The sequence below is a fragment of the Pipistrellus kuhlii genome, unplaced genomic scaffold, assembly GCF_014108245.1.
Source record: "Pipistrellus kuhlii isolate mPipKuh1 unplaced genomic scaffold, mPipKuh1.p scaffold_m20_p_58, whole genome shotgun sequence".
In the NCBI taxonomy this organism is placed as follows: Eukaryota; Metazoa; Chordata; class Mammalia; order Chiroptera; family Vespertilionidae; genus Pipistrellus; species Pipistrellus kuhlii.
In genome coordinates, this window is record NW_023425560.1 from 1,625,134 (window position 1) to 1,759,687 (window position 134,554).

Here is a 134,554-nt window from a genome sequence, read left to right on the forward strand (position 1 = left end):
CATGCAGGCCTCGTGCCCCGCCCCACCCCTCTGGGGATCCTCCCTCGCTTTGGAGCAGAGCCTGCAGCCACAGGGAGAGTCTGGAATTCAAGTGCTGCCACGTTAGGGGCTGGCCGGCACTGGGGCTCCCCACGAAACCCCGGAAGCCCCTTAGAAGGACCGGCCCAGGCTGCAGGGACGTGGACGAAGCATTGGAATCGGGCAGGACAGGAACAGACCTGCCAATCACTGCCTGCTGCCCGCCTCCGTCCAATCTCAGCGGCTCACCGATAGGTAAATGAGCACTAAAGGAAACTCCGCTCCCTGCACAAAAGAATCTAAAATCTGCTAGTCGCCCACAATCTCCAGCACACGTGACACTGGTATATACGAACAAGCTAGTCACACGAACAAAGTGAGACGCACAGTCAAGAGACTGGGTGAGACGGGATGGCACAACCTGGAGCCCTCCCATGGTCCCTCTCAGGCCCCAATCATGCACCAGTGGGGTCCCTCAGCCTGGCCTGCGCCCTCTCGCAATCGGGGAACCTCTCAGGGGATGTATGAGAGCCAGTTTGGGCCCGATCCCTGCAGGCCAGGCCTAGGGACCCCACTGTGCACTGGACCTCCAGTGTACATATAACTGGGAGCAGAGAGAATGGAGCAGGAAAAACATTTATGGAATATTGGCTGATTTTTCCAAATTGGATCAAAAAACAGTAATCCAGGGACTTATAAGGTTTAGCAAAGCCCAAGCAAGTTAACAAAAAACACAGCTTATGCCCTTACACAAAACTGTTGAATACTAGCCCTAGCCGGTGTGGCTCAGTGGATAGAGTGCCAGTCTGCAGACTGAAGGGTCCCAGGTTCGATTCTGGTCATGGGGCACATGCTTGGGGTTGCGGGCTTGATCCTCAGTGTGAGGCAGTTGATTGGTGATTCTCACTGATGTTTCTCTCTTCTCTGAAATCAATAAGAACATATTACAAAAATAAATTATTTTTAAAAAACAGAAAAACTGACTACTAAAGGTGGAAAATGGTGCTGCGCCTAATTCTACGTTCTCAGGAGTACGAGGGGTACTCAGCGTTATGAAAATTATAGAAGGGGTACATATATGTCAAGTTTGGGAAACATTGCCTTAGAGCATAATCCGGATACACCGAGGTCTAGGGCTGGGTCTCCAGTCGGGAACATGGAAGCAGAATTCCCTTGGGAGTGGAACACCGTTACCAGTGTCTCTCTCTCAAGTTAATTTAGAAAAAGGAGAAACGGCAGAGGCCGGAAGACACCGGAATGGCGACCGGAGCCAGAAGATGAACGGTGCTGGGCTGTCCCCTCCCACCCTGTGGGTGCACAGGCCCCTCCACAGGAGCCGCGGGCAGGGCCACACCCGGCCGAGCTCACCCACGTATGGGAGCTGCGAGGCAGCGGGCCACCGGCTGGCCGTGACCTTTGGGCGAGGTGGGGTGCTGGGGCCTCTTGGGTGGGGGAGTTTATCTGTTACTCCGAACGTGCCCAGCGAGCCCGCACTACGTGCCACAAAAACCACGGACCACGACAGTGTGTGTGTGTAAACTGCACAAATAATTTAATGGGAAGACGTGACCGTACTTGGTGAGACGCCTCGGGGCGGGGTGGGGCGCGAGAGGCTCTCTGGCCGCTGGTCCCCATGGGTCTCTGGGGCAGCGGGCACTTCCAGGTGACCCTGCCTCCACACCTGGGCACCCAGGGCGGGCGCTGCCCGAAGAGCCGGCTCAAGCACTTCCTCCGTCTCCTGACACCCCCCCAGCCCTTCCCCGATGCTGAGACCCAGCCTGTCAGCTCCCTCATTTAACTCGGGCCGGACTTGGGTGGCCGTGGGGCTCGGCGCCTTCGGCTTCTCCAGCTTCCGTCCCTGGAGTGTGATGCCCCTGGAACACTGATGGCAGGCGGAAGGCAAGTGGCTTGAGCACTGCCAGCCTGGAACTGCAGGCCGAGGGGCGGGCAGGGCCCCGGGCTCACAGAGGCCGCTTCCTCCTCTTGGAGGCCGGGGGCGGCCGCAGCTCTGCAGGCCCGTGGGCGAAGGGGCAGCGGTCCGCGGGCAGGGCGCAGCCGTCGGGGTGGTGCGAGAAGAACCAGCAGAGGCGGGTTTTGAATGCCGTGGAGAGCAGCCGGCGCTTGGCTTCCGGTTGCTTCTCCTCCTGCAGCTTCTCCTCCCTCCAGTCTCGAAAGCGCACTCGCCCGTTCAGAACTGCAGCTCGGACAGAGAAAGACACAGCAGTGACTAAGCCCATGTGCCGATCCCCCAGCTCCGCGCTCCCAACACGGCGTCCTGTGTGCTGACGGCACCCCGGCCATGGGGGCTCTGAGGAGTGGGCACCGCTGCCACGCCTGCCACAGCCTCCGTGGCACAGCCCTGGCACCGCCTGCACCCGCACACGTGAGACACAGCTCAGCAGCCTGCAGACGGCTCAGGCATAGCTCTCGCATGACGCACGCTGCCTGCTCCCACTCCACTCGCCTCCTCCTCAGCAGCGCTTCCAAAAATAAAGCTCCCTGCGTACACCACACAGGACAGCAGAAGCATGCGTGCTCTAATGGAAAAAAGATGTTCCCGAAACCAAGCAAAGAACGTGGGGGCACGGAAGGCTGCAGCGGCCTCCGAGCTGAGCTGCGAAGGCAGAGCGAGCCCAGGCGCTGCCGGTCAGCTCAGCTGGCTCCTCCCAGCCCGAGGGCAGCATGCACCCAGGGAGACCGCGACCTCAGCCCAGCACGCGCACCCGCTGGGCCTGCCCTGGGCCAGCTCCCTTGGACCAACTCCAGCCCGGCCTCCCTCACTCCGGAAGGCCCCTCCTTCCCAGACCCTGACCCAGCGCCTGTCCTGCTGAGGCCGCCCGAGGTGGGAGCCTCCTCCGCCAGGTCCTGAGACAGGACAGAGGCCATCGCCCTGGCTGCAGCCTCCAGCACAGCACACAAGGGACAGCCCTGCCCCGAGATGGCACCTCCTGGGCCAGACCTCCTCCTGTGACACCACAGCCTGGGCCCCCGCGGCCGCGCCTGCAGGGAGCTCACGGCCTGGCTGGGGTGGGGTGGGGTGTGACGTGTGCAGGAGGAAGTGACGGGAGCACCTGGGGCCCCGGGCCCGGGGGGCAGGACTGGGGTGGGGAGGGGGGGTGGAGGGGGGCAGGTGGCGTGGGGAGGTGACAGCCACAGCCACGCGGGAGGAGCGGCGGGGGCGGCGCTCACCTGCGAACACCTGGTGGCTGTTGCGCAGCAGCGTCTGCAGGCCACCGCACTCCCGCTTCAGCCTCCGCAGCGTCTCCCTGTCCAGCTCGCCCGCCACCTCCGCCAGGGAGAGGCTCGCTGTCGAGAAGGAAAGGGCCATCACACCCGGCCGGGGCACAGACCGGCCTCCCGCGAACCCAAATCCAGACACCCCGCGCTGCCCGAGGCGGCTGCCCGCAGCCCTGCCCGGAGCCGAGCCCCGGAGCCGAGCTCCCGCAGGTCAGGGCTGCGATGACCGCACCTGCAAATCCCCCTCACCTGCTCCGCCTGCCTGGAGAACGCGGGGCGCTAGGGGGAGTGGGACGCCGCCCCAGAGCGCCCCACCTCCCGCTCCGCCCAGGAGCTCCGCCCCACAAGCTCCCCGCACTGACCCTCACACGCGGCTCGGCCTGGCCATGCCGCTCCCGGCTGCTGCCCTAGCCCCTTCCCCCGGTCCTGCCGCAGCTCCCACACTGCTCAGCCAGCTGCCCAGGTAGGTCCTTGAGTCCCGCAGCACAGGCAAGAGGGGCCAGGCCTGGGGGGCGCTGGGAGGCGGTCACTAGCCCAGTGACCGGGAGAGCAAGCCCTGTGGGCGGGGCTGGAGGCTGAGATCACGCCTCCCCCTCACGGGAACATGCTCCCGGCCGACAGGAGCTGAAGCCTCCGACTGCCCTGGAGCACGTGCCCGGCTCCCAGACATCTCCAGTGTGTGTGTGTGTGTGTGTGGGGGGGGGGGGGGAATGCGCTGAGAATGATAATAGAGCCCCCTCCACCGAGGCCTGGGAAAGGCCCGTCCTGCTCACCAGGAGGCGCCCCAGGCTCCCGAAGGACCCCTCGCCAGGGAGTGCCATCCTGGGAAGGGAAGTCAATCTCCTGCCTTCAGATGCACTGGCTCTGGGCCCATCCAGCTTGCCTTCCTCTCCCCTGGCTCCCTCAGTGGGATACACCCAGGAGGTGGGGTGGCACCCTGAGCTGCTGCAGCCACACAGCCACCTGGGCCAGCCGCCCCGGCGAGGGCTGCCGGGGTGGGGGTCCTGACCAGATGCCAGGAGGGCGGGGACTCCTGGGAGGGACATGCTGGACGGGCACTGCGTCAGGACACGAGACGGGAGGGGTGAAATGATGGGACACGCACTGCGACCACCTCATGGCTGAGGAAGAGCCGGAGGTTGAAGGGCCAGCGATCCCTCCGCCCGGGCCTGTCCCGCCTGCGGGGCCAGCCAGGGGGCTGTCCTGACAGGCTTAGGGGGAGAGGGGTCCTCGATTTCCTGTGACCCTAACCCTCAGGCAGGGCTCTGGCTGGCGACAGCTCCACAGCGCCCCCTGGTGGCGGGCTGAGATGCCTGCCAGGCAGAGGAGCAGCAGGGAAACCTTCCCAGCAGCCAGGCCCTGGGACCCCGGGAACAACTGCAGGAAGACAATTGGGGCTCACACTTGGGCCCCTACCCCCTCGGATGCCACTGGTTGGAGGGGGCACCCTCCTGCAAGAACAGTCAGGCACACGCCCTCCCTCCTCCCGCCTGACTTGTCTGGGGCCCAGAGAACTACCACACCCACCATACGGGGTCAGAGCCCTCCCCGCTGGCACCCAGTCAGCCGTGTTCTGCTGGGACAGGCCTGCAGACGGAGTGTCCCGACTGACCTGCCGCCCCTCCGCCCGCCAGCGGGACCTCAGGAAACCGGGCCTGAGCGTGCAGCCGCCTGCCTGCATCGCCGTCTCTCACACACTAACCGACCAGCGCACCGTGTGGCCACGCACAGGGTGCAGGCGCTGCCACGGTTACCTCCTGGGTTCCAGGTCCGCGTGCTCCCGCTGGGAGGACTCCCGCTGGGAGGACTCCCTGGGCTTAACGGCGCTCCGCCCAGCAGCAGGCTGGCCACCTGCAGAACCACCTGGTCCACGAACTCCCTCGGGAGGGCGGTGCAGTTCCTCACGCGCTCAGCTCTGTCTCGGGGGCGAAAGCCGGGCAGCCAGCATCCCTCAGCCCCAGGCTCCAGGGCTCCGGGACCATTGGGGGGGTCACCGGGGAGGCCGTCAGGAAGACCTCGGTGACAGCAGTGCACGCTGCCAGTCTCGGCCCCGAGCGGGGCGGGGGCGGGCCCCGGGGCACGGCTGCTGCTGATGTACTGGGCCCTCTGCTGGTCGGCGAGGGCTTCTGCGGTGGGCGGGTAGGTCCTGGATCTCCCCAGGAGGCACACCTGCGCGAGCGAGAAGGGGAGTCACCTCTCCGCCCTCGGATCCTGCTAAGAGGAGCGGAGCACAGCACAGCCCTCCCCTCATCGGGAGAGCAAGCGTCCTTCACGCTCCAGACCGTGAGCAGCAGCGGAAGCCCAGGACACGCACACATGCTCAGGGCTGCACTGGACGGACAGACTGTGTACTGACAGCCGCGTCACTGCGCCCACATCAGCCCCCTCCGCCCCTGAGGCCACCCTAAAAGCTTCCGGGGAGCTTTCAATCGGTCTCGCCAGAACAAGGGAAGGCGTGGTGCCCACTGAGCTTGGTCCGGCGCGGATGTTCCACCTGGCTCCTCCCTCCTTCACACCTGCCCAAGGCCATGTGCCTAGCCCTGGTGCCAGGCCGTCCACGGCGCCGCCCAGCACAGCGTCCGAGCTTCCTCTGTGGGCACCAACTATTATACAAAGCCAGGCGACAGGAGAGGCCAGAGAGCGGGTGTGGTCGGCCCCTCCGGTGCCCAGCTCCGCCTCCTGCAGCGTGACCGGGCAGAACTCCGTGGGGAACGGGGCCCGGAGCAGCATCAGCCCACGCTGTGCGTATCCACTCCCGCCTCTGACCCCAACCACCGTCACAGGAACCAAGGCTCGGAGATTAGGGAAGAGGGGCATAGTCTGAGGCGCCTACAAGTGTAGGGGAGCAGCTAATAAAAAATCAAACTGGCACCCCCGAGCCCACCCACACCTGTTTCCAGCACCTCTAACCTCAGGAGACACCGACCTGCCCAACGAGAGGGCAAGTGAGAGCAGGACAGGCCCTACGGAAGCCAGGGTGCCTGAGCAGTGAGCACCGGAGCCGGGCCTCCCACCGCCCGGGGCACCGCCTCCAAGACCAGGCCCTGCGCGCCTGGCAGCCACAGGGGGGCGCCGGCCACTCCACTGCGGGGGAGTCTGAAGCGGGAGGCTTTGGCTGAGAAAGCCTCGCACAGCTGAGCTGCCACCACAGCCTCCGACTTCAGCCGCGCGCTCGTGGACCCAGGACACGGAGTGAGCGCTGAGCCTGACGGCACCGCCCAGGCCAGAGGCCTCCGCGCAGGCCCAGCAGACCCCTGCCTGGGGCCTCGGGGGCCGAGAGACGTGCCAGGTCCCCCGGGGAGGGAGTGTGGGAGAAGCCCCGAGCACAACCGTGCGCGACCGGCCCAGGCGCCTTCGGGACACCCTCCTCCCAGCACCATGGCCCTGTGGCCCGGCCCTGCCTCAGCCCTCCCTCGGCGCCCCCCGCCCGGCGCCCAGGCTGCACGCACGCGCTTGGTGGAAGGGATCCGCAGGCAGTCCTCCTCCACGTGGAACCCGCAGGCCGAGCCCACCTCCCGGACGAAGTCCAGGTACTCGCGGTACTGCGTCTTCCCGCTCTGCCGCCGCCGGTACCTTCCGGCGAAGTCGAAGAAGCAGCAGGGGAGCACAAAGAAGCGGCAGCGGTAGGAGGACCTGCAAACACAGGCAGACACCGTCCTGGCAGGCTCGTCAGGAACCCAGACCACCGCCACGGGGCCCCCCCCCACAGAGGCCCCGCTGAGCCACGGGCCCTTCCCCCCAGGAACCACCGCCACGGGCCTTCCCCACAGGAGCCCCCACTGAGCCCGTGGCCCTTCCCCACAGAGGCCCCGGCTGAGCCACGGGGCCCTCCCCACAGAGGCCCCGGCTGAGCCACGGGACCCTCCCCACAGAGGCCCCGGCTGAGCCACGGGCCCCTCCCCACAGAGGCCCCGCTGAGCCACGGGCCCCTCCCCACAGAAACCACTGCCACAGGGCCCCTCCCCATAGAGGCCCCGCTGAGCCACGGGCCCTATCCCACAGGAACCACCGCCACGGGCCTTCCCCACAGGAGCCCCCACTGAGCCCGTGGCCCTTCTCCACAGAGGCCCCGGCTGAGCCACAGGGCCCTTCTCCACAGAGGCCCCGGCTGAGCCACAGGGCCCCTCCCCACAGAGGCCCCGGCTGAGCCACAGGGCCCTTCTCCACAGAGGCCCCGGCTGAGCCACGGGCCCCTCCCCACAGAGGCCCCGGCTGAGCCACGGGCCCTTCTCCACAGAAACGACTGCCACAGGACCCCTCCCCACAGAGGCCCCGCTGAGCCACGGGCCCCTCCCCACAGAGGCCCCGGCTGAGCCACAGGGCCCCTCCCCACAGAGGCCCCGGCTGAGCCACGGGCCCCTCCCCACAGAAACCACTGCCACGGGCCCCTCCCCACAGAGGCCCCGGCTGAGCCACAGGGCCCCTCCCCACAGAGGCCCCGGCTGAGCCACAGGGCCCCTCCCCACAGAGGCCCCGGCTGAGCCACGGGCCCCTCCCTACAGAGGCCCCGGCTGAGCCACGGGCCCCTCCCCACAGAAACCACTGCCACGGGCCCCTCCCCACAGAGGCCCCGGCTGAGCCACGGGGCCCCTCCCCAGAGGCCCCACTGAGCCCGTGGCCCTTCCCCACAGAAACCACCGCGACGGGGCCCCTCCCCACAGAAGCCTCCGCTGAGCCACGTGGCAGTCGTGGATCAGGAGGCAGACGTCTGCTGCCAGTGCATTTTGTTTTACGTGGACAGTGAAGCACAGCCCTCCCCAGGGTGGTTCTGGGGACGGTGCAGCCCCGCGGACCTCCCAGGGCAGTGGTCGGCTACCTGAGGTCAGAACTCTGGGTAGGAGAATGCCTCGCGCGGCAGCCGGCAAACTCATCAGTCAGCAGAGCGGCAAACCAAGGCTCGGGCTGCACGCGGCTCGAGAACCAGTTGCCGACCGCTGTCCTGGTGAGACACGAGGCTCCCAGAGACCCCTCCAGCTGCCCTGCCCGCCGCCCGCACCGAGCGCAGGGCTCCGAGGTCCCGGGCAGCAGGGATGGGGGGCAGGCACAGTGCGGGCCAGACTGGCTGTGTGCCCGCGGCTTCCTGAGAGCTGGCACGGCTCACTAGCCGCCGGGGTGAGTCTCTCAGGGCGCAGGACTGGCACCGAAGGTCTCCCCTGACAGAGGCGAATGCCATCTGAGGCCCAGGATGCTGCCGGAGAGACAGAGGTGACAGGCTTTCCTTGAAGATAAGCCCTCCTCTGATAAAAACAAAGCAAAAAGCAAAAAATCTTCCGCCTCTTCCACCACTGGCTGTGTAGGCAGTTACCACAGAAAAACGTTCTGATCGTCCCCGTGCAACAGGAAGAGCAGAGCCACGGGTGTGACGGGTTCTCTCTGGCGCCATGCTGTAAGCAGTAAGCTGGACGGAACTGCAACCCTGACCCAATATTCTCTGTATCTCACGTCAACAAGCGGAACCAGCACCTTGAGGCTCCAGCGCCTGTGCACTGCATCCCCCCTCACCTGGCTGCGATGACGGGGACCCACGGGGTCAGCTCATCCGAGTGGTTCCCGATCAGCCAATCGGCGTCAGGGAAGAGGGTCTCGTCGCTCGGGGTGATGGCAGCTTCCTGAAAGGAAGACCCGAGACAGATGGCAGGTTAGGGAACACCGAGCCAGGCAGGGGCGACGGCCCCGCAGAAGCACCGCCTTGCCTGCCCCGTCCTGCCTGGAGGGCTCAGCGCTCGGAGCTCGGGGAGGGGAGACCAGGGCCGGAGTGAGACCTGCACGGACCTGCTGCGGCCAGCCCGAGGGCACGAAACAAGGGCAGCTCCCAGGGCCTCGCCGGAGAAACGAACCTTCCTTGGGCAAGCCTCCTGTAGCCTCACAAGCATACCGGGCCCTGGGGCCGCGCGAGCTGCGCACACGCCAATGCCCTGAGCCCCCGTGTGGGCCGGGACCTTCTGACCCGACGGGCACAATGCCCTCCTGGCTGCGGACGAGGCCGCTTGCACCGGCGGGGGGCTCTCAACACCAGCCTGTGCTCTACCACAGCCGCCCGCCCCTCCCCCCGGCAGGAGTCTGCCCCGGGCCTGCAGACACGGGAAGTGTGAATCAGCCGAGTCACTCGGACCCCTTCAGACCCGAGTTAAAACGCTTTGTTATATGAGGGACCACACGTGCAAACAACCCTGTGCTAGAGCAGAGCATCCACACACAGCACCGGCCTGTTTCTAAAAGAAAACACGATGCCACTGTGTGCCGAGCCCGCGTGCAGAGCAGGGAGCCAGCACCGGAGTGTCCTGGCTCACCACTGGCCCCCGACTTTTGTCATAACTGAGCACGTTCTGAGCGTCCTGCCGCTAGGCAACGTCGCTGACGTGCGAACGCCACCCGGAGTGCCGCTCAGCCGCCCTGGGAGACGGTGCTCCCTGGGCACCAGCACGACGGCTCTTGGCGGAGGCGGAGTGACCCGTACTTCAGCCCACGGTCACGGCTGGGCCTGGCTATCAGGCGGCTGAGAGCAAACGCTGCCCTCTCAGCAGCACGTCTATGGCTCCACGGGGCCCGGCCTGGCCCTCGCCAGCTGCCCTCTGCTCCAGGCACTCCCCGCACCAGGAAGATGCAGTCCCCATGGCAGGCCCCACGCAGACACACAACTCCAGCTCCAGAGGCCAGCATCCTCTCCAGCTGCACGAGAGGCTTTGGAAAACCTAGATGTTCCCCTTTTCCCAAACCTCAGGTGAACAGGCCGGTGAGAACGGGCGGGCGCCATCCCCGGGCCACACACAGCAGTGCCGAGGGCGGCCCCGGGGGGCAGGGTACCTCTAAGCGAGTCTGCGGCCCATACACGTCCCAGATCTTCCTTCTTCGGACATCAACCCCTCTGCCTGGATGCTGAGGGTTTCAGAAAACCAAGGTTAAGTTCTGTCACCAAACCAGATTGGCCCGCAGCACGGCCGTCAGCAGCAAGCACAGGGACCCGCATCGAACCTGGACGTGACAGATGTTTCTCAGAATGTACAGATGCTGCTGGCAGCCACCGTGCGCTTCAGCAAGGGGACGGGGCGGGGGAGGGAGCAGCTGTGGGGGTCTCAGCAAGAGGACAGGGGCGGGGGAGGGAGCAGCTGTGGGGGTCTCAGCAAGAGGACGGGCGGGGGAGGGAGCAGCTGTGGGGGTCTCAGCAAGAGGACAGGGGCGGGAGCAGCTCAGGGGGTTTAGCAAGAGGACAGGGATGGGGGAGGGAGCAGCTCTGGTTGGGAAGGGAGGCACCTTGGCCGTCGGGTTCAGACCACAGGTGGCTCCTCGTCCAGCTCGCATCCCCCCACCCGTCGCCCCAAGCCCATCCTCCTGGTGGCTTGGCACTGGGCACACAGGACCACACTCTGGAACCACACGTGAGCCCTCAGAGGCACTGCATTTCACGCCCTGGCCCCGGCCCCCGTCCCCACCCCCCACCGCCTGGTCACCAGCACCACAGTCCCTCTCAGCAGCAGCTCAGGGAGTGCAGCGACGGGCCCGTCCACGCCCCCGTGAGGGCAAACATGTCTGACCCGCAGGCAGAGGCTACGGCCCGGAGGTCAGCCTGGGCTCACCTCGGGCTTCCAATCCCAGCTGTCCCCGCGAGTGAGGCGGAGCCCGCCGGCTGCGCCAGGGGACCAGGGGGCCGTCCTAGCGCACGGGACTCGCCGGGCAGGTGAGACGGTGGCGGGAGGGGGCGGGTGCTGGGCCCGGTGCAGTGCCACTGCCTACGCCTCGCAGACCGGACAGCGGCTGCCAGCGAGCCCCGCAGGCCACAGCACCAGTGACGGCTGTCCTGGGCTGGACGTCAGCTTCTCGAGGCGGAACCCCCGCCCGTTCCCCTCCAGGAGCTGGAAACGGTGGGTTTCCCGAAGAAGTACTGACACCACCGAGCTGTGGAAGCCTGTCCTGGCCCGCACGCCCCCGAACACCTCCAGTGAGCCTGCCTTTCCCGGCACAGCCACCCGCTGGGCAAGGCGCTGTGGCCGCCAGCCTGCTCGCCTCAGGGGCACCAACAGAAAGCGCTCAGTGAGCCTGTGCCAGGCCTGAGGACGCTCTGGGAAAGGTGCCGCCAGGCCCCGGGCCCGCCTTACCCCCGCCCAGGATGTGGGCCAGGAGACCCCTTACCACGGCCCCCCTGAGTATGTGCGCCAGGAGCCCTTACCCCCCAGGAGCCCTTACCCCTGCCCAGGATGTGCGCCAGGAGCCGCCCCGCTGAGTATGTGCGCCAGGAGCCCTTACCCCCGCGTCGCTGAGTATGTGCACCAGGAGGCCGTTTCCGCAGCCCAGGTCCACGAAGGACTGCTTAGCTATCACGCCCTGTGCGGCTCGCTCTTCTTCCCACAGAACCTAATAGCAAAAACAGTGTGATTCACTCTAACCTGGAAAATCCAGACAACAGCCCCATGTGGGCCTAACTGGTGCTCAGAGGGGTGGGAGGCCTCTGAGGCCCTGGCACAGGTGGGCAGGCGGGTGGGTGTGGGTGGCGCTGCATGCGGCAGGCTCCCTCCTGCCAGCAGTCACATTAAGGGGCCGTCCCAGGGCGGCAGCTGGAAAGCAGCCCCTTCCTTCGTTCTGTTCTCTCACATTTTGTGCACAATCATCACCAAACAAACCGCGCTGTTTCTAAGGAGCCTGAGGATGCCAGTGGAGAGGAAACTGGGAGATGCCTGGTTTAACAGGCGTAGGTAAGAAATCAAAAGCGGCGAGGCAGGGCCGGTCCACACGCAGGTGGGGAGAAGCCGGTAGGCACGCCCCACAGCCAGGCCCCGAGCCTGGGCAGAAGGCGCATCCCCAGATGGTGCCCAGCGCTCCACGCGCCACCAGCGCCCGTTACCGCGGAGTGCTGCTCAGCTTGTCCTAGGCAGGCTGCCCAGCACCCGCGGCCCCCGGGCAAGATGAAGTGAACATTCCGTGTGCACCCAGCCTTGCGGAGCCCTGCCAGCGGCCCTCCCCCACGCCGTGTCCGCCCATCAGTGCGTCCTTACCAGGAGGTAGGCAGCAATAGCCACGTCTTCATACACAAACTTCTCAGGATCCGTCACTTCAGGCCACACCTGAAAAATGTCCGAGGACACGTGTCACTCTCCGCCTCCACCACATCTCACTGAGGACAGTGTAAGGCGGCAGTCACTCTGGGCTCAGGACACAGTAACGTCTAGAAAACACTGGTCAACTTGTTCCCAAGGCAGTGCGAGGCCCTGGCGATGAGACTGCAGGTGCCCGGAGCTGTCTGTGTGTAGAGCTGGCCCTTCGCCAGAGGAGGATGAGCAGCAGGAAGCGAGGTGGGCGGGAGCAAGAGCCGGGCAGGCCCAGAGCTGGCCTGCAGTGATGGCAGTCCCTCCCAGCTGTCTGTCCCGCCCCCGTCTGTAAAGCAGGAATAACCCTCTAACTCCCCCTCAGGATGACCCTGGGTGTGCAAGCATGGGGGTCTCATCGTTAACATGAACAATTGTGGGGCGCGGCTACAGCATTTGCACAGGCTTAAGCCTCGGACTGACGAGCGGGCACAGTCCTCTCGTGGCCACGTGCAAGCCCCAGCGAGGAGGGCGGAGCCTCCCAGCACAGTGACAGCCAACAGCTGTGGTTGTCAGCTTGCACCTATGGTCACGTGGCCCCAGAGCCTGAGTGATAGCAGCTCAAGTAAACAAAGCATGATCAGGTGCATGTAATTGAGCAGGATCAAAACCCACGGAACGTTGTAAGCATCTTGAGCAGCCCTGACTTTGCCTCCTGGCATCTGCCATAAAATAAAGGCATGGCTTGTGGCCCGCTGTGCTGCGGGCTCCAATCGGGGAAGCAGCATCCCACCGAGTCCCAGCTTTCCTTCTCTTGTCTAAGCCTTTCCTCGCCCCCACTCAGTCCACCCTGGGCTGTGCTGGGGAGGCTCAAACAATGGGGTAATGGCCCTGGCCAGTGTGGCTCAGTGGTGGAGCATCAGCCCATGCACTGAGAGGTCACTGGTTCGATTCCCAGTCTGAGCACCTGCCTGTATTGCTGGCTCCATCCCCAGGAGGGGTGTGCAGGAGGCAGCCAATTGATGATTCTCTTTTCATCATTAATGTTTCTACCTCTCTCCCCCTCTCCCTTCCTCTGTCTCTAAAACAAAACAAACACAAAAGCAATAATAACAATGCACAGCACAGGCATCTGGCAGAGATGAAAAGCAATGGCTGATGATCACTGTCCGATGTCTGTCCCAATCAGAGTGGGCCAGACGGTCAGCAGGAACCATCTAAAACTGAAGAGCATGAAAGCCCCCCGAAAGGTACGGACAGTTAACGTGCCCTCCCAGGACTCCGGGGCTGGGTCCAGACCCCCACAGCTTTCAGCAGGAAGGGTGCTGCCCGCCCGGGGCTGAGGGCTGGTCACACAGAACAGGTGACTGACACACAAGGCACAGGGAAAGGACAGATGGCAGCTACTTCGGGGAGGGAGGGAGGGAGGACGAGGAAGAGGAGCCGCCTCAGCTATGCTAATGAGGCCGTACTTCAGCTCCAGTGACTACACCTGTGCTTGTCGGTACCTGCTTTCTGCTTCTTAGCTAGAAAGTTAAGGCCATGTTACAAAAGTTATCTCCTTTCTGTAAGTACCTACTTTTGTACTTTAACTTTCACACATTTTCTTAAAATATCAAAGTTCAAACCAGAGAATTATGGTGACTTAGTAATTTAATGTCCAGTTATTTTAAATTATTTCCCGTTTGTTTTCTTGGGGGAAACTCAGTCATGTGCCAAAGAGCAAGTAAACGCGGTGCTTCCCACCACACAGCTGTGGGCTTTGAGCTCTGCAGCCGGAGCAGCCAGGCCCAGCTGCGCAGGTCAGGGCACCCTGAGGCCTGCGCCTGGGGGACAGGGGGTCTCCCCAGCATTACCTGCACCATGTGCTGGTACTTGTCTTTGAGCTCCTGGTAGGTGCGGCTGTACTTGAGGATGGGGAGGAGGGACAGGCTGCTTTTGAAGCCACTGCTCCCGCTCGCCACAGACCACCGGGCCAGCCTGACCGGCAGCTCTTGCCCAAGCCAGGCGGGTTTGGGATAAACAATCCCATCCGATTGCCATCTTTCTGGACAGAAAATCAAAACAGATATGAACCTTAAAAATAAGAGAAACACGAATAAGCAGAGCTGGTTTCAGTCCTTTTTAAGTTACCTGTTTAACAAAAGGAGAGGAGACAGCTAAATTACACACTATTTCACCCAAACACAAAACCACCGGGAACCCGCTACAGAATGTTCATCTGACAGAAAAACATGTGTAAGCAGCAGAGAGAATTCCCCTTCTCATGCTGTCATGCCCTGCTCGGCTCCTGGCACGGCATTAACCAGCTTACTAACTACCCGCTGTTTCTAAAGCCACGCAGGCCTCGGCAAGGAATAAAAAACTGATACTCCCTCTCCATTACCAAGCTGTGAGAAATGAAATAACCAAGGAGTGAGTTTACTTGAATTCGTTGTAAAACTAAGTGCTGCATGGGATGTAGGGACTCAAGGGGCCCTCCCACCGGCCAGGACCACACCGGGCCAGGCCGCAGCTGGGACAGAATCGTGGGACACGCCAGCAGAGGCACCTTCGCACAGCCCTAACCCCGACAGACCTCAGCCAGCTCCTCCAGGCCGCTCACCGCTGCCGGAGACAGAGCAGCCAGGTACTCGGCTCTTACCAGTCGTCAGCGCTGCGGCTGAGCTGAATCTGATACACGTTGCTCATCTGAACCTTCCAGCTGCCCTGCTCATCTTCTTCCAGAGGCAGGAATGTCACAGCCCCACCGAGCACATCTGGGAAAGAAGCACAGAGAATCGGCTGCTCAGCTCAGCGCCCCATCAGAAGCTGCATTCCGACAGAACGAGCCAGGCGTTGGGCTTTGTCTCCCAGGCTCCCTGCCCTGCTGCCTGCTGCCCCGAGCCCACCCCGTCCTGCAGGAGCAGCCCTCACCCCTCCCCCCCCCCCAGGTCCACAGGGGCACCAGCTCCATGGCAATCAACGGTGGTGGTCCTTGGCACCCTTCACCACAGCAACCCCCATTTTGAGGTCCGATGGAGGAGGAAAACGTTCAGTGCACCACAGCCCAGGAGTGATACAGCCCAGCTGTGAGGCAGCCTGTGTGGTCCAGTTCTGCTCAGGCAGGGGGACAAATATTCCGTGGAAGGGGAGAGTGGCTTTCCGTACCCCATGGGAGCTGGTTTATATAAACACGAGTTCCTGCCCCTGGTCCCTGATTGGTCTTTCCTCATGCAAATGAAGACTCCAAATCTCACAGTATGATTGGTCCAAAAGGCACTGTCTTGATTGGTCAGAACACAGTCACTCCTATAAATGGCTGCCAGCTGTTTTTGTTGGTTTGTTTTTGTGTTTTAATTTGGGCTCCTGTAGCTACAAGGAGCCCTTCTTAGACGGTGTCTGCTTTCTCAGGGCCCTCTCCTCAGTGAGGCCAACCTGAGGATGCAGAGGTGAGATGGAAAAGGTGATCAAACACAGCTGATAAAAGCGGGAAGACCCCTATCCTGGCGGGGCCAGCAGGGCTGCGGAGGGCCTCCTGGAAGTGTTAGGGGTGCAGAGGCACAGGATTGGGGTGGGGGAGGGAGGTACACACCTACCAGCCACTCCGCATTGCTGCGTGCAGACAGAACCACTACCGCAGGTGTCTGCACCCTCATGCCCAGAACCTGTGGCCACACGGTTACATGGCAAAGAGCAGCCTTGGCAGGTGTGGTTCAGGTTACAGACGCAGGAGAGGGAGATATAGGGGGGCTCCATCTGGAGGCGGGAGCGGAGGGATGCCAGAGACCCCGAGGGTGAGCAGTCTTGGGCCCCCGAGACCGGTGTGCCAGAGCCAGCGACGCTCTGCGCGCTCCTCCAGGAGCGGCCTTTCCCGCGCCGCTTTAGCTGCTCCTCCCCACCTGTGGGCCCACGTCCACTGCCTGGCCCCAGGCACCACCAGTCAACACCCATCGTCTGGGCTAAGGACACGCATTCCTCTGCGCCCCTCAAACGGCAGTAACAAGCCTACAGCTTCCCCAGCACAGGGCGAGGTTCAGCCAGTGTTTGTCAACCTAAGGATTCTCCTCTTCACCCAGCTCAGCAGGGTGCTCAGAGCCCCTTCTCCTTGGCCCCACGCTGGCCCCCGAACATCTGAACAAACGCTAGCACGGCTCCCAACAGCTCGCGCTGCATCCCTAGGAGGACCCCAGGCCCCGTTATAGTGCCCGCCTGAGGAAACTCAGACCAACAAATCCACTCTTCCAGCCCGCACCTGGAGGGGCCGGCCTCCGCGTGTATGCGTGCGCGTGTGTACGTGCGCGGGCGGGGCTATAGGAACCCAACTTCCACCTGCTCCAGGTAACAAACACAGATGGGTTTCACATGGATCAACCCCGCCCCTCCTCTCCCTCAAACACGCCCAGGCACACATCCAAGAGTCGGAGCAATCCGGCTGTCTCCTGCTGTGACTGCATCGCCAATTAAAGCCTGTCCCGGCCACCTGAGCGTCGGCTGGTGTACCTGGACGCCTCCGCCATCAGAAACACGCTTACCCTGCGCGACCATCTCCCTCCGCGGCGCAGCGCGCGGGCAGTGCCGGCTCCCCTTGGGGATGACGGTCCTGAGCACCACGTCGAGCTCGTGCGGAGCCTCTGCCCGCAGCCCTGCCCCTGGGCCTGCGAGGAAGGCCAGCATCTCCCGGTGGTCGCCCACGAGGCTCCGGGAGAAATCGTCCCAGAGAGCATCCAGGTCCGGGGCGGGGCCGTCGCCCTCCCCGGGCTGCCCGGGGGCCCCTGCGAGCAGAGGCGCTGCCGCGGCTGCTTCCCTCTCGGTCTCCGCTGCCTGGTGCCAGCCCCGGGACTCCCCGGGGCCTACGCCCGGCCTGGAGCTCGAGCCGCCCTCGGGGGAACGCTGACCGGGTCCCGGTCCCTCCTCGGACCGGCATCCCGCCGCTGCCGACTCCTCCCGCCCGGGGTCAGCGCTGGGCCGGGGGCCGCGGGGCTCGGTCCCGGGCCGGGCCGCGCGCCGCCGGGCCTCCAGGCGGACGCCGCACAGCCGCTTGTTGGCCACCTGCGGCCGCTCCAGCCACACGGCCACCGCCGCCCAGAAGCCGCCCGGGAGCAGCGTGCCGGGGTCGCGCACCGCCGCCCGGCCCACCTCCGCCATGGTCAGCCTGCGCCCCGAGCCTGGCAGCGGCGCGCGGCGATGACGCAGGCGGCGCGGCGTGTGCGTGGTGACGTCACCGGGGCGCGTAGTGGGCGGGGCGAGGACGACAGACCCGCGCGCTCCAGGCCTTGATTCCCAGGCAGGAACCACTGCGGGCTCCAACTTGGGCTTGACGCCGCGCAGTCCGCTCCGGGCGCGCTGGTCCTCGGAGAAGCGGGGTCGGAGCTGAGCTTGCAGCGACCTGGAGGAGCTGCATTTAGGAACGCAGCGGATTGACTCCGTGTGGATGAGAGGTCAAGGTCAAGAACCCCAGGTTGTCAGTGTTCAAGGTTACCCTCTCCCGGAAGCTCGTCCCCCTCCGTTTTCCACCTGGGGTTTTCCTCCTGGGAGAGCTACGGGGGTGCGTTCCTGCGCCCCAGCACGGCCCTGGGGTGTCTCCAGGCAGCTGTCCTCTCCGTGTCCCCGCGGGGAACGGGGCAGGGTGGGGGGCGCTGCCAGTTTGTCGGCATCACCCGCGCCGTCAGCGGAATCCAGTGACAAGGAAAACATCAGAGATGCGTCACTCTTTGGAACATTAGTCCCTCGGTTGGGATTTTGCCCTTCCCGACAGGGTCTTTATTGGAAGCAAAGAGAAGTGAAAACTAACTCAAATCATGAGGTTTATCAGAGAGGAGATAAATGTCCGGAATTCAGCCTAAGACCCATGAGCGATGGAAACTGCCCGGCACTCCTGCTCGCCTGGCGGGCCCTGCCAGTCTCCCACCAGGTAGCTGACTGTTATGCTCAGAGTTTCCTAGGGTTGCCATAACAACAGAGAGTTATTCTCTCCCGGCTCTATGGCTCCTGCCTCTGCTCCTGGGGGTCGCCATCGTCACTAGCTTTCCTGGGCTTGCGGCCACACAACTCCGACCTCCGCCTCCGGAGCCGCGGGGCCTTCCCTGTGTTTCTCTGTCTCTCCTCCGGGGAACAGGGGAGCGGCCCCATGGGGAGGGCGCCGGGAGAGCCCCGGGAGGTTCCGCTCCGCGCGCACATCCCAGGCTGAGTGCTCCGACGCGTTCACGTTTCCCGGGCAACGAGGGGGCGGGCGGCGCGGCGGTGACGTCAGGGCCGGACGGTGGCCGCGAGGCAGTGAGGGCCGGACAGCCCAGTGCATGGAGCTGCGCGCTCGGCACTCCCTCTGCCGCCTTCAGCCCCAAGGACGCGCACGGAGCCCGGGCTGTGGGCGCTGATCGGTGCGCGGAGCCGGCGAACTGGAGTGATCGGTGAGACCCGAAGTTCCAGTCCGCGTCTGCCTGGGGTCGAGGGGGGCGTGGGGACGGCACGTGCAAAGGTCCGGGGGCACCCGGGCAGGGGAGGGGGCTGCTGTGCGCGCCCAGCCATCGCGGAATTGCGGGGCCACAGGAGGGTGAACCCGCGGGACATTATGAAGAATTCGGACTAGTCCCCTAGGTCACGGTGCAGCTGTCACCCAGAGGGGGAGTGATCAGATCTGCATTTTGGAGTCACTTCTTCCTCTTCAGAGAGGAAGGCCGGCAGGATGAGGCCATGGAGGCCAGTTCCATGCTGGGAACGGTGCCAGGTGCCCTCTGCCAATGGCAACAGCCCAGACACCAACTAACCAGTACAGCGAGCCCTTGCCTAACGGCACTGGCTGGCGGGACCGCTGGCCAGCAGGACCGCTGGCTGGCGGGACAGGTTCTGCCCTAAGCCAGCGGAATTACAGGGTAACAGTTGCACCTCGGACTAAAGTCAACCAGAGTAATATTTGTTTCTGCGACTCCAGTCGGCCTCCTGAGGAGACAGCCTGAGGGAAGGGAGTTACAGGAGTACTAGACCCCCGGCAGGCCTCCAGGTGCCCACACCCCACCGAGACACTGAGAGGCGAGGACCTGCTGACCGAGCAGGCGACTTCACGCCACAGGTGAGCTCTGAGGCCCGGCGGTGTGGGGGACCCCTTCTGCGTAGCAGGAGTGTCGGTGACCCGGGAACCCAGGCCGTACTGGTTGCTTAAGGCCCTGGGACTTGGGGTCGGATGAGCCTGGTAACACCTGCCTGACCTCGGACAGCTGGTTTCACTTTCTTTTTCCACCCCTACCCAAGGATTTTTTTAAAACAATTATTTCTAGGAAGAGTGGATCGGGGAGGGGGGATAGAGAGAGAAACATTGAAACAGAGACACATGGATTGGTTGCCTCCCACACAGGTCCCCACCAGGGCTGGGGAATCTGCAACTGAGGTACGGGCCCCCAACCAGGACTCCAACCCGGGACCCCTTCATGGCACCAGCCGCTGCTCTGACCGAGCGAAATGGGCCAGGGCTGTTTCACCCTCAGCAGCGGGAGCACCGTTCGTCCTGGTGATGCCACACGGCTGGGGCTTCTGCTGGCGGCAGGGATTGCCCGATGACCGGGGGTCACCGTGCTCCACTCAGTGGAGGAGAGGCGGGGAAGGTTCCGGAGGCGTTAGGAGGGGAGTGTGGGCACGGGGCACGGACAAGGGGGTTCCGGACAGCTGGCTGTGGATCGGCCTGCGGGTCGGGCTGGTCAGGGCCGAGGAGCGCCCAGCGTTGGGCATGCCGAGTTCAAGGGCCTCCAGGCCGGGAAACTGCCCGTGGGGGTGGATTTGGAGCCTCTGGCAGGGGGACCACGGCCTGTTGACCTTGGCACTGCCCAGCCCCAGGGCTGCCCTTTGCCCCCTCCGCCCCTCGCCACCTTTGTCCCAGGAGATCCGCCCCCCTCCATGTGGGGAAATGGACATTGGCGCTCGGCGTGGCCGTTCTCGGCGGCCCCCGGCGTTCTGCTCTCGGCCGTCCCGCGTTGCGCACACAGTTGCTCGCGGTGCGTGAGCAGAGACAGGCTCCCGACTCAGGCTGATTTCTGTGCAGGCCGACGGCGGTGAGCGATGGCACCCAATGAGGAAGGAGGCGAGGAGGCCCTGCTCCCCGACCTCCCCAGGGGCCCCCTGGATGCCTACCGCGCCCGCGCCTCCTTCAGCTGGAAGGAGCTGGCGCTGTTCTGGGAAGGCGAGGACATGCTGCGGCTGAAGGTGAGGCTGCGGCCGGGGCAGTGCTGGGCTGACCCCGGGGGGCGGAGGTGGGCGGGCTGACGGGGGGGGGGGGAGGGGGGAGCGGAGGTGGGCGGGCTGACACGGGGGGGGGGGGGGGGGTGCGGAGGTGGGCGGGCTTACCACGGGGGGGGGGGGGGCGCGGAGGTGGGCAGGCTGACACGGGGGGGGGGGGGGGAGGTGGGCGGGCTGACATGGGGGGGCGGAGGGGGGAGGCGGAGGGGGGCGGGCTGACGGGTGTGTGTGTGTGTGTGTGTGTGTGTGTGTGCGCGGAGGTGGGCGGGCTGACACGGGGGGGGGGGCGGAGGTGGGCGGGCTGACACGGGGTGGGGGGGGGCGGGGGTGGGGGTGGGGGCGGAGGTGGGCGGGCTGACCACGGGGCATCTGGTGGCGTCCCCGGTCATTGGTAAAGATGGGGCTTTGTGTCCTCACAGCTAAAAGGCTTTGCTGGGCCTCAGTCCCTCTGTGAGGGGTGCTGTCTCGGGATGCAGCCCAGGCCTGACCCCTGGTTGGGGAGCCTCCAGGCGTGGCCAGGCGCCAGGCTGGACGCAGACGGTGGAGCTCGCCTTCCCCGGGAAGGGCTGTCCGCTCCGTCCGGGGTTCCTGGGCCGGACCGTGTGTCCCGGAGCCTCAGGAAAAGCCGCCGGAGGGGGAACCCCGTGGGATGGCACCGGGGCCCCCAAACGGCCGCTGTCTGTGCCCTCCTTCCAGAAGTCCATCTTCTCGGCCCTGGAGAGCGACCCCGTGTTCGCGCGGCCAGACCGGGGCCTCCCGGTGGAGCGGCTGCGGGAGCTGACCTTCCTGCGCTGCCGCCGCCTCCTGCAGCTGGACGTGCTGCGCGCGGACGCGCTGCTGCGGAACCCCCTGCAGCTGCTGGCGCTGATCACCGGCCTGGGCATGTACGACTGGTCCCTGGCCGCCAAGGCCTTCCTGCACGCCTTCGTGAGTAGGCGGGAGGGGCGGCCGGGCCACCACGCCGCCCGGGCTGTGGCGTGTGGGGTGCAGAACTCGCCGGGCGGCTGGGGTGGTTTACTTGCGCTTAAAGTTTCCTGAGATGTAGGCGTTGGGGGATCTCACTTAGAGATTCTAAAATGCCTGCGGGGACAGTGGCAGGGGGAGCGGGCAGGTGTCCGTGCTCAGTGGGAAGCTCCAGGTTCCCCTTTATGCTGGCTGGCACGGAGCTCTTAGATGCCAGGGATGTGGTCGGCAAACTGCGGCTTGTGAGCCACATGCGGCTCTTTGGCCCCTTGAGTGTGGCTCTTCCACAAAATACCACGGCCCGGGCGAGTCTATGTTGAAGAAGTGGCGTTAGAAGAAGTTTATGTTTAAAAGATGTGGCTCTCCAAAGAAATGTCAATTGTTGTGCTGTTGATACTTGGCTCTGTTGGCTAATGAGTTTGCCGACCACGGCCCCAGAGGAAGAGCCCTGTGGGCCTTTTTGGCTTCACACACATTCACATGCACACACATACAGGCACACATACACACACGCACACTCACACACATACACACACGCACACATACACTTACATACACATGTGCATGCACACTCTCACATGCACACACACACACACACCAAACAAACAGAAATCAGCCACCACCAAACAACCTGAAACACGAAAACATAATGAACAAAACCGCTTGGCGCGTCACGGGTCCGCCCGCCGCTGTCGGAGGGAAGCGGCCCGCTTTGCCCTCTCGCACCCTCCTCCCGCCCTCCGTCCTGCCCCTGTCCGTCCAGTCCCTCGGGGTCCTGCAGGCACGTGAGTCCAGGTGACTGCTGAACCTTCATAAACGGCCCGGGTGGGCCCAGGCTCCCCCGGGAGCTAGTGTGACGGTGGTTGGCGCTCAGGGCTGCGGGGCTGTTGGACCCGTGGGTGCGGGCCAGCCAGGACAGCGCGCTCACCAGCTTCCACCTGTGGGTGGCGATGTTACATTTCAGGTGTTTGGATCAGCGATTTTCAACTCCGGTTCTGAGAGGCATCTCAAATACATTCCGAAGATCTTCAACATGGAGGTCAGTGGGGGCGGTGTGAGCCAGGACCTCTCACCTGTCCTCTGAGGTTCGTGGGAGAGCTGCGGGGGGCCGGGGGCAGGGGGCGGGGACTCGCACCCTAATGAACGGTGATCTCGTTCTCTCCAGCAGTTAATGCTACTCTGGACAGACTGGGTCTGTCCCAGCGCTGAAGGAATTTAGCTTTTTCTTGTTTATTTTTGTTCATCCTCGCCAGAGGATAGTTTTTTACTGATTTTCAGAGAGAGAGGAAGGAATAGGGAGAGACAGAGAGAGAAACATCGATTGGTTGCCTCCTGTATGCGCCTCATCAAGCCTGCAACCCAGCCACCCATTCTTGGCCAGAATCGAACCCTGACGGCCAGGGCTCCATCCACTGAGCTAAACTGGCTGGAGCTAGCTTCTTCTTATCAAAGCAAAGCCCCGTGTTCTGTGCTGCCCGGGCACGGCTCTGGCCACTGGGTGACTGAGCCGGGCCCTGTGGGCACGTCTGGGCGGCTGGCAGCCGGCACAGCAGAGGGGCGTGTGGGTCGCTGGAGGTGCATGTGAAGTCACTGTGGGGGAGTGGTGAGGTCACTGGGGGGGAGTGATGAGGTCACTGGGGGTGTGTGAGGTCATTGGGGGGTGTGTGAGGTCATTGGGGGGTGAGGTCATGGGGGTGTGGTGAGGTCACTGTGGGGGAGTGGTGAGATCACTGGGGGGAGTGGTGTGGTCACTGGGGGAGTGGTGAGGTCACTGGGGGGTGTGAGGTCACGGGGGGAGTGGTGAGGTCACTGGGGGGAGTGGTGAGGTCACTGGGGGTGTGAGGTCACTGGTGGGGAGTGGTGAGGTCACTGGGGGGGAATAGTGAGGTCACTGGGGGGAGTGGTGAGGTCACTGGGGGGGTGAGGTCACTGGGGGGAGTGGTGAGGTCACTGGGGGGGAGTGGTGAGGTCACTGGGGGGGAGTGGTGAGGTCACTGGGGGGGAGTGGTGAGGTCACTGGGGGGTGTGAGGTCACTGGGGGGAGTGGTGAGGTCGCTGGGGGGAATGGTGAGGTCACTGGGGGGGAGAGGTCACTGGGGGGAGTGGTGAGGTCACTGGGGGGTGTGAGGTCACTGGGGGGAGTGGTGAGGTCGCTGGGGGGGAATGGTGAGGTCACTGGGGGGGAGAGGTCACTGGGGGGGAGTGGTGAGGTCACTGGGGGGTGTGAGGTCACTGGGGGGAGTGGTGAGGTCGCTGGGGGGGAGTGGTGAGGTCGCTGGGGGGGTGTGAGGTCACTGGTCGGTTAGGTGGTAGGAGATGGGACTTTCTTCGTGGTCTCAGGGTTCCGGGGCTGCGGAGGAGCCGGTCCCCTGACGCTGTGCTGCCCGCCCGCCCCGTAGATCTTCGGGTGCTTTGCGCTGACCGAGCTCAGCCACGGCAGCAACACCAAGGCCGTGCGGACCACCGCCCACTATGACCCGGCCACCGAGGTAGGCGCTCCGCCCGCCCGCCTCCGGGCTGGGGGGCGGGAAGGTGGTGCAGGGGGGGGGGGGGGGGAGACACACCAGAGTGAGTCCCTGAGACCCGCCTTCACACACGCGGTCCCCGAGTGCACCGGGGCGGGCTCACGGCTGGGCGGTCAGCGAGGGGCCTGGCGGGAGAGGGCGGCCAGGGCCTCCCCACAGGGACACCACCCGGCGGCCAGCTGCGCATTTTGTGTGGGTGAAGTTGTTTGACATGTTGGACACAGTTTTCTTTTCTTTTTTGCTTTAGTGCTCACCCGAGGGTGTTTTTATTGGTTTTTAGAGAGAAAGGAAGGGAGAGAAACACTGATGTGGGAGAGAAATTTCCGTCAGTTGCATCCCATATGTGCCCCAGCTGGGGATCAAACCCACAACCTCTTCTTTTTAAAAAAATATATTTTATTGATTTTTTACAGAGAGGAAGGGAGAGAGATAGAGAGTTAGAAATATCACTGAGAGAGAAACACCGATCAGCTGCCTCCTGCACACCCCCTACTGGGGATGTGCCCGTAACCAAGGTACATGCCCTTGACCGGAATCGAACCTGGGACCCTTCAGGCTGCAGGCCGATGCTCTATCCACTGAGCCACACCGGTCAGGGCCGAACCCACAGCCTTTAAAGGCCGGGCACCGGCCTCGTTCTCCGTGGGGAGTCGGTTAGGCCGTCCGGCCCGGGGGCCGCTCCGCCCCGAGTGAAGAGGCCACGCTGCCCTCAGGGACACACCAGAGACACGCTGAGACCTCCCGGCGGTCCTCACTCTCGCCGCGAAGCTCGAACACAGACTCCCGGAGGCACGGGCGCCCGCCCCCAGGCGGACCGCCGGCCGGAACCTTCTCCCTCCGCAGGAGTTCGTGCTCCACTCCCCCGATTTCGAAGCCGCCAAGTTCTGGATCGGCAACATGGGCAAGACGGCGACGCACGCCGTGGTGTTCGCTCAGCTGTGTGTGCCGGGCGGCCAGTGCCACGGCCTGCACCCCTTCCTCGTGCAGGTGGGCAGCGGGCCGGTGGGGACGCGGTCATCGCCGGGGGCGGGGCTGCCGGCGTTCCTGTGCAGACAAGGATGCCACTGAGATCCTACAGCACTGGGGGCGGGTGGGGGGGTCCCCTGGGAAAGGACCGTGCCCCCGAGGACCAGCTGCTGCGGAGCCCTGGGACGGGGTCACGGGCGGAGGACCTCCCTGTCCCAGCGGCCACCTGGGCGTCGTCTCAGACACGCGGCGCAGGTCCTGACCGCCCGGCCAGGTCTCTGCCCGTCTCCTCTCGCGTCCTGTCCTCTCTGGCTCGCCTGGGACACGGGCTGCACACGTTGGTTCTGGGTCTGTGCTCAGCGTGCTGTGTTCTGTGTGTGCGCAGATTCGGGACCCGAAGACCCTCCTCCCCATGCCCGGCGTGATGGTGGGCGACATAGGGGAGAAGCTCGGGCAGAACGGCCTGGACAATGGGTGAGTGCACCGAGCTGTGGCGGGCCTGCCTCCCCCGACCAGTCCTGTCGGTGACGAGCTCAGCACGCACCGGTGTCCCCGCTGCTCCAGGTGGAGGGGGTGCGTAGCGTGGGCTCCAGGGCTGGGAGGGGAGGCCCGGCAGGGGGCGTCCGTGGGAGTGGTCATCTTGGTCGCCGGCCCCAGCCTGTAAGGGTCAGTGACTTGTCTGGGGTCCAGGGCTCATCCCTCTTCCTCCTGCTGTGGAGCGTACGCCCAGCAGAGGGCGCTCGGTGCTAGGGACAGGGAATGCTGGTGTCCGGGCTTGCCTGCTGTGGCCTCTAACTCTGCCAGCAGCCAGCACGTTAGAACCGAGTGACTGGGTTTGGGCTGAGGTCCTTATCTTGGAAACATAGGTCGGGCTTGGCCATTTCACAGGAACATCAGAGGATGTGGGAGGACTGGAAATTAGGGCAAACGTGACTGGTGTGGGTACTAAAGCCGAACGAAGGCCCTGCCGTGGGCGTTCGGCTCCGACCCTGCGTGGGCAGAGGCCTCCTCACGGGGGCGCGGAGGCGCGGGGCCCTGGGCGCGGGGGCCGCCTCGACAGCGGCCCAGGGCGACCCTGGCCGGGCCGCGCGCTTGTGCGGTGCCCGGGGGCCTGGCCTGGCACCCGCAAGCTCCCGGCGCACGCCCCTCCCCGGGCCACTCCACGCCACACGCACACCCTGTGCCCTCTGGACACGGGCTGGGCCTGCAGGCTGGCCGGGCGCAGCCCTTGTGGAGGGAGATGCTCATGCTCTCGGTGAGCCGCGGACGGCGAGCCCTGTGCCCGTGCACATACTCAGGCCGTCCCGTCTCGGGGTGAGAAGGGCCGTGTCCCCTGGCGACGTCGGGCACGGGCCCGGTCGCTGGCCAAGGCCCTCCTCGGCTTCTGGTGACAGCGTCACTCGGTGGCACTGAGCCCGCCCTTGCAAACCACCTATCAGAGCGGAGGCCCCCGATAGGCCTCCTGGGGCCTGGGGCCCCCCCTCGGCCAGTCAGAGCACCCCACAAGGCCCTGGCACCGAGGCTCACCCACAGGCCCCGGGGCGCCGAGGCCTGCCCAGGGCCTTGGGGAGCCCGCAGAGGCTGGCCCCGGCCTGGGCGCCTGCAGGGCCTGGTGGCCGCTGAGTGCCTGCCTGCAGGCGTCCTGTCGCTTCCTGGAAAGGAGGGTCACAAGCAGACAACCTGCTGCAGGCCTGGAGGAGGCCCGGCCCTTGGCGCAGTAGCGGGGCCCCTCCAAGGCCTCACACTGTTTTTGGGGTTCAGGTTGTAGGGTGGAAGGTCTCGGGCAAGGCCGCTGCTGTGCGCCCGGGACAGGCTGGGGGCCGGCAGGAGTGAGGGCAGCTGCTGCAGGCGGGCAGGCGGGGGCACCAGCAGGGCAGAGCTGGGGCCAGGGCCCTGGTGGGTGGAGGGGAGGATGGGAGCAGACGGGGCGCGGCGGGGCAGGCACAGCCGTGGGGGGGGGCTGTGGTAACCCGCTCCCTGCCCGCAGCTTCGCCATGTTCCACAAGGTCCGGATCCCGCGCCAGGACCTCCTCAACCGCACCGGAGACGTCACCCCCGAGGGCACCTACGTCACCCGCTTCCAGGTACGGCGTCGGCCCGGGCGCCGGGGCGGGTGGCAGGCCTCGCAGGTTTGGGTTCCGGTGCCACCCGCAAGGAAGGTGGTGCTTGGGCCAGCCACCCCCGGGGTCCGGGCGACGCCAGCTGCTGGCTGACGGTGCCCGCCGCCTCCCCTCCCCCGCCGCCCGGCCAGCCCTCGGGGTGATTGGGGAGCCCCGCCTAACATGGGGTGCAGAGGTGGAGGTGGCTTGGTCCACAAAGGGGGCTGCGAGTTCCCTGGGGTCTGGGGCTCGGTGCCCTGTGCTCCGTAGGGCACGGCACTGGCGCTTGGAGCCGAAAGCGAAGCTGAAACATGGGCGCCCACAAGGCGACTGTCGCTTTAAGAGGAACACGAATGAGCATCACGCCCTTTAACATGGGGGCGCTCGGGGGGAGAGGGATTGGGCGTCCTGGGGGCCAAAGGCAGGTGTCCTTTAAATGAAACGTGGGCTCCAGCCGAGGACTGTCCGTCCGGGGCAGCCCACCTGCACATCTGGTCTCAGCCAACACACGGTCCCGCCCTGGTGGGCGCCTGCAGACTCCCTCCCCGGGACCCTCCCTGTGGAGCCGAGCACCCCGGGGCCTCTCCACCCGCCCCCTGAGGGTTCTATCAGGCCCGGCTCCCTGCGCCGGCTGCCTGCCCGGGGCCCGAGGGAGGAAGGAGCGCCCCGGTGGGCCTGTCCCTGCACGCCGAGGGTGGCCGTGCTGACCGCCCCTCTCCCCGCAGGACAGCCGGCAGCGCTTCGGCGCCTCGCTGGGCGGGCTGTCGGCCGGCCGCGTCTGCATCGTGGGCATGGCCGTGGCCAACCTGAAGCTGGCGGTGTGCATCGCCCTGCGGTTCTCGGCCACACGGCGCCAGTTCGGGCCGGCGGACGGGGAGGAGGTCCCGGTGCTCGAGTACCAGCTGCAGGTCGGCCCCCCAGCCGGTCACTGCGTCCCCTTCGCGCCCACAGACAGGCTCTGCCCCGGGAGCTGCCTTTGGGCTGCTGGGAGCCGAGCAAACTGTCTGCAGGCCCGGAGCCGTGGGCGGCCACAGGGAGGGAGCGGGTGGCTCCTGGACCTGGAGTGGAAGGCAGGACCCTCCTGGCCCCGGCAGCGCCCCAGCCACAGCCGCACTGGCCAGGGCTCCTGCTGGTCTTCAAGGCGAGGAGGTCCAGTTCACAGGGGACGGGTGGGGGTGGGAGAGGTGGTGGGGGTGAGTCTTAGGGTCGGCAGGGACTCCTGTCGGAGGTTGCAGCGAGGTCTGATCCGGACCTTGGGCTGAGCCGAACGTGGGGAGCGTGTTGAGTGACTCCCCCAGCTGATCCCCGAGCGCTTCCTGCGCTGTGGCTGCGAGCCTGCCTCCAGCGGGTCAGAAACGCTTGCCTGCTCGTCCCCACCACCTGAACCCCTCCCCCCTCCTGCCGTGGCCCGTCCCCACCACCGCTGACCCTGCGGCCTCAGGAGGTTGCCGCCCCTCGGCCTGCCCGGGCATCGGCGGCTCAGCGGTGGGGAGCCCACGGGGGCCAGTGCTGGGCTTCGCCCGGGGCCGCGGCCACGCTGAGTGCCCTCAGCCAGGCCCTGGGCCTCTGCGCTCGTGTCCTCCCCTGTGAACTGGCAGGACCCCATTCTGGGTTGTGTAAGGATCAGACACGCGGGTACAGAAGAAGCAGGCGGCACAGTGTCGGGCACATGACATTGGGCACCAACCACGGGGGTGGCGGTTCCCAGGCCCTGCCCGGCTCCTCCCCAGGCCCCGCCCACGCGGCCCTGCCCGTGTCCTGGCTGAGCCGCTCCCCGCCTCGGCCTCTGGCTCTCACAGCCTTGGTGTCCCATCTGCCTCCTAGGCTCACGGGCACCGGGCACCACGGGCCTGCTGTGCTCTGGGCACGGCAGGCCGGCGGGCAGGCTCCCGGCGGCTGGCCCGGTGCCGGCATCGCCGTGGGCGGCGGGAGGGCGGGCGTGTGGCTGCACAGGGCACAGCGGTGTCTGTGTGGGCGGTTTGGCGGGAGAAGAGCCGGCAAGCATCTCGGAAGACACGGCGGACCTCGCCGTCCCGGGCGTGGGGCTGACTTCCACAGCTCCTGTCTCGGGGCGTCCTCGGAGCGCCCGGGGCACGGGTGGGGAGCGGGTGGCTCACGCCGGTGTGTCTGCCGGCTGCAGCAGTGGCGCCTGCTCCCATACCTGGCGGCCGCCTACGCCTTGGACCACTTCTCCAAGTCGCTCTTCGTGGACCTGGTGGCGCTCCAGCGGGGCCTCTATCAGGACAACCAGAGCGCCAGGCAGGTGAGAGGACTCGCTTTTAAAAATGTTTCTATTGATGCCAGAGAGGAAGGGGGAGAGAGAAAGAAACATCAGCGACGAGGGAGCAGCATGGACCGGCTGCCCCCTGCACGCCCCACACTGGGGATCGAGCCTGGAACCAGGGCCTGGGTCCTGAGCGGAGTGACGCTCAGCCACGGAGCCGCACCAGCCGGGATGAATCCCCGGTGTTCAAGCGGGAAGTGGGGTGCTGCCTCCTGTGGAGGGGGTGTTGGGTTACACTGGAGGCTTTGCCGCTCCGGCGCCCTGGGCGCCCTCCGGTGTCAGAGCCTCTGCTCACCGCTCCCTCGGGCTCGTCCCCCAGGCCGAGCTGGGACGGGAGGTCCACGCCCTGGCGTCGGCCGGCAAGCCCCTGGCCTCGTGGACGGCCCAGCGGGGGATCCAGGAGTGCCGCGAGGCGTGCGGGGGACACGGCTACCTGGCCGGTAGGTTCTGGAGAAGCGAGTGACCGTGTCCTGTCCTGACCCTCCCACGCGGCTCCAGACCGGGGGTCAGCACCCTGGGCCTCCGGGGCCAAACCGGCTGCCGCCGGCTTCATGGCCATGCCTTCCCGCATGTCCCACGGCCCTGCTCCCAGCTGTGGCTCAGTGGTCCTGACAGAGCCGGAAGGTCGCTGTCCGGCCCTTCCCGCACGTTTGCCGCCCCCCTGCCCTGGACGCTCCCCGTGTTCTGATGCCCGGATTCCTAGAAACCTGGAACTCGGGGTGCTGGGGTGTGGAGGACACAGGGGCGCCCCTAAACACCAGAGAGGGGAGGAGATCACCTCTTCATTTCCATCGTGACTTTCTGGTTAACGATGAGGCTGTACATCCACATCAGCTGCTGTTCCGATGAGAAACTTCATCAGGAAGAAGTCTCAGTGGCCCCGGCTGGCAGCGGGGCAGCCGGCACGTGGGTAAAAGAGCGGGACCCCGTCCTGGCTCTGCCCTCGGCCCCTGCCTCCGCAGAGCCTCAGCGTTCCCCTCTGTGAAATGGGTGCGCGCCCCCCCCCCCCCCCCACACGAGGAGGTTCTTGCGCGGATAAGGAATTAACACACGCACAGCGGCCGGCCGGCCTGCGCGGGCGTCCAGGCCGTGCTCGGGAGCTTCTGCCGGCCGTTGTGACGGGAGTGACCGTGGTGACAGTCATGTCGCTGCAGCGGCCCCCAGCTCCCCGGGGCCCCGCCTCCAGTCGCTGCCGGGTGAGAACCGTCCCTCCGGGAAGGCTGTGTGCACGTCGAGCGTCAGGCTTGGCAGAGCCGGCGCCCACACCTCTGGCCGCGGCACCCCGGGGCGGCGGGGGGGGGGGCAGTCACCTCCCGCGGGGCCTGCCCGGCGTGGCCTACGCCCCGCGCTCCGCCTCGGCACCAGGCGAGCTGGACCCCGGCTCACACGGGCCGCCTCCGTGCTCCGTCTCCCGCGAGATGCTCTTTGTTCGTCGTCGTAGCTCTGGGAGACGCCGGGGCTGGTGCGGAGTGAGGGCATGGAGCCCTGCAGCGCAGACCCCAGAAACGCCCCGAAGCGGCTCACCCCGGGCCGGGTGCAGGGCGGGCGGGCGGCCCCGAGGCTTCCCTGCGATGGCCTCCCGCCCTCCCTGCGGCGTCCGGCCCGGGCAGGGCCGTGAGCCTGGAACAGTCCATCCCTGTGATGGGAGCCACATCTAAGGCGACCGGACGTCCTGCTTTTGGCCGGACAGTCCCGATTTTTAACAATTGGCCCCGCGTCCTGCGGCGATTTCCCAGAAATCGGGACTCCTTAGAAACGCCGCGGGACGCGGGACCAACTGTTAAAAAGCGGGACGTCTGGTCGCCTTAGCCACATCCCAGCAGCACGTGACCCTGAGGAGCCGAGTCCGCTTTCCCAGCCGGCCCCTCCCCCAGCCGGGGTCCCGAGGGCACGCCGTGCAGAACACGTGACAGAACCGGGTCACTGACTGGCAGGAGAGACCACGAAAGAAGTTTCCTTCGGAGGGGGGCTCCCGTGTGGACGAGGGTTCACTCAGGACCCCACGCTGCCGGCGGCTTCTGCCAGGGCCTGCGAGGACGGGCGCTGCGGACGGCGAGCCTCTGAACCTTTAATCTAATTCTTCCCGCACCTTCCGTCCCCGTGCCCTCCGCACCCCCCCCTCCCCCCGCCCGCGATCCCACCTCCAGAGGTTCTCTCTCCTCTTTGTGCTCTCCCCTCCACCGACCCTGCCTCTGCCGCGTGCTCACGGTGGCCCGCTGTGCCTCCTCGGGGCTCTCGCCAGCACCCCCTGGGCTGAGCCACTGCCCCAGCGGCTGGCCGGCGGGCTGGGAGGGGAGGGGCGTGGAGCAGGTGCTGCGTCCCCGGCCCACCTGGGGGCACGGCACTCCCAGGGCGACGGCCTCCCCCGCGGGCACCGGAGGTGACGGGACCTGTGCTCCTTGCAGTGAACCGCCTGGGCGACCTCAGGAACGACAACGACCCCAACTGCACGTACGAGGGCGACAACAACGTGCTGCTGCAGCAGACCAGCAACTTCCTGCTCGCGCTGCTGGACCGTGAGGGGGAGCCAGGTGAGCTCCACTCGGGCTGCTGGACAGTGGGGGGGCGGGGGGGAGCCAGGTGAGCTCCACTCGGGCTGCTGGACAGTGGGGGGGCGGGGGGGAGCCAGGTGAGCTCCACTCGGGCTGCTGGACAGTGGGGGGGTGGGGGGGAGCCAGGTGAGCTCCGCTCGGGCTGCTGGACAGTGAGGAGGGGGAGCCAGGTGAGCTCCGCTCGGGCTGCTGGACCGTGAGGGGGAGCCAGGTGAGCTCCGCTTGGGCTGCTGGACCATGAGGGGGAGCCAGGTGGGCGCCCGCTCGGGCTGCTGGACCGTGAGGGGAGCCCAGTGTGCGCCCGCTCGGGCTGCTGGACTGTGAAGCGGGGTCCAGGTGGGCGCCCGCTCGGGCTGCTGGACTGTGAAGCGGGGTCCAGGTGGGCGCCCGCTCGGGCTGCTGGACCGTGAGGGGGGCCCAGTGTGCGCCCGCTCGGGCTGCTGGCTTGGGGGAAGGGGGAGGAAGCTGAGGCTCCGCGGAGCTCCGGTGGCCCTGACCTCACAGGGGCGTGGGTTCCCGGCCCCCAGAGGGAGCGCTCCGCCCAGATGGCCATGTGCGAGGGAGGGAGGGGCCCCGGCGGCCCCGGTGACCGAGTGCTCCTAGGTGGCGCCCGCTTCGAGAGCCCGCTGAAGAGCGTGGACTTCCTGGCAGCCTACCCTGCCCTGCTCAGCCGGCGGTTCGCGGCGGCCAGCCTGCAGGACTGCCTGGACTCCGCGGGTAAGCCCCCCGCCCCGTCTGCGCCAGGCTGCCGGCGGGCGGCCGTGCCAGGAGGGCCCGGGTGTCGGCCGATGTGCCTCCTGTCTCCCAGCGTCTCCCCGTGCCCACGCTGAGCCGGCATGGGCGCCAGCCATGGGGCCTCGGGCCCGCCCCACCCCTCCCCTTCCTGCCTTGGTGCCCCTGCGCCCAGGGAACAGCGGTTGCCGCCTGTCGGGCTTTCCCGAGAACAAGGCGCTAATGCACAGGCGGCCGTCTCCAACGCCCAGCCTCCCCATCCAGGTGCCCGATCCCACCGCCCGCAGATCCCGGAGCCTCTGCTGTGGGGGCCCCAGTATGCATGTCCCCTGGACGCCCTGGTCCCGGGCCGGCCTCCTGTGCCTGCTGCGCCCACATGCACCCCCCCTCGCGCCGTCCCTCTGACCCCGGGCGCAGGGACTGACCTCCGTGTGCCCGCTGTGCCCGCACGCACCCCCCCCCTCACGCCGTCCCTCTGACCCCGGGCGCAGGGACCGGCCTCCTGTGCCCGCTGTGCCCGCACGCACCCCCCCCCCCCCTCACGCCGTCCCTCTGACCCCGGGCGCAGGGACCGGCCTTGCACGGGCGCCAGGGCAGCGTCATCTGTTTTCCTCCGAGTGCCCCAGTTTTTGCGAGATCCAACGACACATTTTCAGGAGGAAAAAAACACAACTGCAGTTCCCGTGGCCAGAGCGGCGTGGCACCGCCCGGCCTCCTCCCCGAGCACAGAGGGGAGCGCCCGGCCAGCCCCGTCCCCCCGGGGCATTCGGTCATCGGCCACAGCCCCGCCTTCGCCCCAGCTGGCCCCGGGAGCCGCCGGAGATTTACGACGGGAGCCGGAGCGGGAGGGCGGCCGAGGCCTCTGCAGCATGGGCGGAGCGGGCGGGGCAGGAGCTTCCCCTGGGACTCTGAGGGTTATGGGGAGGGAGGGGCAGGTCCGCCCGGGCCCTGAGCACGCACACGCGTGTGCGGGGATGGGCTTCCCACAGGGCCCGCTCCGGGCCTGTGCCCACTGAGCGATGCCAGGCCACTGTGCGTGGCTCTTTGCAAAAGCGTTAAGTAGTTGCAGCTCTGAGCGTTTGCAGTTCCGACAGCCGTGTGCACCCCGCAGTGTGCCAAGCCGGGCACCTGGCCCTGTGCCTTGGGGTGCCTTGGAGTGGGCGCGGGCCCACCCAATTCAAGACGAGACCCCCAGCTATTTGCAAAGACTCGGGCGTGCGGGCACCTCCGGCCGGGTCCTCCTCGGAGGGGGGAACGTTTCGAGGGCAGGTGCTCTTGGGGCCCCGGGCTCGGGACGTTCCTGGTCGGTAGGAACCCCCGGTGGCAGGTCAGCCGCAGCCCACCCTGTGCCGGAGAGTCGTCCTGATGCCCAGGCCCGTGCCCGGGGTCACCGAGGGCACTGAGCCCCGGCCGGCGTGTGGCCGTCAGGGAGGGCCACGCGGGGGGTGCTGCCAGGAGAGGGGGGCGGGGGGTGGCTCCTCAGCAGGAAGCGCCCTCCCCGGGCCTGTCCCGCCACCACCGGTCCCCGCTGGGCCTCGGTTTCCCTGTCTGTAAGCCGGACCCACCTCACCCGCCCATCAGTACACGCAGGTGCTCCCCCTGCTGGGAGCTCGGGTTTGTGAGCACCGGGCCCGCTGGGAGCCCGGCGGTCACGGCCCTGTGCCCTCCCCAGTCCCCCTGGCGGCGTACGAGTGGCTGGTCTGCTACCTGCTCCGAGAGAGCCATCAGAAGCTGGCTCGGGAGAAGCGAGCCGGGGGCAGTGACTTTGACGCGAGAAACAACTCCCAGGTGTGTGTCCTATTCCCCCAGTGCCAGCGCTCCGGCCGGGCCTGCGGGGTGGAGCCCCCTGCGGGGCTGCGCTTAACGTGCCCGCTGGTGCCCGCCCCGTGGCCGGAGCGGGGCTACTGGAGGGGCCGTGGGGTGCACGGACCTCAGGGTCCCAGAGGGGCCGGGCACAGGCGGTCCCGCCCAGCGGAGTGGCAGGGGGGATCGGTGAGGCTCGCCGCTGCTCAGTCCTTGTCCCCCTCCCCCGGGCCCCGGGGCCACGGTCAGGGCTCACACTGAGCAGCCTGACGGGTCCTCGCGTCCTGGGAGCCGCAGCAGGAGCCGTGCACTGACTGCAGCCTCGCCGTGGGCACGGCCTCTCCTAACCAGCTCCAGGGTGGTCGCTGTGACATGGCCGGCAGGCCCGGGAGGTCCCAGCCGGGGTCACCGAGGGGTCCCGGTCATGGGGGGTCACCGGGTCATCAAGGGGTCCCAGCTGGGATCACCAGGAGGGTCACCGAGGGGTCCCAGCCGGCTCACCGGCGCGGGGCCTCTGCCGCAGGCTTACTGCTGCCGCCCGCTGGCGCTGGCCTTCCTGGAGCTCACGGTGCTGCGCCGGTTCCACCAGCACACGCGCCAGCCCGGCGTGCCGCCCCCGCTGCGGGCCGTGCTCCGGCGGCTCAGCGCGCTCTACGGCCTGTGGTCCCTGAGCCAGCACTCCGCCCTGCTGTACCGAGGTGAGGCCGCTCTGAGATCGCCAGCTCAGGGCGCCGATTCCACGGCAGAAAGCAAGCAGCAGGCGCTGCAGCCGGTGTCGTCCATGCACAGCCGCCTCCTACCTGCCCCACAGCCGCCCGCCCGCCCGCCCGCCCGCCCGCTGGGGCCGGAGGCTGAGGAGTCGGGGCGGCTTCCCTCCCCAGAGGGCTCCTCGCCCAGATCCCTGCTCTGCACGCGCCCGGCAGCCCCCAGCCCCACGCTCCTGTCCCCGCGCCATCCGCCTCCCTCTCCCCGAACCCCCCCTCGCCCCGGCACCCGCAGACCACCGCCGCTCAGGCCCGCTCTGCCCGCCTCTCGCTCTGGCCTGGCGCGTCCGCCAAGGGTCACCCCTCGGCTGGCGGGGGAGTGGGGGTGACACGCCTTCCCAGAGGGTTGACTGAAAAGCCGCAGGAGGGAGCCTCTTGGGGAGTGCGGGGGGCGAAGGGTCGGGCTGTGGCCTGGGCTCAGCCCCGTAACCAGCGGTGCTTACAGGCGGCTACTTCTCTGGGGAGCGAGCCGGGAAGATGCTGGAGGACGCCATCCTGGAGCTGTGCTCCCAGGTGAGTGGGTGCCCCCGCCCCCCGCACCCGTGTCCCCTGTGACGGCTGTCCCTCCGCCCCCTGCACCCGTGTCCCCTGTGACGGGTGCCCCTGTGTCCCCTGCACCCGTGTCCCCTGTGACGGGTGCCCCTGTGTCCCCTGCACCCGTGTCCCCTGTGACGGGTGCCCCTGTGTCCCCTGCACCCGTGTCCCCTGTGACGGGTGCCCCTGTGTCCCCTGCACCCGTGTTCCCTGTGACGGGTGCCCCTGTGTCCCCTGCACCCGTGTCCCCTGTGACGGCTGTCCCTCCGCCCCCTGCACCCGTGTCCCCTGTGACGGGTGCCCCTGTGTCCCCTGCACCCGTGTCCCCTGTGACGGCTGTCCCTCCGCCCCCTGCACCCGTGTCCCCTGTGACGGGTGCCCCTGTGTCCCCTGCACCCGTGCCCCCTGTGACGGGTGCCCCTGTGTCCCCTGCACCCGTGTCCCCTGTGACGGCTGTCCCTCCGCCCCCTGCACCCGTGTCCCCTGTGACGGGTGCCCCTGTGTCCCCTGCACCCGTGCCCCCTGTGACGGGTGCCCCTGTGTCCCCTGCACCCGTGTCCCCTGTGACGGCTGTCCCTCCGCCCCCTGCACCCATGTCCCCTGTGACGGGTGCTCCCACACGGCTCCCTGCACCCACGCCCTCAGCTCCCACCTCGCTCCCACGCTCCCCCTGTGCACGCAGCCGTCAGCCGAGCGGGGCCGGGACCGGAAACTGCTCCTGCCCGAAGCAGGGAGGGTTCTGTGGGACCCTCTGGCGCTCCGTCCAGCGAGTGCCCACGGGGACAGCGTGGGGAGCCTCTCGCTCCCGTGGTCGCCGCTGACTGCGGAGTGGCCGTGGCAGTGCGGCCGGTGGCTGAGCTTTTCTTCTCTCCTGGAATTAATTAAGTGAGAGTGCCCCGTGCGCTGTGGCCGCCACACAGGGCCACGCAGCTGCTGCCCTGAGCCCCGGCTCCACATGGGGTCGTGGACGCCCTGGGCGGCTGGCCATGCCGTTCTCCGGCAGCCAGGTCAGGGTGGCCAGCCCGCGGACAGCTAGTGGGTCCGGGGCACCAGGGCTCCCTCTCTAGGGGGCAGCCCTCCCGCCCCGGCCCTCCCACAGGGGGCAGTGACGAGGCCTCGTCCTCCGAGGCTGACGTTTGAGCTGCGCTGTCACAGCCGCGGTCCCGGGTGCTCCCCCGCGCCGCTCCCCCTGGCGAAGGCCGTGGGCCGAGGGATACGACTCTGCCGCCTCCCCACCCGCCCCGGGGCCCGGGGCCATCGTCACCCGCAGGTGGTGGGTGTGGGCCGTGGGACAGCGTGTGCGGGAGGCCAGCGTCCGCCCGGGGGGACCGCCTGGGCTGTGTGCCAGGGCCGTGTGGCTCTGTGCTGACCGCTTGCTTCCCTCTAGCCCTGTGGTCGGCAAACTGCGGCTCGCGAGCCACACGCGAGCACCTTGAGTGTGGCTCTTCCACGGCCTGGGCGAGTCTGTGCTGAAGAAGTGGCGTTAGGAGAAGTTCAAGTTTAAAACATGTGGCTCTCCAAAGAAACTCCAATCGTTGTGCTGTTGCTGTTTGGCTCTGTTGACTGATGAGTTTGCTGACCACTGGGCTAGACGGTCTGGGTGCCGTCAGCTGCTGTTCAGCACAGCTGTGGCGTCTCACAGGGGTTTTAAGAAAGCATGTGTTTTTGCATTTCAAGAACATTCTTGGGCGTCTTCTGTAAATTCCACCCTGAAGACTAATGCATGTGCAGGACAGACGGGGTCACAGCCCGCGTGTGCGGGACAGACGGCGTCACAGCCCGCCGTGGGCCCGCCAGAGCGCCCACAGGTGCAGGGTGCGCCTCTCCCGGCGGCTCTGGCGGCTTTCCCGGCCTGGAACCGCCGCTGCCCGGTGGGTGGGGGGCCCTCCCCGGCGACGAGACACAAAGGGTTGGAGGCGTGCGTGGAGCTGCCTGGCGGAGCACTCAGAGGCCCGGCGCCGGCCGGCGGGAGGCCCCGGGATTCGGCCTCTGCCAGGGTTACCGTTGCTGGTGGTCGAGCAACAAACTTGGGCTCTGTTGGGCGACGCGGGGCTGTGCCCAGCGCGTGCCTGTGTTTCCCGACAGCTGAAGGATGACGCCGTCGCCCTGGTGGACGTGCTCGCGCCTCCCGACTTCGTGCTGGACTCCCCGATCGGCAGAGCCGACGGCCAGGTAAGGCCTCCGGGTGTCCGGGGCCGCTCTGGGCCTCGGTGACCGCCTGCCGGGGCTTCTGGCGCCTGCGGGGGCTGTCACACTCCGTGCAGGGAGGAGTCTGAGCGTCTCACCCCAGAGCCTTCCTCTGAGAAACAGGGTGACGCGGCCTGGTGGGCTGTGATGGGACCGGGCCCGCAGCACCTCCCTCCCTCCCACTGGCCCACGGCCCCTCCTGGCCTGGCTCCCCCCATCTCAGGGCTGGCTCCCCCGCAGCCGGGCCCTCACCTCTGCAGCCTGCTTCCCTGTGGCCGCTGCGTGCCCCTATTCTCCTCCTGGCCCCGCCCCAACGATTTCTTAAAAAGCCGGTGTCCTCAGCCACCCCTCTGGCCAAGCCCTCCCCAGCGTCCCCTGTCCCTGAAGTCACCCCCCCCCCCCCCCCCCCCCGGCCCCGCACCCCTTGCAGCCTGGCCGAGCTGGTCCTCAAGGTCACCGAGCGCCCTGCTCCTCTGCCGTCCGGCTTCCAGCTGGCGGCCTCTCTGCCCGCCGGGCTGCTGGCTCTCCCACGCAGGACCTTCGCACCTGCTGTCCGGCAGCCGGGGCCCCGCCCTTCACTCAGGGCGAGCACACGGCTGCCTCTCAGCGAGCTCTTCGCTGGCCTCTGGGGGGGTGCCCAGGCTCCGCCCACTCTGTGCTACGTGTGACCTCAAAGTGCTCATCTCTGACTCCCGTGTCTCCACGTGTCCCCACGTGACTCCTCTGCTCGGCGCCTCCCGGGCCGCACTCGCCACAGTGTGGGCCCTGGTGGCCCGGGGCCGTGCCTGAGGTCCCAGCTGCCAGCGTCGAGCAGGATGCCCCCCCGCCCCCCCGGGCCCACGCCCGTCCTCTCTGCGGAGACCTGCTGCAGAGGGCGAGGGGCCAGGAGCCGCCACCTGTCCTCGGAGGACGCTGAGCGGGCGCTCTCACGGTCACTGCACACACCGTCCGGCCCTGTCCGGGGCCGGCACCTGACCTCCGCGTGGCCCAGCCCACCTGGGGTGGCGGCAGAGGTCCCCGGAACCGCTGCCCGGGGGGAGACCCACATCCAGCAGGCAGGCGGCCGCCCAGCCAGCGTGGCAGAGCCAGGGTCTGGGCGAGGAGTGCTGTTCGGGGGAAGCGGGGAGAGACCACGAGCCCCCCGACCCTGGCCCCCTGGTGTGGCCAGGGCTGCAGAGACAGCACTGCTCTGCTTGGCCCAGGGGAGAGGGGCTGGCCTGGGGGGGTGGGACTTAGCAGGCAGCCAGGCGGGTGGGCGTTTGAGGAAGAGGCAGAGGGGCCTGGCAGGGAGCGCCCAGGAAAGGCGCCTTCTGGGGACCCCGAGGCCACAGGGTGTCTGCCCGGAGAGGGGGGCAGGGCGGCTGAGCCGGAGCTGCGGCCGCTGTGGCAGGTGATGGAAAGATCCCCACGCTGGGCTCCGGACCCACAGCCACAGGCAGGGCAGTCCGTCTCCTCCGCCCTCACTCCTCCTGGCTTCACACTGACGCCTGAACCAGGCGCTGCCGGCGAGAAGCCCGTTTCCAGCCAGCGCGGCCGTGGGGGACGGTCTGAGATGCTCAGCCTGGAGCCGGGCACCCACTGCAGGAGGAACCCGGGCGTGTGCCCGCAGGAAAAGCCTGCGTCCGGGTCCCGGGAGGAGCGGGTGCTGCGGAGAATCCCGAGGGCACCAGCAGGGGCGGGAGGGGCCCGGAGGTCCGCGCCCGTCACACACAAAGCGGGCCCTTGCTTCCCTGCCCAGCTGCCCGCTCCGGCCCTGGCGCTGGCTGAGCTGGAGCGGGGAGACGGCCCTCTGCCCTCAGCGGTGCGGCTCCCGCGGCCCCTGTGGCTCCCGCGGCCCCCTGCTGGCCGCTCTCTCCCCCGGGGCCGCTCTGCTGGGAGCCGCCTGTTTGGAAAGTCCTGGAGGAGACGGCTGGGCAGGCGGAGGGACAGTGAGTGCCAGGCCTGCCCGCCCAGAGGGCCGGGACCACAGGGTGAGGCCAGCCCCACGGCCGTCCTTCTGCCACTAGGCTGCGCCTCCCGCGGTGCCAGGGAGGGACTCAGCGAGAACCCGGAGCGCAGACCCACCTCCCCCCCCCCCCCCCGGGCCCCACCAACTGGACACAGGGTCTGTCCTCGGCGAGAATCCCCACAGCTGAGGGCCAGCGATGCTCCTGCCAGCAGGCTTTCAGATTGCATGTCCCCGTTGCCTCCCGCTCGGGGAAGGGGTGGGTGTCGTTAGATGTGAGCTCCGGGGCACCCCGGGCGCCGGCGGAGGCGTCACCGCGGCCTGTCCTCCCGCAGCTCTACAGAAACCTGTGGGGCGCCGTCCTGCAGCAGCCCGGCGTGCTGGAGCGGCCGTCCTGGTGGCCCGAGTTCGCCGCCAGCAAGCCCGCCGCGGGGGCTGCGAGCTCGAAGCTGTAGCCGCCGCCGTGAAGCCCGCACGAAGCCTCTGCGCCCGCCGGCTGGTGACCGTGGCCGAGGGGCCTGCCCTCCCGCTGGGCCCCGGAGTCTCAGGGCAGGGGCAGCCCGGGGTCAGGGGGCATTTGCTGTGGGAACAGCCTGTGTGATGGCGCCTCCCGGACGATGGGCCGTGGACTTGGACAGAACTGCCGGGAGCCGGTCACTGTCTCCCGGGCAGAGGGTGCGGGCGGGACCCCGAAGGCTGGTCAGCGTAACCGCTCCGAAAGGCAGGGCCAATCGCTCTCCGTGGCGGAGACACGGGTAGCTGAAGCAGCTCCACCTGGTGGCCTTACGATGGGCTGTTACTGGAGTCTCCTGCCTGGGGGACGGGGTGTATCCCATCGTCTTAATAAAAGGGACGGCAAGCCGGAGCGGGGAGCAGTCCTCTCTTGGGCTCCCACCTGGCCCCCGTTTCCCAAATGAATGCTCTTCAAGACTTTTTTCATTCGTGCGGGGCCTTCTCCAGAACCCGGACCCTGAACCGGAACCCTGAACCACCGGGACGTGAAAAGGGCTCCCACATCTCCCTGTGTGGACCAAGGCCGCCGCTCCCCTGGGCTTTCCGGGCGCCGGGGCCCACGCCAGCTGGGGCCCACCACGCCGGCCGGGGCCCACCACGCCGGCCGGGGCCCACCACGCCGGCCAGGGCCCACGCCGGCCGGGGCCCACGCCAGCGAGGGGCTGCCGCCGCCTCGCCAGCCGGGCGCTGTGCTGTGATGCTCTGCTGTTGCCTTCCCACGGGATCAATTGGTGAGGACTGTCTGAGCTGCGGACCACAGCACTGTTCCTGGTTTTTTTTAATTGATTTTTTTACAGAGAGGAAGAGAGAGGGATAGAGAGTTAGAAATATCGATGAGAGAGAAACATCGACCAGCTGCCTCCTGCACACCCTCACTGGGGATGTGCCTGCAAACAAGGTACATGCTCTTAACCGGAATCGAACCCGGGACCCTTCAGTCCACAGGCCGACGCTCTATCCACTGAGCCAAACCGGTTTCGGCTCTTCCTGATTTTTAAGGGAAGGAGATCGGTTTTCTGCTTCCTGGTGTGGAGCTGGCAGTGCCCCCCAGGACACGACCCCAAAGAACACAGTTCCTGGTCACAGCGTGTCTGGTGTCCAGCCCGGCCGCCCGGCTGCATGCTGTTGCTCGGTCGTTCCCACGTGGCCCCGGGAAGCTTTGCTCAGCAAACCCTTTGACGCGTGGGCATGTATGTGTGCCCGTGCCCTCAGCGCAGCCCCGGTCTGTTGTTGCCTGTCCAGTCAGCGAGGCCGGTGAGGAGGCGGGGGAGCACTCCCCACCACGCAGTGTGTGCGAGCCGGATGGGGGCCTGGCGGCTGTGCTGGCTCTCGCCGGTCGTCTGCGTTTCCTTTGGCCGGTGGGTCATGCTCTTGGCCTCTGAGGAGCCCGGGAGGGCTGGGGTGTCGTCAGCAGCAGCCCCAGTGCCCTCCCGCCTGTGCCCGGGAGCCCAGCAGGCACCGGTGGCCCCTGCCCAGGGGGCGCAGACAGAATAGCTGGAGAGCGCCGAGCCCGGAGGGTGTTCTGTTTTTATTTAACCCGTCTGTCTGTAACGACAGGTTTCTGGCTCCGGCAATTACCTGATTGGTAAGTTGCCTTCTGAAGCCTCAGCTTTCATGCCTAGAAAAGGGGTGCGCACACACAGACCTGTTTATTTTAGGGAGAAAAGGGAGAAAGGGGGGGTGGGGAGAGGAGGGGGTAGCCAGAGGGAGGGAGAGAGATCGGTTTGTTGTCCCTCTTAGGCACCCTTTGGTGATTCCTATGTGTGCCCTGACCTGAGATTGAACCCACAGCCTTGGCGTGGGGGGGCCGCTCTAACCAGTGGACTGCCCGGCCAGGCTGAGTGGCTGCTTTAATGGGCACTTCCTGACACTGGGAGGTCTCTCCTTCTCCCGGACCCTCAGGCCGCTGTGTGAGGGGAGCTGTGCTGTTGGCCTGCTTTATCCTCGGGGAATCGGACCCTGGGAGGCGCAGTGGCCAGACAAGATGGCCAGGAGGCAGCCGAGCTGGGCTGGGCCGGGCCGACGCTCGGGCCCAGTGCGTCCTCAGCCAGCACGCAGCTCGGGCCGCCAGCGTCAGTGCCGGTGTCTCCCGGGAGCCATCGGCCGGATGGAGCGTGCCTGGCCGCCGTTTCCTTGGTTTCAAACAAACCTCGTGTCCGGCCTGTTTTGTGCATCAGCACCCTGGGTCCCGCCTCCGGACAGAGGGAGCAGTGGCCGCTGTCCCGGAGCCTCGGGGTCGGACGGCGCTTCTGGGCGCACATCCAGGCAGGGGCGGCGGGCTGAGCTGGGGCTGTGTCCCACAGTCCTGTGTCCCAGCCTGAGCCAGCACCTCGGGGGACGGCTGTCCTCGGAGGCGGGTCTTACAGGGGATGAGCCGCAATGTGGCCACGGGTGGCCCTGACCCCGCTGACGGGCGCCTCGCGGAGAGGTGAGGACAGACACGCACGGGCCCACCCTGGGGGACACGGGGAGCAGACGGCTGTCCACACGCCAAGGGGAGGCCCTAGGAGGCCCACCCTGCCCACACCTGGTCCTGGCATCCAGCCTCTGGGTGGGGGCCGGCGGGGGGGGGGGAGGATGACGTTCATGGTTAAGCCCCGTCTGGGGGTGGCAGCCCAGCCAGCTCCCTCCTGTGTGACCTGAGGGCCCAGCGGGGGGCCGGTGACCCCACCCCTTTCAGATAAAGAGACGGAGGCAGGCAGTGGCTCGGCTGTGGGCACCTGTACCCCATGGGCCGGTTTCACCCCCGTCCCACCACTGCAGGGCTAGCGGGGGCCTAAGAGAAGGTGAGGCCCAGGGAGGCCGATGTGGGCGCTCAGAGGGAGGGTGAGCGGAGTGAGCATCAGGCTGGCCTAGGGTGAGTGTCCAGGGCGTGCCAAGCAGCCAGCGTCCCGGCTCCCTTCTCCCGCCAGCCGGGCCGAGCAGGGAAGCCGCTCCGAGAGGGCAGGGCTGTCCCTCCGAGCGGGACCCACCACCCTGCCCAGGTGCCGCCTCCCGGTGCTGCCCGTCCAGGGAGGGCGCTCAGGGCCCTTCTCTGCGGCCCTGCCCGTGTCTCCCTCCCCTGGCCATGCCCTTGGCCACTGCAGACTGGGCCCCCAAGGGCCCCCTCTCACTCTGATGGGGGGACCACGCGAAGCCCTGCGACCTGCACTGGGGTGGGGTGCAAAACAGGGGGCTGCCATTCCCTCCCAGCCCTCCCCGGGCCACACGGACGTGAGAGCCCAGCCTGTGGTCCCCCCTTGGCTCCGGCCGGCACCCTGCCCCAAACCCACTGCCTCTCCCCTTTGCAGCTGGACCCAGGTCTCCGGAGAGGCAAGAGCTCACAGGCTGACGTCAGGGCGCCCGGCCCAGGCAAGTGCTGCCGCGGGAGGGGCTCAGTTTCCTCATCTGTGAAATGGGTCAGCGTCACCCAGGATGCTCAGGGAAGGCTCTAGGAGACAGTGGGCCGGCTCAGTCAGAGGCTCTGTGCGTGGGGACCTGCTGTCGCTGCCGCACAGGGTCACGGCGCAGAGGACGGTGCTGGGCGCCGGGGGCACGGGCCGGCCCGGTGAGCCGGGCTCCCGAGGGAGACACACCGAGGGAGCGTGAGGCCCTCGCCCGCAGGAGGGAGGTGCCCTGGGCACACGGGGTCCAGGCCGCGCGGCCTGAGCTGGCCCCTGTGCTGACCCGGCAGCCGCTCAGCCGGCCAGCCTGCGGCGGGGCCCTGGGGACCGGGCGCCAAGTTTGAAGGCTGCCGGTGGTCTCAGGAGTTTCTTGAAAACATGTATTCTCTCCCGGCTTGGCAGCTGTTTTTCCTTAAAAAGAAAAACACAAACCAAAACCAAAACACAGGGCGGGGTCAGGGCGCGCTGCCAGGCCGCTGCCGGATGCCCCCCCGCAGGAGCGGCCGCGGGGAATCCCAGCCTGGGGGCTGCCCCCCACACGGCCCGCTGCCCCCCAGAACTCTCAGCCTCAGGGCCTTTGCACGGCTGTTCCCTTGATTCCAACACTGTTCCCTCCCTGTCCTCCCAGCAGCTCCCCTTTGGGGCTGTGCCTGGCCCTCCCTCCCTCCGCCTTTCTGTCCGGGGACTGCTCCCGGCGGAGGTGGGGGGGCCGAGGCTGGTGGCCTCCTCTGGGTCTCAAGCCGCGACCACGGGACAAGTGTCCAGGCGGCAGCTGCTGGTGAAGCAGTGGAGGCTGGGGCAGGGGAGGCTGGGGCAGGGAGGCTGGGGCAGGGAGGCTGGGGCAGGGAGGATGGGGCAGGGGAGGCCGGGGTGAGGAGGCAGGGGCAGGGAGGCTGGGACAGGGAGGATGGGACAGGGGAAGCTGGGGTGCGGAGGCTGGGGCAGGGGAGGATGGGGTAGGGGAGGCGGGGGTGAGGAGGCAGGGGCAGGGAGGCTGGGACAGGGGAAGCTGGGGTGCGGAGGCTGGGGCAGGGGAGGATGGGGCAGTGAGGCCGGGGCGGGGAGGCTGGGGCAGGGGAGGCTGGGGCAGGGGAGGCTGGGGCAGTGAAGCCGGGGTGGGGAGGCTGGGGCAGGGGAGGCTGGGGCAGGGAGGCTGGGGCAGGGGAGGCTGGGGCAGGGAAGGATGGGCAGGGGAGGCTGGGGCAGGGAGGCTGGGGCAGGGAAGGATGGGGCAGGGGAGGCTGGGGCAGGGAAGGATGGGGCAGGGGAGGCTGGGGCAGGGAGGCTGGGGCAGGGAGGCTGGGGCAGGGGAGGCTGGGGCAGTGAGGCCGGGGTGGGGAGGCTGGGGCAGGGGAGGATGGGGCAGGGAGGCTGGGGCAGGGGAGGATGGGGCATGGGGGGCTGGGACAGTGAGGCTGGGGTAGTGAGGATGGGGCAGAGAGGCTGGGGCAGGTGAGGCTGGGGCTGGGGGCCTGGGGCGGGGGGGGCACAGCTGAGCCCAAGTCGGGCTGGGCAGGGAGATGGCGAGGCTCCCCCACTATCAGCAGCTGCCGGTGGTTCTGGGCATCCCAGGTGGTAGAAGGTTCTAGGTCTGCTGGGGGCCGGGGAGGGAGGGGGACAGCCCAGCCAGCGGACAGCTGTCCAGGGAGCAGGCGAGACAGTGCAGCTTGGAGGGTGCAGACCCAGGCAGCGGGGGCCGGCGTGGAGGGCGGTGGGAGCCATCGGAGCCGGCTGGGACAGGCTGGGCCGGGGCTCTCCGAAGCCGCCCCGCGTCACTGCGGGGACCCAGCCAGGCTGGCGTGGACTCGGGTGAGCAGACCGAGGGCTGCGCTGGCGAGGCCGGGAGAGGCGGGTGCTGGCAGCTGTGCCAGAGCGGGTCCCAGCGGCAGAGGGTGAGCTCACAGCCAGGCGGCCGCAGAGCCAGCTCGCCGGTCCCCGCCCCCCGCAGCGTGTTTGTTCCCACGCGGCCAGGGGCCAGGGCGTGTGCTTTTCTCAGAATACAAATGGGTCTTGGCTCGCGCTTCCGTGCATTTCAAGTGGGAAGCAGTCAGCGCTGGCTTCCCACGTGGCGGGGGACAGGGCCCAGCACCGAGTGGCGGGGGAGGGGACGGAGGGGGGAGGGAACAGGGGTGGTGGCCGCTGCGCACAGCCCCCCTCAGCCCCCCTCAGCCTCCCCGCTAGGACCTGGGGGAGGTGAGACCAAGGCGCACATGTCCCTGTCCTGGGCCCCCCCAGCCTCTGCAGCTGGGACCCCCCATCTCAGGGCACTCAGCCAAGTGTGTCCCCCAGCTGTGGACTGGGAGGTGGCCACACCCCCAGAGCGGGGACACACACACACATACATGCACACGCACACACACGCACGGTCTCTTGGACGATGGCGTGTGTGCGCGCTGTGTAAGGAGTTGATGATTCCCGGCTCCTCATGCAAACAGCCGCCCTGCCCTCCACCCACCGCTCCGACCTCCTCCCCGGGGGCAGCCGCTTCCTCTCCTGTGTCTGTTTTAGGCTAAGTTTTCCGTATTTATGTCTGCGTTCCAAAATAGCATGTTTGTGCTGCTGCGTCTTCTTTCCAGCGCGATCAGCGCCCACGGACTTCCGTCCTGGAGAAGAGCTTTGCACTGTCAGGGCTGCCCGCCCCCCAATCCCCACGCCCACCCCCCCCAATCATGCGAGAGGGTGTGGCCTAAGTCATGTGACCCCTTAATGCGACTAGCAGAGCCAAGTCGGCCACTGAGGCCTCTCCCTGCCTTATCTTCCCCTCCACCATCTTGGCTCTGCCCCGTTAGGCTTGTTTTTAAAAATGTGCTCATTTCTCATCTGATGCCCAACTCCGTGTCTTGTCCGGGTTGAGCTGGCCGCAGAGGCCCGGAATAACCAGCCCAAGAGTCCGCTTTCCACCCCGATCCCTCCGAGAGGCGCCGCGGGGGCCCTGGCAGGTGAGGGGAGTGGGGTGCACGGGCCTGCACCCGCCCGCCCACCCCGGACGGAGCAAGGGGCTCCCCAGCACACACCTGGCCCTGGTGCCCCCACCTGCGCCGTCCCAGGTCTCCATGGCCTCAGCGAGCGGAGCTGGCCTCACCCCTCTTCCCACCTCGGGGCACAGGGGGCTCAGAGACCCCGATGCTCGGGCGGCCCTCCTGTCTGCCGTGGGAGGGCCTGCCCGGACCCCACACGGGGTAGCAGGCGCAGATCGCGCGGCCGCCTCCTCGTGTGGGCCCCGGGCCCTGGTCTCCGTCTCCTCGTCTGTAAAATGAGGAGAGGGCTGTTTTGAAAATTAAATCAATAACGAGATGAGGTTAGATGAACACGTGGTAGCACACAGTAGGTCCTCAAAGCCCCCTGGAGCACACAGTAGGTCCTCACAGTCGCTGAAGAACTGCCACTGAGCGGGCGTGGGTGGCCGGCTGCTTGGCATTCTGGGAGGCGGGGCCCGGCTGGGAAGGATGGGGCCGGCTCCCTCTGGTTCTCATTAGGGCCGTCGCCTCCCCGCCCGAACCCTTCCCGCTGGCGGCGTCACTCCTCAGCCCCCGGGGAGCTCCACAGCACCGAGCCGCCAGCTCGCCGGGGTCGGCCGGGGAACTGCGCTTCCAGGAAGGGGGTGGGGAGGCCGGGCTGGGCGGTGGGGATGGCGGAGACCAGAGGCCTGCTGGGAGGAGGCGCCTGTCCCCAAGGCAGGGCCCCAGAGGAGACTGAGGGGCGGCGTGAATGGATGAGCCGGTGGCTGGCGGGCGGAGGTGTTTAGGTCACTGGGTCCGGCCAGGCGCTGGGAGAGGCCTGCTCATCCACTTGCCCGTCCTGGGCCACTGCCTGGGTCACCACACGGGTCACTGCCTGGGTCACCCTGGGTCACCCCTGGGTCACCGCCTGGGCCACCGCCCGGGTCACCCCTGGGTCACCCCTGGGTCACCGCCTGGGTCACCGCCTGGGCCACCGCCTGGATCACCGCCCGGGTCACCCCTGGGTCACCCCTGGGTCACCGCCTGGGTCACCGCCTGGGCCACCGCCTGGATCACCGCCCGAGTCACCGCCCGGATCACCCCTGGGTCACCACCCGGGTCACCGCCCGGGTCACCCCCTGGGCCACCGCCCGGGTCACCACCCGGGTCACCCCCTGGGCCACCGCCCGGGTCACCCCCTGGGCCACCACCCGGGTCACCGCCCGGATCACCCCTGGGTCACCGCCCGGGTCACCGCCTGGGTCACCGCCCGGGTCACCCCTGGGTCACCGCCTGGGTCACCCCTGGGTCACCGCCCGGGTCACCGCCTGGGTCACCGCCTGGATCACCCCTGGGTCACCGCCCGGGTCACCGCCTGGGTCACCGCCTGGGTCACCCCTGGGTCACCGCCTGGGTCACCCCTGGGTCACCGCCCGGGTCACCCCCTGGGTCACCCCTGGGTCACCGCCTGGGTCACCCCTGGGTCACCGCCCGGGTCACCCCCTGGGTCACCCCTGGGTCACCGCCTGGGTCACCCCTGGGTCACCGCCCGGATCACCCCTGGGCCACCGCCCGGGTCACCGCCCGGGTCACCCCTGGACCACCGCCCGGGTCACTGCCTGGGCCACTGTCCGGGTCACCGCTCGGTCCTGCCCTTGGGGCGTCCCTTCCTCGGGCCCTGGTGCAGAGGAGCCAGTGTGGGGGTTGGGGCGGGCTTCTGCCCCCTCCACCTCCTTCACGGAGTTTCCAGGAGGTGTCTCCCCTGCACGGCTGGGCCCCCAGTTGGAAGGCTTCCTGGAGCCATGGGGTCAGGCCTGAGCAGCCCCCACTGGCCACATCCCTTTCGCCAAAGCTTCTGCAGACGCGCCCCCTACGACAGGGATGTGGCCAGTGGGGCCTCCCTGCGCCCAGAGCTTCCTGTCACAGCCCAGGTGTGACCTCCGCGTAGCAGCGCCGGCCTTGGGTGTTTCACCGTTAACAAGCGGCACCTTCGGTCCGTGACCGCCTCCTTCCACGCCCTCACCGTCTGCTGGGCGGGCGGCCAGAGGGGTTGTGCCTCCCACTGCCCAGGTTGGGGCTGCGGCCTCAGTGGGAAGGGGCGGGGCAGGCCCCCTGGGCCCCTCCTGGCTCCTGCAGGGCGCTGCCCACCCCATCACTCAGGCACGGACTCGGCTGGCACAGAGACGGCCTCACCTGCCGGACCTGCCAGCCGAGGGGAGGAGGCGAGAGGCGACCCCGTAGTCTGTCATTCTGAGGCCCAGAGTCCAAGGTCAAGGCCGAGCCCGGGGCGGGGCCGGGGAGGAGAGAGCAGCACCGGGTGTGGCATTTAGACGGCCGCCCTGCACTGGCCCTGCCCTGTGAACAGATGGCAGATGCCTGCAGAAGGCTGCACCTCAGTGTCCGTGTCCTCACCTGGTCCCCGCCCGGCAACTCCACCGACATCCCCACTGGCTGGGCGGGATTTGGAAATCTGACTTTGCAGGCAGGGTGCGTGGGGCTCACAGTGGCTGTGGAATCAGATGGACCCAGGCCCACATTTCAGCTGTGTGGCCTGGGCACACCCTAACCCTCTGGACACGCCTCCTCATTTGCATAAGCAGCACACAAACTCAGCTACGGGTCATCAGGGGACAGCACGGCCTGGGTGCCACGTGCTCGGAGCGATGCCTCCCAGCTGGCGCGTGGTCAGCACGGCGTCATGGTGGCCACTCTGGTGAGTCCGACCGGGGACTGGAGGCAGGAAGCTTAGGAGACGGCTGGCCCGGACAGTGTCCTTATCCCTGGGGGCAGGGCGGGGGCAGCCCCCCAGCAAGTGAGGGGCTTGGAGAGAACAGCTGACCCAGAGAGATGGCCCCACAGAGCCTGTTGGTGATGGCGATGGTGATGGTGATGATGGTGATGATGATGGTGGTGATGGCGATGGTGATGATGGTGATGATGATGGTGGTGATGATGGTGGTGATAGGGGTGGTGGTGATGATAGTGATGGTGGTGATAGTGGTGATGATGGTTGTTATAGTGATGAAGGTGGTGACAGTGATTGTGGTGATGATGATGGTGATGGTGATGATGATGATGGTGATGATGGTGATGATGGTGATGATGGTGGTGATAGTGATGATGGTAGTGATGGTGGTTGGTGATGGTGATGATGGTGGTGATGATAGTGATAACAGTGGTGGTGGTGACGGTGATGATGATGGTGGTGACGGTGATAGTGATGGTGATGGTGGTGATCATGATTCTTGTTTGCTAATATTTGGGGGATCCTCACTCATTTACTTGAATTATCCCCTTTAACCTGAATGAGACCTCTGGTGTATACATCATCATTTCTCCAGTGCTGAGTGCCATGCTCAGGGGAAGGGGCTGCTCATGTGGACACAAGAGTCCAAGAGCAGCAAGAAAAGTGAGGTGGAGGGGTTCGGGGATGACGGGGGTGGGGGGACACCTGTCAGTTCTGAGGCTCACAACCACCCTGTGAGGAGGGATTGCTGCCCTGCTTCCACGTGCAGACAATGAGGGCCCAGGAGGGAGGGAGACTTGCAGAGGCCACACAGCTGGTGGCAGAGGCAAGCTGAGACCTCAGGTGGCTCCAGCTCAGAGTTCTCATGCTCATAGGCCAACGCTTGGCAGGCGAAGATGGCTGAGCCTCCAGCCCTGTCCCTGGAGCTCACAGGCCCCTGGGGGAGACCAGCTCACAGGCCCCTGGGGAGACTGCTGGGAACCAGTTCCAGCATGTAATAATTACAGGAGTTCCATCAAAAGGTTGATGGGACTTGGGGAGCTCAACAAGGGTGAGCCACATACGTAGTTTACCTGTTGGAAATGGCTCAGGGGCACTTCCCCCAAACCTGAATAGGACTGTCTGCTGCCAGACAGCTCAGGGCACTTTATTGCCTCCTGTTTCCAAACACCTGAACAGCTGTAGGCTATTCCCCACACTGACAATGCTTCTGAACCCTGCCCTTTGAAGTGTATTATCTCCATCTTGCCTTAGGAAAAATTGTGTTAATAAAAAGCACAGGGTCCTGAGACAAGTTGAGTCTTTAGCTCCTTCAGCTGAAGCCCCTCTGACCCCCAGTGCCTTTCAGAATTATCTTCCATCTCCGGACTCCTCTCTAGCCATCTACGTGCAGCTCCTTTCTCCAGACTGCTGAGCATTTGTAAGGCTGGGACCAGAGCCCTGGCAGGAGACCAGCTCACAGGCCCCTGGGGCGGCAGGCAGGTAATCTGACAGCGGGAGGAGCACGAGGCCCCCAGCCCAGAGGTCTCGGAGACTCCCCAGAGCGGGAGCATTTGGCCCTGGGGAGTCAGGGGAGCGTGGTCAGGGTGGGCCTCGGAGCCCCACAGGCCCGTCTCACACGTGCTCCCTCAACTCAACGGCCCGTCCCGGGCCCCCAGACCTGCCGCTGGCCATGAGCATACCGGCCTCAGCAGCCACCTCTTCCAGAACTATTTTTAGACCCAATTAAGCTCTAAAGGCAAACACGTTGTCAAGATAATGGCCAACTTGGACCGCATCCAGGAGCGGGCCCACTCTGAGATACCAGAATAGAAACGCCTGGACGGTGGGTGCCATGGCTGGGGTGGGGGGGGGGGGAGCAGAGGCGGCTACTTCCCTCGGATGGAGGGGGGTCGGGCCTCGGCAGCCCTGGCACAGGACAATGTATCGATGCTTCCTACCCAAATACAGTAAAAATGCCAGGAGCAGGAGCACTCAGTCTCGTCAAAAGGCAGCTTCCTCCTGGGCCCAACTGCAGGGGGCGGGCATCAGACAGACCCGCAGGCAAGCGACGTCCCTCCCCCCAGCCCCCGCCCTCCCTCCTTGTTATGAGAGAAATAACGCCAGTCTTGCACAAACTCTCCCAGAGAACAGAAAAAGCGTAAACACTGCCGAGTCACAAATGTGGTCAGGATAATCCAGGAGCCAGCGCCAATGCAAACATCAGGAAAAAGGAAAATTACAGACCTGTTTGTTTACGCACACCGACGTCCCAGGCAAAACAGTAACGAAAATATTTAAAGAGGATGACACCTCGGCGTAAAATGAGGCCATGTTCAGTAATGCAAGGGGTTTTACCACATGAACAGAACGAAGGAGGAAATCATTGAATCCTTTTAGTAGAAGCAGAAAAGGCTTCTGAAAAATTCAACCCTCCGCCCTGGCTGGGGTGGCTCCGCTGGGTGGAGCGTGGGCCCGTGCACCGAAAGGTGGTGGGTTCAAACCCAGGTCAGGACACTTACCGAGGCTGCAGGTTCCGTCCGGGGTACGGACAGGAGGCAACCTGTCCACGTGTCTCTCTCATGCCGATGTTTCTCTTTCTCTCTACAAACCAATAAACACGTGTTTTTAATATATTTTATTGATTTTTTTTTACAGAGAGGAAGGAAAAGAGATAGTTAGAAACATCGATGAGAGAGAAACATCGATCAGCTGCCTCTTGCACACCTCGTACTGGAGATGTGCCCACAACCAAGGTACATGCCCTTGACCAGAATCGAACCTGGGACCTTTTAGTCCGCAGGCCAATGCTCTATCCATTGAGCCAAACCGGTTAAGGCAATAAAAACATATTTTTGAAAAGTTCGGTAGTTACGTGTAATAAAAGTGCTTAGCAAACGGAGAATAAAAGGGAACGCTCTTAAGCCCACAAAGGGTAATGACAAGAACCGACAGCGAATGTTTTGTGAAGAGTGAGAAGCTGAAAGCTTTCCTCCCGAGGTCAGGACCGAGACGAAGATGGCTGTCACTGTTCATCCTACAGGCCACCGGCTGAGAGGCGCTCGCCAGTGCAATACAGCAAGAAAAAGCAAAAGGAAGGGATGCGGATTGGACAGGGAGAAACAAAACTCATTATTTATAGGTGATGGGGTTGATGATGTAGAAAACGCAGAAGAATCCGTAAACCCATTGTTTGATCATCAGGGAATTTTATTTATGTATGTATGTATGTATGTATGTATGTATATATGTATTTATATTTTATTCATTTTGTACAGAGAGGAAGGGAGAGAGATAGAGAGTTAGAAACATCGATGAGAGAGTCATCGATCAGCTGCCTCTTGCACACACCCTACTGGGGATGTGCCTGCAACCAAGGTAACATGCCCTTGACCGGAATCAAATCCGGGACCTTTCAGTCCCCAAGCCGACGCTCTATCCACTGAGCCAAACCGGTTTCGGCTCATCAGGGAATTTTAAAAGGTTGCCAGGTAGAAGACTAGGATAGAGAAATCCTTTAAAATGTGGAAGAAATAATACCAGCAGTAGTTAGAAAATAAAAGATATGTGAAGGATGCTACTTATAATATCATATATACGCTATCCCCACAAAACAGGAGGCAGTGTTATTGGGCGATGAATGACAGTTGAGAAAAGTGGGGGACACCCACGTTCACGTGTTGGGGGCCTGTGCACCCTAAGTCGGTCCCCTCTCTGAGCCCCAGCTGCAGCATCAGTGCCGTCTGCCCGTTCACAGGAGGTGGAGCGCGATGGACGTCACAGGACCGCAGAGTCGAGGAGAGGCGTGTGCGGGGACGGTCCCTGTGCTGAGCAGCAAAGCTCCCAAGCTACACGTGAAGACTACGTGGGACTGGGGGGGGGGGGGGGGGGAGAGAGAGAGAGAGAGAGAGAGAGAGAGAGAGAGAGAGAGAGAGAGAGGAGACAAAGGGGGTGGGAACAGACCTGCCGGAGGGCGGAGCTTGGTTTAAGACAGAGGAGGGAGAATGGCCTTTGAAATAAATGCTGAGGGGGCAGTCAGCTCTCCCTGCATCCAGGCGGGAGAATGAACGTGAGCGCTCCCGGTGCCCTGAGCAGAGCCAGTGCTGTTGGATTGCGCATCTATTTTGTCGTTAATCCTCTCCTGAGGACAGTTTTTCCATGACTTTTAGAGCCAGTGGAAGGGAGGGGGGAAACAGAGAGAGGGGGAGAGAGAGAGAGACAGCGATTGGTTGCCTCCCGCCTGCACCTGAGGTACGTGCCCTTGACCAGGGTCGAGCCCAGAGTCCGGGCCGATGCTCTACCCACTGAACCACACGGGCCGGGGCTGGATTGGGTATCTCCATGTAAGTGGTTAACGAGCTTCAGGAGACGGCAGCCTCTCCGCCTCTGAGTCTCTCCGTCCCGGCTCATGTCACCCGGCCCTTTCCTTCGCCATCTCATCTCCTCTGACCTCCTGCCTCCTGCTGACGAGGACCTTGGGGCTGCACGGGTGTGTGTGTGTGTGATGCGGAGAATCCAGGTAACCGCCCACCTGGGGACCTTCACTGACCACAGCAGTGAGGTCTTCTCGATCATGTGGCGGGACCCCCTAGGTTCTCAGGGTTACAACATGGACCCTGTGGGGCCCCTTTTCAGCCCAGCCACAGAGGGTGTGCTCAGTGGGTGTGGTCAGGGCAGCCTGGGGGAGGGTCCAGGTGGGGGGAGCGGCTTGCACAAAGATGGGGGCTGGGGGGGGCGGGGGGAGAGAAAAATGAGAGCAGCAGGGGGTCCCCGAGGGCCTGGCGACCGGGACTGAGCGGGCAGCGTGGGGCTGTGTGTGGCGGATGCTCCTGAGCTCCCTCGGCCCCTGTGGCCGGACACTGCGGACACGGAGCTGAGGCAGCTGTTGGCAGGTGGCCCCACGCCCGGTCCCCACTGCGCCAGGCGCCCCGCTTCCCTGAACTCTGACCCAGAGTCTCCACCTCCGGTCCCTCTGCTCTGGACGCGCACATCCCGGGGCGGGGCGGGGCCCTCGACCTGAGCTTCCCGGCCCCACGCCCTCCCCAGCGGATGTTTGTGCTGAGCAGCTGCGGCCACAGCTGCCCGCCCGCCCGCCCTGGAGGCCGGCCACTGGCTCACACGTGCCCCGTCCTCTCTGGACTGGGTCCCGCCTCTGCCCAGGGGGCTTCGGGACCCGGGACCGGACGCTCTGTCCAGGCGGTCGTTGTGGTTCCGGGCGCCTAGGGAGGGGCCCTGAGGCCCAAAGGGGTGCCTCTCCCTGCGGGTGCTGCCAGTCAGCCCCGGGGCCAGGCAGGCAGGGTGGCTGCGAGCCCAGTGGGGGGCGGGGGGGAGTCGGTTAAAAGCCAGGCGGTTGCACAATGGGGGCAGCTGCGGCTGAGAAAGTTGTTTTTCAGGCGCACAGCTGAGCAGCAGCTGGAGGCACGCTCCCCGTGCAGGCAGGCGGGCTGGCGGGGGACAGGCGGCCCCCTCCTTGGGAGCCGGGGTCCATGTGGGCGCTGGAAGTGCACGAGGCCAGGGGTGTTCACTGGGGGTGAGGGGGAGGGGCGGTGCTGGGCTCCCCAGCACTCCACCCCCTTCTCCCAAGATCCGGCCTGCCCCCCCCCCCCCAGGTCCCCTGCGGCCGAGAGGGGCAGTTCTGGGCTCAGAGCCTGTGTCCCTCTCCCCTCGCCCGAGCATCTCAGCCCGGGACCAGGGCGGCGAGAGCAGGAGCAGCCGGTGCGTCCAGCGGCTCTCCCCCTCACAGGTCTGGGCGTCACCCCGCCCCGGAGGCCGCCAGCTCCGGCCGCACCCGCTGGCTTCCCCCGCCCCCACCCTCAGAGCCATGGACTGACTTACCCCCACCCCCACCCGAGTGCGCACACACGCTCAGCCCAGCCCGCGCGGAGGTCTGGGGCTGGGCCTCCGCAGGGTGAGGGGTCGGACGAGGCTGGGGCGCCGTAGGAGGCTGCTGCCCCATGTGAAGCCACGGGTTCGCCCTCGCCTGCCCGCAGGGAACCAGAACCGGGAGCCAGGCCCCACCTTGCTCTTGGCCACAGACCCCTCTCATAGGCCCAGCCCGGCAAGGTCACGGCTGGGCCCTCCACGCCCAGCTCCCAGCCCACCCCGCCCTGCCTGGACCCGCACACACACCCAGGCCCCTTCCTCTCGGCGGCCGCGGCCCGGCACCTGGCTGGGTGCAGAGAGGAGAGGTCTGTGCTTGTAAACTTTAATTCCGTACAGTAGAGAGACACGGGCACGCGGCAGGGGCTGGGCCCCAGAGCTCACAGGCACCGGACGGCGCCCCCGCTGACGGCCATGCCTCCTGCTGCTCTGGGTCCAGGTCAGCTCAGCGCTCGGTCCTGCAGCCCCCCCCCCCCCCACCTCCCCGCGGTTCCAGCTCCCCGCCAGCCCGTCTCCCGCCAGGGGAGGGCCTCAGCCAGCCACAGGCTCCGGGGCAGCAGGGCGGTCCTGCGTGCCCGCTCCAGGCCAGGCTCGCCCCGAAGGGCGCCAGGCGGTCCTGGTCACTCGCCGTGGGGGCCGTGGGGGCCGGGGGGCCGGGGGGCCGGGGGTTTGGGAGCTGAGCCCTGAGGTTAGCGTGGGGAGGGCGGTGGGGGGAGGAGCGGTGCAGAGGCGGGCGGTGGGGGTGGGCCTCTGGGGCTGAAGGCGTCTCGTCTGCCCCGACCGGACCACACGCCGAGGACTGGACGGTGGCCTCGGATCACTTGTCCGAGGGGCCGCGGCCGCCCGCGGGCACCGGAGCGGGGGAGCCCGGGCTGGGGTTCGGGCCTGGCCGGGCCCGTGGCTGTCGCGGGCGCCCGGTGGGCGCCGCTGTGCTGAGGACGGCGGTCCCTCGTCGCTCCGTGTGGGCGCTCACAGCACCACCTCGGGGGCGATGCTGAACAGCAGGTCGTCGTTGCCGCGCCGCACCTCCAGCAGCAGCCGCGACTCGGTCAGCACGGCCTCCTGCAGCTCGCTCGAGTCCGCCAGCGGCCGCCCGTTCACCGTGACGATGATGTCGCCGTCCTGGATGCCCCCTCTGCGGCGGCAGAGACGGGTGCGCGGTCAGAGTGTGAGGCCAGTGTGCTCCCCGGCCTGGCCCCCGCACAGGAGGTGGCCGCCGGCCTCACACGCCGGGACGCGCAGTCTGTTCCTCCGCGAGGCCCGAGGGCGCCGGGCCGCTGCCCCTCAGAGCCTCGGCCTCCGTCCCCTCCTGCAGGGAAGCGCGCTCTGCAGGAGCGGCGGGTCCCGGGAGCCGGCCGGACACGGTCACGGTTCCTGAGACGGTGGCCGGGAGGCGGGGCTGGCCGGCTGGCCTGCCTGCTGCATTGGACTCACTGCGACCTTCCCACCACCCAGAGGGCGGGCAAGGCAGGGCAGTGGTCGGGTGTCTGGCCTGCAGTGCCCAGGCCCACACATGCCGGCTGTGTGACCGTGCAGGGGCCCCTTCCCTGAGCCTCAGTCTCCCCATCTGAGAAATGGGTGGGCGCAGGCTGCTGCACCTCCCGGCTGCTGTGCGAAGCAACTGAGATGATGCATGTGGACCGCCCAGCTTCAGAGCAGCCCGGAGCTGGTGGGGGGGGGGGAGACACTGTTTCCAGCTCCCGGGTGACAGCTGGGGGCCAGCCACCCGCGCAGCCCACCCACATGCCTCGGAGCCCTCCGCCCAGGAGGCGGGGCTTGCCTCAGCTCAGGGTGTCGCAACAGCACCCTTCCTCTAGTACCGGAAGTGACAGGCCTGAGGGGAGGGGGGCAGGCTGGAGCACGGGAAGACAGACGGGAAGACAGAAAACCTGGGCCAGCTGCGGCCCATGAGGGCCAGGCTCGGGGCAGCGCTCCGTCCCCCGGGGCCAGGGGGCATTCAGGCCCTGGACGGGCACAGCCAGCGCTCTGAGGGACACACCCTCTCCACCTGCCCCTGGCTCACAGGCCAGGCCAGAGCCCACGCCCCCTCCGCCCCCGCCCCCAGTCCTTCGCCATCGTGTCTTCTGAGGAAGCTCCAGCAAGGCCCCAGGAGGTCTGGCCGCCCCCCCCCCAGCCAGCCCCCCGCTTTCCCGGGAGCCCACCTCTGAGACGGGGAGTTCGGGACCACCTCCTGCACGTAGATGCCTCTGCTGACCTCCGGGAAGTCCGGGTTGTTGGCCTTCAGCTCCTCCACCAAACTGCGGAGGCAGACCCGCGTGAGGCTGCCTCAGGGGCGCCCCTCACAACCCACCGGATGGGACCCCGCTGGGCCCACACCGCCTGCTCTGCCACCCCCTCCCGCACGGCCACTGGCTCCGTCCGTGTCCCCACTCCACGGCTCCTCAGGAGACACCCCGGGGAGGTGGGTGATGACAGTGTGGAGAGGAGGGTGGTGGGGAAAGGGGAGGAGGCACAGCAGGCAGAGGCCTGGCCTGAGCTCCGCCAGGCGCCTGCGGGGCGGCCGAGGGCACCTGCAGGCCGTGCGCCTGACCCGGCGGTGGGACCACGAGGGACGCGGCGGGAGCAGTCGCCCGGACACCCACCTGGGGGTGATGGTCCGCATCCGGATGCCGATGAAGCGCTTCTTCCAGTCTGCAACGGACGGGGCCGTCAGGACCTCTGAGGAGGGGGGGGGGGGTGTGTGCCATCCTGCCCACCCCGTCCCCCCCGGGCCCTCTCCCCTGGGCTAGTCCGGAGGCTGGGAGCAGCCCGGGCCAGTCTGCTGGCCTCACGCCCCCGCACCTCAGCCACATCCGCCCGCATCGGCGAGTCAGCGAGGCTGCCGGGTCTCTTAGGGCCCACACACAACACCAGCTTTATTTGTGGGTCTGGTAACATCAGAAACTGAAGTCTGAAAGGATGTACCAGCGAGGAGAGCCTCGCACGCGGGCAGGATCTAGGACTCAAGCTGATGAACGCTGTGTAAGGCCCGCACAGGGAGAACTAGAGGCCACGGCGGGAGACCACAGTGGGAGGCCACGGCTGGGAGACCATGGCCAGGAGGCCACGGCCAGAGAAGCCACGGAAGACAGATGGGAGGGGACCAGTCTGTGTTCACGGGGTGGGTGACGCAGTGTCACAATGACAGCTCCCCAAACCGACCAGAGTCAATGAGGCCGTCAGACCCCCGGCAGGGTTTGGGGCTGGGACTGGTGAGCTGACTCTAACCTCTCTCCTGGAGTACAGGCTACCCCACCTGACAGCCTGCATGGCCAAGGGCAGAAAGAGGAAGTACTTAGGGACAGGCAGATAGGTGGTAGGAAGGGTGGATGGATGGGTGAATAGGTAGATGAATGGGTGGATGGGTGGATGGGTGGATAGGTGGATGGGTGGATGGGTGGATGGATGGATGGGTGGGTGGGTGGGTGGATGGATGAATGGATGGACAGGTGGATGGATGGATGGATGGATGAATGGACGGACAGGTGGGTGGGTGGATGGATGGATGAATAGATAGGTGGGTGGGTGGATGGGTAGATGGACAGGATGGATAGGTGGATGGATGGGTGGGTGGATGAAAGGAAGGAAGGAAGGAAGGAAGGAAGGAAGGAAGGAAGGAAGGAAGGAAAGAAGGAAGGAAGGAAGGAAGGAAGGAAGGAAGGAAGGAAGGAAGGAAGGAAAGAAGGACCGGGTTCTGACAGTTATAGAGCAGCTCAGTCACAGGGCATCTGGGGAGCCCAAGCAGTTGGAGGCGGGAGGTGAGTCAGAGCCCTCCAGCTGGCCTGGAGCGGGTGAGGAGTGAGCAGGGGCGCCCCACAGGGGAGGAGGCTGTGGGGCCGAGCCTGGCACAGCATCCGGCCTTGCCAGCCCGGGCGCTCGCTACCTTTGGCGTGCTTGTCCTGGACCTCGGTCAGGAAGAGCGCGATGCGGTCGGAGGGGATGGCGAAGGAGATGCCCGCTGCGACCTTGAGCGTGTTGATGCCGATGACCTCACCGTCCTGGGGGTGGGGAGGTCAGAGGGCGATCACTCCGGGGCCCTCAGTGGGGAAGCGCCGTGTCCGGGCCCCACGGCCGCCCTGGCCGTCCACCGGCCGGAGGAGTTCCTGGCCCAGACGCTGTCCTGAGGTGCCCTTGGTCACGTCTACCCTCCCACCGTGTCCTCCACGTCTGCCTGCCCCCTCGCTGGGGCGTGCTGGCGCCCCTTAGAAGCAGTGTCCACTGACCCGGACACCCCCAGGCAGGTCCTGAGGGGCTGGAGCCGAAAGGGCTGTGATGAGGGACCAGGTCCTCCTCTACCCTTTCCTCTGGAAACGGGGGAGCAAGGGGGGCCAGGGAGAAGCACCCCACTCCCTCCTCCCTCCATCTGGACCCGGCCTCCCACCCTGACCCCGTCCTGACCCCCACAGGCTGGGACCCCACCCCGCCTGGGCTGTGCGGCTCCCTGAATTCCTTTCTCCTGCACGTCCGCATCCACCCTGACCTCAGTCCCCACCGCCAGGTCAGGGCTGCCTCCTCCAGGAAGCCCTCCCTGCCCCTCACATGCACTTGGGCGTGACCATGTGTGAACCCTCCCCCACAGTGGGGGCCCCCCCGGGGGGGTGAGACACCTGACAATCCCAAGGCCCAGGAGCCATGGCCTGAGCGTCCTGGTTTATCTTGAACTCGGGCGGGAATGAGCCTGACTGTGGGCCCAGGACAGACCTGGGGAGGGGTCGGGGAGGAGGGATGGGGAATGAGGACACCCCGCATCCTGCATGTAAACCCCAGGACAGGGAGGGCAGCGGATGACGCCCGCCTTGTCTCCTGCCCCAGGCCCCTGACGGCACCCTGACGGCCCCTGATGGCACCCTGATGGCCCCTGACGGCCCCTGACGGCACCCTGATGGCTGCTCTCGGGCCCCCTTCCTCCTCCGAGGAACCCGCATCCCAGGGGCGTGGGCTCAGGGCAGCAGGGGCTCTGGGTCACGTCCTCCCGGCCTCCGGCCCAGCAGCGTTCCTGACCCCCATCTCTATCTCTGACACCCCCCCCCCCCAGAGGCCCGCCCCGGGGACACTTACCAGGTTCACCAGGGGTCCCCCGGAGTTCCCGTACTGCAGGGGGAGACACAGCGTTAGCGGAGCCCTGAGCCCCTGCCCAGCGCCCTGAGCCCCTGCCCAGCGCCCCGAGCCCATGTCCAGTGCCCCGAGCCCCTGCCCAGCGCCCTGAGCCCCTGCCCAGCGCCCTGAGCCCCTGCCCAGCGCCCTGAGCCCATGTCCAGAGCCCCGAGCCCCTGCCCAGCGCCCAATCCCCTGCCCAGCGCCCTGAGCCCATGTCCAGCGCCCGGAGCCCCTGCCCAGCGCCCCGAGCCCATGTCCAGCGCCCTGAGCCCCTGCCCAGCGCCCCGAGCCCATGTCCAGCGCCCTGAGCCCCTGCCCAGCGCCCCGAGCCCCTGCCCAGCGCCCCGAGCCCATGTCCAGCGCCCGGAGTCCCTGCCCAGCGCCCCGAGCCCATGTCCAGCGCCCTGAGCCCCTGCCCAGCGCCCCGAGCCCATGTCCAGCGCCCCGAGGCCCTGCCCAGCGCCCTGAGCCCCTGCCCAGCGCCCTGAGCCCCTGCCCAGCGCCCCTGCCCAGCGCCCCGAGGCCCTGCCCAGCGCCCTGAGCCCCTGCCCAGCGCCCTGAGCCCCTGCCCAGCGCCCTGAGCCCATGTCCAGCGCCCTGAGCCCCTGCCCAGCGCCCTGAGCCCCTGCCAGCGCCCTGAGCCCATGTCCAGCGCCCCGAGCCCATGTCCAGCGCCCCGAGGCCCTGCCCAGCGCCCCGAGCCCCTGCCCAGCGCCCCGAGCCCCTGCCCAGTGCCCCGAGCCCATGTCCAGCGCCCTGAGCCCATGTCCAGCGCCCCGAGCCCATGTCCAGCGCCCCGAGCCCATGTCCAGCGCCCCGAGCCCATGTCCAGCGTCCTGAGGCCCTGCCCAGCGCTCCGAGCCCCTGCCCAGCGTCCCGAGGCCCTGCCCAGTGCCCCGAGCCCCTGCCCAGCGCCCCGAGCCCCTGCCCAGCGCCCCGAGGCCCTGCCCAGCGCCCTGAGCCCCTGCCCAGCGCTCACTAACAGCACTGACAGAGCCACCGTTCATCCCCAGCAGCAGGAAGGCCTTCCCATGTCCCCATTTCACAGACAAGAAGGCTGAGGCCAAGCAGACGCCGGCCGATGACCGGGTCTGGCCCGGGCAGTGCTCTCTGCACAAACCTCCAGGCTCACTACTCGCCCGCGTCCATGTCCCTGCCCCCCGGGGGCTGGGCAGCACGGGGCGGCCCTGGGATGGGACACGCGTTCTCATCCTGGGACCTCAGGGAGCGGGACAGAAGCTAACTGGACCACGGCGGACCGAGGGGGCAGGCGCTGGGCGCGGGCAAAGGTACTTAGGTGTGTCTGTGTCTCTCCGTCCCGAAGGGCCGTCCCCATGCGGGGAGCAGTGGCCACGGACCCCGGCAGGCCTGCACCCGGTACTCCTGGACAGTAAACGTGAGGGGCAGGTGGGCTCTGGGGGGAGGGCTCTGGGGGTGGGCTCTGGGGGCGGGCTCTGGGGGCGGGCTCTGGGGGGTGGGCTCTGGGGGCGGGCTCTGGGGGTGGGGCTCTGGGGGCGGGCTCTGGGGGGTGGGCTCTGGGGGTGGGCTCTGGGGGTGGGCGGGCTCTGGGGGCGGGCTCTGGGGGCGGGCTCTGGGGGGTGGGCTCTGGAGGTGGGTTCTGGGGGTGGGCTCTGGGGGTGGGCTCTGGGGGCGGGCTCTAGGGGGTGGGCTCTGGGGGTGGGCGGGCTCTGGGGGGTGGGCTCTGGGGGTGGGTTCTGGGGGTGGGCTCTGGGGGTGGGTTCGGGAGGGCGGGCTCTGGGGGCGGGCTCTGGGGGGTGGGCTCTGGGGGCGGGCTCTGGGGGTGGGCTCTGGGGGTGGGCTCTGGGGGTGGGCTCTGGGGGTGGCGGACCCGCGGAGGCCGCCGAGGGCTCACGTTGATGATGGCGTCCGTCTGCACGTAGTCCATGTCCGAGTCGCGCAGGCCCAGCTCCTTGCCGTCCCGCTGGGCTGTGCTGACGATGCCGGTGGTCACGGTGTTCTGCAGGGCGAACGGGCTGCCGATGGCCACCACGAACTCGCCGGGGCGCAGGTCTGCCGAGCGGCCCAGCTGCAGCGCCGGGAGCTTTTTCTGGGGGCGAGGGGGGCACGGAGGGGGCTCGGCCGTGCACGCTTGCTCGGACCATGGCCAGGCCCCCCGAAACGGCGAGAAGACCACGGCCAGGCCAGGCCAGGCGGGCCTCCAGCGGGCCCGGGCGGGCACCCACGGAGCCCACAGGTCTCCCAGGGGCTCAGCGTGAGGGGACGCTCAGGGGCCACCCAGCCCACTGGTGGGTCACAGGTCCCTCTGAAAATCAGGTAGGAGCTACGGACGCCATCCCCAGAAAGTGCCCCCACACAAACTGAGGCCCACGATGGGGAGACGTGTGGGAGCCTGGGGCCCGGCCGGCCCCGGTCCTGGACTCCTGGGGCTTCGGAGCAGCCATGCCCCATCCCGCCCACCACAGCTGCATTCCTGCAGCGGCCAGATGGGCAGGCGCCCTGGGCCTGGGAGGGGCCGGGGACATGGTGACTTGGCAGCCCCGCTCCCGGCCAGCAGGAGGCAGCCTTGCTCTTGTCCGATCTGACCTGTGAAGGGACAAACCGCTGGTCCCTGGGCCTCGTCCCCCTGACTGTCCGGGAAGGCCGGCTGCCGAGGCTCTCCTCTGGAAGCCGTAGGCCCCCCTGCGCCCCGCGCCCGCGCACCTTGGGGTGGATCTTGATGGTGGCGATGTCCGACTTCTTGTCGATGTCTTTGATGGTGGCCTCGTAGGTGTCGCCGCTCTGCAGCTGCACCTTGAGCTGCTGGCGGCCGGACACGGCGTTGGTGCTGGAGGCCACGTGGGCGTTGGTGACGATCAGGCCGGCCTCCGACACCAGGAAGCCGGAGCCGCTGGACAGCGGCACGTTGCGGCCGAACAGCGGGTGTCTGCGGGCAGGTGCGGGGTCAGGGCTTGGGGCTCGGCCAAGGGCACACGGCAGCCAGGCGTCGGGGTGAGGGCCGCCTGACCCCAAGCCACTCAGGCTGCTGCTGCCCCGGAGCTTAGCTTGGGGCTCAGATGGGGGGGTGCTGCGTGGGGGGTGAGGGGGCGGGGGGGGGCACACCTCAGGAAGAGCTCGATGTGGACCACGGCTGGCGCGATCTGCTCCACCACGTCGGCGATGAAGTTGAACTTGTACCGCGGGCTGGTCAGCTGGTGGAGACCTACGCTGGCAGGAAGAACACGGGGCGTCAGCGAGTCCCACGGCGAGGGGCAGGGCCTCCTCACCCAGGAACCGCTCCTGCTGAGCTTCCTCCCATCGCCCCCCTGGGCGCTGCGGGCCAGCCCGGAGGCTCAGAGAGGTCAGGACGCTGGCTCTGGGCTGCACAGCCGTGAGGTGCCAGTCAGGCTGGGCCTGGGCTGGTCCCCATGGGGCCACTGCTCTGCCATATGCAGCAACGCCCTGCATAAGGGCACCGTCCCTCCCTGTCCGTCATCAGAGCAGACTGGGTGAGGTCCTCCTCCAGAGCTGTCCCTCCTGGCCTGCGGGCCCCTCGGGCCTCCATCCGCAGTCCACCGGCCGCACCGCGGCTGGACTTGCCCGGAGGCTCACACTGCCCTGGTCCGCCCCGGCTCAGATTCCTGCACCCGTCAGCAAAGCGGGACTGCTGCCCGGGGGCCCACGCCGGAGGCCCCGGCCCCGGCCCCCGCTCAGGCAGAGACCCGGCTCTGCCAGGACCAGCGACCTCCGGAACCCGGGCGGGCGGCCCAGCACTGCTCTCGGGGGTCCCGGCCGGAAGGAGCACTGGGCACCGAGCTCCACACACCCAGCTTGGCCAGGCGGCACCGCGCTCTGCTGTGTGGCTTCAGGCAAATCACTTACCCTCTCTGGGCCTGGACTTCTGGTCTGAAGGTGAGATTGAAGACCCCTCCCCCTCCTGTGGGGCCGGGTGGGAACAGGGCTTGTGCTGAGGGACACCCCGCCTCCCTGGGGGGCATGCCACACGCCCTGCCACCTGCTGGTGAGCGAAGGGGGGCCCGGCCCGCAGAGCCCGGCGCGGCATCAGCCCAGGTGACCTCTGGGAGCGACCGAGGCCGGAGGCAGAGGCAGCGAGGGCAGCGTGGGCACAGCGGGGAGCAGGCACAGCCACTCAGGGACAGCCAGGGACCGCCCCAATTTCTCGTGGGGACACCGGGCTGTGAGAGGAGGGCGCACAGCTGGTGAGGGGTCCCAGGCTCCCTTCCTCAGGCCCCTGAGCCTCATGCCCATTAGGTCTGATCTGGGACGCAGAGCCCGGAGGAGAGCTGGCCCCAGTCCTGGGGTCCGAGGTGGCGAGGAGAGCCCACCCCCATCCCTCTATGGCCACCCCCGATCCTCGAGGCCCACCCCAACCCTCGAGGTCTGCCTCCAGCAGCCGCGGGCACTGGCCACAGCGGGTCCAGCCACCGCGGTCAGCCTGAATCAAAGGCCGCCTGTCCGGATGGCTGGAGCCTGGCTAGGAGGCGGGCGCATTGCCAGCCACTGCCGGCTCCTCCCTGACCCACGGGGGCAGCCTGTGGGCAGCCAGGGGCCACGGTGCCAGGGGCCTCTGCCTGGAGGGTTTAAGGCCCAGAGGCCATGGTGCGGCCAGCTCTGTGCTCCCGCAGCCTAGGTCTCCGGGGCTGTTCCCCGTGGGGCGCTGCCCTCTCGGCACCGCCCAGCTCTCCCCACCGCCCGAGGCCGGGCCGGGCTCAGGCCCTCACCCCCGGCAGGACGGGACCCAGCCCTGAGCCCGCTGCGGCCCAGGCTCTGTCTCCCGCAAGACACTCCCCCCAGGCGACCCCCATCCCAGGCCTGGAGGACGCCCAGCCCAGCGGGCACCGGAGGCCTGGCGAGGTCTGCAGCTCTCGGGTGCACCCGGGGCTGCCTTACCCCCGCCCAAGGCTCCACCCACGGAGCTAGGCTAGTGGGGGGCTGGGTCGCCTCCCCCTCCCATGTCACTGGTTGGGCCCCTTGCTCCGAGTTTCTGCTCCATCGCCCACCATTCTGCTCCCACCCGCGAGAACAAGGGGCCCAGCTTGTCGCTCCAGCCCACCTCCTCCAGGCAGCCCTCCGCAGCCCTCTCCTTCAGGAGTGCCGGCGTGGGGCTCCCACACGCCTCACCCAGCGCGGGCGCTTGTGTGTCCTGTGCTCAGCGCTTAATGCTGAGTGCCTCCTGTGTGTCTGCGCGGCCGCAGGCCCGAGACCGGCCACGCTCAGTGTGATCAGGGATGGTGCCCCGCCCAGGCCCGGAGCAGCGCAGGCGGGGGAGCAGCCAGGGGAGCAGCGTAGGCTGGGGAACAGCGCAGCCAGGGGAGCAGTGCAGGCAGGGAAGCAGCCTCACACAAAGGGAGTGGACTGGCTGCCTCTGCACTGGGTCCCGCGTGACCAGCACAGGAGGGTGAGATGTCTCCTCCAGCAGCGGCACACGGTCACGTGGCCTGGTCCTGGGCTCAGCGCCCGCTGGAAGCCCCTCAGGCACGTCTGTCTCCCCCCACCTCGCCCTCCCACCCCCGCCAGGCCCCTCGGGTCCAGGGAGTCCACACGCTGTCCTGGCAGCTGAGGTCCTGACCCGGTGCCCTGAGAACAGGCGGCCTGTGGCCTCGGGCAAATGCCGTCCTTCCCGCGCAGTCCCTGCAGAGCCTCCTCCGCAGCGAGGCACGGAGACCGCCCTCCGCCTGCAGGAGGAGGAGGCGTGGCCGCACCGCACAGCCGTGCGCGGGGATTTCGGGAGGCAGCCCGGGGGTGTGTCCTCCATGGGCTTTCCCAGTGACCGCCAGGCAAACACGCACATGTCTCCACACAGGTGGGGAGGGGAGAGGAGGGCCTGGCAGAGGCCGGGCTGGGCTGGGGACAAACAGAACAGGCCAGGCCCTGTGGCACCCTGTCCCCAGAGGGTGGGCAGGCAGGCCCGGCCCTGTGGCACCCTGTCCCGGAGGGGGAGGGCCCTGTGGCACCCTGTCCCGGAGGGGGAGGGCCCTGTGGCACCCTGTTTCCGGAGGGGGGAGGGCCCTGTGGCACCCTGTCCCGGAGGGGGAGGGCCCTGTGGCACCCTGTTTCCAGAGGGCTGGGAGGGCCAGGCCCTGAGGGGCTGCAGTTGCTCCAGGGAGTCACCAACAAGCTCCTTCTGGACAGAGACAAGCCTGGTGCTCCCCACGGCCGGCGAGGAACCAGCTCAGGCAGGACCCATGGAAGGCTCTGGAAACGCTTCAGAAAGACGGGAGGGAAGGAGAGGGGAGGGAGAGGCAGGGAGGACGAGGATGTACCTCTGGACCCCCTCTGACCCAGCACACAGTAGGGCTGCAGGCACCACCACAGGAACCACGGTCAGCCCACTACGCAGGCCTTGCAGGACCAGCCTGCATGGCCCACTTCCCATCCTGGGAAACTGAGGCTGGAGGTGGAGGTGGCTGGGAGGGGGTGGGACCTCGGCGCCTGAGCCCTCCTGGACCCCAGGACCCGGAGCACCTCCTGGGGCTCCCCTCAGCCCTGTCCCTTTAAGCCGCTGGGCGGGGGGAAGCTGGGGGGCGAGGCCTGGCTCCTGGTCCTCCTGTCCGGGGGATGAGTTACCCTGTGAGTCAGCGGGTGGGAGGAGGGCTCCCACCGCCCTTTCCACATGGACCCTGGCCGCGGCTGGCTGGGCGCGGACGGCGTGTTTATTTGGGGGTCTGGACAGCCGCCCCCACCCTGGGCTTGGCCAGCGTTCTCAGTCAGCACCCTCCCCGCAGACCCAGCTGCTAGCACTTCCTCCCACAAAACAAACCATCCCAGGCCTGGGCGGTGCAGCCGGAGGCTGGACACAGAGCAGCCATCGGCTGGCCGTGTCCCGAGGTGCCTCCCGGGGGAGGGGCAGCGGGAGGAGAGATGGCTCGGCTCCGCCTGCCGGCCCTGCCCGCTGCTTCTGGGGTCGGTACGGGCGTCAGGATGGCCACGGGCAGACGGGCAGACAGAGGACCGGCAGCCGCAGGCCGCCTCCCCCGGAGCGCACAGCCGGCTCCGGACCGCCCCATGGGGACCCCAGCACGAGGGGCAGTCCAGGTCCCTGCCCGGTCCTGGGAACAGAGGCCCCGTCACCCTGTGGCCAGCTGTGCCCGGGGCCGCGAGGGCCATAGGGCTGACCAGGGGGGCACAGTGTTCTCCAGGGACAGGGAGCGGCCCAGGCCCTCCACGCCCCCCGCACGGCCCCAGCCCCGCCCCAGGAGAGGCAGCTGTGAAGCCCAGAGCCGCCTCCGGGCCAATTCCCAGACAGCCCCCGTGTTTTTCTTTCTCCTGCGAACGTCCGGTCCCCAGGAGCCTTCTCCCGCCAAGGACAGCGGCTGGGATCCCACCCCAGGCAGCTGCAGCTCGGAGGGGGCCCAGGCTCCTGCCCTGCCCCTCCCCCGGCCACGCCCACCACACCGGGCGGGGGCCCTGACATGGCAGTGACTCTCACAGCGTTTCTGCCAGGCAGGAGCCCTCAGCTCCTCTCCAGGCGAGGAAGGGCTCAGCGCGGTCAGGAGACAGACGGGAGGCCTGCCCAGGCCCACAGCCAGGCCCTGGCCTCTGCCCCAGACTCGGCCCCGGCCCTGCCAGTCCCCGGCCAATGTGCCTGCCCGCCGGCCCCGGGAGCTCACCCGCTGTCCTGGGCGTGGGGCCAGCCTGGCTCCTCGGCTCTGAATTCCTCCAGGGCCGCCAGCTGGTCTGAGCCTCGCCGGCCAGTCTGCTCGCCGGCCCTGCAGACCGGGGGGACGCCGGGACACCACGGTCCCCGATCCATCGAGGCCCTGGAGGGCCCTCCTCCTGCAGGGAGCCCTCCCTGCCTGGCTCCCTGGGGAGCCCCGCGGCAGCTCTGGCCCGCAAACACGCCTGGCTCCTTCCAGGCCTGCCCGCCTCCCCTCCCGCTCACAGGCCCGTGTCCGCCAAACCACCGTCTGTCAGCACGTAGGTTTGTTCCTCCGGTGCCGATGGGCCTTCACACCACGCAAAGCACTCTTCACTCCTGGGCTCACTCCCTGTCCAGCCAGCCCGGTACAGGGACCTCCGCGCTCCCATTCCACAGATGGGAAAACCGAGGTGAGGGCGCTCAGGAGACGGCAGAGTCTCGCCTTGGGACGTGGCTGAGCTGGGACCATCCCTGCGCAGCCGGCCCTGCCCACGGGAGCCACGGGGGCTAAGCACACAGAGGGCAGGTGGACCCTGCTCCCACCCACACCCCCATCCCACCCCGCCCCGCCCTGGCCTGGTGCTCACTCCGCTCCTGCTCACCCGCGTGATGCCCGGGGTGGCCGTGGCGGGCAGCTCTGTTCGCCTCCCAGAGGCCGGGGGCTCCTGCAGGCCTCTCACACATGAACTTGGGACAAGGACAGGGACCTGGCTTTGGCGGGGGGATGGGGTGGGGCTGCCAGGGCGGCCGGGTCACAGAGTCCCCAGGCTGGCGAGGGGATGAGCCATACCCTCCGGATGACACACACACACAGCGCATGGCCACTGACCACAGACAGAGCCACACGCTGGCCACACTAGCGTCACAGAGCCCAGCCCCCACGGACACCCTCCATGCCGCGCCCCCCCCCACCCCCGCTCCGAACCTCACCAGAGCTCATCATCTTGGCTCTCCAATCAGCTCCTCCAAGGGCCCCCATCCCTCTGCCCTGGCACTGCCCCCAACCTCCAACTCCATCAGCCCTGACATCCTACAGCCTCCAGGGCCGCCCCTCCCCCTCTGCCCCGCTATCACCAGGCCTTGTCAGCTCCCGCACCCAGGACACTGGCTGGGTCCCTGCACCCTCTGTACACGCCTGTTACCCATACAGTTCCTCAGCCCCCCCTCCCCCAGCCCAAAAGATGGGCCGCCCTGTGGCTGCTCCATCTGCATCCACCTTGCTCAGCACTGCCTGCCAGGCTCCTGGGCCCTTGGTGCTCATCCCTCCACGCCGGGCGGGTGCCACCTCCTCCAGAAGCCCTCCCTGATCTACCCCTCTGGGCCTGCACGTCCTCACCGGCCCCTCACAGATGGACCGGGGATTCCCGGGGGCCCTGCCAGGGGCGGTGCCGGTGGGAGGAGGTGGAGGCCAGGCGGGAGCCATGGGTGGTGGGAGCCAAGGGCGGCAGGCTGTCAGGAGGGAGAGGAGAGCCGAGCCCGAGGGTGCCTTGGGGTCCCAGCTGCCCTCCAGGCTGGCAGGTGGTGCCAGAGGGAGGCGGAGGGTGAGGGTGCTTTAGGCCAAGCTCTGGCTGCAGTCACTGGCCAGCCCGGGCCTCACGCTCCCCTCTGGCTGCCCTCCGGGCTCCCAGGGCCCTGGCGCCAGCCGCCCAGTGAGGGCCAGACCTGCAGTTCAGCTCTGCTGCCTGTGGGAGGGGTGCGGGGGAGGCGGCATGGGGGGGCCATCTTGCCTGACTTGCTAAGAGGATTAAAAATCAAACACTAACAAAGCTCTCCGGGAAGCACCGCCGGGAGCCACGCGGGAACCTGCTGGGGTTGCAGATAAAAGCTGATTACGAGATGCCACGTTGTAGGACGCCCGGGGCTCCGGGTTCTGAGTTCCCTGCGCTCAGAGGCCTGTGCCTGCAGCGGGCCGGAGGCCGGGAGCCTCCCAGGGCCCAGGGGGATGGGAGGCCTCCGCCCTGGGCAGACCCTCCGCACCCCTGGTCTCTGAGCTCCCGGTTCTGTGAGAGAGGTGGGTGCGCACACCACGTGGCCGCACTGCCTCCCGGAAGTGGTGAGCGCTGGCCCGGGGGGGAGGGGCGGGGGGGGCACGCAGGGACAGGGAGGGTCGTAGGAGATTCTCCATCCTGTGGTGACTCACAGCACCTACTGTGCGCCAGGCTCTGCCTCCCCCTCCCCCCCCGGGAAGAGACAGACCCTGCCCCCGCCCCGTGAGGCTCAGAGCCTGGTGCCGATGGACAGAGCCCTGTCTACAGGCGGAATGAGGGTCTGGGGGGACGCCAGGGTGCACACCTGAGGCTGAGGGGGGATACCGAGGCAAGGTGGCCAGGGGGCAGCTCAGGCCACACGACGGGAGGGACGGGACTTTGGGCAGCGGGCCCAGCATGTGCAAGGGGCCTGGGGCGGGAAGACCGTCTGGCTGGGGCACAGGGGAAGAGAAGGCGCTCGGGGTGGGAGGGCCAGGCAGCACGGCACTCGTGGGGCAGGGTCAGTGTTAGGGAGCTGTGGAGGGCACCCCGCAGAGGACGGGCAGGGCAGATTGGTCAAGGTCATGTGCACCGCAGAGGGAGGAGGCGTGAGGACGAACGGGGAGGCCGGAGTTGTCAGGGCGAGTGGGAGCCATGCCGGCTGGGGGACGCATCCAGGTCGAGCTAAAGCCGCCTCTGGGTGCGCGCTGAGTAGTGAGAAGCAGAGGGTCAAAGGAGGCAGGCTCTGACCTACACGCCTTCGCAGCCAGGACACGGCCAGCAGGGCACAGGGCTCGGCTCCGAAGAGGCCACCAGAGTCCGGCCTGGGGGAGGCTGGCAGGGCTTCTGTGCGTGAAAGCTCGTTCCGGCTGGGCCCTCAGAGGGCGAGGGGACCCTGCCCCAGACCCAGGCCTGACCCGACTCCAGGCCTCAGGGACCCCCTTCCCCTGCTGCAGGTGAAAGCCGGGGACCTCCAGCCGGTGGCTTTCAAAGCCGGCAGCCTAGAGGCCAGGCCTGGCACGGGCACTTCCTGGCCCACTGACCTCAGATGAGGCGCTGGCCCTGGCGCTGCCCCCTAGGCACGTCTGCGGTGCACGCAGGGCCGGACGCGGAGCAAACGGGCCGGCGCTGGCGGAGGCCTGGCTGTGTGAGCACTCACAGGCCAGTGACGCTGCGGGCACTGTGTCAGCCCCAGGCCTGCGAGCCTGAGGTCAGCATCCATCTCCCGACACCCAGGCCCCACGCTCTCGCCCTGACATGGGTAAGTGTAAGCCGGAGCCTGAGCATCCCCCTCACTTCCCTTAGGGCCCCCCCCGTGACTCTCCCCTGTCACCAGGGAGTGCCAGCTGGTGCTTCCCAGACGGAGCTCCCCGGAACCCCGGTGTGCCCGGAGCACCTGGTGTCCCAGCCGGAAGGAGAGGCTCTGCTGCAATTCTCCTGGGAAACGCTGGGCGTTGTCATTCCTGTGCCTGTGCATGAGTGTGTGTGTGCGCGCCTGTGCACGTGTGTGTGAGCCTGTGCACGCGTGTGTGCATGCTCTCACTGCAGGCTTTCTCGGAACCTCTGACAGACTTCCTGGACTCAGACGCTAACTCCCAGAACACCAGCCGGAGCGCCGGTCTACAGAGTGAAGTCTATGCGTGATGCTGTGGCCATGGGTCATCCCACCCCTGCCAGCCTGCCCAGCCTGGTGTCACACACACGGGCACACACAGCACACGTGCACACATGTACGCATGTACGCCCCCCCCCCCCACGCACCAGCTGCTCAGAGCTATGTGGCTCCCCACCTGCCCTCGCACAGAGCCCGCCTCCCCGGGCACAGGACTGCTCGCCCCACAGCCGTTCCGCCTGGCTGCCGGAGGGCGCCCTCCGCTGGGGAGTCCCCCGCCCTGAGGGCTCCCGGCACCGGGAGCGGCGCCCTGGCGTCTCCCGCTCGGGCCGTGCGGGCCTGATCCACGACCTCGGGTCCCTGCCTTCCCCAGCGGGGCCAGGAGGTTTTCTAGCATTTTCTTCCATGCCGAGGGGCAACCCGTGTGGCAAGAATCAACCTCAACCTAGGCCCTGGCCGGTATTGCTCAGTGGAGAGCGTATCGGCCTGTGGACCGGAGGGTCCTGGTTTGATTCCGGCCGAGGGCATGTGCCTCGGTTGCAGGCTCCTGCCTGGCCCAGCCCTGGTCGGGGCGCGGGCATGTGGTGAGCAATGGATGTGTTTCTCCCACATGGATATTTCTCCGTCTTTCCCTCTCTTCGGAAACCCATGGGGAAATCCCCTGGAATGAGGGTTAAAAATAAGTAGAAGAAGAAGCAGCCTGGGGCCAGCCCCAGGTCGGGCTCCAGGGACTGAGGAGCCCCAGGGCAGCCTCTGCAGGGGGAGGGGGGGCCCTCGCCGCCCAGACCCACAGCTGGCAGCTGCCCATGCTGAGTGCAGCGACCAGGAAGGAAAACACTGACTGTTGGTCTGGGCACCGGCCTGGGGCCTTGGGGCCAGGAGAGAGCCCCCCCCACCGCCCCACACCCACACACACAGCCACGGACATGGACCCTGGAGGCTGCGGTCACCCCTCGGGGCCTCGGTTTCCCCACCAGAGGGAGGGCGAGCTGACTGCCACCCTCCACTCTGGCGCTGAGCCTCAGTTTCCCCTGGAGAAGCCTCCGCATCCCTCCCGCCACCAGCCCGCCCCGGCCCCGCACTCACCCAGCGGGCAGGCGCCCTTCTGCAGCTGGCGCACGGGCGCCCCGGAGAGCCGCAGCGCCCGCCGGCTGGCCGCCTGCAGCGCGCACACGTTGGCGTAGGTGTGCCCGTCGGTGCCGCACACGGCGTGCGCCCAGCGGCAGCGGCACAGGCCGCGCGAGCACTCCAGGCTGTCCCCGCAGGGCGCGTCCAGCGGCCGGCCGCACGGCTCGCCCTCGCCGGCCGCGCACACCAGGCAGCAGCCGCAGGGGTCGGGCGCGTAGCCGCCGGGGCAGCGCGGGCTCGGGCAGCGCGACACGTCGCAGCGCGCGGGGCAGGGCGCCGCCGGGGGCTCCCGGGCCTGCGCCAGCGCGGCCAGCGCGGCCAGCAGCAGCGCCGGTGCCCGCATGGCGAGGGCGGCCGGGGCCGGGGACACGGAGGCCGCGGGCCGGGCGCCTGCGGGGAGCCGGACGGACGGACGGGCGCGGCCACAGGCGCCGGCGGCTCGGCTCAGGCGGGCGGGTGCCGGGACCGCAGGGGCATGACCGCGGCTGAGGACGGGAGAGGCTCCGTTCCCTCCGCTCCTTCGCTCGCTCCTGGGCTCCCGGCTGCAGGCGGAGGGCCCGGCGCATTTAAGGGGAAGCCCGGCCCCGCCCCCCTGGAAGGGGCGGCCCGGCCTCCCGCCAGCCCCGCGCCCGCCCCAGCCGGCCCCCGCCCAGCCTTCCCGCCGGGGCCGGGGCCTGGGCCCACCCAGCGGCTCAGCCCTGGGCCTGGGCTGGGAGCCCACGATGGTGACCTGGGGGGGCCATGGGGAGGCGGAGCCGCCTGCACCAGAAGCGCCCCTGTCCAGGGTTCCAGCAACCCGAGCTGCCCCCCTCCTCCCCAGCCTGTCTCTGCCCCCCCCCCTCCGCCTGCTCCCTCCCCCCAACCTCCCCGGGGGCCCTCAGAGCGGGGCAGGGTTGAGGGGTTGGATGGATGTCCCCCTGCCCCCGCCCCCACCTCCATCAGGGACAAACCCTCACGCCGGGGATTTTTTTCCTTTTTAATATTTTCTTACGGATTTCAGAGAGGAAGGGAGAGGGAGCAAGAGGAACAATTATTGATGAACTTCCTCCTACGTCCGCTGACCGGGAAGGGGCCCCCTGGGCGACGCCTGGTCTTATAGGCTGGAGCGTGGCCTCTCCCGGGGGGCTGGTCCAGGGTCCTCAGCTCTGCCTCCAGTCCGTCTCCGCGCATCTCCTAGGATGCTGGGGAGCCCCGGACAGCAGGCGGTGGGGTGCGGTGCTTCACCCAGTCTGCAGGGACTGGAAGCTGTTTCTCCTCATTAACCGCAGTCTGAGGGCACTTCAGGCCCCATCCCCGCCCAGGCGCCCAGGGCCAGGACAGGAAGTGAAGCCACTGTGATGGGGTTGCGGGGTCCGAGGAGAGGGCTGAACCCCCTCTGAAGGTGAGTGAGGTTTGGGTGTGGTGAGGGGACTGGGAGCTGGCGGAGGACAAACTGGAGCCGGCCACCACCGCTCCCACCTGCTCACAGGCCAGAGCGAGCACTCATCCATCAGGAGAGGACGGCGTGCTGGCCGGGGCTGGGCCTCCATCGGAGAGGACGGTGTGCTGACCGGGGCTGGGCGTCCATCGGGGGGAGGACGGCGTGCTGGCCGGGGCTGGGCCTCCATCGGAGAGGACGGTGTGCTGATCCGGAGCTGGGCCTCCATCGGGGAGAGGACAGTGCAGACTGGGGCTGGGCCTCCATCGGAGGGAGGACGGTGTGCTGACCGGGGCTGGGCGTCCATCGGGGGGAGGACGGTGTGCTGACCGGGGCTGGGCCTCCATCAGAGAGGACGGCATGCTGATCCGGAGCTGGGCCTCCATCGGGGAGAGGACAGTGCAGACCGGGGCTGGGCGTCCATCGGGGGGAGTACGGTGTGTTGACCGGGACTGGGCGTCCATCGGGGAGAGGACAGTGCTGACTGGGGCTGGGCGTCCATTGGAGAGGACAGTGCTGACCAGGGCTGGGCCTCTATTGGGGAGGGGACGGCATGCTGACCGGGGCTGGGCCTCCATTGGTGGGGACGGCATGCTGACCGGGGCTGGGCGTCCATCGGGGGGACGGTGTGCAGACCCGGAGGCCAAGCCAGGCCTATGGAGCAGAGGGAGTGGCCCGCAGGTCCAGGAGTGGCTCCTTGGGAATGCAGGAGGTCGCCGCCCCTCTGCACAGAAGAGGAGACTGGGAAGGGTCAGGGGCTCCGTTTCTTGCCCAGGTGGGGAAACTGAGGCCACGCTCGCAGGCCTGTGCGGTGTAGGATGGCATCATGGCTGCTCCCGGCCCGGGGCTCTCTGTGCTCAGTGTTACCTGACTCCGTGTCCGCGGCCCCGGGGCCGGGATGACCCTCAGAGGAAGGCTCTGGAAGGTGGAGCCTGCCCACAGCAGGCAGGGACTCAGACCTGTGGTCCTGCCAGCCAAGCCCAGCGCTTCCCTCCAGACCACACTGCCCGCGTCACCCGACCTGGCCTCTCCCGCTGCCTGCAAAGGAGGCGCTCATTTCTTGTGCAGACGGACACAGAGCTGCCCTCCCTGCCGTGCCCCTTAGTCGCCTTTGTCCTCGGACACGGCGCTGGGCCCCGGCTGCAGAATGGGGCTGGCGGAGGCCCAGGGCGCTCTGTGCCCTCAATGGGAACCCTCAGCTGCTGGACACAGAGGGAGCAGCGCCCCCTGCTGCTCCCACTCCTTCCTGCCTCTGGTCAGCAAACCTCACCCTCAGGGCTCCCCCTCCGGCCGCACCCCCTTTCCTCCAGCTCCGCCTCCCGCGGGCGGGCGAGGGGCCTGGGGCCTGGCGTGCGCCAGGCGGTGCGGGAGGAAGTGGGCTCCTCGGCGGGCGGGGCACAGGGCACGCGGGTCCTGCTGGTGCACTGGTCACCGGGGTGCCTGCTCCCCGGGGCTGGGGCTGCTCCAGGTCCACACCCGCCCCATTCTGGTCCCTGCGCCACCCGCCAGGCTCCTACGAACCAGGCCCAGCGGAGGAGGAGAGCCGGGGTGGGAGCGGGGTGAGGTGAGGTCAGGGTCTTGCCGGGAGACGCCCCTCTCAGCGCCGAGGCTCCGGGGCCGGGCAGCAGGGGCCCGTGCTGAGGACACGCCCGCCGGGAAGCAGCCTGGTCCCCCGTGGAGGGGGGGGGCGGGGAGCCAGGGAGATGCCGGGGAAGGAGGTCCTGACAGCCCCCCCCCCCCCGCCCCGAGTCGCAGGGCCCCCCTGGGGCACGCCTCCGGGGGATGAGGAGAGGCGGCACAGGGACCTCCCTGCAGGGGCTCCGAGGGCCAGCGCGGACCGGAGAGCGCAGTGTCCAGGCAGAGTGACTGGGAAGCGCACAGGGGCCCGTGACACTGGGGGGGTGAGGATCGGCCTCTCTCACTCAGGAGCATGGCTCCTCCGTCCCCCCAAAAACACATTAGCACAGGCAGACCCCCCAGAGCCCACAGGGACGGGCTCAGGCCAGCCCCCGTGGCTCGCGGCACCCAGCACCGCAGGACCAGAAGGTTCTAGAAGAGGCGACCACCTCTGCGTAGAACTGGCCAGCAGGGCTGCATGCTCGTCCTTGGGTCATGCTCCCCAAACTCTGGGCAGGCTCTGCCCTTCGACTGCCCCCGTGAGGCCCGGGGCGCGTGCCGGGTGAGGTCACAGCTGACTCCCTCTGGGGACCTGGACCACCATCCCCAGCCACACCTTGGTCTGCGAGAGGCATCATCGGACAAGGGGGTGACTCAGAGGGTGGGCCCCGCTCGGGGTGGGGTGGGAGGGGTGACGTGGGACTCTGTCTGCAGCCTCCCCTTGGCCCTCACCGCACGGACCCCGCCTGGCCCTGGCCGGGCTGCGGGAGAGGCGAGGCAGACGCAGCAGCAGCTCTGGGGACCCCTGGGAAGGGGGTGCTATCAGACCCCATTTTGAGGCGAGCGCCCAGGCCCAGGGCTGGCCCTCCCGCAGCCTGGGGCTCCGTGTGCAGAGCTCGGGAGAGTGCGGCCCTGGGGGAGGGGGCTGCTGGAGCTGGGCGCCCCCCTCCCCCTGACCCCTCTCCCCCATCCTCTCAGCCAGCAGCAAAGAGAGACCTCAGTTCTACAACCCAGAGGAAGCGAATTCTGCCAAAGCCGAACACCTGAACCCGGCCCAGGCCGCTGACACGGGTGTTGGAAGCCACAGAAAACGAGTTTGGGGTGAGGGCCGAGGGCGGGGACCACACAGGAGGGGCTCTTCGCCCGGAGGAGGGGGTCACCCCGCTGGTCCCCGCCCTGGCACTTCCTTAGGATGTGGTGACAGCACCCAGGGCCGGGCTTGCGCCCTCAGGGCACAGACGCTGGACTGGGCGCTCCCAGGCCCCTGAGCTGATGGGGAGCGGACCCAGGATGGGAGAACAGCGTATCCGACCCCAGAGCTCATGCTCCCTCTCCAGCACCATCCTGCTCCGTGCCCATTTCACAGGAGGGGAAACTGAGGCCGGAAGGGGCGGCGGGCTGAGGGGTAACCGCAGGTCACATTGATGAGTCTAGTGTGTATCGGGCAGACACCACAGAGTCTGATTGTGCCCACACCCTCGGAGGCGGCGGCACCATCCGTAGCTGGTGCCCAGAGAAGGAAGCGAGGCACAGAGAGGCCCAGCAGCACACAGCGTGTGAGCCAGAGTCAGGAGCGGACCCCGGGCAGCGGCACTCATGCCTCGCAGACAAGACACTGCAGCGCTGACAGGACAGCTGGCGGGTGGGGAATGCGGGCGGCGTGGAGGGAGGGGCTGGTGTCTCATAAGAAGCAGCCGTATCTCTGAGTGATGCTGCTCCAGCCCTTCTTGGAAATTAACACCTCCCCCCCCCCCCCCCCCCGAACTGGACCGGAGCCGCTCCTGGACCAGCAATAGCCCCGCCCACCCACTGACTGGGCCCGTCCTTCTGTCCTGCTTCCTAAGCTGCCAGGCCTCCACCCGCCCTCCAGCCTCCGTCTGCCCTCTGGCCTCCATCCACTCTGCCCTCTGGGAGCCACCAGAGGCAGCCTGAGGCCTGGTCTGGCCACCCAGGCCGCTGGGAACGGCGGGCTTGGCGGGGGTGATGCGCGGGTCGGCAGGTTGAACCCTGAGCTGTGTCCAGGGGCCCCGGGGGCCTGCTGGGCTGACGGAGGGCGAGCAGGCAGCCTGAAGCAGTAACTCCGTTAACGGGACACTCTCGGCCCCCCCACCCGCCCCCATACCGGCAGGTCCCTGGGCACTCCCCGCCCGCGGTGGGACCCCGGGCTCTGGTGTAGGAGCACCCGCCGCCCCCAGGTCACAGGGAAGAGAGCGAGGCTGACAGGGAGTGACCTGCCCCAGGTCACAGCCGGCCGGGCTGGGGGGGGGGGGTGCCGAAGGTGGGGTCGTGTGGTCACGAAGGGGAGATGCTCCAGCCAGGAGCCACGGGAGGTTATGCCCGCCTCGTGCCCCCGTGTCTTCCAGATCCTGCGGCTCACCTTCAGGATGGAGCCCCTCCCACACTCACCAGCGGCCGCCGGCTCTGTCCTCGGACATCTGTCTGCGGGCAGCCTGGACGGGGAGACCCCAGGGCCCGCCCCGAGGCAGAGCCCCCACCCCCCAGCCAACAGGCCTGCGTCCTCTCCGGGATCGCGAAACTCAGGTGGGACTGAAACCTGATTGGCCAAGCCCATCTGCATATCCCGCCCCCGCCCCAGGGATTGGTTTAGGGGTGAGTCCCATTCCACAGGAGACCTCCCCGGAAGCGGTTTCCTCCTGCCAGGAGGGACCCCCTCCCCGGCCGTGGGGACAGCAGAAGCTGTGGCTGGCAGCCCCCATGACCTGAGGGATCTGGAGGCCCCTGAGGGGCCCCGGGAGGAGAGAGAGCAGCTGGCCTGGAGCCTGGTCCTGCTGTTCCTGAAGCCGTCCTTTCTCCCTCTGGCCGGACCCAGCACCTCCTCCGTACGTAACGCTGAGCCCGCTTGGTTGGGTTTCCTGTGGATCCCTGGCCTCGCCAGCCCTGACGGTGAACACATTCACCAGAGCTCAGCTGGAGGCGGCAGGGGTGTGACCAGCCCTTTATAGAGCGCCTACTGTGTGCTGGGCACCGTCTCCTCATGCCTGCACAAGGTCCCCGTTCGACAGGCGAGGCCCTGAGACAGGGCCGGCGAAGGGCCCTCCCAGGACCAACAGCTGGGATTTGCACTTGACTTCGACTCACTCCGAGCCGTGCGTTTCCTCCCCGGGCCCTGCCGGAGCCTGGAGCCCGGAGCCTGGCCACCCGGACCCCTGGGACTGGGGAGGCCGCCGGGCAGCCTGGGTGACACCTCCAGGGAAGAGGAGGCCTGGGCGTGCCAAGCCTGGAGCTCTGGGAGGGAGCAGAGGGGGCCGCCGGCTGCAGCGGGGCCGGAGGGTGGCCGGGCCACGGTGGCGGAGGGTGAGGCCAGAGCTGAGAGGACAGGCCCCACCAGGCTCTGTCCCCGCGGTGCCCACATCCGGCTCGGCCCTTGGTGGCACCCTGAGCTGCAGGCTGATGACCTCTGCCCTCCAGTGCTCCCGGTGATGTGGGGGAAACCGCCCGGATGACGGAGCAGAGTGGGAATGGATGAGCCCCGGGTTCCGGCGCGCCTCAGCCGGCCCCTGTAATTTCCCTGCGGGACAGACAGACAGAAGCTTCGGCCCGCGGCCGCTGCGGCTCCCCTCGCCGGGACCCCCCTCCCCCTCCCCCCGCCTTCCAGGCGGTTTGTGCAGACACAGCACTTCCCCCTGCTCTGGCCGCAGCACGGGTGACCTCACCCCCCAGGCATGCCCTCCGCACCCCACTCCTCCGCGCGGCCCGGGCTCCTGCCTGTGTGCGGACCCGGCTGGCGGCCGCCCTGCGGGGGCTGCCCAGGCCTCTCCCCTTGTTCCCGCTCCCCGGCTCCCTGTCCTGTGCTCCTGGCCCCTGCTCCCCTCCTGGCCGCTGCCCTGCCTGTCCTCCGGGGACGGGGGACAGCCACTCTCACACAGCACGGTGGTCCGCTGGCCACAGGGACCTCGGGGAGAGCCGTGTGGTCACTCGTACAAAACCAAGGTCAGTTCCCAGACCCCTTCCCACAGGGCCCGAGCGCCCCGCGCTGGACCTCAGAGGGGGGCTGGGGAGTGCAGGCAGGGACAGACCGCAGGCTGCTCCCAGGCCCCGGGGACCCACCCAGAGGGGGAGGGAGGGGGAGGGAGGGGGAGGGAGGGAGGGAAGGAGGAGGGAAGGACAGAGGGAGGAGGGGGGTGAGGGAGGGGGGGAGGGAGGAGGAGGGAGGGAGGAGGAGGGAGGGGGAGGGAGGGGGAGGGAGGGGGAGGGAGGGGGGGAAGGAGAGAGGGAGGGAAGGAGGAGGGAAGGACAGAGGGAGGAGGGGGGGTGAGGGAGGGGGGAGGGAGGGGGAGGGAGGGGGAGGGAGGGGGGAGGGAGGGAGGGAGGGAAGGAGGAGGAAGGACAGAGGGAGGAGGGGGGGTGAGGGAGGGGGGGAGGGAGGAGGAAGGGAGGATTTCCACTGGCGGCTTTTCGCTGCTGCAGGGGCCTCCAACCTCGGCGCCGTAGCAGCCACCGGTGGACGGAGCGGGGCGTGTGCGGGCGTGGCAGCAGGATGCCTCCAGCACGTGAAAGGCCCGCCCGCCGCCTTCGTCAGCGGAATGAGCTGACATCCAGGGGCTGGTTGGCGCCAGGGTGATGGTTAGAAAGACAGCTCACCCCTCACCCCTCTGCCAACACCTGGAGGCATCCCCCAGCTACCCTGCGCGGGGTGCAGAGTGCGGGGTGCGGGGCGCGGGGTGCGGGTGCCTCCTGTGGACCACCTCCCGGCCAGGGGGTGACTTCATAGCGATTGCAGAGCCATGTGCGCGTGTGTGCTCTCATTCGTGTGCGTGTGCATGCAGTGTGCGTGCTGTGCATTGCACGTGGTATGAGCACGAGTGCGTTTGTGTGATGGGAACAAGGACTTGGTGGGGCGTCCCGCTGCCTGGCGTGTCACTGCCTCACCCTGGTGCTCTGGTCCCGGAGCCGCTCCGGCCGGAGGAAGGCTTGTAGCCTGGGGTTCTCTCCAGGAGGAGGAAGGCGGGCGGCGGAGGCTGGCGCTGAGCCCAGCTCCCAGAAGGCCGGGGTCCTGGGGCGGCCACTCGCTTTGCTGTCCACCCTAAGGGGCACACAGGTGGGGACACTGAGGCAGGGCAGGCCAGTGGGCAGCACAGGCCCTCCTCCCCTGCCCTCAGCCACCAGCCCGGGGTGGACACTGGTCACACGGGCGCACATCGGACACGAGCCCTGCCCGGAGAAGACAGGCCCAGCGCACTGACTGACACCACTGCACGCAGCCGGACCAGCGAGGCGCAGGCCTTTCGGCGCTCAGCAAGGCCTGCACACGGGTCCTGCAGCCGCCTGCCCAGCCCGCCCGGGCCGGCGGGGGCCGGAGGAGAGGGGCGGGGAGGCACCTGCCCTGCCTTGCCAGGGCGGTGACGCCCCTCTCCCCCAGGACCTGAGTGGCCACAGGGCAGGGCGTAGTCTGCCCACTGCTTCCCACGGTCAGCATCGCCTGCCCTGCCCCGCCCTCCCCGAGCCCCGGGGCCTGGCCGGCTCAGGACACGTCTGTGTGGCCACGTCCCCCTGACACGCGACACGGCTGCCCGGGCCCGAGACAGGGACCTCTGTCACGGGCACCCGGTCTGTGCCTGGCTCTCACGCTGGGAAAGGACTCCTGTTTTAACAGCGTGTTCACTGTTAGCCTGATGAGCAACACTGACTGTCTGATCACCATAGCATGGAGGAAGGAGCAGAGAACACAGGAAACCCTGTAAACCGTCTCCCCAGGCCCGGCTGGGTGGCTCAGGGGTGGAGCACTGACCTAGAAGCCAGGAGGTCTGTGTTCAATTCCTGGTCAGGGCACAGGCCCGGGTTGTGGGTTCGATCCCCAGTTGGGGGCGTGTAGGAGGCAGCCGATCCATGATTCTCTCTCGTCATTTATGTTTCTCTCGCTCCCGCTCCCTTCCTCTCTGAAACACACACACACACACACGTATATAATGTATATGTGTGTGTATACATATGTGTGTATATTTAAAGTGTCCCCACTCTGGCCGGTGTGGCTCAGCTGGTTGTGTCGTCCTGTGCATGGGGTGGGGTGTTGTGGGTCTGACTCCCAGGCAGGGTGTGTGCAGGAGGCAACTGATAGATGCTTCTCTCTCCCTCCCTCTCCCTTCCTGCCTCTCTAACGTCGGGTTAAGAAACACTTAAAGAAGCCCCCTCGTGTGTTACGTGTGGCCCCGAAAAAGGCCTGCCCGCACCCTACCGCCAGAGGCTGCGCCTGGGTCCATCCTGATGCCTGAGGCCATCCAGTCCCCGGGGCCTGGCCCTCAGCACACACAGGGGGAGGAGCTCACGTGGGGCCGAGGCAGGGCGGGCCGAGGCGGCCACAGCCCAGCCGGACCTGGGAACAGAGGCAGGGACCCTCCCGGAGCCTGGAGGGGCGGCCTGCGGCCTGAGCTCAGCGGCTGGCGTCTGGGACGGAGCACACATTTCTGTGGTTGTATGTCACCAAGCGTGTGGTCATCGTCTCAGCAGCCACAGGAAGCGGCTGCCCCGTCCCAGGCGAGCCGGCCACACTGAGGTCCGAGTCTCCCTCCAGTCTGTTCCTCTTCCCAGGCCTGCTGGCTCTGCCTCCTGACCGCCAAGGTGACCTTAGCGGGAAGTGGTGGGAGCCCTGGCCTTGTCCTTGACCTTACGCTGACCTCTTCTCAGGCCCCTGGCAATAGGGTGGGAAACCCTTAGGCCGAGGTGCTGTCCTCAAGCCAAGGGCCTCCCTCATATGGGTGGGGGAGGCGGGGGAGCGTTTCCCCAGCCCCGAGCTGGCTGGGGGAGGGGGGACTGCCCAGGTACTGGCAGGATCTGTGGGAGGGGGAGTCCCCACGGAGCAGCCAGGGGCGCAGCGCCGCCCCCCGGCCTCCTCCCGCACAGACCCGGCAGAGGTGTGGGGTGCGGCCCCCCATCCTTGGCGCCCGGTACGAGGGGCCCCGGGTGTGTCGGGGAGCAGGCGTGCTGGGCTGCGACGTCAGTGTGGCCGGCCTCACCCTCGCTGCGGCCCCGCCCGGCCGGGAACAGGCGTGTCTGCTGGCACTGGGCCTGCTGCATGCATGGGGGTCACCACCGCTCCCAGGCCTCCCCACAGCCGGGCGGGCTGCTCCTGAGCCTGAGACACGTTTCCCCACCCCCCTCCTGTTTCTCTGGAAACCCAGCCCGCCGAGCCCAGCCTCACGGCCCCCACTCCCGTCCCCAGAGGCTTCCATCGTCTTTGGGAGGGGCTCCGTTTCCCGGAGACGCCCGGCCCCGCGTTCCCCCTCCAGGACGCTGTGGGCCGCCCCAGCCAGGGCGTGTGGGTTCGGCCGGGCCGTGAGGGTCCGGTGAGGACAGGACCAACGCTCTGACCACTGAGCCACCAGCCGGGGCCAAAGGCCGTGTCAGAGCTCTGCCTCCCGCCTGGGGGGTGTGGTGACCCGGCGGGTGCCAGGGGGGCTTCAGTTTGCAAGGACTGTGGCCCCCTTTTACAGATGAGAACACCGAGGCACGGGGGGGGGGGGGGGGGGGAGAAGAGGGGCAGGCCCCTGGCACAGGAGGGGCGCCTCCTGCAGGTGCTCAGTCACCCCGTCAGAGGCCCAGCTTGGACTTGCATACACCCCCCCCCCGGTAGGCAGCCCCCAGGCCAGGAGAGCTCAGCGCCCGCTCCCCAGCTCCCCCATGCAGCGGGGGCCGCAGCGGTGCAGGGAGTCCGAGGGCTCCCAGGGCCCGGCATGCTCTCGGGGTCGCCTGGACACACCTGTCCATGCGCAGGCCCTCTGTGGGCTGCGTGGACCCCTCGGCGGACGGGGAGCTCACTCCTTCCTGAGGGTCTCTCGCCCCTCATGTCCGAGACGTCTGCCCGGGCACCCCTCTCGCGCTCACACTGTCACGTGGCGGTGAGGGGCTGAGGCCTCCATGGGGACTACGGGGACAGGTGCTGTGCAGCCTTGGGATGATCGAATCCCTCTTTGAGCTTCGGCTTCCTTATCCACATCGGAGCCGACCCGGCCTGGCCCAGCCTCTGCTCCTCGGGGAGCCGGAGCGGAGGGGGCACAGCCAGGTGATGGGCCACCGGCACCTGGCGGTCAGGAGGCGGGGCTGTGACGGGAGGTGGGTGGGAGCCTCCAGGGACCCCGGCAGGAGTGTGCTTTCCTCCCAGCCCCGTGGCTCCTCCAGGAGCGGCCCGCCCAGCCCAGCCCCGCAGCGGCGCACAGCGTTAATGGAGTTTGCGCACAGTAGGTGCGCAGTGAGGGGTGTGGGAAGGAGACTGGACGGACCCCGTGGAGACACGGCGCCTCCTTCTAAACCAGGCCACGGGATCCGGGCTGCGTGCCCGCCGGTGCCGAGGGCTGAAGGCCCACCTGTGCCCGGCCCATGCCCGTCTCGCGCCCACTCTGCTGGAGGAAGGGCCTCGGAAGGGCGAAGCGGGTCTGGGCTGTGAGCCTGGGGCGGCCCGGGCCCCTCCCGGCCTGCTCCGCGCCTCGGCCACAGCAGAGGCCGGCAGCCCAGCTCCGAGCACCCCCTGGGTGCCCGGCACACGGTCCCCCTCATCCTCAGAGCCTGAGGCGTGGCTTGCCTCAGGGTACGGATGAAGACGAGACTGAGGGTCTGAGTGGTGAAGCGGCCTGGCCAGTGACTGGAGTTTGGCTCGGTGTCCACAGCCAAACAGACTTGTCCTCGAGCAACGGCCTCATTAATCGGAAACAGGTGGCGGCCGCCGGAGCCGAGCCGGGCCGGCTGCTCAGATCCTCGCTTCACCCCGATACGGGGTCTGTCCGCTCAGACTCAGAAATAAACTCTTCCACGGACCCCACAGCCTGGAAGTGGGGCTTGACTCTGAGCCCGGGGGTGCACACCGGGTCTGTGCCGAGAGCCAGGGGGTCCCGGGGGGCAGTGCCCGCTGTGGGCGGGGATGAGCCTGTGGGAGGACAGGGAGTCCCGGATCCCGAGGCCCTGATGGTCGGAGGCCGCTGTTGGCAGGTGGCCTGGGTCCCTCGGTGCTCCCTGCGGCAGGCCCGGCCTGGGTGCTGGCCGGCAGCCTCTGAGGCCGTGCGGTTGTGCTGGGCACTGCCCAGGGCTCCTGTCCCCCATTGCTGTGGCCTCCTCCCGCCTTCAGCCAGCCCCCGGGAGGGCAGCCGGAGGTCAGGCCTGGACTGTTTGTGCACAGCTCTGCTGGGCCCCTGCCCTCACCTCACCCTTCGGGGTTCTGGAAAGCTCTCTGCTGCCCCCTGGTGGGAGAGGCCTAGGACCGGCAGCCGCCTCTGAGCAGGTTCTGGGGCTCCAGGACCAGGGGAAGGAAGGGTGGCATCTTCCAGGCCACGTTGGGACCTCCCGCTGTGCCACCGCCCTGGGCACAGAGCCATGCCCAGGGCTCCGCGCTCTGCCCCCCGGCGAGGCCCTCCCCAGGTCCCGGGGCCCCCTTTTGTCCAATGAGGGGCCTGGGAGAGGGGTTCCGCGGTCAGGCTTCCTCGGGTGGTGGCTGCACGGCGTGGGGAAAGACAAAAAGCCACTGACGGGCCCGGTGGAACCGCTTCGTTTATATTGTGTGACGTTCCCCTCGTTAACAAACAGGTTCGGGAAGAAGAGGGGCCGGCGCAGAGCGTGTGGGCGGGAAGCCCCGGGCACCCTCCCGGAGCCTCGGTCTCCCTGCCTGAGAGCCAGCGGGATGCCTGGTTCCCGCCCTCGGCGCCTGCGGGGGAGCAGGGCCTCCATGGCCCTCCCGCTCATCTGCTGTGATGCCGGGGGCAGGGCTCCGCGCCTCTCTGCTCCTGTTTCTTCCGCTGTAAAAGGGGCCCGGCCAGTCCGCCCTCACAGGGGGCTCCTGGGTCAGGGCAGAGCCGTGCGGACGGACACACGGGGCCCCGGGAGGGGAGACGGGAGGAGCGTGCCCACGGCCACACCGTGAGCGGCTGGCAGGGCCCAGCCTGGGTCGCTGGCCTCACAGTGCACCCAGTGAAGCCCGAGGACGGGGTGCAGCAGCAGGTGGCCCCCAGGAGGCCACGGGGGGGGGGGGCCGCTGCCTCCGTTTCCGGGAAACCGCGCCGGGACAGGGCGCCTGGCCTCAGGGCGGGTGGCCGGGGGCCAGCCAGGGCGCGCGCCCCCAGCAGCGCGGCGGGCCGGGGCGGCCCCGGCGGCCGCTGAGCTCGGAGGCGAAGGTGCGGGCCTTCTGGTAGAAGAAGAGCGACCTCTCCCGGTCCCGCAGGAAGTGGTGGTGGATGGTGGCCAGGCGCGCGTAGATCTTCATCTGGGCCTTCTTGTTGCCCAGGTCCACGGCCGCCGCCAGCGCCAGCTGGTAGTACCCGGCCGCGTCGAAGGGGTCCTGGCCCGAGAGGGGACGTTGGGGGGCCAAGGGGTACGGGGTCCCCGGGGCCCGAAGGGCAGCCCTCCCGGCGAGGGGCGGGGTTTGGGGGCTGCACCTGGCATCATGGGGCCTTGGTGAGCCCCACCTTCGCTCCCCAAATACCCTTTTCCCCTCCCACATTTCTGTGGCCATCCCCAGCTCCCGCTCGGCTGTCTACCCTGGGACTGAGGACGGGCCCAGGCCTAGGGGGTCTGAGCGGCGACCCCCCGGGCGGGCGATGCCCCCCGCCCCCGCCCCCGGCCCACCTTCAGGTCGTAGAAGATGAGGTCCCCCAGCACCAGGTACACCTTCACGTAGTACAGCGTCTCCTCGGCGAACTGCAGCGGCGAGCTGCACAGTGACAGTGCCTTGAGGTAGAAGTGCTCGGCCAGCTCGGCGTGGCGCAGCCGCTGGTGCAGGCCGGCCAGCCGGTGGTAGGCCACGCGCTCGTTCAGCCGGTCCCCTGCGGGCACGGGGGCCGTGGTGAGGACACGCTGCGGGGGGGGCGGGGGACAGCACAGGCCGGTCCGAGCTGCCTCAGCTCCCACCCATCACCTCCCGCCCGAGACTCACTCTTCCCGTCTGTGAAGTGGGCGCAGTGGGGCCTGCTCCCCGCCCGCCGTGGGGATGTGGCCAGTGGGGGGTTTGGAGGCCCCCCTCTGCCTGACGAAGCCACCTGGAGACCCCAAAGGTCAGACCCGGCTCCAGGCAGCCTCAGCCGTGGCCTCTGACCCCCCTGGTGTATGAGCCGTGGGCACGCCCTTTCCCAAGGACGTTCTCGGACCAGGCGGTGCCAGGCCCCTGCCCCAGGTGAGCGCTGGGGGCCAGCACGGGACCCCCTCTCACACCTGAGTGCGCCTGGCCCTCTGGGGCTCCCATCTTTGGGGGACGGAGGCCTGGGACAGTTCAGTGAGGGGACCAGACACAGGGGTGCCCGGCATCGAGGGACCAGAGTCTGGAAGGGCCTGAGGGGCCATGAGCCAAGGCCAGCGGGCTGGCCACGTGCAGGAAGGCACGGCATCGGCGGGCACCGCCAGGGACCGGTGAGAGCCGGCACATCTGGGATGGCTGGCCTCGGGTGGCGAGGGACCAAGGAGGCCACAGCCGCAGCAACGTTGCTGAGACCCCGCACGGCCTGGGTCAGCCCCTGCCCCTTCAGCCCCCTACCCCGCTGCCCGAGGCGGGCTGGCGGGGCAGGCTCACCCAGGGTGATGCTGAGGGCCAGGGCCATGTGGGCAAACTCCAGGCCCTCCTGCTGCAGGCCCAGCTCTGCCAGCAGCGCCACCAGCTTGTTGCACAGCCGCAGCTCCGCCTCCTGGTTCCCGGTGGTCACGGCCAGGGGCAGCGCCCGGTCCTGCCGGAGCGGGAGGCGGGTCAGGCTCCTCCCGCCTCGGCCTGCCTGCACCCGGGACCCCCAACCCCAGAGCTCCCACACTGCCCGGGGAGCTGCCAGTGACCTCTGTCCCCCGAGAGAAAGGCCAGCTCCCAGAGGCCTGACACCCCAGGGCCACGGCGTGAGCAGCCCCTCTGTCCACACTGTACAACCCCAGCCGGACCCTCCCCTCCGGGCCGAGGGCCTGACAGGGGCTCCGCCACCCGTCTGGGCTCTGACACGCCACGCCCATCTGAACCCGCAGTGGGGCTGACGGAGGGGAGAAGCCACCCTCCCTGGGGGCACATGCAGACTGGGCCCTGGGCCTGATCCTCCCCCTGGTATGCTTGCCCTTTGGCACACCCTGTGCTCCTCTGAGCCTCAGTTTCCTCATCTGTAAAATGGGCACAGGCACACTCTGGGTTGTTGGAGATTACAGGGACGCGAGCTGCATGCCGGGAGCTGCCTGTGACGCTCACACAATGCGTCCCTTCTCTGTCCCTCCAGGTTGGGGTGGGGGTGGGGTCAGGGCTACCCCAGACAGTGCAGAGAGTGACCCTGCCTCCCAGGGGGCCGCTCCGGCTGTGCATGCACCTCTGCCTACGCGGGGACGCCCACTGAGCCCCGCACCCTGCCCCACCCGCCGGGGGACGCCCACTGAGCTCCCCGCCCCGCCCACCGGGCCTCACCCTGTAGAAGGACACGGCCTTCTCCCGCTCCCAGGCACCATTGAAGAAGATGTCTCCGGCCGCCTCGAACAGCTCCAGCCCCAGGTTGGGGTCCCCTGTGTACAGGGCCGCGTCCTGGGCCACCTGCAGGGACGGGGGCCTGTGAGACCCACCGTGCGCCCGCGGGACGGGGCCGTCCCAGTGGGACCCTCACAGCCACATCCCACCCCCCGGGGCCCTCGTGTCCGGCCTCTTCCCTCTCACACACCGGAGGGGCGGCCCTGGGCTTCGTGGGGTCCCTGTCACCCACGGGGTGAGGCCCGTGGGGGGCTCGGGGCCGGCGGGGCGGGACTGCTGAGGAGCCTGGCGCAGAGTCAGGGCGGGCCCCGAGCCCACGGCCACGCCTGGCCCAGGCGTCCTCCCTCTGGCCTCACCTTCGCCCCCATGTCCCCTCTGTCCCCTTGGCACTCCTGGTGGCACATGGCTGCCCCCTCTCCCACCAGAGGACTAAGGCCCTGGGCTTCCCTCTGCGTCGGGGGCCTGGCACGGCACCTGGTGCATAGTAGGTGCTCAACAAATACCGCTGAGTGAGTGATGGACTAGCCCTGCCTGCAGCCCCAGAGTCGGTGCACCCCGGGCCTTTGTGCCTGTGTCCTGCTGCCCGAACCCCCTCCCAGTGGGCACTGCGCACCTCATGCAACTCACAGCCTCAGTGACGCAGACGGGCAAGGGCTTGCCCTCCTGCTCCTCTGGCCCCACCCCGCCACAGCCCCGGGCCGAGTCAGCACTGTCCGAGGAGCCTCTCCCTCAGCCGTACCCTCCCCGGAGCCCGGCCCCGGCCTGGGAGGCCCGGCAGCAGCTCAGGAAGGAGCAGCCTCGCAAGGACAGGAGTCTCCGTTCGCCCCAGATCGCGCCATGTTTCAAGCTGGGGCACAAGCCATGTGCTGCTGGGGCGAGGTCTCCTGTGTGCACTGTGTGTGCACTGCGTGTGCACTGCGTGTGCACTGCGTGTGCGCTGTGTGTGCACTGCGTGTGCGCTGTGTGTGCACTGCGTGTGCACTGTGTGGGCACTGCGTGTGCGCTGTGTGTGCACTGTGTGTGCGCTGTGTGGGCACTGTGTGTGCGCTGCGTGTGCACTGTGTGGGCACTGCGTGTGCACTGTGTGTGCGCTGTGTGGGCACTGTGTGTGCGCTGTGTGTGCACTGTGTGTGCACTGCGTGCACGCGAATGGAGCACTTGCTGGGCCAACACGGAGTGGGCACCACGAGGGGCACACGCCTCGGCCTCCGGGGAGCTCAGGTGCTGGGAAAGGTGCTGGCAGTGGGTGGGGGCCGTGGGGAGATGGCACGGGCCCCGGGCACGCCGCTCGGCAGAGGCTCAGTGCGAAGGAGTGCTGCCCGGGCACAGGTGCCCGCCGCCCGCCGCCCGCCGCCCGCCGCCCACCTGGATGTACAGGTCCACCAGCTCGTCCTGCCGCAGGAGGTAGTAGATCTTGCCGGCCTGCAGCCAGGCGTGCGCCTCCTTCTCCTTCTCCTGGAGGTCGATGAAGATGCCCAGGCTGCGCTTAGTGTAGTCCAGCGCCAATTTGTAGGCCCTGGAGCCGGAGCCACGGTGAGAACTGGCCCCCGGGCGCTGGCCAATTCCTCCGCCCGCCCGCCCGCCCGCTTCCCGGGCGCTAAGGAAGGACATGGCCCCCCGGGAGGGCCCCTGGGAGGCGGACACGGCCTCCGGTCCCGGCCGCCTGCTGCCCGCGGAGCCCCTCACCGCTCGGTGCCCAGCGCCAGGTAGAGCCGGCTGATGGTCTCCAGGAGCTGCCCCTCCAGCGCCGTGTCGGCCGCCCGGCGGGCCAGCGCCAGCTGCAGCTCGTGGTAGACGAGGCACTGGGCCCTGCGGGGCCGCACCGCGCTGTAGAAGTGGCACAGCCGCTGGACGGCACGCAGCTGGCCTGCGGGACACAGGGAGAGGCGGCGTCCGTCACGCACCGCAGCGGGTGGGGCCAGGCCCTGTGTGTGCCGCGCTCCCACCCCCCTCGCTGGGTCATCGCGGGTCGGACGCTGAGCCCAGACAGGCCGGGCAGCTATCCAAGGTCACACGCTGGGGCCAGGCGGGGCAGCCATGGGTGCTGGAGAGATGGCACCCGTCGTTATCAGTCCCGGGCGATGCCCGTGGCGGTGGGGGTGCTCGGGTGGGTGAGGGGCAGACATGCTGGTGGCCCTGTCTGTCGGTCCCCCGCGAGGGAGCCGCCTGCACAGGGCGGTTTCCATGAGTCAGTGCTGTCGGGGTGGAAACTCCGCCGCCCGCCTGTGACTCCCACACCCGCGCGCCCTGGCCAGCGACGGAAAGAAAGCTCGCTCTTTCCGGGAAGTCAGAGGGGGCTGGGCGGCACTTACCGTCCAGGTGGCCGGTCTCCACGGCCACCAGGAAGGCCCACTGGTAGTAGCACTTGCCCTGCTGGGCGAGGGCCCGGTGCGTGCACAGCTGGCCCAGCTGCAGGAGCACGTGGGTGAGGTCCGGGCCGCGCTCCCCGCTGGGCAGCCCGGCGAAGAGCCGCACGGCCTGCAGGAGGTAGTGCTGGGCCAGCCCGCGCGCCCCCGCCTGCAGGCACAGCGCCCCGAAGTTGGCCAGGGCCACCGCCTGGTTCCGCCGCTGGCCCAGCCGCCGGGCGACGCCCAGGGCGCGGAAGTAGCCCTCGGCCGCCCGCCGCGTCCGGCCCGTCCTCTTCAGGGCGACGGCCATCATGTTGGCGACCACGCCCTCCCGGTCCGCGCCGGCCGCGGCCGCGGCCACGACCGACCGCAGGATGCCCAGCGCCACGCGGCTCTGCCCGTGCAGCACGTGCAGCCAGGCCAGGGCCAGCAGGTCGTCCACCAGCCGGCGGCCGCCCGCCTCCGCGCCGGCCTGCAGCGCCCGCGTCATGCAGGCGATGGCCGGGCCGTGCTGCCGGTGCAGGCTGTGCAGCCGGGCCAGGCTGGCGTAGAGGGGCCCGCGCCACGCGGGGGCCGGGCCGGGGGCGGGGGCGGCCAGCGCCTGCCGGAGGTAGGGCGCGATCTGCGGGGGCAGGCGCGGGGGCCGCGGCGCGTTCCGCAGGACGAGGTCCACGCTCCGCAGCGCGCCGGCCAGCGAGCCCGGGGCGCGCAGCGAGGCCGCCCGCACGCAGCCCAGCGCCAGGCGCGGCAGGCACAGGCGGCCGTACATGTCGGCCAGCAGCAGGTAGCCGTCGGCGGGCCAGGCGGCGTCCGGGCGGCCCAGGGCGCCGTGCAGCAGCAGCAGCCGCTCCAGGAAGGGCAGGGCCGCCTCGGGCTGCTTGAGGCGGACCCGGAGCCGGGCCAGCAGGAAGCAGGCGCGGGCCTCGGCCTGCGGGCTGCGGGCGGCCACGGCCCGGCGCAGGGCCAGCCGCAGCAGCTCCGCCTCGGCCTCGGTGCCGCCGCCGTGGCCCGGTGCGCCCAGCAGCAGGGCGCAGGCCTTGGGCACCACCTGCCCGCACCGGCCGCGGTTGCTCTGCCGCAGGTGGACGGCGGCCAGGTTGGCGTACAGAGCCGCCACCAGGCGGAGGTCCCCGAAGCGGCCGCCCAGGGCCCCCAGCGCCTCCTCGAAGTACACGCGGGCCTGGGACAGCTTGAGGCGCCGCGCGCACAGCAGCCCCAGCAGGAAGCAGAGCCGGGCCAGCGCCATGGGGAGCTCCGCCTTCTTGGCCGCCCCCCGCGCCTGGGCCAGGCGCCCGGCCAGCTCCTCCTCGTCGGCGAAGCCACGGAACGCGGCGCCGAGCGCCGGCAGGGAGGCGTCGTACAGGCCACGGAAGCCGGGCTCGAACCCGGGGGCGTCCAGGAACCGCAGCAGGGGGCCCAGGGCCCCCGGGTCCGCCCAGTCGTCCTCCGCGTCCAGGCGGAAGGGGGGCTCCTCGGGGTCCGGCGAGCTCGCTTCACTGGACACCGAGGTGAGACCCCAGGACCCTGGCTCCTCGGGGCAGCGGTGGCAGGACTTCCATCGTTCCAGAACCTTCTTCACCGTCTGCAGGGTCTCGTGTGGCTCCGGGTGCAGGCCAGGCAGAGGCGATTCTGCAAGTTACCAAAACCGGAGGTGGATTAGAGTCTGCTCCGAGTCCAGGACGGGCAGCGACGTCCCTCCCCAGGCACAGCATCCCTGTGGCGGCGTTTGGCAGATACTGCTCCCCGGGGAACGCCGGGCCCAGCGCACAGTGGGGCTCAGCGCACAGTGGGGCTCAGCGCACAGTGGGGCCCAGCGCACAGGGGGGCTCAGCGCACAGGGGGGCTCAGCGCACAGTGGGGCTCAGCGCACAGTGGGGCCCAGCGCACAGGGGGGCTCAGCACACAGGGGGGCTCAGCCGCATGGTTACAGGAAAACACAGGCCAGTCTGGCCTCCTTTTCTTAGTCTTTCCTGTTTGAGAGCAGTTGCAGGAGACTAGTGTCCTCGCTCTGTGACCACACAGGCCCCTTCCCTGCAAAGCCACTCAATGGGACACCCACTCAGTGCTGCAACTGCCCACGTGACACCAGTCAGGTGCAGCGATCCTGTGACATCATCAAGAGCCAGTCAGAGGAGGGCTTAGCCTGAGCTGTAAAGCCAGCCACGGAGCCGAGAGAGCCGGCCCAGGGGAGGAAGCCCCCTCCTCTCCCGGGACCGTTTCCAGCCAGAAGGAGTGGACCCGCCCGGCCCGGCCCCCTCCCTCCGCCCTGAGCGGTTTGGGACGCTGAGGCCACGCTGTCAGCGGGTTACAGGAGGCGGGCGGGCGGGCGGGCGCGGGAGCACCCGGCGCCGGGACTGCTGGGTTTGGAGAGCCAGGCCCGAAGGCAGGCCAGTCGCTGAGCAAACACGCCGTTTCCTGTTGGGAAAACACGGCTCCGGGGAGGAGAGCAGCAAGGAGCCTCTGTCTCAGGCCCGCGGGCAGAAGGGGTCCAGACTGGGGGGCAGGGGGCTGGTGCGGTCGGAGTCAGTACAGGGAGTGTGGCTCACTGGCTGCGTCCGACCCGACGTTCGATTTGCCAGGAAAACACCCAGGTCCGGGGCCGCAGCGGCTGTCGCAGCGGAGGACGCTCCCCGGCACCGCAGGCAGCCTCCAGGCAGGACCCCCAAGCCCTCCCGCAGGGGGTGAGGACTGCCCAGCACCCACGGCGGCCAGCCCCCAGGCCTCTGCCCCACGTCAGCCCTGAGCCCAGCCGTGCCCAGAGGAGCCCACCTTGCTCTTCCGACGGCTCAGCCTCAGCGTCTCCGTGTCTGTCTGAAAGGGGAGGAGAGAAGGTCAGCCTCCGGCCAGCGCCCTCCGACCCCGGGCCGTGTGCTCAGAGGGGGTGACCCCAGTTGGTGACACTCCCAACTCCAGCGCCCGCGAGGGGCCTTGGGGCTCAGGGGCCCACCGATGAGGGGCCGAGAAGCTGGGTCCCCCAGGGTCTGCCTCCACCAGCATCACTGCAGGGCTGTCTCCCGCGAGGGGCGGTGGCTTCCACCCTCGAGGCTGCGGCTCTCCCAGGGAACAGGGGCCCCCCGCCCAGGCAGCGCCTCCCCAAGCCTCAGTGCTCCCCTCTGTGGAGCGGGTACACGTGCCGCCTCAGGAACCTCATGAGAAAGAGCGGAACGGAGACCTGCAAAGTGTGAGCTGTCGCTGAGACCGCGCGGAGACTCAGCCCCGGAGACCACGCGGCGTCCGGCAGGGAGAGCTGACCCCCACGCCTCCCCAGAACCGGGGCCCAGCGGGAGACCCCACACCAGGCCCGGCCAGTGTCAGCGCTCAGAGAAGCAGGGCTGCGTGGCGGGGCTCTCACTTGCTGCCTGGGGAAACGTCTCGCCACACATGTTCACAACAGGCAGATGTGTGTGTGCGCACACATGTGTGTGTGCATGTGTGTGTGTGTGGTTATCTGTGCCAGGGTGTATTTGGGTGTGCATGTCTTCATGTGAGTGTGTGTGTAGGCATGTAAGTGTGTGCACACGCACGTGTGTGTCTGTTTGTACATGCAGGCGTGCACCCACGCGTGTCTGTCTCCCTCCAGGGGGAGGAAGCCGTGAGCCACGTTTGTGACCCGGCCTCGGCCCCATCCCGTTCCCTTCTGTCACTGGGACACACCTCCGTCCTCTGCCCTGCACACGGACGGCCTCAGGGAAACCCAAGCGCGGGGAGAGGGGAGCCGGGACAGCGTCTGGGAGTGGCCGCCGGGCCGGCCGCACCGCACCGCACCGCACCTACCCAAGCTGTAGGCCGTGCAGACGTCCGCGCCCGCCGTCCGGCTCAGCAGCCGCCGTGCGTCCTCCTCGGAGAAGCCGCCCTCCCGGTGGAGGAAGGCCCTCTCCTCCTCGTCGAGGAAAAGCACGCTCTCCAGCCTGGAGAAACAGAGGCTCACCTCACACCGCCGCCTCCCCGCGGCGCCAGGAAGACCCACTGCGCTCCCTCCACTGGTCCCTGCACACCTACTGCGTGCCCAGCAGCGAAGGCCCCAGACAACAAACCTACTGCGTGCCCAGCAGCGAAGGCCCCAGACAACAAACCTACTGCGTGCCCAGCAGCGAAGGCCCCAAACAACAAACCTACTGCGTGCCCAGCAGCGAAGGCCCCAGACAACAAACCTACTGCGTGCCCAGCAGCGAAGGCCCCAGACAACAAACCTACTGCGTGCCCAGCAGCGAAGGCCCCAGACAACAAACCTACTGCGTGCCCAGCAGCGAAGGCCCCAGACAACAAACCTACTGCGTGCCCAGCAGCGAAGGCCCCAGACAACAAACCTACTGTGTGCCCAGCAGCGAAGGCCCCAAACAACAAACTACTGTGTGCCCAGCAGCGAAGGCCCTAGACAACAAACCTACTGCGTGCCCAGCAGCGAAGGCCCCAGACAACAAACACAACCGAACAGCCTGCCTCCAGGGAGCCCCGCCTTGCCAGCCTAGCAGCGAGCGCTCAGAGCCGGGGCTGGGACAGATGCAGCGGGTCACAGAGCTCCTGGGCTGCCTGCAAAGCCCAACCTCAAATGCCCTCCCCCTGGCCCCCTGGAGGCCGGCGTGACGGTGCAGGCAGAATGGATCCCTCCACACACTCAGCTCCTCACACAAGCCCCCCGCGCTCCCAGGCACCCCACACAGACACGTGTGTGCTCCGTGAGGTTGGGGAGAGGGAAGCCAGAGGACACGGGGAAGGCGGGGGAGGGAAGGAGGACGCCACTTGCTTATAGGATGACGTTCCCCGCAGAGGGTGGAACTTGGACATGCGCCTTCGAGCTCAGAGGGTGCTGTTCTGAGAAGGCAAAGAGGACCGTAGAGCAGCCGGGGGACACCGGGCACAATGAATGACAGGTGTCAGTGTCATAAAGACAAGAAAGATGAGTAACCGCAGGCGAAGGGGACAGACAAGGAGACAGGACAGCTGGGAACACGCCGTCTGGAATGCTCCCTGGCTAGAGCGGGAGTGTGGGAAACTGGCAAATCCGAATGGGGTGTGTGAGGACGGGGTGTGAGGACGGGGGTGTGAGGACCGTGTGTGAGGACGGGGTGTGAGGACAGGGTGTGAGGACGGGGGAGTGTGAGGACGGGGTGTGAGGACAGGGTGGGTGTGAGGACGGGGTGTGAGGACAGGGTGTGAGGACGGGGTGTGAGGACGGGGTGTGAGGACGGGGTGTGAGGACGGAGTGTGAGGACGGGGTGTAAGGACAGGGGAGTGTGCGGATGGGGTGTGAGGACAGGGTGTGAGGACGGGGTGTGAGGACGGGGTGTGAGGACAGGGTGTGAGGACGGGGGAGTGTGAGGACGGGGTGTGAGGACGGGGTGTGAGGACAGGGTGTGAGGACGGGGTGTGAGGACGGGGGAGTGTGAGGACGGGGGGTGAGGACGGGGTGTGAGGACCGGGGTGTAGGACGGGGTGTGAGGACGGGGTGTGAGGACGGGTTAGGACGGGGAGTGTGAGGACGGGGTGTGAGGACGGGGTGTGAGGACGGGGGAGTGTGCGGATGGGGTGTGAGGACGGGGTGGGTGTGAGGACGGGGGAGTGTGAGGACGGGGGTGTGAGGACGGGGTGTGAGGACGGGGTGTGAGGACGGGGTGTGAGGACAGGGTGGGTGTGAGGACGGGGTGTGAGGACAGGGTGGGTGTGAGGACGGTGTGTGAGGACAGGGTGTGAGGACGGGGTGTGAGGACGGGGTGTGAGGACGGGGTGTGAGGACAGGGTGTGAGGACAGGGTGGGTGTGAGGACGGGGTGTGAGGACAGGGTGGGTGTGAGGACGGGGGAGTGTGAGGACAGGGTGGGTGTGAGGACAGGGTGAGGACAGGGTGGGTGTGAGGACAGGGTGAGGACAGGGTGGGTGTGAGGACAGGGTGTGAGGACAGGGTGGGTGTGAGGACGGGGTGTGAGGACGGGGAGTGAGGACGGGGTGTGAGGACGGGGGGGGGGGCGGTGTGTGAGGACGGGGTGTGAGGACGGGGAGTGAGGACGGGGTGTGAGGACGGGGTGTGAGGACGGGGTGTGAGGACGGGGGGTGGTGGTGAGGATGAGGGGGAGTGAGGACTGGGCGTGTAAGGACGGGGGGGGGGGCGGTGTGTGAGGACATGTCGGGGTTCATTCCTGGGCTTGACAGTCAGACGTGGTTGTGCAAGAGGATGTCTGGTTTTGAAAACAGAGCGGTTTCGGAGGAAAGAACATCATGTTCCCAGCTCCCTCTCCAGGGCGGAGGAAACCCTGGACGTGGAGGAAAGAGGAGAAAGTGTGTGGTCCCGGGGGCCCGGGCCGTCAGGGGAGGGTGCGGGCCTCGCGCTGTCACCGCGACCTTTCCCCGAGGCCCGGGGACACAGGCCCTGAGCGGAGGTGCCAGCGACTCCGTCCGGTGGCGAGGGGAGTCCTCGGGGTCTCCTGCTAAGCAGGCCGGCCCGGCACACCTCTGGGTTAAGATACAACCGCAGCCCGGCCGGGTGGCTCCGCGATAGAGCGTCCACCTACGAACCGGGAGGTCACGGTTCAATTCCCGGGCGGGGCAGTGCCCGGGCTGTGGGCTCCATCCCCAGTGCAGGGAGTGCAGGGGGCAGCCGGTCCATGATTCTCTCTCTTCCTTCCTTCCTCTCTGAAATCAATTATATATATATATTTAAAAAGATAAGAAACAAACAAAAATGAATAATAAATAAAAGAGACAGGGCAAGGGGGACCCACACAGTGAGGAGCCGGGCCGGGATGACGGTCTCCAGGGAAGAGCCATAGGAAAAGGCCAGGAAGGAGGGGCAGGCCAGCCTCACAGCTGGACTGGGGGGTGGAGGGGGAGATGGTGAATGGTGGCTGTGAAACCGGGGTCACTGGCCAGGCACGGAAGCTCTGAAGGGTTTTTTGAGGGGATCCTGGCATTGAAGCTCCACGAAGCTCCTGTCCCTGGCATTGAAGCTCCACAAAGCTTTCTGAACAAGCTCCTGTGAAGTTCCACACACAACACACATGCACACACACACACACACAAATGGGGTCCTGCAGGCTGTCAGGGTGAGGTCCGGAGCCGCGGCACTGATGGCCACTCGGCGGCTCTAAGCCCAGGACCGGTCCATATGAGAGACGTGGGGGAAGACAAGGAGAAGACAAGGAGGCCGTGGGAAGACAAGGAGACGGGGGACGGGGCCACAGGGCACCCTGAAGGCCTGGGAAAGCGGAGGAGGCAGGAAGGACACCCTCCCCTTCCCCCCTACAGCCCGCGGATGGAGCAACCCAGGCGCCTGGCGGTGGTCTGGCCTCAGAACGAGAGAAGCCACGTTGGTGGGTCCAAACCCCAGCAGGAGGCGCTGTGCACGCCGCCGCCCCGGGGCTGGTGCGTAGACACACAGTTGTGTCCCCGGGAAAGACCCTGGCAGCGCCGAGAGCACGGCCTCCAGGCCCAGACAGGAGGGACCCTGGCCCGGGGCGGGGCGGGAGCGGGCTCGGGGGTGTGGGCTGGTCCCCCGAGGCAGGCGGGCAGCGGCGGGGCCTGGGCGGGGCAGCAGGGGGCCTGGGCCACTCACTCGGACGCGCCGCCCTGCACACTGACGAGGCCGGTCCGCACAAAGCCGATCCGGCCGGAGCCCACGTGCCGGCCCAGGAACCAGGGCAGGCCGGGCACCCGCGCGCCCAGGATCTCGATGCCGTCGCCGCTGAGGAAGGTCAGCTCTTCGGGCCCCGCGCCCCGGTAGCCGGCCACGGCGGAGGCCAGGCCCACGGCTGCGGAGGGAGGGCACGGTCAGTGCGGGGGCCGGCCGGGCAGACGGCAGCCGCAGCCAGGCGCACCCGTCCCGCCTGCCGTGGGACCCGTGGCGCCTGCCCGCGTGTGGGGAGGCCTGGCCGCCCACCGCACCAGAGGGCTGGCATCTACGTGGCCCTCAGAGAGGGCGCTGTGGCCTCAGGCTGACATGGGAAACAGGCCTGGGGGCAGGGCCCTCCCTCCAGTCCTCGCCAGCAAGGTCGGCCAGGGCCACTCAGGGCGCACGGGGCTGTGAACGCCGGTCCCTCTCACCCCCTCCCACGGGGCCGTGCACGTCACAGGGACACGGCCGCCCGACACGAGGCAGGGCGGGGAGAGCAGACGCGCGGCCGGAGCCCAGGGTCACGGCAGCGCTGGCTTTCTGGACAAGACCCGGCCTCCCGGGCCTGGCGGTGTTCATGGCGCTCAGCCCGCCCCCAGCCCGCCTGTGCCAGGCTCAGTGTTTAACCGGAGCAAGCAGCCTGCCTGGCTGGGGTGGGGTGTGGGGGTGGCTGTGCTGGGGGTGGGGGGTAGGGATGGCGGGTGGGGTAGGTGCTGCACCAGCCCACAGGCCTGGAGCCTCAGTTATCGCCTCGTGAACTGGAGAGAATTGTATGGGGTGGGGGCGCCTTCAGGGGAGTGCAGAAGCTTCCAGAATGCTGTGCCCGCCCACTGCCCAGGGGAGACAATTACCCATCAGCTGGGTGTCTGGCGTCACGGGTCCACCCACAGAGTCCTCGAAGGGGTCCCAGGCGACTCTGAGAGCCCATCTGCAGCGGGAGGGGGGGTCACTGCTGTGGGGGGTGAGTTAGCAGCCCCGCCACTCACCGGGTCCCACCACCTGGCCCACCCCACACACACAATCACACATACACACACAGCACACACGCACACACACACACACACACACACACTCACACACACACTCACACACACATGCACACACACACACAATCACACACACAATCACACACACATACAACACATAGGCACACACACACACAATCACACGCCCACGCACAGGCACACACACAATCACACATACACACACAGCACACACGCACACACACACAACACACACTCACACACACACTCACACACACATGCACACACACACACAATCACACACACATACAACACATAGGCACACACACACACAATCACACGCCCACGCACAGGCACACACACAATCACACATACACACACAGCACACACGCACACACACACAACACACACTCACACACACACTCACACACACATGCACACACACACACAATCACACACACAATCACACACACATACAACACATAGGCACACACACACACAATCACACGCCCACGCACAGGCACACACACAATCACACATACACACACAACACACACGCACACACACAACACACACATGCACACACACATGCACACGCACACACACAACACATAGGCACACACACACACGCACACGCACGCACACGCCTGCCCCGGCGTGTGGCCTTCAGGCCCAGGCGTGGCCCGGCCCAGGCCGGTGCTGCCTCCTGCCCAGGTGCCTCCGCCTTCTCCAGGCTCCGTCGGGCCCTTCCTCCCAGGAGGGAAGCTGGCACAGTGGGCAGCGGGGACAGACTCTCTCTGTGCCCTGGCTGCCAGGCAGCCCCAGCCGAGCTCATGCCCATGGGCAGCACGTGGGCAGCGTGGTCTCAGGCTGCCCACCTGGTGGCATTGGTGCGGGCCCCGTGCGCTCCCAGCCTCGGCACTCGCCCTAGGCTCCCACACAGCTTTCCTGGGCAGGGGGCTGGGAGCGGCAGGAGGATCGGGGGTCTGGCCCCCTCCCCGCCCCCATGGACAGCCCAGGCCTGGCCCCCCGTGGGGCTGCCGGGAAGCAGAGGAACGGAGGCCGGTACCTACTGATGGAACGGCGGCAGTGGCTCTGCAGTGGACTCGGCCTCCTCCTCCTCGCCCTCCTCCTCGCCCTCCTCCTCGGAGCACGCGCGGAGCCTGCAGGCCGGGGAGCCCGGGGCCAGGGCCGCCTCCCCCTGGGGCGCCCCCGAAGCCGGCCTGAGGGGCTGGGGGCCCCCGCCTGCCCCCTGCGGACCGGAGGTCTCTCTCACGGAGCCGTCAGGACACAGGACGAAGAAAGGCCCTGTGAAGTGACAGGTGGTCCCTCAGGGGGGCCAGACACGGGGGCACCATCCCTCTGCAGCGGGACCCACTTTGCCCCCAGGACACAGGTGTGGCCCCCCCTGCCCCCCGTCTCTCACCCGCAGCTGCCGGGCACCAGACCCCAAGGACCACACGGGGAGGCTGGACCTGGGCTGGGGTCCTGGCCCTGCTGTCCTTCCCCTGGGAGCCTGGCTCCCCCCCACACACACTCTGGGGGCCTCAGTTTCCCCTTCTGCGCTGCGAAGGGCCAGACGTGTGACCCCACGGGCGATGGGCCCACGTCAGGAGTGGGAGCCGGGGTGGTGCTTCCTCTGACGTGGTGGGGAGCTGGCCGGTGACAAAGCCCGGCGCCCCCCATCAGTGTCCCCCCCGAGCCCCGCGGCCCCCCTGCACAGCCCAGCTGTGGGGCCCGGGCCCGCGGCTCACCGTCCTGCACCAGGAGGCTCTCGTGCGTCAGCCGCAGCGCCTCCTCGTCCACGCGGACCCGGACGGCCGCCTCCTCCTGCTCCTCGGGCGCCCGCAGCCAGAAGGCCGGGCCCACCAGCAGGTCCTCCAGGCAGTGGTGCGTGAAGCCTGTGGCAGGCGGCCGGTCACCGCGGGCTCGGGGCGGCCGGAAGCACCCACCGGGCTCCGGGAGACACCCGCCTGGCCGTCCCCACCGGGGCTATGGCGGGGGGTGGGGGGGGCTGTCTCCCTGTCTGAGCTGCAGGGTCCAGTCGTGGCCCTGACCTCCCTGGGCCTCGGGAAGATTCCGCGAGGACAGTGACTTCCTGTAGGCCCCCTAGTGTCCTGGTCTGAGATGGGACAGAGCATGCCCACAGGGTGAGGGGGGACCACCCTGCTCGGGGCAGCAGGAAAATGTCGCTGATTCTTATTTCCGAACCTCCTGGCTCCCAGGTGGGGGAAGGGGTGCAGGGCATGTTCCCCAGGGACCCTGCAAACGCCTCCCCCTAGGACGAGGAATATTCCGGAAAGCAAGCGCCCTGGGCGAGGCTGAAATGAGTTCCTGGGCCGTGCTCGGCGGCCGGGCGGTCAGAGAGCTGGGAGGGCCGCGCTGGGAGGAGGCGGGGACTCGGCCGGCCATGAGGCCGCGTAGCCCTGAGCATCTGGAGCCCCCGCGCCCTCCTAGCAGCCCGTCTGAGCACAGGACAGCCCTCCCCAGCCCCCCAGAGCCTGGCAGCACCCGCGGGCGGGGCGTGGCCAGTGCCTGGGGGGAGCCGTGCCCGCGGCCTCACCGAGGGCGTGGTACGTGGAAAACTTCCAGATCTCCTCGAAGGTCTTGAAGGTCACCACGAGCCGGGCCTGGTCGCTGTGGATGGACAGCAGCCTGGCCGACAGCTCCTGCGGGGGAGCAGGAGTCAGAGATGAGCCCGCGGTGCTGCGGAGTCTGACGGCCACGGCCAGGCAGGGACAGCAACTTTACAGACGAGACCCTGGCCGGCGCCCCCTCGACAGCCAGTGCGCCCTCCGCGCCAGGCCCTGCGGCTCCCGGAGCCTGGGCACGCCGGCCCCTTCCGGCCCGGCCTCCGCGCTGGCTCCCTCTCCCACCCTGTTCGCCAGGCGCAGGCCCGGCAGGCCCGCCCTCTGGCCATGGGGAGGGGCGCCAGACCCCTCACAGCCCGGGCACGTGTGTCGTTGGCGGGGGAGGGAGGGCGCTGGCCTCCTGTGCATGGCATGGCAGGGGTTCAGCCCAGAGCCAGGCTCAGCCTGCCGCGCCAACCGGGTCACGGGGGCGGCCGGCTGCTGAGAGCACACAGAGTGCCAGGCCGCTGGGTGGCCCGCACACGGCTCCCGCGGGCCAGGCTGGCGGCAGGGTCAGGGGGTGGCCCCTGTCCCTACCCGGCCCCTCCTCCTCCAGCCTCTGTCCAACACCCAATCCCGCAGACCAGAGAGGAAGATCAGCCCCAGGCCCTCATTCCCCAGAAGGGGCCGTCACAGCCCAGCGGGAGGGGCTGGAGGGAGGGACGGGGCATCGGGAACTCGGTGGCCCCCGCGCGGCTGCGCCCGCAGGAGGGACGGCTGGTCCCGGGGACACACATCCAGGAGGGCGGGTGGGGGTGCGTCGCAGGCCGCCAGGAGGGAGGTGGAGGGCGGCCTCCCGCCCAGGGCCTTGGCCCCTTGGAGGCCTGGACTCACGGCCACTCAGCCTGCTGAGCCTCTCCCTCTGCCCCGTTCCGCCATCTCCTCCGCACCGGCCTCCTGGCCCCCTCGCCAGGCCGGTCCCAGCCCTGGGCCACTCACCCCGAGCGTGCGGGCCACCTCGCGGCTGTCATTCTCCAGCAGGCGGAGCCGGGCCCGCAGGGCCTGCTGCAGCCCGGGGTCCGGCTGCCCGCTCCGCCTCCGCACCGCCTGCAGCTGCAGCGTCAGGTCTGCGGGGATGGTCAAGGTCAGGCAGTCCGCCCCAAGAGCCCAGCCATGGGCGGGGCCCGGGCTTCAGCCACCTCAGGCATCGCCGGAGGACGCCCTGTACCGATGTTCCCCCCTCCCGTGCCCCCGCCCCGGTCCTCCTGGTCCCCAGCCCCGGTTTCTCTCGTGGAGGGTGAGCTGCACGCTGCCCCCTCCCGCCCCGGCACAGGCCCCGGGGAGCTGTCGGCAGGTGGTCCTGTCACCGAGACCTCCAGCCCGACCTCCCACCGTCAGCCCAACAGGACCTCCGGTCCCAGCAGACACCCCACTGACCCCAGCCCCACCCCAACTCAGCTTCTGCCCCTTCTCCCACCCCAGCCCTGCCCAGGCCACACCCACCTACCTCCATCACGGCCTGGGGTCCACGGGAGCCCCTGACCCCCCCTGTGGTGCCAGCCTGCTCCCTCAGATGCAGATCTCAGCTCAGATGCCCCCACCCCCCACCCCACCCCCCGAGGAGGCCTCTAGAACCTGGAGCCCCAGAACCCGGGGGTTAGAGATGGGAGGAGAGACAGGAGGGTAGGGAGAGAGGAGGGGGGGAAGGGAGGAGGGGAGGGAGAGAGTCCCATGCCCTTTGACAGCCTTGCACCTGCCTTAGAACTTTCCAGCAAAGGGCCCTGGAGCATACACCTCTCCCGTGGGCAGGGCCAGGGCAGAAACTGGGCAGCTCTGGGGTCTGGCCAGCCCCGAGCGGGCAGCGGCAGCACCTCACAGCTGCCCCTTCTTCCCCGACAGAGGGCGGGCTGCCTTCTCAAACCCCAAGTGCCTGCCCTGCTGCCCAGCTGGCCCTGATCCCCGGTCCCCAGGGCGCTCTGACCGCCGAGGGAAGGGGGACGGGCACGGGGAGGTGCCAGCAGCACTGGGGTCTCCGTCCGCACAGCTGGGGTCAGGGTGGGGTCTCCGGGGCAAGGGGCAGATTCTCACCACACCCCACCCTACCGGTGCTGCCCCAGCCCAGGGCTGCCCAATGCACGCCCCCGTTCCCGGCCCCCTCCCCAGAAACCGGCTCTGGGACAGCTCCCCGCGGCCCCTCCGCAGCCCCCAGCGCAGGGGCCTCTTCCGTCCGGTCTGACCATGCCCGCCCGGCACCCTCCGTGTCCCATCCCTGCAGGCTCCTCAGGGCCACGTCCCTCTGAGCGGGAGCAGAGCCGGGGAAGCCCTTTGCAAATGCAGCTGAACCCACACCTGGCCCCTGTGGGCGGCGGGGTCCCGGGCCACCCCAGATGGACGGTCTCAGGACCCGGGCTCGGGACCTGGGTGTCTGCCTTTAGCGAGCTCCTGCCGCCCCCCGTTCCCATCGCCGCCTGGACGAACCCGCCCGCCATGTGGCAGCGCCTGCCCGGGGATGCCTACCTGTGGGGTACGCTCCCCTCGGGCCCGGAGCGGTCCCTGAGTGCCGCTGGGAGGCGCCCGGGGCCGGAGCAGCATCTGTAACACAGCGGGTCTGTGGTTCAGGTGAGAGCAGGCCGCTCCCTGCACAGGCCCCACCCCACCTTCCCGCAGGCAGGTCACACAGCCCTGAGGACGGAGCCGGGATCTCCCTGTGCTGTAAGAAACCAGACGGGCCGGCGTGGCTCCCTGGTTGAGCGTGGACCTATGAACCAGGAGGTCAGGTTGGATTCCCGGTCAGGGCACAGGCCCTGGTTGTGGGCTGCATCCCCAGTGTGGGGCGGGCAGGGGCAGCCGGTCAGTGATCTCTCTCATCATTGCTGCTCTATCTCCCCTTCCCCTTCCTCTCTGACATCAATAACAATATGCATTTAATAATCATAAAAAAGAAGCCAGCCCAGCGCCACGGCCTCAGGAAACAACGGACACTATCCTGCTGCCCTAGGGTGTCACAGAGGCGCACTGAGGGGCTGGCTGAGAGTGCACTGGCTGAGGGTGCACTGGCTGAGGGTGTGCTGGCTGAGGGTGCGCTGGCTGAGGGTGCACTGGCTGAGGGTGTGCTGGCTGAGGGTGCGCTGGCTGAGGGTGCACTGGCTGAGGGGCTGGCTGAGGGTGCACTGGCTGAGGGGCTGGCTGAGGGTGCACTGGCTGAGGGTGCACTTGCTGAGGGTGCACTTGCTGAGGGTGTGCTGGCTAAGGGGCTGGCTGATGGTATACTGGCTGAGGGGCTGGCTGAGGGGCTGGCTGAGGGGCTGGCTGAGGGTGCACTGGCTGAGGGGCTGGCTGAGGGGCTGGCTGAGGGTGCACTTGCTGAGGGTGCACTTGCTGAGGGTGTGCTGGCTAAGGGGCTGGCTGATGGTATACTGGCTGAGGGGCTGGCTGAGGGGCTGGCTGAGGGGCTGGCTGAGGGGCAGGCTGAGGGTGCACTGGCTGAGGGTGCACTGGCTGAGGGGCTGGCTGAGGGGCTGGCTGAGGGTGCACAGGCTGAGGGTGCACTTGCTGAGGGTGTGCTGGCTAAGGGGCTGGCTGATGGTGTACTGGCTGAGGGGCTGGCTGAGGGTGCAGTGGCTGAGGGTGCACTGGTTGAGGGTTCACTGGCTGAGGGTGCACTGGCTGAGGGGCTGGCTGAGGGTGCGCTGGCTGAGGGGCTGGCTGAGGGTGCACTGGCTAAGGGTGCACTGGCTGAGGGTGCACTGGCGAAGGTACATGGGCTGAGGGTGCAGTGGCTGAGGGTGCACTGGCTTTGGGTGCACTGGCTTTGGGTGCGCTGGCTGAGGGGCTGGCTGAGGGTGCACTGGCTGAGGGGCTGGCTGAGGGGCTGGCTGAAACCCAGGTGTGGGCAGGGCAGCTCCTCTGAGGCTCCCAGAGAGAGCCTTCGTTGGGGCATTATTCTGCTGGCCATGCAGGGAAGGCGACAACCGGAGGAGCTCGGGGTCTGGAGCAGACAGAGCTGTGTCCTGGTCCGGCTGCACATGCCTGTGAGGCTGTGGGGTGGGGCTCACAGCCTGGCGAGGACTAGTGAGGTACCCCGAGATTCAGGGTCAGAGGGGGACCCACGCTGGGACCAGAGCAGAGGGCGGCTCAGTCCTCCCCTGTCATCTCATCGGGAGACCAGCTCCAGTGTGCACTTTGGCTGGAGTCCTGGGCCTCTGCCCGGCTCAGTTTGCTCATCTGTAAAATGGGCTGAGCAATCAGGGCCTTAGGGTCAAGGCCGGTGTGATTGGGAAGAGCCTGTGATTTTTGCAGTTGGTGTGACCTTCAGGCTGCCGGTCCTCAGCGCCTGCAGGATGCTCCCGTCAGAGCCCTGGGCACAGCACTGCCCGCCCAGCTGTGGACTGGACAACACGATGGTGCTTGTTTCTGCGCTCTTCCTCTCAGCATCTTGGAGCCCCTGCGGTGTGCCAGCCCACGCTGTGCTGTTGCCTGGTAGCCAGAGCTCACAGCCAGGCCTTGCTTGCTCTGCGGTCCAGGGCCTGCCTCAGCACCGGGCAGGCAGCACAGACTCAGAAAACCTGCCAAATCCAAAGAGCACACAGTGTCCAGGTCCTGGCGAAGCACCATCCTCCAGTTTGGAAGCCCAGGCCCTTGAGACACAACCTGTTCCAGGGCCGTCTGTGGTCCCCCCAGCAGAATGTGCTCACAGGATGATGGAGACGTGAGCAGACCCCGTGCTCACAGGATGGTGGAGACTGAGAGACCCCTGCTCACAGGATGGTGGAGACTGAGAGACCCCGTGCTCACAGGATGGTGGAGACGTGAGAGACCCCGTGCTCACAGATGATGGAAACTGAGAGACCCCTGCTCACAGGATGGTGGAGACGTGAGCAGACCCCGTGCTCACAGGATGGTGGAGACTGAGAGACCCCTGCTCACAGGATGATGGAGACTGAGAGACCCCTGCTCACAGGATGGTGGAGACTGAGAGACCCCGTGCTCACAGGATGGTGGAGACTGAGAGACCCCATGTTCACAGGATGATGGAGACGTGAACAGACCCCGTGCTCACAGGATGATGGAGACGTGAACAGACCCCGTGCTCACAGGATGATGGAGACGTGAACAGACCCCGTGCTCACAGGATGGTGGAGACTGAGAGACCCCTGCTCACAGGATGGTGGAGACTGAGAGACCCCTGCTCACAGGATGGTGGAGACTGAGAGACCCCGTGCTCACAGGATGGTGGAGACTGAGAGACCCCTGCTCACAGGATGGTGGAGACTGAGAGACCCCTGCTCACAGGATGGTGGAGACTGAGAGACCCCGTGCTCACAGGATGGTGGAGACTGAGAGACCCCATGTTCACAGGATGATGGAGACGTGAACAGACCCCGTGCTCACAGGATGATGGAGACGTGAACAGACCCCGTGCTCACAGGATGATGGAGACGTGAACAGACCCCGTGCTCACAGGATGGTGGAGACTGAGAGACTCCATGCTCACAGGATGGTGGAGACGTGAACAGACCCCGTGCTCACAGGATGGTGGAGACGTGAGCAGACCCCGTGCTCACAGGATGGTGGAGACTGAGAGACCCCGTGCTCACAGGATGGTGGAGACTGAGAGGCCCCTGCTCACAGGATGGTGGAGACGTGAGCAGACCCCGTGCTCACAGGATGATGGAGACGTGAACAGACCCCGTGCTCACAGGATGGTGGAGACGTGAACAGACCCCGTGCTCACAGGATGGTGGAGACTGAGAGGCCCCTGCTCACAGGATGGTGGAGACTGAGAGACCCCGTGATCACAGGGTGATGGAGACGTCAGAAGAGCGAAGCAGTTTGGATGAGAAATGAAGATGGCAGCCGGCACAGGCGAGAGCACAGTGTGGACCGATGAGCCCTCAGGAAGGTGAATGATGAACCGCGGGAAGAGGGGACCGGTGTCCTTCGCACAGGAAGTCCACGGTGAACGTGGAGGAACACGCGTGAGATGGCCACCACGGAGGGGGTCACAATAATCCTCATCCCGCCGAGAACCAGGCGGGGACGGAATGCCGTGCGAGGGCCCCAGGAGCGGGCATTGGCTTCGACTCAGGTACCTTCCCGGACGCAGCCAGGCAGAGGAACCCGATGCCGGGCGCAGGGGAAGTCTGCGCCACCCCTGAGCCAAGGCACCAAAACCGCTGTCCCCGCGGGGAGCCAGGCGGGCCCACGGCCTCCGGCCACGCTGCGACGGGACACGGCGCTTCGCGGGCATCGGCCCGGGACCGGCATCGCGGGGGCAGGCTCCGGAGTGACCGGCGAGGTCTTAGAACATCCACCAGCCACGCGGCTCAGGCCCGGCACGCTAGGCTCTCCCGGCTGCCCAGGGCGCGGCTGGCCGTCGGCAGGGTCTGAGCGAGGCCTGAGGCTCACCACCGGACCCCGCTGCCCGGGGCTCTTGGGGCACGTCTGGGTTTAGGAAATACACTCGCCAGAGGGACTGGGCTCCAGGAGCCCACATGGACAGAGGCCGCAGGCCCCTCCCTCGCTGGCCTCGGCTTGTCTCCTGGGGCCGGGGCGGCCTGGCCTGAGCACCCCTGGGTGCATGCCCTGCGGACAAAGCAGGTCTGGGGGTGCGCAGTTTGGGACAGTCCGATAGCACCTGCAGGGCAGCTGCTCCTGAGTTCCCGAGGGCCCCCCCCAGCCCCCGCCATCGGTGTGGGGGTCACTGACGCGCCCTGAACAACACATTGGCCTGTTTGTGACTCATCAGACACCCCGAGATCGGCGCGGGGCTCAGCGGGTGAGCATCAGCCTAAGAACCAGGAGGTCATGGTTGATCTGGTCAGGGCACCTGTCTGGGTTACGGGCTGGATCCCCAGTGTGGGGCGCGCAGGAGGCAGCCACTATGATTCTCTCTCATCACTGACATTTCTCTCTCTCCCTCGTGCACCGCACTCACCGTCTCTGCCCGCAGCCTGGGCCTCCGCGGGTCCTGGTCCCGCCCAGCTGACCGATGCTCTCCCAGCCTTTCTCTGGACCTGGTCGCCACCGCCGCCGCCCGAGGGCCCGGCCACCGTCCCCGTCGGATCAGGCTCCTCTGTGGCCGCCTCCACTGGGTCCTTCATGCCTGCCGTGGCCTCAGCGCCCAGGGCTGGGCCTGCCGGGCTGGCCGCTGTGGGGAGAGGAGAGGGGTGGTCAGCGAAGACCTCTCCAGATGCTGCCGCCAGTGCTGGGGTGCGGAGGAGAGAGCCCCCCTCCATGCCCGGGGGCCTGCTCAGCCTTCTTGGGTCGGCTGGCGGTCACTTCCCCTCCGACCAGCACAAGTCCCCAGGGCCGGGTGGTGGGAGCCCAGGGCCGGATGTGCCTGGTGGCCTGGCAAATGCCCCCTGGCCTCTGCTGGACGTCCTGCGGGCAGGGGCCCCCAGTCCCCGAGGACACAGCTCAGGGCCACCCTGCCCCGCCAACCCCAGTCAGAGATGAGAGCCCACTTGGCCAGACACCACGCCCTGGGCTTGGGGCTCAGTCACCCACCGAGGGCACAGGTACCACATCCTCTCTGGCGGGCAGGGAGGCCCGGGCCACAGGGACAGCCTGGGCCCGGACCCTGGACCAGCCCAGGCCCTCCGCCCACACCACTGGGACAGGGAGCTGGGGCTGCCAGCGGGGTCCATCTGCTCCTGAGGGTCTCACAGAGCGGGGCCTGTGTGTGTGTGTGTGTGTGTATGGGGGGGCTAGTCCTCCCGCCTCCCCACCAGGTCTCTGTCCTCCCCTCTGCCACCTTCAGGGGCCACGTCCGATGCCCCCGGAGGCGGAGCAGGGCCTGCAGCCCGGCACCAGCACAACGGGCCAGGTCTGGGCCTGTGCCTGTCCCTGCTGGCCTTCCCGGGCCGTCTGCTGTCCACACAGGCCTGCCCTGCGCTCGGGGGCGGGGCTGGGACAGGGTTAGGGCTGGGGACGGGACTGGGATGGGAACTGGGGACAGGGGTGGGGCTGGGGACAGGGTGGGGCTGGGGGCAGGGATGGCGCTGGCGACAGGAACGGGTCTGGGGACAGGGACTGGAATGGGAACTGGAAACGGGGCTGGGACAGGGACAGGGACAGGGAAGGCTCTGCAGAGGAACCCTCCCGCTGCTTGGGAGGGGCCTGGCCTGTGGGTGGGGCTGCAGTGACAGCCGTGAGCGGAGTTCCCAGTGAGTCTGAGGAAGTGGGAGCCATCTCCACGAAAGTGCTTCCCCCCCTTCCCCCCCCCCACCCCCTCCTTCCCGAAATGGCCTCGCTTGCCCAGGGCTCAGCCTGGGGCGCCAGCTCAGCTGCAGAGTGGCTGCGGGACCCCTGGGGCAGCTGGCAGTCACCTGGGGCCACCCCTGGAGGGTCTCCCTCCTCCGGTCTCGATCCTCTGAGCTCGGCTGTGGTGGGGACAGCCCAGGGAGCGCCTGCAGCCGGGCCCAGCCTGACCCAGGATGGGTTCACACTGGACGCCCAGCCTCAGGGCCCTCACCCGAGCGGAGCAGGAAGACATGGCCTCGCAGGGGGCTGTGGGTCAGAGTGGGGCTCCGGTTACAGGTGGCGCAGAGTAAACCGGGGTGCAGGAGGGGTCTGGCCGGAGCTCATGCTGGGCTCGAGCTGGGCCCTGCAGCCTCGCCCCTCCGCCAGGAGCACCTCTCCGGGCGGTGCTGGGGTGGACAGTGTCCCCCAAACCCGCGTCCCCCTGGACCTCAGCAGTGACCTTGTCTGGAAACAGGGTCTCTGCAGTGACGTGAAGGCTCGGCCACACCGGGGCAGGCTGGGCCTGGAGGGACACGCACACAGAGGCCACGTGACCACGGGGACGGCTGCAGGGGGGCCACCTGGGGCCCAGCGGCGGAGCGGGCAGGAAGGCGCCTCCTGGAGCTGCTGACACTGGTTCAGGCCTGGCCTCCCGCCAGTGACAGTGAGTCTCCATTGTGAGCCCACGTGCGGGGCTGGGTCACGGCTGCCCCGCCCCCCAAACCCGAGACTCTGCGCCTCACCTTGTCCGTGGGGAAGCCGGGTCACCCTCACCTTGCCAGCAGAGTCAAAGGACTTGTCACACCAGACACGGCACCACCCCGACACGGACGAGTCACCCTGACCCACAGCCACCACCGTCTGACCCTCAGGGCCTGGCGGGCTGTCCTGCGCCCATTTCACAGACCGTCAGCCTGAGGCTTGGCCAGGCTTGAAAGGTGAGATGTGAACCAGGTAGGTCTGAGTCCAGCCCTCCAGCACCTGTCTGAACTTGAACTCACCCACCTCCCCTCCCCACCCCCACCCCCGCCTGCCTCCCGACCTCACTCTACCAGCCGTCACTTCTATGAGCCTCGCCAAGGGTCTCAGGGGTGTCCATGGACCAGTGCCGGGGCAGGACGGGTGCTGGAGGCCTGGCCAGTGCCCTTCCCTCCAGCTCCGGGTGGTGCCCCCGGGAAGGGGCCCGGGGTGGTGACCTCAGAGTGGCCGGTCACAGTGACAGTGCCGCCCCGGGCCGGGCACTTCTGTGGCCAACACGGCGGGAGGTCCCACTCGAGACCTGTGGCCCCGGCCTCCCTCACCGCCGGCTCCGGACGCGCTGAGCCCTCGAGGGGCGAGGTCAGCAGAGCCACAGAGCCCGGGCTTTACCAACAGCCATTGTCAGGGCTGGTAATGGCTGGTCACCCCACAGCACTCCTGATGCCCCCGGGCCCCCAGACTCCCGCCTGCTCCCCACCCCTGGGCCTCAGCCCGGCCTTCCAGAAAGCGAGGACAGGCTATTCTTAGCTCCACCGGTGGCGCCGCCCACCCGGCCCGTCCACGCCCGTCACCTCCGCCGCCCGGCGCCCCGCACCCCGTACCTGCGCCGGCTCCTCGGGCAGCGCCAGACGCAGCCCCGGCGCTCCTCCCCGCGGCCCAGGCTGTCTCCCCGCGGCGGCCGGCCGCCCTCCGCCCTCCCGGCCACCGCCCCCTGCTTCCTGCCCCACTTCCTCCCCGGCGCGGCCTGGGAGAGGCTGCCTGCCGAGCGGCCAGTTGATCATTAGCTTCTTCCTGGGCCGGCTCCAGCCTCCCGCCTCCCGCCCGGCCCCCAGGTGCCCGCTCCGCCTCGCCCCCGGCATTGGGGAAGTCCGCCAGCTGCCAGCCTCCCTGCCAGCCTCGGCCTGCTCTGTTCCTCTTCCACTTTCTGTGCGCACACACGCACACACACACAAGACACACGTGCACATGCTCACGCAGGCCCCCCGCTGACATGTGCACAGACCCAGGCCCCCCGCCCACACGTGCAAGGACACAGGTCTCTGCTGGGACCCAGGGGTCAGCCACCGCTCTCCCTCCCTCCTTTCTGGCTGGGACTGGCCCCACCCGCTTGAGAACAGGGAACGTGGCCCTGAGTGCTGGGAGCCGGGGCTGGGTCTCCTGTTGGCTCCAACAGGAAGTGGGCACCGAGCTGGGGTCCCCACAGCCCCGCCCTCCTGTCTGCCCTCCCAGCCTTGCCGGGGGCGGGTCTGGTCCCAGCCCAGCCCTGGGAATCCTTCACGCTTGGCCTGGCAGCACCAGGGAGGATTGCCAAGTTCAGTGGTAACGGGCCTGTTTTACAGACAGGAACGCTGGGGCTCAGGAGGCCGTGGGGCATGCCGGAGGCCAGGGGCAGCTGGAAGGGGAGCCGGACGGTGTCTGGGTCCACGGAAGCCCGAGGCCGGTTCTAACGGCAGCAGTGCTGGCGCAGGGGCGGGCTCCTGGTCCCGGAGGCGCTGCCGTGGGCAGTGTTAGCAGCCCCCCAGCCTCTGCCCTGCACCCCCAACTCTGACAGCCAAGCGCCTCGGATGTTCGCCTCCAGGGCGAGGTCGCTCGGGCTGAGGACCGTGGCTCTAGCAAAGCTCTCCTGGCGTGAGGTTGAGCCGCCCCCCACCCCCCGCCCATGCTCCCGTCCCCTCCTCATCCCCCCCCCGCCCATGCTCCCGTCCCCCTTGCCCCCCCCCCGCCCATGTTCCCGTTCCCTCCCCCCTTCCTCCCCTCTCCCCCCCGCCCATGCTCCCATCACCTCCCCCCCCCGCCCATGCTCCTGTCCCCCCCCGCCCATGCTCCCGTCCCCTCCTCCCCCCAGCCCCCATGCTCCCGTCCCCTCCTCCCCCCAGCCCCCATGCTCCCGTCCCCTCCTCCCCCCAGCCCCCATGCTCCCGTCCCCTCCTCCCCCCAGCCCCCATGCTCCCGTCCCCTCCCCGCCACCTGTCCCCCTCTCGTCAGCTCCAGGCATCACGCATCACGCATCACGCACAGCCGCCCCGTAGTCCTCCCGCTGCCGGCCGCAGGGAGGCCTGCACAGGTGCCGGTGCCATCCGGAGCCCCTCCAGGCCCCGGCCTCGCCACCCCAACTCCATGCCCGCCTCCCCCATCTGCTCCCGCGCCCCAGCCCCTGCCCGGCTCCCCGCAGCCCCTGCAAAGCCCTGCAACAGGCCCGCTGCCCATTCACAGGCCCTGCCTGTGCCTCTCGAACCCGGAGCTCCTCCCAGGCCATTCCCCCCGGCGACACTGCTGTCCCCGCCGAGGCAGATGGCCACGCCCCTCGGCAGGGGCACCAGGCCGTGTGGGTGCATGCCCACAGACCGGCCAGCGCCAGCCCTGCCAGCGCCCGCCCTCCCCCTGCTCCGGGCCTTGCAGCTCCCCTTCCTGCCTGGGCCGCGGGTCAGGCCCGGCGCCCTCACCGGCAGCACCGACCGCCGCACGGGCAGCAGCTGGACCGCCGCGGGCACTGTCCGCTGTGCACGGGGCACTGCGGGTGGCACGGCCTGGGCGTCTGTCTGCTCACGGCGGCCCCGGGCGGGGCGGTCCATAGGGCTCACTTGCCGGGGGAATTACCCAGCAGGCCACGCAGAGGCACCGCAGTCTGTCCCGGTGAAAACACCAGGGTCCCGGCTGCCCCAGGCTGGCGGTGGAGCTTTGCAGGCTCTGGAGGAGGACACCCGGAGGAGGACTCCCGGAGGAGGACACCCGGAGGAGGACTCCCGGAGGAGGACACCCAGAGGAGGACACCGGAGGAGGACACCCGGAGGAGGGCACCCGGAGGAGGGCACCCAGAGGAGGACTCCCGAGGAGGACACCCGGAGGAGGGCACCCGGAGGAGGGCACCCGGAGGAGGACGCCCAGAGGAGGACACCGGAGGAGGACACCCAGAGGAGGACTCCCGGAGGAGGACTCCCGGAGGAGGGCACCCGGAGGAGGACTCCCGGAGGAGGACTCCCGGAGGAGGACACCAGGAGGAGGACTCCCGGAGGAGGAGGACTCCCGGAGGAGGGCACCCGGAGGAGGGCACCGGAGGAGGACACCGGAGGAGGATTCCCGGCGAGGCTGGGGGCTGCGGGGAGAAGGGCCGAGCCCACCCCTGGAGGCCGGTCTGTGAGGGACGAGCTTTGCGGTGCTCGGAGCCCCAGGCGGAGCAGCCATGGAGCTTGGCCCTCGCCCTGTTTGGCGGGAAACGGTGGAGAGCGCCGGCCGCTCCGTCCACGGAGGTCACGGGGTTTCCTCTCCTGGCCTTTGTCCCGCTGCGCCGGCCGCCGGCCCGCATCCTGTTTGTCCGCAGCCGTGCCCGGGCCAAGGCCAAAGGGGTTTTCCCAGAGCCTCCCGAGCTGTGCTCAGTGCCCCTCCGCTCTGCAAGCGCACCCCAACTCTGCACAGCACCCCAACGCTGCACAGCGCACCCCAACGCTGCACAGCACCCCAACTCTGCACAGCACCCCAACGCTGCACAGCGCACCCCAACGCTGCACAGCACCCCAACGCTGCACAGCGCACCCCAACTCTGCACAGCACCCCAACGCTGCACAGCACCCCAACTCTGCACAGCACCCCAACTCTGCACAGCACCCCAACGCTGCACAGCACCCCAACTCTGCACAGCACCCCAACGCTGCACAGCACCCCAACTCTGCACAGCACCCCAACCCTGCACAGCACCCCAACTCTGCACAGCACCCCAACGCTGCACAGCACCCCAACTCTGCACAGCACCCCAACTCTGCACAGCACCCCAACGCTGCACAGCACCCCAACTCTGCACAGCACCCCAACGCTGCACAGCACCCCAACCCTGCACAGCACCCCAACCCTGCACAGCACCCCAACTCTGCACAGCACCCCAACGCTGCACAGCACCCCAACCCTGCACAGCACCCCAACTCTGCACAGCACCCCAACGCTGCACAGCACCCCAACCCTGCACAGCACCCCAACCCTGCACAGCACCCCAACTCTGCACAGCACCCCAATGCTGCACAGCACCCCAACTCTGCACAGCACCCCAACTCCATGGGATGCACCCCAACTCTGCACAGCACCCCAACAGACTTCCAGGGAAGAACGAGCCTCCTAGGTCAGAGGGCTCCCCAAACAGGAGTCCCCACTGGAGGCCAAGCCGGTTAGCCTGTCCCTCCCGGTCTCCATGCCCCCTGCCCGGAGTGGGGCTGGGCCTGGGCGCCCTCAGTGCCGTGGCGCTCACTGCCCTGCTGCTGCCAGGGCGGGCGTGGGGGTGGGGGGAGGGCGGCCAGCAGCACAGCACCCAGTGGCCTTCGCCCCCAGCCCGCTCCGGACCCCTAGCACCCATTTCGCTCCGGGTCCCTAGCACCCAGCCCGCTCCGGGCCCCTAGCACCCAGCCCGCTCCGGGCCCCTAGCACCCATTTCGCTCCGGGCCCCTAGCACCCATTTCGCTCCGGGCCTCTAGCACCCAGCTCGCTCCGGGCCCCTAGCACCCAGCCCGCTCCGGGCCCCTAGCACCCAGCTCGCTCCAGCCCGCGGTTCGCTGAGCCTCACAGCCCGCAGCACCCAGACCGTCCTGGCCTCTGGCCGCCCCGGGTGGAAGCAGCTGTGGCCGGCCACAGGCTGTGTCCCAGAGACACGGGACAGACACTGCCTTCCCGGGCCCATTCCTGCCCAGCCCTGAGGGCCAGGGCCCGGCCTGGGAGCCTGCCCGTCGGGTCCCCCGCAGCCGCCTGAGCAGGAGGCACCGGGGAGACGAGCTGCTGGCCGGCCCCGCCGCCCAGGCCCGCAGGGAGGGCCCGACAGCCGCACCCAGCCAGGCTCCCGTGCTGTTCCCCGGCCTCAATGGCGGACACCCTCCCGTCGACGAGGAGAGGGCTGGGCCTGTGACAGCGACGCTGCTCTTTGCAAACAGGCTGTCGGAGCCACAGGCTGTCCAGATGCCGGGGGCCTGGCCGGGCCGGGGCGCCAGCGGCAGGAAGCGGTCAGCAGTTCCTCCCGCCTGGCCGGGACCCAGGGCGCCTCCCTCCCAGCCCGCCCGGCCTGGCCCCGTCCCGCTCGTGGGCAGGTGTGGCCCTTGAGGCGGGCATGGCTGACTGAGCGGCCCAGCCAGCTGGGCAGGTGCCAGGCCTGTGTGTTAGGGACCCTTCATCCAGGTACTCAGGGTGCGTTCAGGGGGTGCGCCATCCCCACACCCCGAGCAATGGCACGTGGCACTGGGAGGAGTTGGCCGGATGGCATTCAGCCGTGTTGGCACCCACGCAGGGCCCAGGCTGGACGCCCCTTTCACTGTCGGGCAGGCCGAGGCCCTGGGCTGCACAGGGGACGGGGGAGCAGACCTGGGCTTCACAGCTCTCTCAGACGTCACCCAGGGACACCCCCCATCGGCCCTCACTCCCCAGAACCCGTGTTCCTGACTCGGGGTGTGGGACCTGCCCTGCCCCCGCTGGAATCCAGACATTCTCGGGCCAGGCCCAGGGTGGACCGTGCACTTGGCGTGTGCAGATATTGCCCAGCCTCAGGCCTCTCGGGGGGCGGCCTCCTGGGGACCCCTTTCCCTGGAATCAGGGCGGGCCCTCAGGCCAGCGGGCTCAGAAGGGCTGGGAGTTTCCACGGACCCTGAGACGCCTCGGTCCCTGGGCCGCAGCCCCAGCCTCTGTGCACTCTGAGAGCCTCTCCTTGCCTACCCCACCCCACCCTACCCCACCCACCCCACCCACCTCACCTCTCCCCACCCTGACCCACCCCACCTGACCTGACCCAATCTGTCCTGCCCAGGCCCCCAGCAGCCACTGAGCTGCTACAGGCAGTGGTCACCTCCATTCTTGTCTCCCTGATCTCTCAGTGGTCACTGGCTGGCCACACCCCCTCCCAGCACCGCCTCCTGCCTCCAGGCTCCGCCCACCTGCCTGCCTCCCTCCCATCCCTTCAGCCTCTCTCCCACTCCCCTGCCTCCCTCCCACCCTCCAGTCTCCCTCACACCCTCCTGCTCCCCCACCCCCCGACCTCTCAGAGGCGGGAGCCACAGCACGCAGTGCACACTGACAACCCAGGTCATCCCCGCCCTGAGGCTGGGCCCGCACCCTGCAGGACAAAACCCCCTTTCCCACCCTCCCCGCCTTCCCGAACCTCAGGACCCTCCTCCACCCACCCCCCCTTCCTGATCTTTCTCTCCCCGACCTGGTGCCACCCAGGGCAGGCTCAGGAGTGGGTGGGCCAGGCCCCTGTCCCCAGGCCCCGCCTTGGGGAGGACAGAGCAGGTATGTATGTAAGGAGCAGGGTGTCTGTATGTAAGAAGAAGGGTTCAGTGTGCCTGCACTTCAGTGAGATTTGTCTGGTATTTTCCTTTAATTTTTAACCAACCAGATTGCGGCTGGTTTCCTCCAGAGCCAACTGGACCTGCCCTCAGAGCAGCTGTTTTTCCTTAAACTGCACCTGAGGGGTGGGTCCGGAGGTCATGCCAGGAACCCCAAACTCCACAAACAGCCGGCAGAGAGGAGGGCCTCTGCCTGCTGCCTTACATACATGACACCCTGCTCCTCACATACATGACACCCTGCTCCTCACATACAAACACCTTGCTCTTTACATACAGACACCCTGCCCTCACATACAGATACCCTGCTCCTCACATACAGACACCCTGCCCTCACATACAAACACCCTGCCCTTACATACAAACACCCTGCTCCTTACATACAAACACTCTGCTCCTTACATACAAACACCCTGCTCCTCACATACAAACACCCTGCTCCTCACATACAAGCACCCTGCTCTTTACATACAGACACCCTGCTCCTCACATACAAACACCCTGCTCTTTACATACAGACACCCTGCCCTCACATACAAACACCCTGCCCTTACATACAAACACCCTGCTCCTCACATACAGACACCCTGCCCTCACATACAGACACCCTGCTCCTCACATACAGACACCCTGCTCTTACATACAAACACCCTGCTCCTCACATACAGACACCCTGCCCTCACATACAGACACCCTGACCTTACATACAAACACTCTGCTCCTTACATACAAACACCCTGCTCCTCACATACAGACACCCTGCTCCTCACATACAAACACCCTGCTCCTCACATACAGACACCCTGCTCCTCACATACAGACACCCTGCTCCTTACATACAAACACTCTGCTCCTTACATACAAACACCCTGCTCCTCACATACAGACACCCTGCCTTCACATACAGACACCCTGCCCTCACATACAGACACCCTGCCCTTACATACAAACACTCTGCTCCTTACATACAGACACCCTGCTCCTCACATACAGACACCCTGCTCCTCACATACAGACACCCTGCTCCTTACATACAAACACTCTGCTCCTTACATACAAACACCCTGCTCCTTACATACAAACACTCTGCTCCTTACATACAAACACCCTGCTCCTCACATACAGACACCCTGCTCCTTACATACAGACACCCTGCTCCTCACATACAGACACCCTGCTCCTCACATACAGACACCCTGCTCCTCACATACAGACACCCTGCTCCTTACATACAAACACTCTGCTCCTTACATACAAACACCCTGCTCCTCACATACAGACACCCTGCTCCTTACATACAAACACCCTGCTCCTCACATACAGACACCCTGCCCTCACATACAGACACCCTGCCCTCACATACAGACTCCTCAGGGCGGGAAGGCCCTGCAGCGGGAGCGTGTGGGGCCCTCCTGCTCTCGGGGAGCCCGGGCGCCCCTGTGCTGGCCGCTGGGGGGAAAGACGGGAAGGGCTGGAGGGCAGAGGGGTTGAGGGTGGGGCTCCTCTGGGTGACGCTGTGACGGTGGGGACACGACATTCCACGCTTGTCAAAGGCCTGAAGGTGCCCGGCCGGCGAGGGCCCGTGGCTGGGCATCGGCCCGAGAACCAGGTTCGATTCCTGGCCAAGGATACATGTCCTGGTTGTGGGCTTCACCCCCTGGAGGGCGCCTGCAGGAGGCAGCCAAGCAGAGATTCTCTCTCATCACTGATGTTTCTCTCCCTCTCCCTTCTTCTCTCTGACATCAATAAAAATCCTCTTTTAAAAAGACACTAACGTTTACACAGAAACCACAGGCCTTAACGTACATAATGAAAAGGCGCTCCGAGGCCAGCACCCAGGATGGATGCAGAGTGACAGCACAGCGACGGCTGGCATGCACGCCGCGGCCTCCCGCTCCGGCCACGGAGGGTCCGGGAGACGAGCGGCCGGGCTCTGGCCGGCCTGGCTGCTCCCCGGGGCCTGGCTCCAAACCCCTTACTCTGCTGGATGGAACCGGAAGGACAGGGCGGCGGGAGGCAGCTTGTCCTTGTGGGAGTGGGAAACCGAACATCCAGGAGAGGCTGCAGCGCCCCCGGTGGCGATGGGTGGGAGTGGGAGACATGGAGGTGTGGGCTCACAGCTTGCTACAGACACACGTGTTCCCAAGAGAGAAAGTATTAGGTACACTGCATGTCCATGGGTCAGTACACACGTGCTGACTCACAGACAGCGTGTGTACATAGGTGAGCACACTTCGCACTGAGCAGGTACAGTGCGTGCCCGGGTCGGCACACACGCTCAGGCCGGGGGCTGGCGGCAGAGAGGGCCTGAGGGAAAAGCTGCCGGGAGCTCCCGTGCCCGCCCCTGAGTGCAGGGACCCGGGTCCCTCAGACCCTCCTCCAGCTCCGGGGCCAGACCCGGGAAAGGGCGAGTCCAGGACCTGGCCAGAGCCGGCCGGCAGCGGAGAAGGGAGGGCGGGCAGAGCGGGTGCCTGGGATCCCCGGGGGGAGGGGGGGGCAGGGACAGAGGAGCCGGACAGAGCTCCCCAGAGCTCCCCGCGGCCAAGGCGGGAACATGTGAGCCACAAAGTTAATTCGGCCACTTTACACCCCGTGTGAAGGAAGCCGAGTCTGTCTGATATTAGTGAACGCCTGGGCGGACGGCCCTGAAAACAGCGCTCTGGGGTCATTCCCACAGCCCCGAGGGACGGGGAGGGGCCTCCAGCTCCCTGCTCACCTGGGAAACTGAGGCCCAGGGGCAGCCTCGCCTGGGGCCCTGGAGCTGCCTCCCACCCCCACCTGGTCAGTCTGAGCCAAGTCCACAGCCAGGGCCCCAGGGCCAGGGGGGCGGAGCCTCTTCCTGAGGCCATCCCCCCTCACCTTCCCCTCTCAGCCTCCCCCCTCACCTTCCCCTCTCAGCCTCCCCCCTCACCTTCCCCTCTCAGCCACCCCCCTCACCTTCCCCTCTCAGCCACCCCCCTCACCTTCCCCTCTCAGCCTCCCCCCTCACCTTCCCCTCTCAGCCACCCCCCTGCTCACCTTCCCCTCTCAGCCACCCCGCACCCCCCACCCCGCCTGGGGAAGCAGGGCGGTTCCCAGGGCGGCAGGCACTTTGGCTCGGGGGGGGGGGGCGCCTGGAGGGGGGCTGAGGAAGGAGGGGAGCGGACCCCAGGGAGGAGGGAGGGGAGCCAGCCCCCTCTGCTGAGCACGGCGGCCCCTCTGGCGGACGGAACCGAGGCTCGGCTGCAACAACACCAGAACCCCAGGGCCCCCCCTTTGGGCCCCCCGGGCCCCCCCGCCCCGGGGCGGCGCCTCCCACCTCACAGGTGCTGGCTGACCATGTCCCGCTCCACCTGCGGGCTCCCAGCCCTTCCTCAGAGGCGGGGCCACAGGCTGGACCTGCAGCTCCCGGCCAGGCCCCTTTGGGGTACACACCCGCTTCCACTGGGGTCCCAGCCTGGGCTCGGGGCTGAGCCATGGGGAGGGCTGCTCCTGGGGCTACCTGCCCCGGGGCCCAGCCAGCACTTACCCTGCCAGGGGCAGCCGCTGCGGAGGATGGGGAGGCAGGAGGCTCCAGGCCCTCCGGACGGACCGGCCGGCCGCGCAGCACGGCACCGGCAGGGCACCGGCAGGGCGCACCGACATCTCAGGGAGCCCGGCTCTGCCGCTCCACCCGGAGGCCTGAGCTGTCCGCCCGGTCATTGGCTGTGGCTGGGCCCCCCGCCCCCAGGGAGGGGCCCAGTCTCCCGTGACCTTTCTCCCGGGGATGCCCTGGGAGGTGTCGGCATTCCAGGTCCGCAGGCACTCCGGCATTCCGGAGTGGGGCTGGGAGCAGCCCCAGGCGGCGGGCTGGGCGGCAGGGGCTCCAGGCCCACCTGGTGTGCTGGGGAGAGGGGACTCCGGGGCTGGGCGGCAGGGGCTCCAGGCCCACCTGGTGTGCTGGGGAGAGGGGACTCCGGGGTCCGGGCCTCGGACAGGAGGGGGCTGGGCCTTCGGACGGTGGCTGGGACCTCGCCCGGCAGCGCTGAGAGCCGGCAGCCGGGGTGGGGGCGGCTGGCTGGCAGTGCAGCCATTTACTGAGCACCTATTGAGGGCCCGCCCTCGCCAACCTTCAGGGGCCGGGCACCTTGCTCAGGCTTCAACCACCCAGCCGGGTCTGCTCAGCGCCCCTGTGTCCAGGTGGTCCCACTCACTGTCCCCGTCTGCAGACGGGGGGTGGGGAGGGGGCTGGTGGCTCACACTCACAGGGGAGCCTGCCCACGCACCACGGCTCCCGTGTGCTCCCCACGGAGTCCTGGCCGAGGGCTGAGCAGGGGAGGGACGCCCTCCTTTCTGTCGGAGAGAATCCGCTCGCGGCCACACGCTCCCACACCCGCCGCCTTTAACCCGGGCTCGGGGTTCATGCAGGAAGCAGGGGGCTCGCCATAGCAGAGTCCAAACCGTCGAGGATTTGAATTTCTCTGAGCCAAACTGGTGACAGTCGCCAGGAAGCGCGAGTCTCCACGGCTCCTGAGGAGGCTCAGGAAGGGGCAGTTGTGTTGCTTGTTCCGGACGCGGGAACAGAACCGAGGGGAGGAGGCGTAGTCTGCTGCTGGTGGCGGGGCCGGAGGATGCCAGCCGGGTGCCCCTGCGATCGGGGAGGAAGGAAGCGGAGACACACTCTGCACGGTGTGTGCGTGTGCGTGTGCGTGTGTGTGTGTGTGTGTGCTCGCGCGTGGGGTCAGCCGTGGCCATTGCAGCCAGGAGAAGGGGTGGGGACAGAGCAGAGGGGCTCCCCGCTCTGGGAGGCTGCGCCCTGCGGGTCTGGAAGGGGGGATTCCTCCAACCTTCAGAGGCATCTCAGCACCGAGCAGAGACCACAGCCAGGCTCCCCGAAGGTGAAGACTGACCTTGGTCACGGGAGAGACCGGCTAGGACCCGCCACGACCACATTAGGCAAAGGCTTAATCCCACCATCCCTGTGGCCCCGTGGCCCCGTGGCCCTGTGGCTCCGTGGCCCCGTGGCCCTGTGGCCTCAAGCGTGCAGGGTGCCAGCTCCCTGAGCGGCCAGGTGCTGGCAGCCTTCTCGTGCACAGGGCCCTTGGCGCGATGGTGACGCTGTGAATGTCTTGGGTCTGGGCTGCGGAGCCCAGATTCACTGCCAATCAAGCACATCTGCACCCAAACTTGGCCCCGTCCCTTCCGAGACCATTTTAGGAATCCTGCTTCAAAGAAGAAACACACCAGCACCTGTGAGGGCAGAAATAGAACATGGGGCCTCGCTAGGAGTTGTAAGGAATGAAACAGGAAATACTAATCATGCTCTGTTAACCGAGTGCTTTGTTCTGACGAAAGAAGGCACCTTCTCACCCGGCTGCACTTGTACGTCCCCAGACCGGGACTCCGCCTTGCCCCTGGGGGTCAACCTTGGGCCCAGGACTCCGCCTTGCCCCTGGGACTCCGCCTTGCCCCTGGGGGGTAACCTTGGGCCCGCACTAACCCTGGAATGTGACCCATCCCCACTCAAGAACGGCCGACTCTCACGGAAAGATTAATAACCTTGTTGCCCACACCATGGAGCCTTCTCCCACCCTCACCCCAGCCCACCTGCCCACTTCCCTGTGGTTCCTGCTTCCTGGTAACCCTGTCCTCCCCACAGAAGCAACTGGCTTATGGGGGGAGGAGGTTACAGAGAGATTTCCGGGGAAAACTGGCCGCTCTCCCTGCTGCCAGCGGGATTGCAATAACCGCTCATATGGGATCCAACCCTGATGCTGCTGAATTGGCTCAACCCACTGTCCGGTTCCACACCCTTCTTCCACCAGCCGTGACCCTGAAGGGCTGGCCAGGCCACCTGAGCCCGAGGGGCCTGACGGACGGGCCCTGTTGAAGGGGGGCTTCCTACACGTGCGGGAGTCGCGGTGCGGGGCACAGGGAGGCGCAGTGGCCTTGCAGGAGCCGTTGGGGACGATGACCCGGAAGTCGAAGGTCCTGGAAAAGGAGCAGCCGGCAGGCCTGGGCACCAGGAGCTCGGCACTGCACGCACGCACGGCTGCCCCTGCCGGCCGCGGGGGGCCAGAGTGTGGTCCAAGGTGGGGGTTCACTCCCCTCAGGGCGCAGACGAGAATCAGCCAACAAATGCGTGATCCGTGCAACCACAAGTCACCCCCTCTCTCAGATCAGTAAGTGAAACAAGAAATGGATGGCGTGGTCTGTCTCCTTCTGGGACGAGCGGCCGGAGCGGGAAGAGGAGCAGAGGCCGTGGCCTGGGCTGGCGGGACAGGCAGGGCCCACCAGCTCCTGACATTGAGAAGGAGGTTGAGCAACACCCCAAGGACGTGAACTTGGTCCTGAACTGCCACGGGGGCAGGGGACCGCGTGCAGGTCCCAGGCACCGGGCCGGGCGGAGGGATTTCCGACACGGACTGACGCTGGCGGCCCCACAGGAGCGGGCAACGCTCTCCTCTCCTCCAAGGCTGAGGGGGCCGGGCTTCAGAATGCCAGATGGCTGCAGCCCGTGTTTGCTTTTCAAAATGCACTTCAGCCCGGCTGGTGGGGCTCAGGGGTGGGTGCCGACCTCTGAACCAGGGGGTCAGGGTTCCATTCCCGGTCAGGGCACATCCCCGAGTTTGGGGGTCCATCCCTGGGGGGGGGCGTGCAGAAGCCGATCCATGACTCGCTCTCATCACTGATGTTTCTCTCTTTCTCTCTCTCTCTCTCTCTCTCTCTCTCTCTGCCTCTTTAAAATCAATAAAAGGGGAGGGAAGAAAGAAGGGGGGGTCACTTCAGAGGACAGAAACTGGATAGAGGACTTCCTGCATTTCTGTGTGTGTGTTTCCGTGTGTACTTCAGTGTGTATCAGGTTGTAATCATGGCCATAATCAGATGGTCTTTTTGGCAGCTGTGACTGTGTGATGGTGAACGCCATCTTTGGGCAGAAGGTTACAAACGGAAGCGCTGCCATCCAAGGAGGGGCACACCAGGCACCTGTCCTCAAAATCCGGGCTCCTGGGGCCTCTGCCAGGTCCCTGACCTGGATTCCAAGCTGCCCCCGCTGTTCCACCTATTAGGTGTGTCCCCCGACCCCAGCCCAAGCCCCCTGTGAAGAGCCCCAGGAGCGGGAGGGGTGTCAATCCTTCGCCTGGGTGACCTTGAGCAAGTCTCTCCCCTGGGCCTCTGCTGTCCTCCCCAGACTCAGGAGGCAGGATGCTCCCTGCAGGTCCCAGTTCCCACTGCTCCGCCAGCACCTGGAGCAGAGGCTCCGCCCACCACTGCCCTCTAGTGGCGAGCAGGAAGATTGCCCACAAGCACTGTTGAGCGTCCTAGGATCCCGGAGGTAAGACCCTCTGAGTGACCTTGGTGGGCGCCTGGAGGACCCGCTCCGCAGCCACCCCTCCACGGATCAGAGGGACGAGGCTTGCCCGGGGTGGTGACGGGTCCCCAGCTATCTCTTCAGGCTAGACCACATGTGTCAAACACAAGGCCCGCGGGCCAAATCCGTCCTGCCAGGCCTTGCAATGTGGCCCGCACCGCGCTGTCATCACTGCACTCCGCTGCGTTTCCATCACAATGACAGTTTATGACTGTTCAGTAAACCATTCGGCCCGCGATTTAGGCTGGATTTTAGATTTTGGCCCCTTCTCTGATTGAGTTCGACACCCCTAGGCTAGACCCTCGATTCTTTTTTAAAATTTTAATATATTTTATTGATTTTTTTACAGAGAAGAAGGGAGAGGGATAGAGAGTTAGAAACATTGATCAGCTGCCTCCTGCACACACACTGGGGATGTGCCCACAACCAAGGTACATGCCCCTGACCAGAATTGAACCTGGGACTTTTCAGTCCCCAGGCTGATGCTCTATCCACTGAGCCACACCAGTTAGGGCTAGACCCTCGATTCTTAGCCCGGTGACAGCCTTGCCCACGAGAGCGCCCAGCCCAGGCCGTCCCTGAGGCAGGCTGAGGACAGCTGCGGGAGGCAGCTCTCAGGGCGGAGAGGGGCCGGAAAACGGCGGCTTGGCAGCGAGTTTCTGCGTTAGAATCGGAGGGGCCCGGAGGGGCAGCACACCCACGGGGGCAGGTAAGGGCGGGAGAAAGCCACCCAGGAAACCTGCTGTTTCAAAGGCACCTTGTCTTAGGTGCACAGACAGCAGGCATGTCAAAGGCATGTGATCTCAGGGACACAGGACTGCAGACAAGGTCAGAGGTGAAGACTGGCCTGGGAGGGCCTCCTCCCGCTGGCTTGCGTCCTGGGTGTCCTCCGGCTCCGGGTGTGACCCGCCTGCGGCCCTCCGCCCACAGGTGAGTGAGGTGGTGTGGGCCTGGCCCCCAAGAGCAGATGGTACTCCGTCAGCTCCTCAGAGTGCAGGGAGGAGGGGGCTGGGGAGGCGGTGGGGTCCCCAGAGCTGTCAGGAGTGCCCGCCCCCAATACCTGAATTCCAGCCACCCGCCTGGCCTCCAGGACCATTTTCTTAGTTCTGATCCGCGGCCCCAGGAAAGGGGCCCGAGAGGCGCTGTGGACCCTCAGGGCGGGGTGTGGTGCCGGCCCGCGCTCCAACTCTCGTTCCCAGAGGGGGGCCTGGGATGCAGTCGGCGCTCACCACTGAGCTTCCTCTCCTCACGCCCTCTCTCTTTCTCCTTCCCTCACCCCCACCTCTCCTTGTCCGTCTCTGTGCTGGGCGCAGAATTGAGTGACAAGAATGGCTTTTCAGAACCAACTGGTCAAAACGATCTTGTGATTTGCTGAGTGACCAGCTGACCAGACACCAAGCCCTCAGAGCTGCCCGGGCAGGTGAATGGTGGCAGAGACCCGGCTGCCGGGCCAGGGAGTCCCTGTGGGTGCCAGCCCCCGGCCCCGGTGCCCTCCGCGGCCGGAGGACCAGATGACCCGCCCGTGTGCCGGGAGGCTGGGCCTGAGTCAGCGGGGACCCGGCTGTGGGGGCGGCCGGTGGAGAGGGAGGCTCTGCCTGTGAGTCACATGTTATTTTTACTCCGGTTTCGCGTGGCAGGGCTTAAATTATTGAGCGGCCGGAGAGATCCACAATGAAATCATCTTTCATTTGCTCTGCACTTGGCCGTGAAGTCAATCAATGTCTGAGCTGCTCTGCAGGCCCGGAGGGCAGAGAGGCCTGCAGTTTGGCCAGAGACTGCGCGGCCGTGCCCTGGGCTGCCCAGGCCCGGGACCCTGTGGCTCCCCGGGCACCGGGCACCTGCGACCCCAGGCTTTCTGCGCAGCTTCTCCCCGTGAGGCCGGAAGAGCAGCCTGAGGGGCCCAGCGGACAGGCAGGGCAGGGAGGGGCTCGGGAGCGGACTGCTTTCCCCTCCATTTGCTGAGTGAGGGGCGCCAGGGAGACGCCGTGGGTGCACGCTGACCCCACTGCTCACTGGCTGCTCCCCTCTGTGCTGAGGGTTTCAGCATGTGCCGGAGCCCCCGGAATGCCTGGGTCCCCCAGAATGTTCTGGAGCCCCCATCATGAGGTGACCCCGCCCCCAGGGGACCTGACATCTGGCCAGGGAGCCAGGATAGAGACAACTGGCAAGATGATGGAGTGCCCTGAGGGAGAGTGGGAGCCCTCGTTGCACCTTGGGGAGCAGAGGTGGCCCTGGCTTAGCTGGGGGGTCTGCAGCCAAGCCCGGAGGGTGAGGGTGAGTCTGCAGGCGAAGGCGGGGCACTGCCAGGGGCGGAGGCGAGGTTTGGGCCTGTGAACAGGTCCCTCTGCGCTGTGCTCCTCACCTCCAGCCCAGGCCTCCCTCTCGCTCCGTAGAGGATGACAGAACTGGGAGGGGCCACGGGCTCCCTCTTCCGAAGGGCCTGGCGGTGCACCAGCAGCTCCACTAGGCAATGGTGCACACTGGGTAAAGGCCTCCGTGTATGCTGCTGTAAAATGGGACGATGATGATGATGATGGAGGTTCTCTGGCACAGAACGGTCCCTGGTTGTGATTGCTGACCTGGTGCGGTAGTTTCTTTCTTTCTCTTTCTTTCTTTCTCTCTTTCTTTCTTTCTTTCTTCTTCTTCTTCTTTTTTTTGTTTTTTTGTTGATTTCAGGCAGAGAGAGAGAAACATCCATGATGAGAGAGAATCACTGACCGGCTGCCTCCTGCACACCCCACACTGGGGATTGAGACTGCCACCCAGGCACGTGCCCTTGACCGGAGTTGAACCTGGGACCCTTCAGTCTGCAGGCCGATGCTCTATCCACTGAGCCAAACAGGCTATGGCTGAACGACTGTGCTTTTAAATAAAGCAGGTGGTTTTATATATTTAAAGGTGTTCGTGAAAGCACATATTTGCATGTTATATATATATATACTTTTCACCGAGAGGAAGGGAGAAGGATAGAGTTAGAAACATCGATGAGAGAGAACCATAGATCATCTGCCTCCTGCACGCCTCCCACTGGGGATCAAGCCCACAACCAGAGTGCATGCCCTTGACCGGGATTGAACCTGGGGCCCAGGTGCTCTGCCATCGCTGTCCGCGGGGCCAGGTGAGAACAAGCAGACCAGGGGAAGGGCTCCTTCCATCCCATCACACATGTTCTGGGCAAAAGGCCCCAGCGGGCAGGCCCCGGAGCCCTGCAGCTGCCGGCCCAGCCACCCAGCGGGCCTCCGGGTGTCAGGGTGTGCGGGGCTGGGGCCGACTGGCCTTGACCCTGGCTGGCTCTGCAGGACTCCAGCTCTCTCCAGGAGCCGTGAGGCCAGAGGAAAAGATCTCCTTCTGCCTCGGTATCCCATTCAGAGTCCACAATCTCCGTGGCCCGCCCTCCGCCCTCGCTGACAGCACCTCCAAGCAGCCCTGGCCCCGCTCCTGCAGTGCCAGGTCCCAGAGACCCTGCCTCCTGAATGCTGGTCTCACCCAGGCCCTCTGCACCCCCTGCAGCCCTATCCTTAGTGGAAGGCGCCAGTGGGTGCACCTGTCCCCACCCTCCCTCCCATACCCATGGCCTGTGCTGGGCGCATGACGTCACAGAGGATCACTGCGGGGTCTGGGGCCCGTCCTGTCCTGGGGTCGCCCCTCCCCAGAGCAGCCCCAGCCAGACCAGGCGGCAGCAGGTGCAGCGTGCCAGGAGCAGCATGCCAGGAGCCTGGGGTGTGCGGCCCTAAACCTGGAGTCAGGAGCCCTGGGCCGGAACCACAGCCTGCTCAGGCCTCGCCGCGGAAATGGCCAAATCCTGCCCTGCCCCGCCGCCGCCTCAGTTTCCCCTTCTGCAAAAGGGTGGGAGGGGGTGGACCCAGTAGGTATTCAAGACCCTTTGCAGCTCTAGGACTCAAGAGCCGCACCAAGTTCGCTTTCCCCTCGGATGTCCTCCTCGGCATTCCCGTGCTGCCAACAGCTGGCGCCAGCCAGGCAGACAGCCAGGCAACGGTGACAGCTCTGCAGAGACCCACAAGTGGCTGCTGGAGGCCGCAGCGGCGTCGCCTCTCTGCGCATGCGCCAGGCGCGCGGCCTGCCGGGACTTGTAGTCCGTCCGTGAGGTGGCTGGGCTATTAAAGGCGGAATGATGAAGGCGCGGCGCCTACACTTCCCAGGGTGCGTCCCGCCCTCTAAGAGGAGGGGGGCCGGGCCGGGGCGGGACGCCGGGGGCGGGGCCGGCGGGCGGGGCCGCGGGCGGGGCCGGCGACCCGGGGCTGCGGCGGGGCTGCGGCCGGCGCCGGTGCGCGCAGCCGCTGACCCGCGGGCGGAGGGTCGCCGGGGCCGCACCTGCGGGCGGAGCGCGGGCTGCAGCGGCGCCGGCGGGCGCCTCGGAGCTGCGCCGAGATGAGTGCGGGTGAGTGGGCACCGCGGCGCGCCTTCCCGAGCCGGTCGCGGCGCAGAGGGCGGGGGCGCTGCACCTGCAGCCGGCGCGTCGCCGGGCGGTGCCGCCAACTTTGGCTCCGGGGTCTGTGGGTCCCCAGGACGCGGGCGCAGCCGGCCCCTGTCCCTGACCCAGTCCCTGTCCCTGCGCCCTGCGCCCGGGCACGGAGCTGCCGCGCGGGTGGCGGTGGCTGCGCTGCGCCGTCTGGAGGCTCCGCCGCCGCCTCTCCTGGGGCCCGGGGTCGCCGCGGGGGCAGGAGGCGCCGGGGTCCGGGAGGGAGGACGGGGGGCGGGAGGGAGGCCGGGGGGCGCCGCAGACCCTGGCGCGGAGACCGTGACGCCGGCGCGGGGGGCTCTGCGGCGGGGGTGCCGCCCTGGATGGTCCCCGCGGCGCCTGGTCCCGGGCGGAGGGCGGAGGGCGGCAGCCATCCCCGGCGCCCTCTCCCGCCCCGGGCCGATGCGGGGCGCGCAGCCGGCAGGGCAGGGGTGTGCGGATCGCCCTTCTCTCTGCCGGCAGCCGCCGCACCCCTGCGTGTCCCCACGCCGCCGCCCCCCGCGCACCCCACGGCCTCCCTCCGCGCACCCCACGCCGCCTCCCCCCGCGCACCCCACGCCGCCTCCCTCCGCGCACCTCACGGCCTCCCTCCGCGCACCCCACGCCGCCTCCCCCCGCGCACCCCACGCCGCCTCCCTCCGCGCACCCCACTCCCGCCTCCCCCCGCGCACCCCACGCCGCCCCCCGCGCACCCCACGGCCACCCCCCGCGCACCCCACAGCCGCCTCCCCCGCGCACCGCACTCCCGCCTCCCCCCGCGCACCCCACGCCGCCCCCCGCGCACCCCACGGCCACCCCCCGCGCACCTCACAGCCGCCTCCCCCCGCGCACCCCACTCCCGCCTCCCCCCGCGCACCCCACGCCGTCCCCCGCGCACCCCACGGCCTCCCCCCGCGCCCCCCACGGCCTCCCGCGCCGCGCCCTCCGGATCCGCGGCCTCCGCGGGGCGCTGGAAAATTCCCGCCGCCACGGGCCCGCAGCGCCGAGGGCGGGGGAAACTGAGGCCGGGAGCGGGGCCTGGGGGCGTCTGGATCAGGGCCGCAGAGACCGGCATTTACACCTCCGGGCCGCCCTGGGCGGAGGTCTTGCCTGGCACTCCCGGCGGGAGGGGCCGGCGCCCTGTTTTCCAGGGCGGGACCGAGGCCTGTGCCTGGAGTCACCTGCTCCGTTCCCACAGCCGGGTGGGGACTCGAACCCGTGCTTCCTGCCCCTCCCTCGGCAGCCTGCAGGGTGGCCTTGGCCCTGCTGCAAACACCCATGGGGCAGCTGCTTCCCGGCGGGGGTGGGGGTGGGGGGACTGAGTCCAGGGAGCCCCCCTCCCAGCCCAGGCAGGGGGATGGCAGGCTGTGGGTGCTGGGAGAGGGGCGGAGAGCAGGTGGCAGTGGGGGGCGGGGAGCATTGCATTCATTCTCTGGAAGGGGCCCTCGGAAATGGCCTGGGAACCGGGCACCCCCAAACCTCCAGCTGGCTCCTCTGCCGGGGGCAGGGTAATGGCAGGGCGCAGGGTAATTGGGGGCTTCCTGAGACCGTAATGGGTACCTCCCACCCCCTGCCATCAGAGGGAGCCCTGGAGGACGCCCTGGCAGAGGGGTGTGTGGGCATCGGGGCCACGGGGGTGGAGGATGGAAAGGGCAGGGGTGGGTGTGAACCACCCTGGCCGCGCGGTGGTCCCGGTGCCCTCCCGCTGGGCCTGGTGCCCTCCCACACGAGGCTGCGGGTGCAGAAGCAGCATCGCTGGTTTCCCGCACAGAGTAGGTTCCTAACAGCTGTGACAGACATGGCCTGTGTGGTGTGCACCCCATCTTTCTGAGCTGACCCACGCTGCGGGCTGGCGGTGAGCATGCTCAGCCGGCACCATCCCCGGAGCCCCAGCCCTCGGCCAGGCTGTGGCCCCCGCAGCACTCCCCGTGCCCACGTCCGGCTCTGGTGTGTGGCCGCTGTGAGCATCTGGCAGGGCAGGGCTTCCGTCACCACGGGGGCAGGTCCCCGGCCGCCCTCGCTCCCCACGGAGGCTGGCATCGCCCGGCGCCCGGTGCCCGCAGGTGTGGAGGCGTCACGTGGTCCGGCCCCAGCTGCCCAGGGGCCCGCGGTCTCACCTGTGCCAGCTGCACGCCTCCCGGCGCCTCTGAGCCCCTGGGGCTGCAGAGCGCCCCTCCCGGTTGCATAATGAGGTTGCTCTTGCTTGTTGCCATGCCGACTTCGAGGGGCCGGGAGATGGCAGGAGATGGCACTGGGCACCCGTCGGATCCCAGTCCAGCGCACTAGCTGGGCGCTCCCCTTGCCTCAGTTTCCCCATCGGATAGAGGGCCAGCCCACAGGGGGTGGGGCCCCAGGAGATGACGAGATGGCAAGCGTCATGGTGGCTTCACAGCATCGCAACCCATGGGGTCACCGTGGGTCCGAGCGGGGCTCAGGAGAGACCCCGAGCTGGGAGGGGCTCCTGTGCCAGCTCTGCCCTGTGGCACCTTGGGGGAGACCCACGCTTCCTCTGAGCCTGTGACCCCCCTGGGCGCCGCGGCTCCGGGAGGCAGGGTCCCGGGGTCAGAGGCTCATGCGAGGGCCGTGCTGTCCTGCCTGAGCTGCGGGAAGCCGGCTGAGGAGACGGAGTTGACCTCCCCCCCCCTCCCCCCACCCCCCAGTCCAGGAGGCTGGAGGCCCGGGACCGAGGTGGCAGGAGGGCTGTCGGTGCCTCCCGAGGCCCCTCCAATCCTCCCTGCGTCCCCACAGGGTCCCCTCGGCGTGTGTCTGTGCCGTAATTGCTCCTCCTGTAAGGACACCAGGCAGACTGGATGAGGGCCCGTTGTACGACCTCATTTGCCTTAATTACCTCCGAGAAGGCCTTCTCTCCCAGTGCAGCCGCGTCCCCGGTCCCGGGGTTAGGACGCTGAATCTGGATTGGGGGGCGGGAGGGGACACACGATCCAGCCCAGGACGGGAGCAGGGAGCATGCTCGGCCGCCCTCCGTCCCTCGAGCCCCAGCCCCTACCCAGCCCCTCGGCATGGCTGTAGCCCCACTGCACTCCCCCGCGCCCGTGCCGGGCTCTGGTGTCTGGCCGCTGTGGAAAGGGCAGGGGCGGGTGGGGAGCCTGGGCAGCTGCTGGCTCCTGTGTTAGCATGCGGAGCTGGAGGGGACCTGGAGGACGCTGGGGGAAACCGAGGCCCAGGGCCAAGGAGAGCGGCGGCAGAGCCAGACCAAGCCCTGGCCCCCTCTGGCTGGCACAGGTCCCGCATCGGGAACAGAGCAGCAAGTCCTGCCCTAACCCCAGTGCAGGGACGCAGCCACCGCGGGTCCCCGTGAGCATCGAGGACAACAGCCGAGGTCAGAGCCGCCTCAAGGCGGAGGCAGTGAGGGGTTCGAGGGCGTGTGGTCATTGGTCCGTCAACAAATGCTTGCTGAGCGCCTGCGGGGTCTGAGCACTGGGAGGGAGAAAGTGCGTAAGGAATGGCACATTCAGAAAGCAGCGAGGGCAGACATCGCACGTCCACCACCTGCGCCCTCCCAGAGCGCCCTCTGACCCCCGAGGAGGAGCGGAGCCCGGGGGGAGACACCCACACACGAGGCCCCGGGGAGGGGAGAGCGAGCCGCCTTCCGCCTGCGTCTTCCCCAGAACTCCGCGTCGTCCTGCTTTCCTTCCGCCACGGGAATCCGGTGAGAGCAGAAGCCACCGCTGCCGTGGCTCCCGGGCCTGGGGAGAGGCCCCAGCTGGGCCTGCAGGCTCCCAGGTGACCCATCCGGAGCGGCCTCGGTGGTGGCCCTGGTGCCAGCTCCCCTGAGGCCCCATCTGACGTCGGCGCTGCAGAAGACGGGGCCTCCGGACCCAGAAAGTCATCAGACATTGTCACCTCCGAAAGGGCCGGTGGTGGCCAGAACCCGGCCGGCTCAGCTCAGCCTGGGCACCCCGAGCTCACAAATGGGGCATGTCCTGACCCCTCAGCAGCCACCCAGGACCCTTGGCCTCTGGCTCCTGTTGGTGAGGCAGTGTGGGGGCAGATGGCACATTTTCTGCCATGACGTTCCCAGTTTGGTGGAGGCGGGAAAGCCCGGGAAGTGGGAGTGAAGCTCGCTGTGGAGGAGTCGCCTGTCGGAGCCCTGGTCCTGCAGGGCAGGCGTGGGGAACCCTCCTTCTGCCGAGGGCCGGTGGGTATTTATAACCTTATCCGAGGGCCACACACCATCAGCCCTGGAAGCCAGCCTGCGGTGCCTGCTCAGACATTCGTGAACTCACCCCCGATGCCTCGGCGGGGCCAGACCACGTGATTTCACGGGCCTTATAGGCCTGGGCCAGACATCCCTGTCCCCCCTCTCGGCCCCCCCCTCTCCCCCCCAGCTCCAGAGCATCACCTGGTCTGAGGGCCCCGGGGCATGGCGGTGACAGGAGGGGGAGGGTCCAGCCTGTGGAGGCGAGTGTGCTGCCTCTGGTCCTCGGGCCCAGCCCCCGGCCCCAGCCCCCAGCCCCGGCCCTGCACAGGCCCCTCTCCCTGTTCCCCGCTCCTCGCTCCCTGCTCCCCGCTCCCCGCTCCCTGCCCCCCGCCCGGGCAGGAGGGGGGAGGGCCTCCCTGAGCTGGAGTCTCTTGGGCTCCAGTCCCAGCCCTGCCACCTGCCAGCCTGGTGGGCTGCTGGGCTCCTCTGAGCCTCCAGTGCCGCCTCCCGGTGTCCACAGGGCCGAGGGGCCGAGGGCTGAGCACAGGGGGCGGGGGGCTCAGAGGCAGGTACAGGCAGGGGACCTGGGCGTCAGATCACGGCTCCTGCTTTCTCCCGAGGGTGATGTGGTCTTGGGGGCGGCCCGGGGGACCGGGAGCCGGGAGCCAGCCGCAGGGCAGCCCCAGCCGCGTTGCAACCGGATGAGTCTCTGTTTACGGCGTTTCCATCGCGGGAGGCGGTCTCTAGGGTGTCGTGGCACCTGCTTCCGTGTCCCGGCGCCGTGCCTCGGGGCTCCGGAGTGAGGTCCGAGGGCACCTCTCGGACCCCTGGGGCGTCCCCAGTGCAAACGGGGGTGTGAGTGCCCAGGAGGCCTGTGGGTGCCCTGGCGTCACCGCACTGGTAAAGGGCGGTGTTGGACTTGAACCCCAGTGTGCCCAGGCACACGTCTCCCCAGCAGGGCGGGCGCTGTCCGTCCTCCCTCTGTAGCCGCTGCCAGGGTGACTCTGGCTCCTCACGGTCTGTGGCTGCGAGTCTGGGTGGGTAAGGCTTGATCATGACGATGCTTCTTAGTGACGGGTCCCAGCTCATCTTCTCATTCTTGTAATATTTATTTTATTGATTTCAGAGAGGAAGGGGAGGGAGAGAGAGAGAGAAACATCAGTGGTGAGAGAGAAGCATGCATGGGTGCGTCCTGCACCCCCCACTGGGGATGGAGCCCACAGCCCAGGCCTGTGCCCTGACCTCAGTGTCCCCAGGATCTCACAGGAAAAGGGCACCCCTGATGCCCGGTGCCTCTGCAGTGGGCATGGGGTTCTGAGAGGGAGACCTACAAGGACCCCCCCATGGCCCCACTTCCTTGGCGGCGACTTTCAAATGAACGAAGATGGCCCGCCTCTGCCCCCGCCTCTGCCCCAGCCTCTGCCCGCA

General features: G+C 67.6%; 5 protein-coding genes and 1 long non-coding RNA gene across 13 annotated transcripts in view; 3 read left to right on the forward strand and 3 right to left on the reverse strand.

The window, feature by feature from the left end:
- Positions 1–1,032: 1,032 nt before the first annotated feature.
- TRMT44 (tRNA methyltransferase 44 homolog) lies at positions 1,033–20,344 on the reverse strand. 3 transcript variants are annotated; one of them, XM_045573954.1, is made up of 13 exons: positions 20,293–20,344; positions 19,252–19,325; positions 16,787–16,938; positions 14,917–15,031; positions 14,129–14,348; positions 12,243–12,311; positions 11,497–11,604; positions 10,060–10,131; positions 8,758–8,864; positions 6,705–6,888; positions 5,010–5,424; positions 3,208–3,324; positions 1,045–2,212 (listed from the first exon to the last, which is right to left on the reverse strand). In XM_045573954.1, exons 3-13 carry the CDS (start codon positions 16,926–16,928, stop codon positions 1,980–1,982), a joined length of 1,782 nt encoding a protein of 593 aa, XP_045429910.1. In that variant the 5' UTR covers positions 16,929–16,938; positions 19,252–19,325; positions 20,293–20,344; the 3' UTR covers positions 1,045–1,979. The 3 variants fall into 3 exon arrangements, with proteins under 3 accessions (XP_036273066.1, XP_036273064.1, XP_045429910.1); XM_036417171.2 differs by lacking the exons at positions 19,252–19,325; positions 20,293–20,344 and having other exon boundaries at positions 1,040–2,212; positions 16,787–17,463; XM_036417173.2 differs by lacking the exons at positions 10,060–10,131; positions 19,252–19,325; positions 20,293–20,344 and having other exon boundaries at positions 1,033–2,212; positions 16,787–17,466.
- On the forward strand, positions 18,484–40,745 carry ACOX3 (acyl-CoA oxidase 3, pristanoyl). 3 transcript variants are annotated; one of them, XM_045573955.1, is made up of 19 exons: positions 18,484–18,661; positions 19,183–19,320; positions 20,284–20,444; positions 21,174–21,404; positions 22,405–22,479; positions 23,840–23,929; positions 24,809–24,952; positions 25,317–25,405; positions 26,919–27,015; positions 27,756–27,938; positions 29,171–29,293; positions 29,634–29,754; positions 31,720–31,845; positions 32,470–32,583; positions 34,271–34,386; positions 34,925–35,099; positions 35,611–35,678; positions 37,785–37,871; positions 40,167–40,745. In XM_045573955.1, the coding sequence occupies exons 3-19, from the start codon at positions 20,301–20,303 to the stop codon at positions 40,284–40,286; spliced, it is 2,103 nt and encodes a 700-aa protein (XP_045429911.1). In that variant the 5' UTR covers positions 18,484–18,661; positions 19,183–19,320; positions 20,284–20,300; the 3' UTR covers positions 40,287–40,745. The 3 variants fall into 3 exon arrangements, with proteins under 3 accessions (XP_045429911.1, XP_045429912.1, XP_036273033.1); XM_045573956.1 differs by lacking the exon at positions 19,183–19,320 and having other exon boundaries at positions 18,484–18,670; positions 20,280–20,444; XM_036417140.2 differs by lacking the exon at positions 19,183–19,320 and having other exon boundaries at positions 18,485–18,661.
- Positions 40,746–55,582: 14,837 nt separating this feature from the next.
- Positions 55,583–73,274, reverse strand: HTRA3 (HtrA serine peptidase 3). Of its 4 annotated transcripts, none has more exons than XM_045573958.1 (9): positions 72,652–73,274; positions 63,450–63,554; positions 63,051–63,273; positions 62,242–62,436; positions 60,330–60,362; positions 59,155–59,269; positions 57,875–57,923; positions 57,434–57,529; positions 55,583–56,406 (listed from the first exon to the last, which is right to left on the reverse strand). In XM_045573958.1, exons 1-9 carry the CDS (start codon positions 73,257–73,259, stop codon positions 56,241–56,243), a joined length of 1,590 nt encoding a protein of 529 aa, XP_045429914.1. In that variant the 5' UTR covers positions 73,260–73,274; the 3' UTR covers positions 55,583–56,240. The 4 variants fall into 4 exon arrangements, with proteins under 4 accessions (XP_045429914.1, XP_045429913.1, XP_045429916.1 ...); XM_045573957.1 differs by having other exon boundaries at positions 57,875–57,950; XM_045573960.1 differs by having other exon boundaries at positions 57,875–57,950; positions 63,450–63,549; positions 72,652–73,158.
- Positions 73,275–81,629: 8,355 nt separating this feature from the next.
- On the forward strand, positions 81,630–85,694 carry LOC123651468. The gene is made up of 3 exons (XR_006740207.1): positions 81,630–81,647; positions 85,499–85,509; positions 85,565–85,694. It is a non-coding gene; the product is annotated as an uncharacterized LOC123651468 (long non-coding RNA).
- A 28-nt stretch (positions 85,695–85,722) lies between these two features.
- Positions 85,723–111,692, reverse strand: SH3TC1 (SH3 domain and tetratricopeptide repeats 1). Its single transcript, XM_045573969.1, has 18 exons — positions 111,470–111,692; positions 108,583–108,795; positions 104,163–104,237; positions 102,645–102,772; positions 101,639–101,744; positions 100,830–100,976; positions 100,149–100,383; positions 98,944–99,020; positions 98,036–98,231; positions 94,265–94,398; positions 93,260–93,301; positions 90,455–92,119; positions 89,829–90,009; positions 89,508–89,658; positions 88,086–88,208; positions 87,228–87,378; positions 86,291–86,487; positions 85,723–86,003 (listed from the first exon to the last, which is right to left on the reverse strand). Exons 2-18 carry the CDS (start codon positions 108,746–108,748, stop codon positions 85,746–85,748), a joined length of 4,032 nt encoding a protein of 1,343 aa, XP_045429925.1. The 5' UTR covers positions 108,749–108,795; positions 111,470–111,692; the 3' UTR covers positions 85,723–85,745.
- Positions 111,693–128,747: 17,055 nt separating this feature from the next.
- Positions 128,748–134,554, forward strand: part of ABLIM2 (actin binding LIM protein family member 2) — a 93,858-nt gene continuing 88,051 nt past the window's right edge. Inside the window, exon 1 of the mRNA XM_045573940.1 lies at positions 128,748–128,904. Coding sequence (XP_045429896.1) covers positions 128,895–128,904 — 10 coding nt within the window. The 5' untranslated portion in view covers positions 128,748–128,894. The remainder of the gene's footprint in view (positions 128,905–134,554) is intronic.

Excerpts from the sequence above, each read along its gene's own strand:
- TRMT44 (XM_036417171.2), bottom strand. The coding sequence starts at position 17,399 with ATGGCGGAGGTGGGCCGGGCGGCGGTGCGCGACCCCGGCACGCTGCTC. Across the intron at positions 12,312-14,128 it reads AGTACCAGCACATGGTGCAG|GTGTGGCCTGAAGTGACGGA; the intron begins GTAATGCTGGGG and ends GACATTTTTCAG. Across the intron at positions 8,865-10,059 it reads GGCCGCAGACTCGCTTAGAG|GAAGCTGCCATCACCCCGAG; the intron begins GTACCCTGCCCC and ends TCTTCCTTTCAG.
- ACOX3 (XM_045573956.1), top strand. The coding sequence starts at position 20,301 with ATGGCACCCAATGAGGAAGGAGGCGAGGAGGCCCTGCTCCCCGACCTC. Across the intron at positions 34,387-34,924 it reads ACGCGAGAAACAACTCCCAG|GCTTACTGCTGCCGCCCGCT; the intron begins GTGTGTGTCCTA and ends CCTCTGCCGCAG. Across the intron at positions 37,872-40,166 it reads TCGGCAGAGCCGACGGCCAG|CTCTACAGAAACCTGTGGGG; the intron begins GTAAGGCCTCCG and ends GTCCTCCCGCAG.
- HTRA3 (XM_045573957.1), bottom strand. The coding sequence starts at position 73,259 with ATGCGCCGGGCCCTCCGCCTGCAGCCGGGAGCCCAGGAGCGAGCGAAG. Across the intron at positions 63,555-72,651 it reads GAAGGGCGCCTGCCCGCTGG|CGTAGGTCTCCACCAGCTGA; the intron begins GTGAGTGCGGGG and ends TCTTCCTGCCAG. Across the intron at positions 63,274-63,449 it reads CACATCGAGCTCTTCCTGAG|ACACCCGCTGTTCGGCCGCA; the intron begins GTGTGCCCCCCC and ends ACCTGCCCGCAG.
- SH3TC1 (XM_045573969.1), bottom strand. The coding sequence starts at position 108,748 with ATGAAGGACCCAGTGGAGGCGGCCACAGAGGAGCCTGATCCGACGGGG. Across the intron at positions 100,977-101,638 it reads TTCCACGTACCACGCCCTCG|GCTTCACGCACCACTGCCTG; the intron begins GTGAGGCCGCGG and ends CGCCTGCCACAG. Across the intron at positions 98,232-98,943 it reads GCCAGACACCCAGCTGATGG|CCGTGGGCCTGGCCTCCGCC; the intron begins GTAATTGTCTCC and ends CTCCCTCCGCAG.